The sequence below is a fragment of the Pezoporus wallicus genome, unplaced genomic scaffold (genome assembly GCF_028554395.1).
Source record: "Pezoporus wallicus isolate ANWC-B61680 ecotype Strahan unplaced genomic scaffold, APGP_CSIRO_Pwel_v1 contig_5785, whole genome shotgun sequence".
Lineage (NCBI taxonomy): Eukaryota > Metazoa > Chordata > Aves > Psittaciformes > Psittacidae > Pezoporus > Pezoporus wallicus.
In genome coordinates this window covers 1,575,355-1,697,250 of record NW_026641150.1, presented here as the reverse complement: position 1 = coordinate 1,697,250, position 121,896 = coordinate 1,575,355, and the positions used below count along the sequence as shown (strand labels likewise).

Genomic DNA, 121,896 nt, shown 5'->3' with positions numbered 1-121,896 from the left:
GAGATGAACATGGAATGAGTATGTGAAACAGCCACTGCTCCCTAAAACCTGAGATACTTTTGGCACTGTGGGACAAACTGTAGGACACAAGTCTAACCAATTTTTCCTTGACGCCAAACAAGTACGTTACAAATACATGGAAAAGCTGGTCCTTCAAAATTCATCAAGAACAACCCCCCGGTACTGCCCTTTGCTGAAGGAATGGTGGTTGGAAGGAAGGAAAGGCACAATTTGGAATCCCTTCCTCTTCTCCATTACTCAGTACCTTCAACTATGAAGTTGTGAGGCCTGTTTACTCTTTTTAATACATTTAAGTTTCATTCTACAGTTTCGTACCTACAAATGTAATTAGTTGCAGGAACCTAAAAGAACTTTGCTCAGTTACATCTTCTTCCACTACACCTCTGCAGCTCAGCTACATACTATGCACTGGTTTACACTGAAAGGCAATTGCTACCTTTGGCATTTTTGATCACTTCTTTCAAAACTTGCTGCATGTTTCTGATTAGTGTCTATAAACCAATGGGATCTAATCCTACAGGTTCAGATTTACATCTGGAAATCTCTGTACCTAGATTATTTTAAAGTCAAAAGCGAGCCTAGAGTGGGACATGCTGAGAGTACAAGTAGTTCATATAACGTTGTTTTACTGTTTCCTGAATTAATTTTCCTGTCTTTTTTTTTTTTTGTTATGTTCTGTAAGACCTCACTGTGATAGCTAAGATCAGATGGTATAAAACTATGAATTCTGAAGAAAATGAGACTTGCTTTATGCAACTCATCACTTAAATCTGCCTTAAATACTATATGCAGTGCCAGAAGAAGGGAAGGTGGAAAATGTGACTGTTAAAAGGATTTCTGGGCTCACCCAAATCAGTGTTTGATGTCTGTGCCAGGCAACTTACTGGAAACTATAATAAAGAACAGAATTAGTAAACTGAATACATATTGGAGAAGAATCAACGTTACGTATCAAGTAGGATGCCATGTTTTGCAAGCCCATTACAGTTTCAAGAAGTAATCTTTTTTCTGTTTGTTTTTTTTTTTTTAATATAGATAAGATGGTTCTGATGACATACCTAGATTTCAGAAAACTTCTGACCTGGTCTCTCACCATAGGCTCTCAAAGTGTATTCATGGAGAATGAAAGGAAAAGGATAAAACAAATGTCTAAAAGAAAGGAAATTCATCACTAGATCACACAATAAAGCTGTTCCCAGAACCCACAAAAATTTCTGCTGTTCATCATCTTCAGAAATTTTAAGGAGAAGCTGAATACCATGAGGACAGTTGGCAGATAATACAAAATCTGTATGAACAGCCAAATCCTAAACTGGCAATTGAGTATTTCAGAAGACTTTTAGGAAAAATAAATATTTTTCTGTTGGCTTAGTGAGCTAAATTGACTTGATGAGAGGTCACATCAACTTTCTTATGCCATTAAAGCTTTCTTGACAAATGTATAGAGTTGGCGTTACTGGAGTTACCTGTCACACCCACCACAGGGCAGTACAGGTAGCAGGGGTAGCAATGGGCAGTCTACATGCAGCTCTGACCATACAGGGCTGGGTAACAGCTAACAGGGTTTCTACGTTGGACGTGTCCTGACATGTACACATGGACAAGGGATGGTAAAGGCTGGCTTGCAACATATTAGTGTAAACTACATCCATATCTTTCCAGAGGATTTTACCCTAAAATACTGGAATAAACTGAAAATTTAGTTGTGAAAAATATATGCATTGGGGTGTGGGGAGAATCACGGAATGGTTTGGGCTGGAAGGGACCTTAAAGATCACCTAGTTCCAACCCCCCTGCCACGAGGAGAGACACCTTCCACTAGACCAGGTTGCTCCAAGCCCCATCCTGGGGGCTTTCCAGGGATAGGGCAGCCACAACTTCTCTGGGCAACCTGTGCCAGTGTCTCACCACCCTCATAGCAAAGAATTTCTTCCTAATGTCTAATCTAAGTCTCCCCTCTGTCAGTTTAAAACCATTCCTCCTTGTGCTGTCACTACATGCCCTTGCAAAAAGTCCCTCTCCAGATTTCTCGTAGGTCCCCTTTAGGTACTGGAAGGCTGCTCTAAGCTCTCCCCGGAGCCTTCTCGTCTCCAGGATGAGCAACCCCAACTCTCTCAGCCTGACCCAAGCTTCTCCCGTAAGGCAGCACTGGGTTGGGTTTAGTGCCAGCTTCTGCCTCTGTAGCGAGGAGCCCGGCAGTACGGGAGCCAGCCGCCTTCGCGCCAGCTCCCCGGGGCTGGCTGCCCTCCCATCAGCCCCGCTGCTCGCATTCCGCCCCGCAGCTCAGCACGGCCTTGCCCGGGGGCCGGGCAGGTACGCGGGGCCGCGCTTCCCCGCCGCGAGGTGTGTCCCTGGGTGGCGGTGACTTGGCGAGCGATTGGGTAGGACGGGCGAGCGGCTCCCCGGCTCCCCTGCTGGGCTCCCCGGCGCCGCGCTCCCGCAGTAGCAGCGCGCTCCCCAGCCGCGCCGCCGCCCGCCCGCCCCCCTCGGCTCCGTTCCGCTCCTCCAGCGACCGGCCCGGCCCGGCCCGGCCCAGCCCGGCTCGGCTCGGCTCGGCTCGGCCCGGCCCCAGGCGCCGCCGCCGCACCATGCCGCATCCTTCGGCGCCCCTCGGGGCCGCCCTGCTGCTCGTCCTGCTGGCGGCAGACTCCTCGCAGAGTGAGTACCGCGGGAGGGGGTGGGAACCGTCCCTGCGGCACACGCCGCATCCCGAGCATCCCCCACCGCCGTGTGTGTGTGTGTGAGAGCGGGCTGGGGAGGTGCTGGGGCTGCGGTGTTTGTGCTGAGGGGCGGATGAACAGCTTCACGGTTGCGGCGGTCGGGAAGGCGGCGGCTGTAGCAGCAGGGAATGCCGGTGCGGCTGCGGGGTCGCCAGTGTGAGGGGCCGGAGCGACACCGAAGCGACCCCCGGGCAGGAATGGGGTGTGCTTGCTGCTCCCGGCGGAGCGGCTTGGTGTGCGGGGACGGAGGTACCAAGGCGGCCGGGCAGGCTCAGCTGTTCACTGCTGCCTCTCCTTCCTCCTGCTCCTCTCCTCCTCTTCGTCCTCTGCACACCCCCGGCGACCGGCGGCCTAGCCGTGCTGCTGCGCGCCCCGGAGGCTGCCCAGTTCCTGAGGCAGAGGCATCGGCGAGCCTACCAGATCTTCGAGGAGACCAAGCAGGGGCACCTGGAGAGGGAGTGCGTGGAGGAGCACTGCAGCAAGGAGGAGGCCCGGGAGGTGTTTGAGAACGACCCCGAGACGGTAAGGACGCAGAGCCGCCGTGAAGACTGGGGTGGGTTGTCCGCTCTGCCCTCCCTCCCACCATCGATCCTTCCATGCCTCGATCCTTCTATCCCTCCATCACTCCATCCTTCCATGCCTCCATCCATCTGTGGCTGGGTGCCAGCTGCCTGCACAGCTGGTGAAGCCATTGGGAGGAGGAGGAGGAGGAAAAGGAGGGGAAGGAGGAACTGGAACCATTAGGTGAATGACTGGAAGTCACCCAGCATAACTAGCGCCCAGCCTGTGCAAGGGCTGTGTCAGTTCTGTCTGGTTAGGGTTAAAAATGCTTCCATGAGGATGGTCTGGGTGAGCAGCCCAGCCTGGCACCTGCTGTATGACTGCTCTCTCCAGAGAGTGGAAGGTCCCTGTTCACCCATGGTGTGAGTCCATGTAGCAAGACCAGTGCAACATAATGCAGTGGCTTCTCTGTCTGGACACCTTACCATCCCTCTTTTCTTAAGCCTCCCATCTCAGCTGTATTTGAAATCCCCTTAATGTTGTGGCATATGTCAGAATAGGGGTTTCTCAGAAGAAGTATGTCATAAACACACTGTAATCCTTTTGGGCCATATTCAGCTTGGTCAGCATTTTGGAATCAGTAGGTTCATGACATACCACTGCAACAGCAGGAGAGCACATGTACAAGAACATGGTGCTGCTGCACATCTAACACTAAGTGTGAATTCACATTTACAGCCTGCACACTGGACACAGAGCTGACTTTTTCCAGCCTTCTCCAGGCTGACTTTCACTTCAGTCTTCTTTTCACTTCGGGCAGCATGCGGTTGCATTTGTGTTGCTTAATTAAGCTTGGCTTACTCTTCCAATTATTTTACACCTCCTCTCTACACTGTTTTGGATAGGCTGTTCTCGTTACAGAGATTATCTGGCATTGATTTAGCAGTGGGAAGTGGATTTTCTTGGTGTTCAGACTGAAGCTTGGTATTGCACAGCATGTTCCTATTAGCAGTATGATGCTCTAGGGAGAAGATAGGACAGAGTTTGTGAGTGCGTGTGTACACAGAGACACACCACAGGCAAGGGAGGGACTGAGGAGATTTTTTATGCTTCAGTCAAACAAGTCTTGACATGTGTGCTTCATTAGCAGGCTCAGTGCTGGATATACAGAGCAGTAGCTTGCTGTCACAAGGCAGTAGTAAGTACAGCAAAAACATTGTGATGCTGGCTTTTGTTTTTGACAATCTTTAATTTAGAGCTTAATACAGAGCACTTGCCTAGGCAGTGTTTAATGGTACACCTCTTATGTGGACGTGTGCATCTGCATGCAGCAGTGTTTGCTTTTGTCCTCTAAAACTGAGCTAATACAGAGTATGGGTAATTGTAATGTGGCGAGAATAGCTGGCACAGCAATTTCCATATTCATGTTCAATAACATAACTTTAAGCTCAGTATAAATATTCACCATATAGTAGTGAATGCAGGAAAAAATATCCCAAATACTATTTTGTATTAGTCTGGAAAAAAGGTGATCTGAGGTCATTGGTTTTGCTAACGCACTTCTGGCCATGAAATCAGCCAAAGGCAATGCGTGGATAGATCAGTTTAGAGGGTGATAGACTCTGTAAATGTGTCAGGAGTCTTTATCAGTATTAAGTACTTATTTTGTATATTGGAAAAAATATATAGCTCTCCTACTGTAATGAAAGCAGTGAAATCACTTTGGTTTACATTTTTTTAACATGTAATATAAATTGTCTAAGAAGATCCAGTCATGCTTTTAAGTGTGCTTTGCAGGACAATGCAAATTTTCTGTCATTACAAATGATTTTGATTTTTTTGGGTGCATTTGTTTTGTTACTACTGCTAAGTCTCTCTCTAGTTCTGAAGACCTCTGAAGAAATATCACTAAGGCTAGATGAGCTTCTAGTGTCTGTGCCCCCTTGCTTATTTTACATGCGCTTCTGCACCAAAGTACTGTATTTTATAATACTTTTAGGTCTGCAGTGACATAAGAGCCTACCTTTTCTGAGACACACACCTCCCAAGAGCTGTGAGCATGCTTGTTACGTGCAGTATGTCCTACTCGTTGCTGTTACTTTGCTTCAATTTGACGGGGAAGCAAGTGTGCTGCCTATCGGGAGGGTTTACGGCCCTTCCTATCCATTCTGCAATCAGTATGTGGCATGAAGGCAGCAGCTGCTGTTCAGTAGCAGTTTTCTAATGCACGGTGGCAGAGTTCACGTATGTAGGCTGTTATCACTCTGCACACTGGAAACCTCCAGTGCTTTGTAAGTCTTAGGTGACTGCTCCTCTGGCGGTATCTGTGGCTTTGAGTATTAAGGCGCGCCTGAGGTAATGGAAGTGGTTTTTAAATGCTAGGAAGCATTTAAATGCTGTCATTTCACTGATGCCATATGGGCTACAACCAGGATGTTGTATCCTGGTGACTGACAGAAGAAGGGAGCTAGCTGAGACAGACTTGACTCAGGAAAGATGAAAACTGTTGATAAACAATGCCTTGCAGTTTGAGGAATTACAGTTACTGCAGTCACGCTTCAGCGTGTTGTCAGGCTGCAGCTGGTCCATGCTGGTAAAGAGAGGAGTTTTTATTGTGATTCCGTGTAGTTTAGGAAGGCTGAAACTTTTGTTTCTGCCTGCTGAGCTTGGTCACATGGAGTAACTACTTAGGTCGTAGCAGAAACAGCTACAGCTACTTTTTGCACTGCGCTGAGCCGTGTGGATAACCTTGTAGTAGGCAAGCTATGAGGAGCACATCAGTGCACTGCTCATCTGTGCTGCTGTATCTCCCAGCTTTTATGCTTTAAAGCATAAAGTGAGCGTGAATGTAGGCATTTGGCTGTTTTCTGTCCCATGGAAGCAATAGTCTTGCAGCCTTGACAACTGAAGGTTAATTTGAGATTCATTAATAGCTTGTTGTTTCTCTGACCCGAAGAAAGGCTTGCCATATGAGCACAAGTATTGTTTCTCTTCCCTGTCCCTCCATTAGGTGATCTAATGTGAAGGAAATGTATGAGTCTTCATTAAAAACCTTGCCATTCTTAACTCTCTTATGGTTGTGTGAAGAGAATTTGCAGGCCTAATTTCAAGACCTGTAACCTAAAGATGTTATAGGAAAGTGCATTAACTGATTCAATCAGACAGACAAAGAAAGGCTGTAGTGTAGCTTGTGGTGCATATATATATGTATATACACACACATATATATTATATATGTATATCATAATACCCTTTTTTGCATGCCTTCCATTGTTTCAGTGAATAGCTTTCCAAAGCAACATCTGCAGGCAGTCAGCAGGAGATACACATTCTCTGAAACCTGAATGCGGGTGTTGCCACATGTGTGATTACTTACATCAACTGCTAAGAATAGTGTATTAGGCAGGGCTAAATAGTCATTCATTTGCAGGCCAGTGCAGCTTTTGTCTTTTATGTTACGGAAAATATAAATATCAGCTCACCCAGACTGGAGGAAGGAAGATCAATTGAAAGGTTTTTAGATTGTTTTCTTTTTTTTAGGGGGCAGAACAAAACTCAGTCTGTGCCATTTGTGTGACTATACATGGTAAAAACAAGTGTGAGCCTGGGTTAATGACTCCTGCAGCCTATCTATATCTTTTTCATGACGTTGATTATAACATCCTTAGATATTACAGCAGAATTCTGGGATGGTTCCTGTTTTGCTAGATTGAGGTACCAAACAGAAACATGGAAAAATAATACGTTGTGAAAAAATAAGGGTGGAAGGCATGTTCATGGGAGGTATGAGGACTGTTTCTAAATGTGATCTATTATAAAGATATGCTAGGTGTGATAGATGAGATGAAGTTGCAAAATATCTTTTCGATAGAGATAAGAATGTTATCTTACTTGAAATGTTGATGGGGCCTTATAAAAAGCAGTACTGCAGAAATATTTAACCTTGGTATGCAGTCAAGGTATTACAGCTTATTAACTGACTGATAAACTGCCCTGGAATTTCACTGGCCTGTTCTAAAAGCGTGGTCATCCAAGGGGCAGAAGGGAGCGTAGTTAATGGTGTTCTTGGAAACGCTGATTTCGCTGAAGAGTAAATACAGCAAAATGTGTAAGCAGTTTCTCTGTTTTGAAAGGCTCAGCATAGGAAACACATTCAAATGCAGCCTCTTGTAATCTGGTATCACAGTATTATCAGTACAGCATTTGTCACTGCACATCTTGCTTGCTGTTGTTATTGTTGAAAAATTAGTGGTCTTCCTGCAGGTCACTATTAGATTTGCCATGCTGTATGCTTTGAAAGGTGTTAGGCCCACCAGAAAAATCTGATGTAGGTCAGCCTGGCTGCCTGTGGTTACTGTTTATGGGTTTGTCCCTCAATAGAGTGAGTACCTTGGAAAGCTAGCTGGTTTTTGCATGCATGCAGAATAAACATCTGATTGACAGGCAGGGACATGAAAAGTTCTCATGCTTCTCGAGGGACTTGCATCCAAGCTGCTGTTAAAATCTATGGCTGTACATAAAATACTGGCAGAGAATCACAGAGTAACTTTAAGGGGACTGAAGAGGTCTCTAGTCCACTCATCTAGTCCAGTTTCCCTCTTAGTGGCAAGAGTGGCAGTGAGACCAGACAAGGCTTTTCAGGGCTTTTTTCAGTCATGTCTTGAAAATTACTGATCCTAACAAAGCATCCAGCAGTGTCAGCATTCTTTCTGCTAGGCTGGGTTAGGGACAAGCTGAAATGCAGATGAAACAATGTTCAGGGTGTGATAATGGCCAGTTTGGTTGGCTTTCATAATGTTAGTGGTTCATTGGTTTTATTTCTTTATTTGTTCCACTATGTGATAGGGTCATGATAACACAGATGAGCTGCATGCATAGACTAGAGTCATCCAAACTTTGATCCTTTAGGAGGGGTGCTTGGCAGACAATATTTAGGTCTTATTCCTAAGAATAGCAAGGTAAATACACACTTGTAAATACTAATGAGAAAAGTATGAAGGCATGTAGGGGGAGGAGAGGAGTTACCGGGAATGTTAAGGAGTGTAAAATTTCTTGGACTAATTTAGTGAGTGTTGTGTAGTCTAGACATGAAAAATACTGATACCATCTTTAAATACAGATGTCATCATCCTTGTATAGATTATTCCTCTCTAGAATCAGGCAAAAATCTAGTTTTATCTGTTGTGAAAATTCTTCTCAATATGCTGACTTGTTATGGCATTTTGAAAGTGTGGAAGAAGGACTAGATTTATAGCTGGTATAAATTGCTGTATCTTTTCTTGTCAGTGCAGAATTCATCTGAGAGAGGGAAGAAGTTACTGGAAAACTCTGCGCTAGTGCTTTAGCCTGCTGGGAGTCAGTATATGGAAGAATGGATTCCCAGGCACATTGGTACCTACTTAATAGATTTTGAAAAAGAAAATATAGGGAGGTTAGACTTTTGCCCAGGAATGTATTGCAGGCGAGAAGGAGGATCTTGTGAAGAAATCTGCGTGTCAACCAGATGTTCTCCATTCCCTTTCTTTCTTCTCCCTGTAGTTTCTTATAAAGGAAACACAGGACGGGAGAATATTGTACCAAAATCCAGTGGGTTTAACTGATCTGGAAGGCAAACAGGTTGGGACTGTGGAGCAGGATGCATGTATCTACTTGGCAGTACAGACACAGCATTTGTGGTGATGGAGTTCAGTAGCAGGAGGGTGACAAACGTATTCCTGCCTGCTTTAGAAAGCATTTATTAGCTAAATGCTGCTGTATCAAAAGTTATTGAGAATGGTGAACAAAGCTTGCTGTTTGTAAAAGCAGACACAGCTTCATTAGCTTTGCTGGACTCACGCCTACTTGATCTTCATCTGTTTCCACTCATGTGGGTTAAGCCCAGAAGTTCAGAATAAACCTGGAAACACTGAGACACCACATCATGAAAGTGCTATGTGCTAATCCCCTTGTGCATCAGGACGGAAGGAACAAGAGAAGACAAAAGTGGCTAAAATTACACTGAGGAGCTGTTTAAGATAGAATGGAAAAAGATGCAAAGAACGGTAAATGGAAGCGGGGGGATTATACAGTTTTGGATCAAGAAATGGTAATGGAAAAACAGATAAAGTTAAGGTAAGGCAGTTTTTTTTTTAGGAATGCAGCTGCCTAAGAATCAGGTAAGAGACTGAGGAGAGGGTTTACTTCTCCTCCCCTCACATTATTTTTCAGGCTTTGATTTCACGTCTGAGAGCTCAGCTGATGTAGTCAGAGTAAGCAACTCCCTTGCCTGTTCTGTTCATCCTTATTGCACAGCAATTTGTGCAACTGCATGGACCACTGTGAGTAACCGATCTAAAGAAGAGTAGTCTGGAGAGAGAAATTCTCAAGCCAATGAACAACCAAGCCTTGGAGAATCTGATCAAAGTTTTTCATCAAGTCTCCTTCTGTATCTCTGTCTTCATCACTGTTTTGTTGCGACCTGCTGTCCTAGAGGCTTTCCACACGTGCACATGACTGTGGGGAAGTATCCTTATTTATTGTTTCGGGTTTTCTTCCTGTTCTTTTGAGTGACACCTAGAGGAAAAGCAAAGTTGGAAAGTAAGGAGGATACTCAGGGAGGGGGACAAGTGCTGCTGTTGTCTTCACTCTGCACACCTACCAGAACAAAAGGGTGCATAAGTGAAGAAGTAAAAGGAGAATGGGTCATGCTTGCACTGTACAAAATCTTGTTCATGTGGAGAACCACCACATTTAGCTGATTCCTGGAACAGGGAGTCCTGGTTCACTTCCAGAAAACATTTAGGACCAGAACAGATGAGCAAAAGTTACTTAGTTATTAAAATAATGAATAGGGAAGTATGAGATCAGATTCTGTTGCAAGGATCTAGTATTGTCTCAGGTGTCACTTCCCTATACCTCGCTTGCCTGTCCCCTCTGAGGCCAAATGCAGCAATTACTTAAAGTGGACGAGGGCTGGTAGTGTGAGTTGCAACCTCTGCAGCTAAGCAAAATCTTAAGAAACATTTAAGAAAATAAAATTAGGTTGCTGAAAGGGGAAAAATGCAGTATTTCTTCACTTCCATGTATAAAATGTTACAGAGCCTCTAAGAGAGATCACGAACATTTAAATCATGTTGGATAGGATATATAATCTGTTCTGTTTTAAATACGGCATAAATGAGTGCAGAGTAATGACACCATATAGGATGTTGAAGGGCCTTTTACTTATGCTGTTTTGCCTAATTTGACTGAAGTTTCTAAGTGAGTCTTAGTTTAACCACACAAAAATATTGTAACTATTGCTACAAATAAGGATTCAAACAAGCAACACTGAGTGAAGATCTGTTATTAAACTGAGATCTTCTTTTCAAATTGCACATTAATACAGCTGGAGGGAAAGTAGCCTTTCCAACCCTAACTATTCTATGATTCTATAATTCTGAAGCAGTGGAGGAAACCTCAAGGCATTTGGGATTGGATTGCATGAAGAATAACTTAAAAGCACATGCAACCAACTCATTGGAATGACTCTATAAATTATTTTGGTTGGAATATTTGGAACCAGTTGGACCTTGGAACCAGTTACATCCATTTCACATCATTACTTTACAATCAAACCTCAGGCCACATATAGAAATCATCTCTCTGCCCCTCCTACGTCTTTACAAATGTAAAGTATCTGTGGTTTTGTCAGCTGGGACATGCAGAAACTTTTTTTTTATTTTTTCCTTTTATTACTTTTTTTCCTGTAATTGTGCATTGTGATCATTGGTGGGGTTTTTTGTTATTGCAGAGCAACATCTGCTGAAGTGGCACCTCAGTAAGCTGGTGGGAAATAGTCCTGCTCCTCAGAACAGGGCAAGGGAAACTGTGACAATAGATGCTTTTTTATCGAGCTTTCAGGATTCTGCAGAAATGCCTACTCTCTATGAAATGGGTGATGCTGGAGAGGGTGGTCTTGAATGCTTCTTGTCTGGAGAGATGTGGAAGGGGCAGTCACAGTCTTTGTGTGCCAGAATAGCTGGACAGCGTGGATACTTTACAAACGGCCACTAAATCTAAAACTACCCTAAGCATCTACAACTTCGGTAGTAAGAGATGAGACTCTGAGGGTGCTTTTGTAGTGTACCCTGACCTGCTTGCTTCTTTAAAGCCTCACTTGCCAAATTGTGGAGAGAAGTTCTCTCAGCGCATTGCATGGAGAGGGCAGATGGGGCCAAAACAAAATAGGAAGCAGTCTAACCTGGCTGAGTGTAGTTGTCCTCACAATGAGAAGGAAAGTTTGTTCAAGTAGCATGGCATTGATTTGAGCATAACTTCTAGAACTGTAGGTTCTACCTACGTATCATCTGAATTGCGGGACTGCTTAATTGCATTGTATGGGAGGAAGGCCTCGTTAGCCAGCATCAAGTTTGCCATGCATCAAAAGCCTAGGGCTGAGTTTCAGAAAATGCAGAGAGCTCTTAAGCATTACTGAGATTTGCATTCTCAGGTGATAACAGTTAAACAGCTGTCAAACACTATGTTATAGCAAATTATGGTGGGTAGCGGCTGTTTCTTTGCAAGGATAGCGCAGGACCACAGTGTGGAAATATGAAGTACATTTCTAAACAAGGAGGTCTGGCCATGCCCAAGACAAACATTCAGTCCTGAAGGAAAGAGGAAAAGGGAGAGTCATTATGTGGAAATAAGAAAAGGGCATGATGTGGGAGTTGTTGCTGCTCTCTAAGAGGTAACTAGGTAACTAAGAAAGTGCTTTTTAAAAATTACCAGTGCTAACACAAGTCTGGGAGATGCTCCAGTGTTAGCAGTGCTGCAGTCACAGAATCACAGGGTGGTTGAGGCTGGCAGGCACCTCTGGAGGCCATCTGGTTCAACACGCCTCCTCAAGTAGGGCCACTAAGAGCCCATTGCCAAGGAACATGAACTGTCCTTCTGTAAACTACATCTTTTATGTGCTGACACTACAGCTCAAACATGACCTTGATTAGATTCAGTGCTGATCAGGCTTACCTGACCTAGTCCTCAGGCAAAACAGACAGAAACAGTTGGCAGGCCCTTTTGGCTGAGTTTTCCAATGTTGTCAATTACTTTAAGTCACAGTGAGCACATTTTCCTGGTGTAGACAGGGTCATTGTTATGTTTTCAGAAGGGCTATTTTTATACAGTGAGTCATGTTAACGGCTGTTCTGATTTGGTGTTCTTCCACCTTCTTTAAAAATGAAGCAGGACTAATGCATATTCAGTATAACTTCACAAACTTCTGGATTTTACCTCTAAGAGAGAGTTTGGCCGTGGAGCTGAAAACAGATGGTGACCCCTGTCACTCTGTAGGTTTCTTTTGGCAGGGAAACTGATGCAGGTACTTCTGTCCCTTCAACTTCACAGCTCTCTTTGGAATTGTTACCTTCACTTTACTGTTCTCCTCAGCTGTTTCAGTGCAGGGTATTGTGGGGGTAGCTCCATACAAACTGTTCTTCACTATTTCACTGCAACCATTAATATTTGGAAGAAAAAACAAGTAAAAATGAACATCCTGGAGTTTTGGGGGTGTTTGGGTTGGATTTTTAAGAGGATATTTTTAAATTTCTGCTCTCTTTTCATTTTAGACATTCCTACTAAGTGTTGCATGACTGTTATAAAGGTAGAAACAAATTCTGGATGTAGGTTGGAGAGGAACTTCTTAACCTCATGAAGAAGTGTTTGGTATCACTCTACCCTGGAATAATAGCATGGACTCTTAGATTTTGTGCTACAGTTGTGGAAACCACTAATTGTGTTTAATGCATTGAAAGCCTTGCTTCTAGCATGTAGATGTGTTCATGTGAAAGGGGCACAGGCAGTAGGGCTTAAATCTTTCCTGGTAAAGCACGGGTCTGTCACCTGGACAGCAAGGGAAGGGTCCTCAAAGTGAGCTGAAATAAGCAAGTCATCACCTGCCTGGGGGGACTGGCCTCCTGCCGTACTTTCCACTTCATTGAAGTGCAGGGTATTGTCTTCCTCTTGCATGCACTGGGACATTGCTACTGGGCAGATTGGATAGAAAGCTTGGTGAGGTCAATGTCTATACAGCAGCTTATACAGAGGATGTTTATGTCCAACATGTATTTGTTTATAGCTTTTTATTTAAAAAGCCCATTGCTTCTGCTTTTATTTTAAGCACTAATTAGGAAAGCAAATCCAAAGAGGAAGGGCTGACAACATTTAAATGTTGACTTTTTTGCTAGAGTCCAAGCTGAAAATTTAACAGTCAGTATAATTCTGTGGTGATTTTTTTTGTTCCATCTTTTGCCTGAATGGAAATACATTGTCATTGTATTTCTAGACACCTCTTGTAAGGAAAACTAATTATGGAGAAAACTGAAAAGTTAATCAAGCAAGAATAAGTGATGTTAGAACCTGTGATGATGTTACATTACTTTAGAGTGGTAATATCAGCAGGAACTGTAGACCTGGAGAAGTGCTTCTGATCAGCAAGTAGATTTGGGTTAAATTTCTATTAATAGCCTCCTGCTTAAATCACTTGCCTCTGTTATGTATCTTGTGAAATGAAGCTTGTGGTGGTACAGTGTTTTGGAATTTCACTTTTCTGCTGATCAACTGTCTTTGAATCAATATACAGTCAGTTTGCATTTGGAAGGTTATTTGTGCAATGAAAATAACTAGTTACCATAATATTTCATTCAAAAGTAAACTCTGTGCAACTTTTCTAGCACTCAACTCATTCATCAGAGGTCAAGTGAAAAATGAAGCCATCACTGACTTCAACCAATTAGGCTGGTGGCCATGAATATGAAAACTTCTATTTCTTGTCAGTGCCGAAAAAGTTGTTCTTGCCAGTGCCTGGATTATCCTGCTGGTGGTTAAACACGTCTGAGCATTTTTGTGTTGTGTATTGAATAAAGAGGAAACAGTAAGAAACATGTTTGGAGTATTTCATCACATGCTGCTTTTTCTCCCTGAGTACTGGCTGAAGTTCAGTTTGTGGCTGTAGCACAGCTGGGCACCCATCTAAGTACTTGGACTGCTTAGATTTACATTTATTTTGACTGTATTTTTTTTTTTACTTGTCTTTTCTGAAAATAAACCTAAAAAATAAAAGAGGAAGAGGGGCTCATAATGAGGTCTGAGCTCCTCACTCAGTTTGTTAACCCAAGAGATACATACTACAGAGCTTAACCCCAGAAGTTGCCAAGCCTGTCCTCATGTCAGAACTGAAAATCAGAGTAAGTGTAAACTACTTCTTTCTTGATGCTTTCATGATTTAGGCTGAATATTTACATGGTGCATTTCAATAACTGGAGCATATTTGCCAGAAGCAATTGCTTTTTCTGGTGAATGACAGCAATGCAATTGATTGCATTAGACAATCTGGGTCAAATTGAAACACGGTGTGTGCCTGTTTCTGTTGTGTGTACATGCCTGTATATATGCATGAGCTTATCCAAACACCTGTAATAAGAGGAGAAGATAAAATAGTTTCTTATCTTGCACATGGTATAGACCAAATTAATTTTGTCGAATACAGGGTATTTACTGTCCCAGTCTCACTGCAGATAGCGGCATAGGAAATTTTCTCATGTTGTAGGAAAGGAATTATGCTTTCACAATTAGCTGAGAAATGGTTCATTTTAAGGAAAAAAGGCATAAACACTGATAGAATCCATAAGTTTTCCCTCACTGCATGCCCCAATGACAATTTTAACAGCACTTGAACTAGTGTTTATGCATTACAAGATCTGGTATGAAGTGAAGTTGGAAAGAAATGCTGTTTCCTGGCCATGAATTTTTGTATTTTTTTTAAGAATGCAGTTTAACGATCAGCTCAGGCCAGTCTCCCACCCTTCCATACAGCACGGCTGTGTTTTCCTGCTGTTGTTCTGTGTTGGTGCAAGCAATCGTGCCACTGGCAAGGCCTCACCAAGCTGAATATTTTTCTAACGTGCAAAGTTAAATCCATATCCTAGCAGCAAACTGTTGCTCTCCTTGTACAGCTACGCTTTGTTGACACAAGGTAAGGAAGAGCAACACATGGCCATGTACCGTAAGAGGAGTGGGAATGCCTTTTTCAGTCTAGTTTGAGATTAATGAATATCATTTCCCTTCACTTGCAAATTTACATTATTCCCTGATGTGAGCAGACCGTCTGTCTCCATGATGTGATGGAGTGGGCAGTACGGCAATGGGTCCTGCTAGAGTTGTAGGATGCTTGTTGTAGGAGCAAATAGTACCGTTTATTTTAGTGGTTGTAGTGTTAGCATGCTGCCTGTGTTCTGCATCAGCAGAGTGCATCCAAGGAGGCGCTGAGTGACTAAACATACTTTCCCTCTGTGGTTTTATCTCTAGATTCCTCTTCCTTCCCCTACCTTATGCCATCATCAGCATCGTTACCTCTTGGATAGTGGGCAAGTGGCTTCATGCTCTGCCACTTACCAGGTCAGCTGTCGTCAAAAAAATACGTGGAGACTGGAGCTAGTGTTCCTTTCCTTTTCAAAAGACAAAATGCATGTGTGATACTGTGCTACTTCTGGCTCTGAATAAAAAGAAATTGTTGGTGTTTGGACCTTGTTAAACGACTACCACGTGAAGACCACCAAACTAACAGCAGCTCTTAAATAAGTGTGATGAGAAAAGCAAATATTATTAAACAAATCTTTATTTTTGTTTTGTTTTTTCTCCTACAGGAATATTTTTACCCGAAATACTTGGGTGAGTTGCAGCTTTCACTTGCACTTTTATGGCAGTGCTGGTATCTGGTGCCTAACACTGGAGCTTGTCACAGCTGAAGTCTCTGCTAAGGAAAGTGATGGGAATCTGATTGCAATAAACATGCTTTGATAACTTTTAAGATAGACTGTAAGCTCCTTATGTGATTTTGAGGTGTGTTTTACTTATGTATAGATTTGCATACAGAGATCCTTATGTGTTTTCTGCATGTTAAAATGTTGATGTTGCATTTATGTCTTAGTAGATAATTTTAGCTCTTCTATCTTCCCTTTTTAAGTCAGCTATTAACTAATCTCCTTATCTTAAAAATAAAAACATGCCTTTACTTATTAAACCGTTGGCTTACTCTACTGACTGTATCATAGTCATGGCACCATACTGGTTTTTATTTGCCTTTAATATGTAGTACTCACAATCACAAATGCTGACAGTTTGAGAAAAGTCCATGTGCTTTTTAGATTTTTTAAGAGATTTAGTTGGTCAAATTTGATGAGCTACTAACATGCTTTTAGAATCATAGTAGCATCTGGTTAAGTGATCATCCTTTTCAGATGGCTTATAACTCTACTGTACACCCGAGCTAAAATATTTTAGTGAACTTGAGAATTTTAAGGCATCTGGGAGATAATAAAATTGCATCGATTTTTCCTCCATCCTCCAAATCCTTGCTCAATGAATCAGCAGGTCAGGTATCATTTGACACACTTTGAACAGCTGCCATGTCATCATTATAATAATAATAATTTCATTTTCTGTTCTTCAGCTTGTATTCAGAAATATGGGTCGCCGTATACAAGGAGTCCTGATTTCCTTACATGCGTTCATAGTAAGCACTTTTGTTTTGCATCTTGTAGTTAAATATTCGTTCATTCTACCTGAAGGAGTGGGACCAGCTCAGCCATCTCCATTTTTGATAGTATTTTAGTAGTGATCTTCCTATTCTGTAGACATGAGACTCCGCATCACTTTTCCTATTTGAGCAGCAAAAAAAGATCTTTTCCTTTTTATAACCTGTCACCACCTCACAGCTGTGTTTCAGTGCTTCGGTATTTTATGATGCACAACATTTCTTTCCCACCTGTTTCCCAAGGTCTGAATAAACTGAAAAGCAAGAGGGATGAAAAATAGGATTTACCATAATGTTATACCCTATGCTTGGCCTTTCATTGTCTTTCCTCTTAAATAGTACCCCTGTTATAGGAACCTTAATAGCTTACCCCTGTTAAGGAACCTTAAAAAAAAAAATTTAAATCAAACACAGGCTTGTGTCAGGCTTCTTTACAAGGATATTGGTTTCAGGCATCACGTGACTGTGCTTTAAATACCGCAACCTTTACAAGTTCAAATCAATTTGGAAGTCAAACTGTTATCTTTGTAGAGGGGAAAGGGGTATATTTGTTCGCCGCTAACACTAGAGATCAGAATGTAATGAACACTTCTAATACCTTCCCAGTTCCCTCTTGAAGCTTAGCAGTGCTAAAGGTATAAAGCTGCATAAAAGTTCTAAAAATGTTCTGGGAGCAGATCGGTTCACATGGGGAATAAATCACGTGTTCATTTATTTTCATTTTTACCCCTGTGGTTCAGTCTTCATTGTGAACAATCTTGATTAGTTATGTCTTTGTACCAGTGCTGCCAAAGGAGCATCCGGATTTAGTCAACCTCTCATGTTTATAAACTTCATTACAGCAGTTTTTGAAGAGTGAATTCCAAGGTTTGTAAGTGGTATGTGAAGACTTGCCCTCATATAGTGCAGAACACTTACAGATGTTCGAGTCCTTTGAGAATTCTAAAATCTATGGTAGTCATGTCAGCTGTGGTATGCCAGGTAGTTCAAAGTGGAATGTAAGACTAAATGCTTCCTTTTGTTCATGTGTGTGGCACAGTGAAGAGGCAGGAGTTTCTGCTGAAAATGACATTATCAGCTGGGAACGCTTGCTCCAAACAGCTAATCAATGTTTTAGAAATGTAAGTCTAAATGATAGTGATGAAAAAATGAAAACTAAATAATTGGTTTTAGGGATTTTTGCCCTTTGCAGATGCACTAGTTTGGAAATAAAATTATAATGTTTTCTCTCATTAAAGTATTAAAATGGCTGAGTTTTGGCTAGCCATTGTCAATTCATGGGAGAAGTAATGGAGAAGGAGCCCGAGACACACTTGGAAGAATGACAGGCTTTGTGCTTGGCCAGTTCCAATGTGCCTCTTAATTCTTCACAGATGCTGCCAAAAGGGTCTGTAGCTATGTGAAGCTGTGCCCACAAGACACATTTAAATTTTGTCTCTTAACAGCTTTTCTGCTCTCAAAATAGGGTAGTGGAAGGCTCTTTTAATCTGGCATTGCAAAGACATTGCACAATCTAAGGGCTGGAGGATGATCAACTAGACTAGTTTATACTAGAAATAGGATAGAAATTTTAACTGTGACAGTAATTAGATAGCTTAGCAGAGTATTTGAGGATTCTCAGTTTCATAAGATCTTTAGATCAGGGCTACGAGTAGGATTCAGCTCTGGATTCAGAGAGGTAGATGCAGGTGTTTCCAGCATGGGTACCTACATGAGCAGTATTCCCATCACAATCAGTGGAGAGTTAACCTAGGGGGATTCCGTTGACCAAACTGTGTCTACTCTGGGAAGAGCTGAATCATTCTATGGACTTTGTTTGTTGTACTGACTAGATCTCTACTTACTGCAATGAGAATTTATGACAACTGCTTTGCAGATAGATGCTTACCTTACGCACAGGTACCTCTACTTTTGTCTGCAGATCTGCAAGGTTGTCAGCCAGGAATTAAGGATTTGTCTGGAAAATTCCACAGATTTTTTTTTTAAATGAGGCTGCATGTGACCTTAAAAAGCACAATGGGATTTTTGTTAGGTCATGAGTGTCTGCTTTTTAATAGTGAGTGCCATAACCTTCACAACCTATCATTTTCCTGATGAAGTTTTAATTTGCACTATTTTGTGAATATCAAAAAGTAAATTGGCAGCACAGAGTAATGAACTGGAAGCAGCAAGCTGTGTACTTAGGTAAAGCCTTCTTTCCATAGACTTCAAAAATGGAACTGGTAGTTCTATTCTGTCCACACTTACGAGCTATATATATGTGCTATGAGAAATAGCTCAAAACACATTAAAAGGTCATGCTCTTCATTACTTTTAAAATCTGTCTCATAAATTAATGGAAACAAAAGCTTCATTTTCTCTTGTGGTGATTTAAATCAGGAGCAACTTCTGTGAAGCTGGCAAAATTACACAACTATGAAGCCACCGGGAGAGTATAAGCTTGTGCCTCATGTTCCCAAGCTCTCATGATAAGAGGAGCAAACTACTGGCACAGTGTTGTTGTGATAGAAATGTCTGAGGTTGTTCCTGCCCTTCACCATGGGCTGTGATAGAGTGGTATTCACCTGGGCATCATTACTTCCATCTGGCTCTGCAAGGCACATCAGAATCCAGTTTGAGAGAAAGAATCAGAATCTTGAGGATATGCCAGATAAGTCATGCATAACCCTATTGACTTGTTTTCCTTATCAAGTGACTTTGAAAACACTGCCATGTCTGGGAGGCTTAGATTGTGCTGCTTCCAAACTTGGCTTACTATACCTAAACCATTCTGTTTACAGTATACAAATTTTGGTCTGTCTAGGAAAAGAAAGATGCTGATTAGAGCTTACTCTGCCTTAACCTTCCCTGTCCTTCCCCGACTTCTCCACCTCCAGCAGTGTATTGTCTGGGCAGTGATGTATTGGGAGGTATTCTGGCAGGTGTATGTTCAGACAGCCCATGTAGCTGTGTTTTCTTTTGTGTGGCCTGGCCTCCTTTTTGTTGGGACAAGGGTATTCCCTTACGCTTCCTTTAGCTATCTCTGCCAAGCACTGTCCCTGGGTGTTTTATAGCTAGGTGGGTAGGTAAATTTGGAAAAGTGATGTTCGTTTGTTGAACAGTTACTTGATAATTTGATATTTGTTCCTCCAGTCCTCCCCAAAGTATGGCGACCGTCCTCTTGCTGCTTTTCTATGGAGAAAATCCAGTGTGGTGTCTGTAAACTGGATTAGTGGTTTGCCATTCTTATGCTGTTAACACATTGGTCTTTCCTTTTTTTATTCTCATTCTACGCAATAAAAAAGCCTGAATTGGACAGCTCTGACAAAAATTTCAGGTATAAACCTTTGCTAGCCATAAATCTATCAGCCCTGGTAAGATCCTCAGTTGAACTACTGGGAGTAATTTAAAAGCAAACTCATCCTATCTTGAGCACTTATTACTTTAGTTGCTACCTGCTTTGTATTTTCTCCAAAGTAGGGAGTGTGAAATTAACTTTCTTAAAAACAAGCTACTTTGAGTTGCTTCTTTCAGGGTGTGCCCCTCAGATACAGGGTGGTAGCTCATTCCCTTTTGCAATGAAATGAATTCCACTGTATGTGCTCTACAAAATTCCTGGCACAGCTTGTTCAGCATGTGAGCACTAAGAATTAGCTTCTCGTTTTGCCAGGTGTGAGTATTTCTGGTAGTAATTCCCCATTACTGTTTAAGCTTCCTGACTTTTAATGAGAGTAAAACACCCAGTTGTTAGTAACTTCAATGTATTGTTCTCATTTTGTTTACTTGTGCTTTTTATTCCTTATATAAATCAGATTTGCCAAACCAGTGTTCTCCTGATCCTTGTCACAAAGAGGGGACTGTCAAATGCGAAGATCTCAAGGGGGACTTCTATTGTGAATGCAAGCATGGCTGGCAGGGAAAAACATGTGAAAAAGGTAATTGGGTTTCATTATCTTTTATACTTGTAACAAACATGTATTGGGTTTTGTGATTTTCTCAAATGGTCACTGATACTGCGCAATTTGAAAGTCACAGAACTGAACCTGGATTGCATGCTGCTCATGTTTTTATTGTCTGTGAATCAGGTAACTCTTTCACATCAACATTTTTAGACATTAATAGAACTCAGCTTGGTCTTGGCAAGGTACCCTAAGAAGTTATGCTTCAACTTTCTGTGTCACCCCTCTGAAAGAGACAGCAGAAGTAGAGTTGTAGTGGCTTTTCAAGCAAAACTACAACAGCTGCTGCTGTGAATCCTGATGTGACAGATCACAGACTGCAGAGACGGAGAAGCTGGCCCATCTTCCTTTCTGGCATGCCTGCAATGGGAATAGTGACTTTCAGCAGTCAAGTTGGGGTCTGAGTCTGATGATACACAAACCAGTGAAAGTAATCTGCTAAAGCCTCCTTGCTAATAGGACCTTATTCCACATCCACTTAATTCCAGTGTGTATTTGGACCTCCTCCTAAGAGAATGTTCAGGCAGAAACTATTTGTGCAAGAAGTTCCCGGCCCCCAGAGGGATTTTCTCTATTCTCTTATGAAATACTGAAGTTATCTTCCCTCCCTTTGTTTTCTGGTTCCTTTTTAATTCTCTGCCTGCAGGGTTTCCTGTTAGGGCCACTGCTTTTCTGCCTTCCAATATGAAGTTATTGCCAGAAATCACATTCAGCCAGTCCAGAATTGTGGCAACAAAAACAGCAGGAGAGTCAAAGCCTTTCCTTCTGATGTAAATATTGTGGGGAGATGATAGGATCCCTCACAAGCAGTATATTTAAGCATTTGAGACAGTTGGCTGATCAGTATACAGTCAGCTTTGAGAGCTCAGCAGCTGATTAGTCTGAAGCATATCCCCTTTTTTTTTCTTATAAAATGGCATGAAATGTGTTGTTCTACCCATCAGCTATCTCCTGAGTCCATATACAAGCAGGATATAATGAGCAGGTAAGGCAGATCAGTGGTGTAATACAGGCTCTTCTGGATCCAACAGGCTTTTGCTGTGAATTTCTCTGGAGCATGGTTTAGGTGACAGTGCTCAGTAGCTGTGAACTTGAAGTTTTTCGTCTTCTCATGAGTTCTGTAGTAGTAAGGATTTAGTGTTCTTGTTTTATTTAAAGCTTTCATCCTGAACTTATTGGTCAGAGTATAATTTTAAAAGTTAGTTATGATATAAAATACATTAGTTATAATTAGTTTGCTTTTCTAAACAGTGACTGATGATACTCTTCTGCATTCTTTGAGCTGTGAAGGAGATACTCAACTACAGTTCCTTCGGTCTTTTTTTTTGTTAAATGAACTTGAAGCTAACTTTCTTGAAGTGTTTGAATGAAATCTCTGTGCTTTTTGTAACCATCATGTTGCAGGTGTAACAGTGTTTCTTGTTTGGTCTTTCTCTTCCCCAACACCTATCCCATTCTCACCCTGCAGATGATTTACAGAGGTGAAAAGCTGACTGTGACACTTTTTTTTGATGTAGATATTGATGAATGCAGAACACAGAATGGTGGCTGTAACCAGCTCTGCCTCAACAAGCTTGGCAGCTACCGTTGTTCATGCCTCAGTGGTTACACTCTTAAAGACAGCAAAACCTGTGAAGGTAAGCTTTGATGGGCCTCTCAGTTTGCTTCAGTGGATGCTTAGTGACTTGTGACTCTCGTTTGATGCTTAGTGACTTGTGACTCTCATTTCTGAGAGCTGGGTAGCACTGAGCAGCCCTGTTCTAGTCCCTACCCCAGCTACCAGAGACTTGCTGGTAGCTCCTCTTAGCTGGGTGCTCCAGCCAATGCTACATGCCTGGGCTTGTCAGCAGTCACACCATGCTCACACCATGCTACTTTCCAATATCATAACACAGGCGTGATTCACAGCGGATTTGTGGCTTGGATTGTGCTAAGTTGGTTTAGCCAATCGGTACTCATCCTGACATTGAGAGAGGGGCTAGCCAAATGCGTTGTTATGATTCTTTCCAGTCTCATGCTGTTGTAGTATACAAACCATTTGTTTTTCTTTTGTATGTTTCTTATTTTACTTTCTAAATTTGGATATATGCAGCAGCTAATGAATTCAGATAGTGCAGATGGATAAATTCACTGCAACTGAATATTAATAGCTGTAGAAAGGCCCTAGTGAAGGTTGGCAGCTGTTTTACCTAGCAGCTGAGAACAGAAAGTGAGGATCTGAAGTATTTGATTGAAACTGCAGAATGAATTTACATAACCAAAACTTGAGCAACTGAGATTTTAAAAGTGTTAAGAAACAGCATGCTGAGGCAGACTCGTTAATGATCACAGATGGCTGTTAAAGGTATGTGCATCTCATGAAGAAACAGGCAAGTCTGTGTATGTACCTTCTATAGATGGATGTGATGACACACTTGTACACAGTTTACATACCTGATCTGAACAACATCATTAATGCTACCAGCAAAAACACACAAATCAGGATTTTATTTCTGTCACTTTACATAAATAAATTTTATTTATTTTATTTCTGTCACTTCCACTGTGAAAAGTGACAACTCTGTAGATTACATGATATTCCTTTCTAATGGCAGCAGCTACTTAGAAGAGCCAGCCCCACTTTTGAATTGTCCTCTGGTGCCAGTTGGCATGGGCAGGTGGACAGAGAGTGGGCTCATAATTACATTTGGTTTTATATGTATATATATTTGTATAATACCCTAGTGCTGTCTACTAGAGCACTGTGAACATAGTGTATAAGCATTCTGCAGCTTCAACATGTGACCCTCTGTTTGTGAGGTTACTGTCAGCTGTGGTTAATGATAGCTGAGATTTATCATTGCATTTCAGTTTTCTTTCAGATTTATTCCTGTCATTATGTGCACATACCAAAAAGTTAAGTTTTGTCTGTTGATTTTTAGACTACGTTACATAGCATACTAGACTACCATCGGCCAGTTCACTCATGCATGGAACATGTAATTGTAGTTTTAACATGTCCTGGAAAGCAAAAGTAAATATTAAACTCTCAGTACACTGCATATGTTTTGTCAACACCAGGATTTTGCTGGGTATTAGTTAAAATGTTAGAAAAACACTTATTTGTTTTTATCGTCCTCCAGTTCCATCCTACTGCCTGCCTTCATGGTGAAAGCCCACAACATCTCTCAGACATAGAATCATAGAACAGTTAGGGTTGGAAGGGACCTTAAGATCATGACTTGTTCTCTGACAAATTGGGCTGCTTCAATTCCCCTTTGCCACTACAGATCAGAAGGTTTAGACCTTAGTTTTGTGAATACATGAAAAATTACTGTTTGCCTGTCTGAGGAAGGAGAAGAGAAATCTCTGATGTTCCACAGGCTGCATGTTCCTTCTGTGTTTAGGTAAAATGCATACTTGCTGTTCCTCGGTTCCTGCTTTTTTTTCTGTTTGCAGCTTTTTCAATCTCTGTTTTCTGCCCCTGAATGGAGTGGGGCTTTTTGGTTTTGTGGGAGTTGTTCTGTTTTACAGCTATTCTCCTGGCTTGCTTTGCATTGATTTTTCAAGTAGTGGTTAATGGCTTCAAGAAAGTTATAAGTTATATAAGCTATAGTTTGGAGAAGAGGAGACTGAGGGGGGACCTTATAAGTGTCTATAAATATATAAAGGGGGAGTGTCATGAGGATGGAGCCAGGCTCTACTCAGTGGCAAACAATGATAGGACAAGGGGTAATGGGTACAAACTGGAACACAAGAGGTTCCACTTAAACTTGAGAAGAAACTTCTTCTCAGTGAGGGTGACGGAACACTGGAACAGGCTGCCCAGGGAGGTTGTGGAGTCTCCTTCCCTGGAGACATTCAAAACCCACCTGGACACATTCCTGTGTAACATTATCTAGGTGTTCCTGCTCCGGCAGGGGGATTGGACTAGATGATCTTTCGAGGTCCCTTCCAATCTCTAGCATACTGTGATACTGTGATACTGTGAAAGAAAGACCAACTACTTTTGAAAGCCTCAAGTCACTTCCTATAGCTAGGTACCCGTAAAGGTAGTCTTAAAGATACTGTCTTTTTTAGTTACCAAAATAACAAAGGGCTCTCTTGACCCTGAGCCCACTCCAGTGTGGGAACACGAAGTGATTACACTCTTCTGAAGACATGTTGTTTAATTGCTTGTTTTGCAGACATAGATGAATGCACAGCATCAGCAGACATCTGTGGAGAAGCTCATTGTAAAAATTTAATAAGTTCATACGAATGTCTTTGTGATGAAGGCTACAAGTATGATGATGTGAAAAAGACTTGTCAAGGTAAGGTCATAAAATAACACCATGTTAGCATTTATTGCATGATTCAAAGCTGTAAGACCCCAGAAATTTCATTTCAGACTTCAGTAAAAGCTTTTCATAACAAAAATCTTGCTTACACACTGGTCTTCTGTTCCCTTTCTGTAGCTGTAAGTTTGCAGTTTGTAGTCATCATGGAATCATAGAATAGTTAGGGTTGGAAAGGACCTTTAGATCATCTAGTTCCAACCCCCCTGCCGTGGGCAGGGACACCTTACGCTAAATCATATCACCCAAGGCCTCGTCCAACCTGGTCTTGAACACTGCCAGGGATGGAGCATTCACAACCTCCCTGGGCAACCCATTCCAGTGCCTCACCACCCTAACAGGAAAGAATTTCCTTCTTATATCCAATCTAAACTTTCCCTGTTTAAGTTTTAACCCATTACCCCTTGTCCTGTCAATACAGTCCCTAATGAAGAGTCCTCCCCAGCATCCCTATAGGCCCTTTTCAGATACTGGAAGGCTGCTATGAGGTCTCCACGCAGCCTTCTCTTCTCCAGGCTGAACAGCCCCAACTTTCTCAGCCTGTCTTCATACGGGAGGTGCTCCAGTCCCCTGATCATCCTCGTGGCCCTTCTCTGGACTTGTTCCAATAGTTCCATGTCCTTTTTATGTTGAGGACACCAGAACTGCACACAATACTCCAAGTGAGGTCTCACAAGAGCAGAGTAGGGGGGCAGGATCACCTCCTTCGACCTGCTGGTCACGCTCCTTTTGATGCAGCCCAGGATACAGTTGGCTTTCTGGGCTGCAAGCGCACTGAAGCCAGCTCATGTTCATTTTCTCATCAACCAACACCCCGAAGTCCTTCTCGGCAGGGCTGCTCTGAATCTCTTTTCTGCCCAACCTGTAGCTGTGCCTGGGATTGCTCCGACCCAGGTGTAGGACCTTGCACTTGGCATGGTTAAACCTCATGAGGTTGGCATCAGCCCACCTCTCAAGTGTGTCAAGGTCCCTCTGGATGACATTCCTTCCCTCCAGGGTATCAACCGAACCACACAGCTTGGTGTCATCGGCAAACTTGCTGAGGGCGCACTCAATCCCACTGTCCGTGTCAGTGACAAAGATGTTGAACAAGACCGGTCCCAACACCGATCCCTGAGGGACGCCACTCGTTACTGGTCTCCAGCTGGACATTGAGCCATTGACCACAACTCTTTGTGTGTGGCCATCCAGCCAGTTCTTTATCCACCGAGTGGTCCATCCATCAATTTGATGTCTCTCCAATTTAGAGACAAGGATGTCGTGTGGGACTGTGTCGAACGCTTTACACAAGTCCAGGTAGATGACCTCAACTGCTCTACCCCTGTCCATCAGTTCTGTAGCCCCATCATAGAAGGCCACCAAATTGGTCAGGCAGGATTTCCCCTTAGTGAAGCCATGCTGGCTGTCACCAAGCACCTTGTTGATTTTCATGTGCCTTAGCATGCCATCCAGGAGAATCTGCTCCAAGATTTTGCCAGGCACAGAGGTGAGACTGACTGGTCTGTAATTCCCCGGGTCATTCATTTTCCCCTTCTTGAAAACGTATATCCTTGAGTTCATTGAGTTTACAGTCATTTTTGATGACTTGAATCCAGCTGTATGAGCCAGAGTACTGAGGTTTCTTGAATATATGACAAATACAAGATCTGGTAGAAGCTCAGAAGCTTCTGTGCATGTTGCTGTCTCTCTTTGTAGGACAAGAAAAGGTACAGAGCAGTAGCTGTTGTTCTTTCAAAACCCGTCTTGTGATATTACACTGAACTAGGACTTTAATATGCATTGGAACCATGCACAGTTCTGCTGGCTACACTGCCTGCAAGCTTTCTCAACCGAGTAAGTTTTGAAAGTGTTCCAAAACTAGCACTGTTCCCTGCCTTTTGTCTAAGTTAATATAATGACTTGAATTACAAGCCACCCAGCCCTACCGGCCTGTAAGTGTTTATCTCTGCCTGAAGAGATCCCTGTGGGCCATCAGGATTTGTTTTCCTACATTTGTTTGTGAGAGGATAAAAACAAACCAAACACAAAAAAAAAAAAAAAAAAAAAAAGGAAAAAAAAAAAAGAGAAAATAATGAATGAGAAATTCAGCTTTTACTTTGTTGAGGATCCAGCTGCTGAGTAGCAATGAAGCAAGCAGTCCTTAAGTTGAACCTGAGTTGAAGGACCAGGAACCAGTCAGCGCAGGCATACCAGAAGGGGCATGAAGGGCATGAAGGGAGGAGGTTTTGTCTAGAAGTTAAGAGGCCAGGGCTCTGCACCAGCAGACAAGGAGTTGCTCTGCTTCCAGCCTTCCCACTGGCTTGCTGTGTATATTTGGGCAGCTGGAATCTGTCTGTGAAAACAAATTTGTGCAGATGCTAATTCTAACCCTTCCCTCCTATAAAGATACAGCACAGGGTAAGTACTGGCTACAGAGCACTTGGCCATGCTCAAATGACAGGTGCGACAAAACAGCACTGATAATGTTTTTTTTTTCACTCAGATGATTCATGTTTAGACAAACTCGGTGTTTTCTCCTCTCTTACTTGCTGGTTTTGTGTAGATATAAATGAATGTGAAGAGAAGCTCTGTGAACAGACCTGTGTCAACTTGCCAGGAAGTTATACCTGTCATTGCGATGGCAGAGGGGGAGTGAAACTTTCCCAGGACATGAATACCTGTGAGGTATGTTGGTCTTCATTGCTGTAACTGCAGAACAGCCCTTTATTTTACATTGCAGTTAAGAATAACTGATGAAGCTCTGGACCAAAGCCATCTAAGCTGAGTGACCAGCAGGAGAGTATCATATTGGCAAAGTCATGTGAGCTGGTGACAGTAGTTCTCCTGAAAAGAAATTTCCTTCTGAAAGTCTCTCTTCTCAGGCTCCTCCTGTCCCCGTTCCAGAAAGAGCATGCCAGTGATAGCTGTGTCACCCTCTGTTTTGCTATGGCTGCACAAGCTTTTCTGATTTAGACCCAGTAGGACAGTGTGAAGGTCTCAGGGGGGATGGTGTAAGTTATGGACCAACACTTGGCTCTTAATGTTTTTCTTCTCCAAGCATTTGGGGTGGATGGGCTTCAGTGGCACAAGCTGCCTCTGCAGTAAACAACCAACAGCAAGTTCTTAGCATATGTTTTGTGGCGGGCATGATGCTGCAGTAGAAACTTTGTGCTGTACCTTATGAGTATGATTTCATTTTGCAGCAGGAAAACATTCCTCCAAGGCAGATAGGGGGGAGGAGGGAAGGAAAGAGGAAATGTTCTCAGTGCCAAAACAACTGTACATTGAGAATATAAACATTAAGATGCCCTAACCTACTATGTGAATAGCAACTGAATGAGAAAAAAAGAGGAGGCATACTCTGTGATTCTATTTCTGCTGTGTGAGGAGAAAACTCAAAAATATGTTTTGATTATAGAACATAATACCATGTGTGCCATTTGCTGCTGGAAAAAGTGCTAAATCTATGTACCTGGGGAGGATGTTCAGCGGTGCTCCTGTCATCAGGCTGCGCTTCAAAAGGAAACAACTGACGAGGTGAGGACAATTTAGAATGACAGTCAAATGCACCATCTGGCTTAATGCGTGCAATGGAGTTAAGTTGTTACAGTAACAATTAGTCCTGTCATCATCGTTATTTGTTTGGATTATGGAGTCCTGTAAGGCAAAACATTGCCCAAACTAGTAATTGAGAAAGGCAGCCTTGACCACAGAGCTCCTAGGGTAATTGACGAAGTATAGTAATGTATTCTTTATTGTTGATGCTATTTTAAAACCTGACTTCACAACTTAAGTCTTTCAGGAGTGCATTAAAAGCTAGTGTGTTTTAACAGAGCTTTGTAACTGCTAGAGTTGATGCTATCTGTATGGAAAGTATTTTGTGGTTTTTGAACTCTGCGTAACTAATTTATTTCTTGGCACCTGTGCGGTCAGACTTGTGGCTGAGTTCGACTTTAGAACCTTTGATCCTGAAGGTATCCTTTTCTTTGCTGGAGGCCATCAAGACAGCACATGGGTAGTGTTGGCTTTGCGCAAAGGACGGCTAGAACTGCAGCTGAAATACAATGGGATAGGCCGCGTGACCAGCAGTGGACCAGTTATCAACCATGGCATGTGGCAAACGGTGAGTCCAGACCACTGCTGACATCTTATCCTTTCTTGGCTTGTTCTTGAGGGGCTCTGTGAAGTGCAGCTAGACCTTGTGTATTCTTGAGGAGATGCTTTTCCAACATGCCTATCCATTCAATGCATGCCAGTACATTATACGTTCGAAAGTGAGAGTGGGATATTTTTCTTAATAAATTGAATTACACATTATATGCATTATAAGCTAGATTGCATCACTAATTTGCACAACTGTAGTAGACACAGTGACTTTGAGACACAGCAGTGCTCAGCTGACTTCACATGAGTTTGAGAAGATGCCTTCCGTGTGAGGGTTGAAAGAGAGTAAGAGGGAAGGAACTCCAGCTGTTATTTTAAGGAAGTTTCAAAGGGTGTTTGTATGATTGCTTTTGTTTATTCATCTGTTTGTTTGTTTAGTCACAGGGCTCAGACTTGGCAAGTCTCTTAACCTACCCTATCCTTTTTTAAAGTCTTTTGGCTTGTTTATACACAAAATAGACTATTTCCCTTGTTAGGGAAATTTGAGGTCTATTAGAACCTCTCTATTTACTAATAACACAATTCGAGCAATCTCAAGATGCTGTGCATCTTGGAGCTTGTAAGGATTCATGCTCTTTGACACTCTCACAGAACATTTCCTGGTGATTCTGGAAGCATCATGGGTACTACCATTTGTGACAGGATCATGAAAAGCATCCTGTAGTATGAACTACAGTAGATACTTGCAATTTATATATGCCTCTTCAGTTCTGCCTTTTCCTTTCCTTTCGTTTTACTTAATTAAATTAGATCTTTTGACTTTTAAATTGATGTGCATCTTGGGGAATGGGTGGGAAATTCTGAGTAAACTCACATGAGAGACAAATACAGATACTGGTAACTGAAGAATTTTCTGTGTAAAAAAAATAAAAAAAATCAGAATTATGCATTAAGGAAAAGAGCAAGGTGGGAAAATTTTGTTTCTAATGAATAAGTAAAGAAGTCGTTGAGTGAATTCACTGTCAACTACTGACATTTGGTAATGTTTTCAGCAAATGAGGTGATGTTTAATTCAGTTCCTTTGCTGTCAGTGAAACAAATTTAGATTTCAAATGGAGAGCTATAAAGATTCAGCAAAGCTGTAGATAAAATGTATGACATGCTGGATCTTTACAGGCAGGAATAGCCTCAAGCCACTTCTTACTGAATTTGTTGTAAGATTTGTTCTGCTGATTTGAAATATGGCAATTCTGATTGCCTGCACAGAGAGGATGGAGATGAAAATTGTGAGAAGCAGCACTGATGACACTGGGGTGACTTGGGAGTCACAAAAAACAGTCGTTACCAAGGTAAACCATTTAACATGGGAGCATAACATACTTGCTAAGTGCCAGACCTCATTATCATGTAATTACAAACTTTCCAATGTTAGTTTTGAGGAGACAGCTGAAATGTATTTTTTTTAATCAAGAAACACAAAAAATGTTCGAACACATAGGAGTAATGGGGTAAACAAGGGCTGTGCTTGCTTTCTGCAGGGAGAGAAGGCAGCATGATAAAAGTAGGCAAGAATTATTGGTCTTCTCTCAGCCATCAGTATCAGGGCTTTTATCCGTAGGTACTATCCTAATGAAGAAATTGCCTGGCTGAGTTCTTGCAGCAGTGCACTCTGAGTTAATGCTGTTAATGCTGTGTCTGATGCTGGCCAAAGGCAGAAGGATTTACCCACAGAGGAATGCAGCAGGCAGAAGGAATCTTTCATCTCTTGACTTCATGGTTGACTCACCTCAGAGACTTGGGTTGCTGCTTGCATTGCTGGGGTGCTTTCTTTCTTGCTGGGGTGATTTCTCCTTTCTCTGTTCTAGTTTCTTATCCCTTGACTCTGTCCTGCAGGTACTTTGTTTCCTTCTGCTTAAAATCCAGGGTCACCCCTGTCTCTAAATGCCATTTAATCTATACAGCTGAGCGATCCACTAGTCTCCATTTTGCCCCCTCCCTCATTTTTCCTTTTTCCTCTGTCCAGTATGGCTTTTAATTTGGGAAATCCTGTGGGGAGGGGTTGCTCTTTTTTACCTGTCTCTGTTTATAAAACATGTAGCCACACATTTCATTTTCAGTATAGACTTGTGCGTACTTTTCAGCCTCACCTTTCATGAAGCACAACCCCAAGAACCTTTAGAGGTCACAGTCCAGACTCAAATGCAGTTTGTGAATTTTAGTCTGGACTTCAGTATGCACAGGATTAAATACTTAGTTTTGATTAGACCTGGAACAATGGAGTTTGGATACTCGGGACAACTTTGTAACAGTTGTGAGAAAATAGTAATTTTACTATTTAACTTTCAGCAGATGAAAAAAACAATAGCTATCTAAAAGTAAAACATGAGAAAAAACACCAGCAGTGTACGTTTTTTGGTCTTTTGAGTAAAAGTTGCGTACTTTTACAGAAAGATGAAGGCATTTGCAAAACTTCAGGCCAATATTTCTACCTTGGCATTCTCTCTGATGTTGATCCTTCCTAATCTATTTTAAAATGATCATTCCCAGCATTGAAAACAGAAACAAGCAAGCCTTGGGAAAAACTTGCAATGTAGTTATTCATGTGTAATCCAGCTGGGTGAAGTGGTACATATGAACTCATGATTGCAGAGAATGCAGCATTGGCCTTCTGTTTGTTTTACATTTCCAAAAAAGTCACCGTTTTGTCTTATTTTCAATGGTTAGTTTAGTACTGCTCTGAGGACAGTATGGTTAGCAAAAATAGTAACTTACCTGCACTGCTAAATGTCAGAATTGAAGGTTAAGCAATCAGCAGCAGATTCATATTTGGGATTAACCCTGTGGCTGCTGCTAGTCCCATCCCTTTTCAGTGCTTCCCACTTGCCTTTCAGCAAGGAGAAGACAGGATGGTGTGCTGACTTATCCAGGGCATGAATCCAAAAGACAAAGAGCTATCTGCCCTTATGGCTAACCATATGGGAACCCTTAGCTACAAGAACTTGTGTGGATTTCCCCAAGCACACTGTGGCAGGCTTCTCCTTACAACAAAAGGAAGGAATTAGAGCAACCTGTTAACTACCGAACTGCTTCCCCATTTGGTTTGTATGTCATGGTGGTGCACCAGCAATTAAATATAATTGGATATAAGGAACCCAAGCTGAAATTGCCAGAGGGCAGTGTGAAGCAGACAGAATGCAGTTTCCTAAACCAGAATGAGTTTAGAGTTTCCATAGGGATTAACCCCTTCTCCTATGGAAGTTTCCACTGGTTTGGGTTTGTTTATATTGATGATCAGAAGCAGCTAAGAGCTTGGCCTAATTTGTTAAAATTACCATGTTGCTACTTTCTATACAATCTAATAAAATTTTAGTGAATTTGGGGGGCCTGAAAGTTGCAGGATTTCTTCACAGACAAGCACAGTATGGGCATTGCTAGAGCCAGCTTTTCCCCATTCCTGTTTGCTCCACCACTGCCCAAGATCCGTGCAATGAGCAGGGAGATGGGCTGTGCCAGCTCCTTGTGGCACTCCATACCCCAGTGATTAGGGCAGTGGTGACAGTGCCACTGACGAGAGACATCCAAGTGAGATAGCCAGTGTAGCTGGGCTGTGGCTGCCAGGACCTGTGGTCTTCTGTTCTCACCCACTGAGAGAACAGCCTGCCAATGCCCAAAAAAAGCCTGTTTGAGACTGACCTGTGTAACTCCATGTGAGGTGTAGTTGCTGCTTAAACAAGCAAGTTTCAGACAAATAAATTCATGTCCTGTAGGATACAGCAGAGAGCAACATGCCAGGTGTAAACGGTGTTTTAGCAGTGTAAACCAGATGGTACTAGAATCCACAGGAGAAGAAAATGTTTGACAGTTTGAATAATCTTTTCAACTACCAAATTCACTTAATCTTCATTACTGAAGACTGCAGTCCAGACAGAGTATCCAGGTATAAACCTGCTCGACCCTGCCATCCTTTGTTACAGCCACAGAGTGAGAGCTCAGCATGGCTGATTGATAAAAACAGTTTGGGGACAGCTGCTCTCAAAATGCAAAGCGAACGATATGCTCATGACATGGCCTACTAGCAGAGAGAGGAAAGAACAAATCTAAACAGCCACTCAAGTAGGTACTTGGTTCCATACAGTGGCTCACTGATGGAGGCAGCATCTGGGTGTCCTAGGGAACAGAGCTGTACAGGTGAAGAGTGAGTAGGTGGGAAGGAGTGCTGTGGTGAAGATTATGTTATAGCAGAGGTGCACTCCTTTCTTCTTCTCTACAGGAAGAAAAGGGCTGTCTTCTGCTAGAGCCACAGAATACCCTGTCAGTAGCAGGACCCAGGTCCCAAGGCAGCAGAATCCATGTTGCTGTTTAGCAGCTTGCTGTATGTCAGCTTTGTGCTTCATCTCCTCACCCATTGCCGAGCTGACTGCTTTATAGTGCTTCTCTGTGCAGCCTGGTCATAATTAAAATGATGATTTTCTCTTTTTTTAAATTTCAGTGGTGATGGGATCTTCCTGGAAGTAGCTGTTAGAGATGGGGAGCTAAAACTTACAGTGACCTTTTGAGAGAAAAATTATTGCCTATTACACATTCTTATTACTCTCTCAAAAATGACATCTTCTGTCATTCTTTTTTCAGAGGTTAATATTCAAAGACTGTGGCTGGAAGGCTTCTGCATTCTCTTCCACTGATCCAATAAAAGATATCTGTCTTTCCAGCTTTTCCTTTCACATGCATTTGCAATAGGAAGATTCTCATTAATAATTCCTTATTGCATTTACATTTTGTGTAAAGCAGCCTCCAAATGTCATGTAGTTAATCCTCTCATATTTTTGTGCGGCTGTTTTGAAGTAGTTGGGCTGTCTTCACCATTACAGCAACCCTTTGCTTTCTAGAGTAAAGATTTACATATCAATGCGGGATGTAACTTTAAAGGTAGACAAAGAGGCTTGGGGACAGAAAATGTTTCTCCATCTTGGGGATTTCACTGGTGCTGTCTGTCCTTTAGTTGAGGCTGCAGATATTAACATCTTTTTTATACTGAATTATTCTATTTGCAATTTTACTTTTTCAGATCTCTGTTGAAGAACTCGAAAGAAGTTTGGTTATAAAGGTCAACAGGGATGCAGTTATGAAAATAGCTGTCTCAGGGGATCTGTTTACTCTAGAAAAAGGGCTGTATCAGCTGAATTTGACAGTAGGAGGCATTCCTTTCAAAACAAAGGACCTTATTCTACCGGTAAGTACAGCACTTGTTTTGCACTCCTGAAGGGCTTGATTTCATCTTCTCTTGGGGTAATGCAGGTCCTTCCTGATAGCAGTTCAGCCTGCCCTGAAACAGGTGGAATTATCACCTTCTGGATACAACTTTGTCTCCATTGACTATAGAGGGAGCCTAAGGAAGTAGCAAAGGTGAGACTCGTGTTTTTTGATTAAGTTTGGGTGAGATGTATCTCACCCATTGCCTGAAGAATTAGGACGTACAAAACTGGAGCACATGACAAAATTACCAGTGGTCATGCTGGCTTGGAAACCCTGAGTGGTGCTGGGGTGGTCAGTGGACACACAGCTGTGTGAGGGTACCACTGTACCCACTAAGTCTGGAAACAATGCTGGAGCACTTTCTGTGTTGTGATCAACGTTTGTGCTTCACGTATATTGTACCGCAGGTTTGCTGCTTGGATTTGCTGTTTCAGTTTAGTAAGACCCAAGGAGAAACAAAAGCCTACTTTCTTTTATTTCCTCCTAATTTAAGGAGACAGGGCATATGAATAAAAGCTAAGGCTCTCTTTGGGTGAGATTGGATGATTGCTGTGTTTCTGAAATAGCTGCTGCTCAGGCTGTTTTGAATGTCCACCACACACGGAGTTGGCACCTTGAAACCCAAATTGGCATCTCGTTATTTCTAAATGAGGTGACAAGCTTGTGGCTCTGTGACTGGGAGTGCAGCAGCTGAGGAAGGCTCCTGTTCCTCACAAGAAGTCATTCAGGGCCACTGCTTGTCTGAAACATTAAAATTGGGGTGTGGTCTGCATATGGGATTCAGAGCCAAAAACTCCTGAGGTTTTTATCCTGGCTCATGCACTTAATTCTCTCTCTGCTTCAGTTAGTTGGCAGTCATGGTCCTGATTTAGACACTTTGCAAGGAGCCTTCTCTTTACATACTGTCTCACATTTTAATGCTGGCATTTGGTACAGGATAACATAACTTGAAACTGTAAGGAACAAGTGTGTATGAAGTGATGTACATGTCTTGTGGCTCAAGCACCCCTCCCTTAAGCCAGAAGCCAACAACTTATCCTGTGATCAGGTCCAACATCTTGTGTGTCATGAAGGCTGTTTGCAGTGACACAAAGGACTGGGTTTTTTTAACTTCAAGTTAGCCTCCAGCATTCACAATGCAAAATTACAGGAGTTACATAGCTTTGGCCACAGAGTTTTAGAAGTAAATCACCTAATGATGTGCATCATGTAGAGGAGCTAGCAGAACCAATACAATGAAATCAGCACCTGCATTAACTAGTGCCCTTCTGACCTGTGGAGACAAGCTGAGCTTGGGAGTTTCTTGGGAAATGCTGACCACTTACTTGCTTGTGTTTGCAGGAATGGGATTGCCTCCAATTGTTATGCATGAGCATAACACATCAAAATGATTTCTGCTGTTCAGTATTCCACTGCACCCAAAATCACTTATTCTTCACTGAACAGTAGTTTGAGGTATGGTGTACTGCTTTGTCTTCCTAGATAAACCCTCGGCTGGATGGTTGCATGCAGGCATGGAACTGGCTGAATGGGGAGGACTTCACTATCCTAGAGACCATAAAGATGAATGAAAAGATGCAGTGCTTTTCTGTAGCAGGACGAGGGTCTTTCTATCCTGGCCGAGGTTTTGCTGTGTTTAATCTTACTTACGGTAAGTACGTTATATTTTTATTTCTGACCTATTGTTCTGCCATTAACCATATCTGGTTAATAAGTAGTTTAAAACTTACATGTATATTAGACTCAGTGTTGATCAGTGCAGAAAAGACTGGCAGCTGTGGATGGAGAGTAATAGCTAAACTTGTGTTTCATAGCAAAGGACGACCTACGAATGATGGCTAGAGCCAGTACGAGTATGCCTAGCATGGATTAGGTTCTCTCTGTGAAGCTCCAGTAATGCATTTCATACCCAGGCTGGTTCCAGCTCATCCTTAACATTAGGGCCTTCACATCTCTGTCAGCAGTGCACGTGGTTCCAGCCCTATTCACTATTTTCTGCTAGAGAGGGAGGGCTGCAAGTTGTAGTGCTGTATCTTGAATTTCTGATGGACAGAAAATCATTATTGCTTGTAGCAAAATGTCTAAGATTGGATTCACTTTTAATCATTGTGTGGTATTAGTTACACCTGGGACAAACGCTAGGCATATCCCTGATAGAAGCTGAATAAAATTGGCCTAGATATAGTAATAACAAATTTCAAACCAAACTTGGCCGTACTCAGAAAGCACTCCGAAAAGCACCTTTTCTTTGTTCTAGATTATTCTGTTTGTTTATATGTGCAATCAGCTGTCAGTGTTTTGAAACTTGTACAAATGCCAACCATCTATTTTAGTTCGGTGTGTAAATTCTCCTGTGCAGAAGCCTTCTGTGCATCATTATGTGGAGTTTTCTGCTGTGCCATTGTAAATTAGGGAGTATCAGGTGTTTGTCATCTCATTTAACACATGGATTCAAAAGCTACAAAGTAAAGACGAGGCAGCATCTAAAGCGCAGATGACAGCGCTCAGCAGAAATGAGGCCTCAGCACCTGCATTTTCATATTTTTGTTTCTACAATCACAATCCTCTATTTGGGGCTTTGTAATGGTGAGCTTTATAAAGAACTTATTGTTTTGTATTTCAAGATGTGGTGAATGAGCAAAGCTAATACTTCATTGAAGGGAGGTTGCAGAAGCAGGATTGAACTCTTACTTTGTAGTAAGCATCACCTTTTAAATTACAAGGGCACTGCAGGAGCAAGAAGGATGCCAGAAAGTTTAATTCAGAGTTCAGCAGGATGAGATAGAACATTCCATGTTTAGCTTCTGAGGAGTTTGTGATCAGGAGCTGATTAGGTACATAATCAGTGTAGTGGGCCTATATCCTTTTCCACTTTGCTTCCTCTGTGTCAGATTTGTACTTAGATCCCTCATTGATATTTGGACAGTCAAGAACAATTAAAAAAATTGGGTGCCCTATCTTTTAGCCTATCTTTGAACTTGTTGGATTGACAGCCATGGGATTTTGAATCTCTTGTTGTATTAAAAGAGCTTAACCTTGTCTTTTGACATTCCGAAAGGTAGCAGAATGCAGAACGTAACAAGAGGAAACCGATGCCATTTTCTTCTCTGATTTTATGTTCAGGTGCTTTGGAATTTATTTATTTATTTATTTATTTATTTTTTAGGTAAAATAAATGTGGCCATCCCTCCATATGCTCATCCATCTATCCTCCTCTCCAAGCAGAAACTGCACATTCTACCCATTTGAGTTGTTTGTCATGCTACACATTTCTTTTTCTGCAGTGCAACCGATTTCAGGAAATGAAACCAAGACAAGTTGGGAAATAGAAGTAAATGCTGTGATTCAACCAGCAACAGACACGGGTGTGCTGTTCGCTCTTGTTACAGAAGAAGCATCTGTCCCTTTATCACTGGCTCTGGTTGACTATCACTCCACAAAGAAACTGAAACAACAGGTACAGACGTAAGCATTTTTCTAGAGAGGGCTCCTTGTTGCATCCGAAAGTCATTTTCAAAAAACAGCTGTCAGTTGCAAATGTGGTCTAGGTCTCTTGGGTGGAACTGGTCTCTTGCATGCAGGCATATTTTGTTATGTTTTTCTGGCACAGAGCTGTTTAATGCCATAAGCATAGAAATTCCATTCTCTGGAGCTCATCCAGAGCTCCAAAATCAGTAACAGTCCCAAAATTTCGAAGAGACAGGCCTTAGGTGTCACTCCAGGTACTGTGACAGGCCAGTTACGATGGAGTGCTGAAGCTACTAATTTAATGGTATTCATAATAAAGGGCTAGATTCTGGCATTAGACAAGCGCAAGCAAGAAATGAGTTCACAAAAACCCGAGCCAACTTTTCATTTGTAGTTCAGCAGCTCTAGTGTATTTGGTTCCAGAACAATATAACATCTTGTAAGACCCACTAAGAATTCTTTCTGAGAAGACAGTTGGTTATGTCTTAACAGTCCCACTGGAACATTGTTTTTTTTCATCTGTACAAGTGAGTTCAGAACACAATCAGCAATATTAATAAGACTAATTTTCTAGTGGCTCTGCAAAATCTTTGTAAACAAGGCCACAGTGGGGCCATCCTCGTCTTGGATATGCATGGCTAGGTATATTTCTGCTCACTGCTTCTTTTTATTTCTTTTGCCTGCTGTCCAGTATATCATTGTGGCCTTGGAGAATACAGTTGTGTCCAGACTGGCAATAAATCTTTGTGATAAGAAGGAACACTCTGTGGACATCTTCATCAAGAAAGATCACTTATCCCTGAGGGTAGATGGGATAGCAGGAGAGGGTGAACTAAGCATCTCTGAGTTAGAGGATAGTCTATCCATCTTGGAGAACTCTTTGCAATCAACGGTGAAGACATACTTGGGAGGATTGCCAGGTGAGCATCCAGGTTTGTAGTTTGGACTACCAACTCCCAACCCACCTTGCTGAGGCTGGCAGTCAGGAGAACTGTCTCAATTTATTCGAGCTGGGAGCCTCCTTCTCTCTTTTTGCTTGGGTAAGCTTTGCAGTTCAGTCATGTGTTCTTAAGAGGTGTGAGGGTGCACTTGGCAATTATCTTTTTTCCTTGAATGAGGGTGTCCTTCTGTGAACATCTGAAGCCAAAACAGAAAGAGGAGGTTTTGCTTGGTCAGCAATAGGAATAGTTTATCTGAAGAATAGTTGTAAGTAGGTTCATTATCCTAAACCTGATAAAACTCATAGGAGCTAGATCACAGGCTCCTGCAGTGCTTCAATAATGTAATGAACATGTGTGAGTGCTCCCTGTGGAGAGTACTAGGGCCTCACATTGTTTTGAGTGAAACCTGGGAAGCCCAGTGTGGCGATTCTCCCTGGATGATGTTCTCTTTGAACTGATCACAGCACTGCACAATTAACAGATTTCCTCTCATGAGAGGGTATGTAGAGCCACAACCAAAGGGCTACCACCACTTATAGCTTTGCTGGCTTTTCAGCAGCAACAGGGCTTCTTGGGAGAGGTCTGTTTGCTCTTCTGTTCTGAAGTTGGAAGATCAAACTTTCATCTGAATCATGAATTTTGGGCAAGTGTGGGGGTTTGTCTCTTCTTCTGGGTGAACTGGTTTATCAGTCCCTGCTGCTGAGAAGCGCAATTACGGGAACATTTGCATCTCTGATGAACAGCAGTACATCCTATTTTGTCGAAAGCAACTAAGCAAAATCTTGCCCCTACTTGCCCAAGCAAGGGAGAGGCAGCAGTTTTGGTCTCTTGGTAGGCACTGAAGCAGCCAGGCTGGAAAAGTGTGGCTGAGGTGCCATGTGTGCTTCGACACATGGCGTGACTTTCCCACCATGAACAAGAGTTTACAGAGCATTCATGCCAATAATGTAAGTGGCATCTAGTCACACCTAAAAGGGGGAGGCCACACACTGGCAGGAGCAAGGCTGAATCCTCAAATGTGGCATTTTCCTATGTCAGATTGAATTGTCTGAGCTGGCCGTTGCACAAGCAAGAGAGGTCACCTGCTTGCTTTCAAATAGCTCTCATGTGCACAGCGGATACTTTCACAGCTCAGAAGACAGTTCCACTGTATCACTGTTCCAAGTTTTCTGTGGTTGGCTCAGTCTAACTTTGCTGGGTGAAGCACAGGTTTTAATTAGCCAGTACTAGGTGCAAGATATCATAGCTGACTTCTGTAGGCTTAGCTACTGCCCCCTTTCAAACTGTTCTGCTCAGCAACAGGAATTTCTGCCTGTGGTCTGCTTTTGTCATTGAGAGGAACCCAGCACTTGCATCAAGAAACCTTGTAACTTGCCAAACAAATAAATATTTCAGCACTTTGGTTGGATCCATCACTCTGGGTTAAATAACTGTACCAAATGGTCAAATCTAAGTGAGTTTGCCTTACTGAGATTTTGAAAACATTACGTTGGTTTTGGCTTTTTCCTGCTCCTGTACCCTGTGGCAAAAACAAACTATAGTGGTCACACTTAATGTCTTTATTCCATTTGCCACAAATAAAGAAAGATAGACTGTGTCCCATCTTAAGTACAGGTAATACTGCAGATGTGGAAGAAATAATTTAGAGTTTTAAGAGAGAAGAGGGAATGTATAGGCATTTATTACCTTTTCTATGGTATTTTCAGTTCTGGTAAATCCTAAATTCTATAATTTTTATGATGCATAGGTGTTTTTCCAGGTAATATTTATACCACTGGGGGAAGGAGCCTGTAAAAAAGGCTTCTGAGTCTTTTTTCTTTTAATTATTTTTGGTAGTATCTTACATATCCTTCTGAAAGCCCACGCATGTAACAGCAATCTGCATGATTCCTTAGGTGAGTGTTCAAGCCAACACTTCAACTTCTTCTGAGTCAAAATTGAGTTTACATTCATGCGAGTACTCTAACAGAGATGTCCCCTTCTCCTAAGCAGACTTCACAGATGAAATTTGGTAAAAGGGGAGGAATAAGAAATGGCTGAAATGACTAGTTTCAGCAGCTACCAAGCAATGGTACTTTTCAGCCATCAAGCTGGAACATGTGTAGTATTTGTGGCTTATGGATCCTACTCAATTTTCATTCTCTCACTCAGTCCTAGGGTCTGCCTGAGCTGTGTTCGACCACATCAGGTTCAAACTTGGCCCTGCATGTCTAGCAGCAGAGCCCTTTAAATTGCACACAATCTCAGGTCAATAGGACAATCTATTGTTCCAGTTGTCCTTGCTTCAGGGTAAAGATAAGGGGTTTACTTAGCTACCTGCATCACTGTGAAGTTAAATAACCTTTGAGATGTTCATTGGTTTCCATTGCACAACCAGCTTGATTGGGTCGGGTTTGGGTTGTAAATAAACTAATAACCTTTGGGGAAGGGTAGAGGACACAGTTCTTGTAAATTTTCATGTTACTATGTTACTATGTGGGTTTTTTTGTTTCTTTAAATTCAATGTGAATATGACATTACAGGAGTTGGTAATAAGATTTACTAATTTCCTCTAGTCTGTTGGATTGTATTTAATGTCTTCCTTCCTATTTGTTTTTCTGCCTTGGGTAAACTGATTAAAAGTATGTCACTGGTGGATCTCTTTAGCAAAATTAGTCTCATTAGTCTTACCAACTCAACTGATGTATTCCAGCACCTTTCTGATGAATGCGAGCAACCTCCTTGTGCTGATACACAGCATAATCACAGTAAAGATGAGTCTGCTGAGTGGTAGAGGGAAAAGCCTTCCTGTCATGAAGTTCTTCCAATAATTTTCTGGCAGGTATTTTGGAGAGATAGAGAGAGGATTAGGGGAAGATATAACAACTGCACTGATGACAAAGAAAAGGACCCAGAGATGGAGGGGGGAGAAACATCGAGACGACAGAAAGCATGGGGAACACAGTGTGCAACTGGAGTGAAGCCTTGCTGCAGTGCAGTACATAGTTTTATCAGGACTAGAGGACTTACAGAGACACAGAGCAGCTGCGGAAGGCTTCATCCTGGGAGAAGGGCTTTTGAGCACGAGAGCAGACGACATTTCCACACGTCTGGCAATGTGCTCTTGCCTTTTAGTGAGAGGGACGGCGGGGAAGTAGAAATCCCAGAGTGGAGGAGAGCTTGCAACCATTCAAGTGACAGTCACCTGAGCATGGGTAGGGCAGGTATTTATTCAAAAGCAGCCATCAGAGATGCGTGTCTTCCCTTTCATACAGGTGTTCCTGTCACTTCCACTCCGGTCACTGCATCCTACCACGGCTGCATGACCGTCAAGCTGAGCAAGAAGGCACTGGACTTAGACGAGGCTCTCTACAAGCACAGTGACATCACCTCACATTCTTGTCCTCCAGTCGAGGCGGGTCAGTAGGTACCACTACAATGCGGAAGTTTTATATTCAGAAACTTTCAATGCTTTTCTTTTTTTTTAAAGATATAAATTATTCTGACCTACCGCACTGCGTGTATAGTTTCTCTTAAACACTGAAGTTATGTAGGAGCTACTGATCCTTGTGTCAGATTGATTATTGAAATACTCCTTTGCTTTGAGGTTTAAAGGTTGTAATATATTTGTAAATAGTTCGGAAGACTAATGTTAAATAAGTCAAAAGTACAGAACATACCGAAAGTGAATGTTACCTTTAGTCTGTAAGAGACAGTTTTATCTGTAATGTGGAAAATCTGGTAATATATGAGTGTGGACTGGAAGAAAAATAATAATTCTGTATTATTTTTTATTAATAAACACTGCTTTCTGATTTGCAAAATATGAGAGAATAAAATATTTGCATACAAGTTTTTAATATATCTGTACAGAGATTATTCTGTATTCTGTTATTTGGACATAATGACTCGGGCTATGTCTGATGTGGAGATTACAGTGAGTGGTTGGTTATGGGTTTTTGTTTGGAGGTGGGGTCTTTTTGTGTTTGTGTCAGTATTAAGTATCTTCTAATGACTACTGGGCTGGAGAGCAAATGGTTGCTGCTGTTCTTACTGCTATTTTACTTATTGAGCAAAAAAGAGGCTATATTGCTTACTGCCTCTTTCTGGTACCATAGAGAGAAGACCCAATTGTGACCTGTAGAAAAACTCTTGGTCAACAGAAAATGGAAAACAGAGTTGTGCCATCAGGAAACAATTAGTAGAAAAGACTCAATAAATTGAAAGCCATATGGCTTTTGTGTCAATAACTGCTGAAGCAAATGATGAGGTGTCAAGAATTGGAGAATATTATCTGGTGATGACATATTTTTGCTGCTCAACTTTTAGGTTGGCTCATTCACTGTGAACCTAGTGGGAGCAGAGAGGCTTGAGAGAGTGAGAGTTAGCCAGGCCAAATTGCAGTATGGTGAGAAAATGCGTGGGGGTTTACTCAGGAGAGGTTGTAGAGTCATAAAGTGCATTCACATTTGAAGCTATCCTTGTGAAGCTGGGGTAAGATTTGCCTAGCCTGCTTTGAATCCCTTAAGTCTTGCTTTGTTTGCTCCTTGTCTTGCATCAGATCAATGAGCTGAGGCAGATGGGCATACGCTGTGTTGGGAATTTGAATACTAGGTCGATAAGTTTATCCCATGCTTCAGAGGGTTAACATAGAAAAGGTCTAATTCTACAAGGTCCTTTATAAATTTTTCCTGGTTATTCTACATCATGTTCTGCCTCATCAAATACAGAGATGACAGATTACCTTAATAATCCAAATGTGTGACATCATCTGTGACCAAGCTATGGACATATGTGTCTCAGAGGAAAGGATGGAAGAGGGGGTAGACTATTCCAAACATACTCCTGGTAAGGATCCCTGCTTTATTTACCAGAGAAGAGGATGGTACTCTATTAGCCATTAGCCAGCATGACATCATAGCTCTGTATTGTGAGCAAATCTGTCAGCAGTAATGCAGTAAAGCAGAAAAGATCAGAGCTTCACCACTTTCAATTTGTTTACACTTACAGAAGGACATGTCAAAAGACTGTTTACACTCAGGTGTGACCAGATGAAAGGATAGTTGCTCACTAGACAGTAGTAACTTACTGTGATCCTGCCCCTCTACTCTGCTCTCGCGGGACCTCACTTGGAGTATTGTGTGCAGTTCTGGTGTCCTCAACATAAAAAGGACATGGAACTGTTGGAACAAGTCTAGAGAAGGGCCACCAGGATGATCAGGGGACTGAAGCACCTCCCGTATGAAGACAGGCTGAGGAAGTTGGGGCTGTTCAGCCTGGAGAAGAGAAGGCTGAGTGGAGACCTCATAGCAGCCTTCCAGTATCTGAAGGGGGCCTATAAGGATGCTGGGGAGGGACTCTTCATTAGGGACTGTAGTGTTAGGACAAGGGGTAACGGGTTCAAACTTAAACAGGGGAAGTTTAGATTGGATATAAGGAGGAAATTCTTTCCTGTTAGGGTGGTGAGGCACTGGAATGGGTTGCCCAGGGAGGCTGTGACTGTTCCATCCCTGGTGGTGTTCAAGGCCAGGTTGGACAGAGCCTTGGGTGAGATGGTTTAGTGTGAGGTGTCCTTGCCCATGGCAGGTGGGTTGGAACTAGATGATCTTAAGGTCCTTTCCAACCCTAACTATTCTATGACTCTAAGTAGTTCTATGTTTTTGCTTCTTTTTAATTGAGCAAGGGAAACCACATTATTCCTGAGAGTGCTTTCTTTTAGAGTTGATGGCTCTTCATCACTTGTGATATGATAGAGAACCCAAGCAGCATTAGTTTAGCATCTCCAGTGAGAGCTGGGAATCCTGAAGATGATGTGGTTAATAGCACTTCCACACTGCAGTGTTTTGTTTTCAATGTGTTTGTCTATGGTTATTTTAGTCCTTTACCAAAATATATCCCTGTGCTGGTTTTCCCTGGGATAGTGTTAATTTTCTTCATAGTAGCTAGTACAGGGCTGAATTTTGTAAACAGTGTTGGTAACACAGGGATGTTTCAGGTACTGCTGAGCAGTGCTTACAACAGAGTCAAGGCCTTTTCTGCCTCTCACCCCACCAGTGAGCAGGCTGGGGGTGCACAAGAGGTTAGGAGAGGACAGCCGGGACAGGTGACCCCAGCTGACCAGAGGGATATCCCAGACCACATGGCATCATGCTCAGCATATACAGCTGGGGAAAAGGAAGGAAGGGGAACGTTTGGGGTGGTGGTGTTTGTCTTCTCAAATAACCATCACATGGGATAGAGCCCTGTCCTGGAGATGGCTGAACCCCTGCCTGCTGATGGGCAATAGTGAATGAATTCCTTGTTTTCCTTTGTTCACATGCACGACTTCAGCTTTCCCTGTTAAACTTTCTTTATCTCAACCCCTGAGTTTTCTCACTTTTCTGATTCTTCACTCATCCCACCAGAGGGTAGTGAGCAAGTGGCTGTGTGGGCCTGAGCTGCTGGCTGGGGTTACACGGTGACAATCTCCCATCTTTTTAACTTGGAGTAGCTCTAAAGAAAACAGTACAAACTTAGAAGACGCCTATTTTTTAAAGCAAGTAAATGAAACAAACCCTGCTTCACTTTGTTCTTTTCAAAGGAAGCATGTTAGCAAAATAGTCTTGTGGCTGATAATTTTGTCTAATTTCTGGGGTAGTTCCAAAAAAAACCTACCATGTGGCATAAATGAATCACAAACATGTCTGACCTTTGTGTTAGTGGTACTATTTATGAGGCCAGAATTATTTTGGATCCTGGAAACATGAATACTGTGGTAGAGTATGGTACTTTGGAGTTTCAGATGTAATATTATGTGAACAAGACTGCAACTCCATTTTCTAAATCAATCAAATTCAGAGCAAAAATTTCTCCAGGACTTTGTATTTATATTCACGTATGTGAAGATAATTTGCATAGACTAAAATGTACTCTGACCCAAAATGTGGTTTATAAGAGAAAGCCAGAATTTGTAAATCTGGACAATAACAGAAAAAGGATGTTATTTTGTGTCAAGCTGGATTTTTTTTGATACTCTGCAGCAGACCATGCTGGAAGAAGAGGTAGCTGCTTCTATAGACCATTGAAAAGAAGAAAGTGATAAGCATTCCTTTGTTCCTTCTCAGTCACTGTGCTCCAACCCAAGGCAAACACTGGTTTCCTTTGTGTTCTGTTACCAGGCTAGGTGTTCAGCTCAAAGGGAGCAAGTAAGTTCTGGGCTTTGAGACACCAAAATGAACCCAGGTGGTTCCCCTGTTAGCATTCACAGCAAGTAAACCATGTAGTTCCAATTACATAAAGGCCAGGGTGACTGTGCTCTTCACAGCAGGCATTTGCACAAGGATGTGTTAAATTGATGTTTAAAAGAAAAAGAAAAATAATGGTCTCCTTTCTGACTTCCATTCCTCTCAACCAGGTTCATATAACTCACCTTTATCAACAATACACGTAAGGCACCTTGGCCCTGATGTTAATTAATACCACTGGCCTAAAATTGTGCATCTCAGAAAAACCTTCTTAATTGAATAAAATATGGCTTTTATGGTCCATACAAATTAACCTTTAATCTCATGTATATTAGTACTGAATCTGCTTGCTATACGTAGAGGTACAGCATCTAAAGTAACAAAAATTTCTTGAAAGGTGGAAAGTATTATGTCGAAGGATGATCACTCTTAGTTCTACTTTCAGCTGGTCTGATGGTGTCACTTCTTCTCAAAAGAAACAAGTAAGTTGGTTTTGTTTATATAGGGTTTTTTAATATTTTCATAATATGAAGCAGACGCTTAGAAAGTTAATGAGAAATAACTTTCTTTCCCTGCTCTGCTCTTTGGTCTTTCAGGAAATTTCTATGGCTTCATTGTTGTCTAGACTGTAAGAACTATATAGCAAGCATCACCACCACCCTTCCTGCAGGAGCAAAATGCAGTGAAGAGATGCAGCAGCCTGATGGATTTTCCTGCTGGTGTAGCCACTCCTGCCCCAAAACACCACAGCTGTGTGCTAAGAGGGAGCCCAGCTAACGTGATGCACAGTGAAGGGGCAGGGTGCAAGCAGCAGGACAAGACTTTGTTCTGTCAGTGGCACTGCCACAGGTATTGCTGCTTAGCCGTGTCAATGTGGTTTTGTCTCTACACTATAGGAGAAAACGTAAAAAAAAGAGGAAGGAATTCTGACCCTCCATATGTTCTGTTTCAGTCATTGTAAAACACCTGGATCAGGTCTTGATCAGTTTAAGAATAAATAACTGAGGTTTAACATAGAGTTGGTTTGGTTCCTATTTTGACTAGAAAGGAATTAAATCAAACACTAATGTGCAGCTTAAAATAACTCTCTGGAAACTGCACCTTTAGCACACTGACATGAGCTTTTACTACGCAGCTGGACTGGCCCAAAGTTCTTTCTGTCTGAAACTTGAAACTATTTGGTACTTTTTCCTCTCTTGTTTTCCTGTCCTTACAAATATACACAGTATCAGGTTCAATATAAATATACACAGTCAATTTTATTGGAAAATAATTGCCACAGTTCTTTATTAGTACAACACTTTCACCAAAAAGGGTTATTAAATAAATACTACAAGCAAACAAAAACCTGGTCTCTTCCTACTCGAAATGATTGCCTCAGAGAGCACCCGACTACCCACTCAGACAACACAGGCTAAACCCCCCTATATTGGTTTAAGAAAGCAGAATGTGTATCCAGAGAGTATCTTAATTTCTCCCCTTGAAGAAAAGTTATTCTGCAGTGTACTGAGAAGGAAACATTTCATGCCAGGAAGCAACACTGCATTTGACTGCAGGCAAAGTGGGTGGTGACTGATCATCCCGTTGTGATGTGCCTGCCTGCCCTTAGGTTTCCAGGTTTCTGCTCTGCTCACAGTGAGACCTGGGTAAAAGCAGAGTGGCCGTAACACACTCTGTGGTGGGTTCCCTGGGAGGTCAAGTGCCTGTACAGCAGAGTTTCCAGAAGTTTCTTAAAAATCAAATAAAAGCCTATCAGCTACCTAAAATAAATTCTTTATTCTATGGTGCATATGGTGGAGGCTTTTCTCCAGGCAACAAGTAAGTCGGTGTATAGAGGGCTGGAGCATTGGGGGGGAGACCATAGCTGGAGCTGGACTGAGATGGAGGCTGAGTTTCTTCTGATAAAGAAATGTCAGTAGATGATGTTCCTGGAAAATTGCTGGTGGGCTGCATATAGACAAAGAAAAACACCGTCTTCAGTAAAGGATTACAACCCCGTTTACAGCTCTGTGTGGAGAGTTTGCCATGTAAGTGTTATATAATAAGCCCCATGATTAAATTTCTCATGCACTGCAGCACAACACTCACTTCAGTTTTAAAGTATAGCTTAAGTATAGCAACGATAGTGTCGAGTGAAACACAGATTCCATCTGTAACCCAAGTCTTTTTTAATAGACATTGCACAGACAGCTAGGCACTAGAGCAGAACAGGAATTTCTGCAGGAAAAGATGCTCTGGCTCCCTGGGTGAGGCACTGCACCTGACTGGCTGATTAGGTTACATGTAGCTGCTTGTCTTCAGGCATCACTGTGAAATTTCAGTTATCTCAGAGGTAATTAATCTCAGCTATAATACTTGCATAAAAGCAAGGTCTTATTCCTGCGTCAAATGCAGACTCCTTGTAAAAGAAAATTTTAGAGGTGGGTCTCCCTGTAGGTCTTTTGCTCTGGCTGTCTCAGCTGTAATGGGGCTTTGGCTGAGAGAGTCATGAAAAATAGAGCTTAGGAAGCAGCCTATGCTCAGGAATAAGCAGTTTGTTAAAACAGAAGGATGTACATAGGGACTAATGATCTGGATAAAAACCTAACACTACTTTAAACCAAGTTTTGTCACTGATTTCAAGAGGGTCAGGATTTTGCTCTTCCTCTCATATGAGAGCACGTGCCAGTCCATGGGCTTCACCAGAAGAGCTATGCTCAGCTTTCCTCAGGTTCAGGCCTAAATTGCCCAGAATTTAAAAAAACAAACCAAAACAATAGCAGTCATAGATCTTTTTCAGGGAAATGAAAAATCCTGGCAAATGCTCCCTGCTGCTAAAAAAATAAAATAAATAAAAATTAAAATTCACCATCTAGAAGCCAGTATAAGGGTTGGCACTTGGACAATGGCATCTCAAAGCTGCCCAGGGCCAGCAGACCCTATGCCATGATGCACAGCTACTTCATTGGGCTCCAGGTGAGCAGGAGAGGAGAATGCTGTCCTGCATTTATACCACAGGGTGACTGGTGAGTGAGAATGGAGATGTCCTGACAGGAAGGCTGATTGTGCCCTTTAACTCTCCAGGAGGCGGCTGCAGATATACCGATGAACCCATTAGCTAGATCAGCTCCAGTTGTTGCATTTTTGGGTGGTTTGGCTTTTTTTGTTGTTTTTTTTTGTTGTTTGTTTATTTATTTATTTATTTATTTATTTTGGAGTTGTTGCTTCCCTACTCCCTCAAACTGCAGCCACTGTTTCCATCTGTCTGCCTGGAATAGCTTCTGTAATGAGTTCTCTGGCAGGAATGACTGGCACAACAACCCTTACTGCTGTCATCACTACCAGTCCCTGCACAGCTAATCATTTACCTGACCAGTTGGCAAGCCTGTTACCAAGACTAGTAGTGACTGAATTGCACTAGTAAGGGATGAATGATTTTGTTAGCACATGCCATGGTAAACAAAAGAAATGCTGGTTAAATCCTTGTCAAATGCATTTCTGTTATCACCCTTTCTTTTCCAAACTTGACTGATTTCAGGTTGTAGACAAGGAAGCATGAGGTGAACAGAGGAGCATTTACCACCAGCTCAGGTTGTGATTCTTTATAAGACTTTTCCTCTCCAGAAAATGTTTATTCAGTGGGATACTGGATTCAGCAGAGGACCTGGAATAATCTGCGCACTGTGGGAGCCACAGGTGAACTCAGGTTTATAGCCTTTGAGCTAATGGAGCTTCAGCCCTTGCGAGCAGAGCAGCACTCGCGCTAGGTGTGTTGCATGCCAGACTAATCTGAGGCCGGATGTATCCCCAGGAGAAGGAACTATGGCTGTAGATTTCCTCTGGTTGAGGGAAGGGTTCAAACTCCAGTTGTTAGTCGGTAATTAATTGCTAACAGCTTTACTTCATTAACTCACAAATCAGGTAACTACCTGATCTCATTATCAGGCATCACTAGATGCATACATGCCAACAGCCCCTGCATTTAGGCAAATGAATTCAAGCCCTAGGGCCTGTAGTTGCCTTAAGGACTAGGACCAACTGAGTAGGGCTTGTGAAGACTTGAATCTAGGAGCTGGGCTCTACTTGGAGCACTCAGCTTGCAAGTAATGGAAGCAAATGATGATTAAGGTTCTGGCTGTTCTTCATCAGGCCTACTTCTAACATTCACCATTTCTGGCTCTGAGTAAGTTTATTTTGATTTTTTTTTAATTTATATACTGATGCAGAAATTATTTCTCTCCAAACTACAATGTAATGAGCTCATACATGCAGGAAGGCAGCTTGCTCCCTCCTTCTCCCCATCCCACAAAAAGGATTAAATGCATTCCCTTCTGGAGCCCAGTGCTTCTTGCTAACCTCTCCTGGCATGGGGACAGCTGGTGGTGCCTGCCTCTGAATGCTTTGAAGGTGAGAAAAAATAGCTGGACACACTTTTTAGAGTAAGTAGAAATCTAGATGAAGAACTGTGTTTATTTTGGAATGCAGTTAAGAATTTGGGGTAAATGTGATACTGGAAACATTTCAGTTTCTCAGTGGACACAGGGCTGAACAGTTACAATTGATCCTCATGACTACTTATATGCATCTTTTCAACTTAATTGTTTCATTTGTTTCTATCCCCTTCTCTCTCTGCTCTTGGCTACGTGCTAACTGAACTCTGCAGAACAGCACAGCTTTTAACTAAAAGCAAACAAAAAGAAGTGCTCTATTTTTCCTCTCAACCCGTGGTCTCCAAAAGCATCTGGCCCCATTTATGTTAATAAGACATGCCAAGGACTGTTCTCTGGCTGTGAACCCAACTGGCACAGTACACATCGCATCCCTACAGCTGAACCTTTACCACAAGAACAGTATGCTGGGCTTTTGTTAGCACATGCCATAGTAAACAAAAGAAATACTGGTTAAATCCTTGTCAAATGCATTCCTGTTATCACCTGTTACCATACAGTCTGTATGCACACTGTCTACTGGGAATGGTCCATTGCTTTTGCCATCTTCTGACCCCTTCTTGTGTGTTGCTGGGAGACTGTTAGATGCTCTGGGCCAATCCCACGCCAGGAGCATGCTAACAGTTCACTGGTGTGGATCATCATCATCATGGCTCCTGAGAGTTTGAAGTGAGGCAAGGACAAGATCTATCACTGCAGAGTTTGTACTGAGTAGCAGCTTATGCTTTTCTGATGGAGTAAGAAGGATGCCATTTTGTACTGTACCTGAAGAGGCAGTGGGTAGGATGGATATGTAGATATAGTTGCTGCAGAAGGACAGAACCCAGCGTATGTCAGGATCTGCTGGGCAGGATTGTACAGGATCTGAGGAGGAGGTGCAGTAGCACTGAAAGCAATCTGGGACAGAGGTACCTGTTGAGCACAGAAGACAAGAAGATATCAGCACAGTGCAGAGGGGGCTGGAGCAGGAAAAAGTCCTAACACCAGCAACTAGGCAATTTAACAACTTTGTTTTCAGACACAGTACTGGTATTACAAAAAAAAACAAACCCAAGGAGCAGACAGAATGAGAGGGAGGTGTATCTGGAGTGAATTTTCTGACCAGAAATACACAGCTATTTTAATCTTTTTTCCTTGGAAAAAGACTGCTGGTGCTTCCCAAGCACCAGTTATGGAAGCACTGGCAGTACTCCAGACCTAAGACACCCTGAAGAGCACAGCATACAGCTTTGACCACCTCTCTTATTCACTCCAGCACCAAACATTCAGTCCTTCACTATTTGCTGCAGACCGTTTCCAACAACAACTACCTGATGCCCTCATATATTTTCTCTGTGCTTTCCTACACAGATCTGCAACGATTTCCAGGCCACCTGCTCTGCTTTCACAGCTCCCTCTGTTGTGAAATAGAGTTTGCTGCTGGCTGTCCATTATCATCCCACCATGTGCATATCTCATTTGTACTTCATAAAATCCTTCATCATATCTTGGCTTTATTGGCATGTCACTTGACTACAATGTGATATTAGGTTTGCAGGAAGAAGTTATAGCTCATATTAAACCTGCTAATGCAACCTGGGGAGAAAAGAGAAAAGCTGAATGGGAAAGGGGGCTTGTATCAAACCCTAACTCCCTGTGCTACATTACCATTTGTGAAGAACAATAGAGCCCTCTGTGAAAGATTTTCATCTCTTTTTGCTTTGCAAAGAGAGACAAATCCAGTGGTTTCTTTACTCTCCTTTGTTTTTATTAGCAGATTCCTCTACATGTGAGAGCATGGAATTTTCTTTTTACTGAATAATAAAATATGGTGTTTGCCAGACAAGTGCTAAAAGCAGCAGCCAGGATTTTTATTTTTATTTTTTTCTTCTTCTTTTTGGCATTTCCTGTCATATTTTTCAGTGAGAGACATAAACCACTGTATCCTCTGGAGATAGTGTGAGATATCTCTGTGATTGAGAAAGAGTTATATTAATTGTGTTTGTGCATGGAAAACATCATCGAGGTCACTGATGTACCACATGAGGTTACCTGACAATCTAGGCTTTAGGTCTCTGGAGAAACTTAGCCCCCCAGGAGCTAGTGCAGAGAAAGGCTGGGGTCAAAAGCAGAGAGCCTATTTTATGTGAGAAGGCAAGTCTGTCATTTTCAAGGTACCCAGCTCAAAACACCTCCTTTCCACCAACCCTGCAGGGTGGGAAGAAAGAAAGGGACATGGTGTTTCAGAACAGAGTAGTGAGAGGCAGCTAATGGGTTTGCCTCAGACCCAAAGGTTTCGGGTCAGCAACATGGCCCATCCCAGCTGGGGCTGAACTCGCACTCAGAGCATTACCGTCTTCAGGCAAGTGAGGCCCTGGTGTGATCAGATCCCTCTTGCTATGGACATAAACACAGTAAGAAACATTTGGTTTGACCAGTGTGAAACACAGATGTCTGTTTGGCATCTGTCACCATCTTTCTGGTTTGGGTGCTGCTGTCCCCCCAGGAACCTCTCTCAACCCTCTTATGTTATCTGCATACACAGCAGCAACTCTCTATTTGCTAAGGATGAACTATACAACATTCCTAGAAGATGCCCCAAATCTGCTGATTAAAGCACCTTATTATCAGGTTATCTGGCCTCAGCCTGGAGCCAGCAATGATTTGCAGGTATTTAAGCTGATTAGATGCTTTTATCAAGTATTCCAGTAATGACACTGTGTTAAATCAGTCACATAAAATACAAGGGTAGGTGGAGGCATTTTAAACTGAAACACCACCCAAGTCAAAGAGATAAGGAGCTATGAACTGGCCAGAGAGTGCTGGCAGCACTTTGAGCATGGGGAAACCAGGCTGAGGCCAGAGGGGCTGAGCTGCTGCCCACTTTGTGCTGTGCTGTGCACTGCAGAGCAAGGCAGGTCAGCTCACTGATCTGACACAGCCCTGCCGAAGCGTTTATTTCTGAGCTACAACCACTTTGAATGTCAGACTGCATCTGTAGTTGCATGAGTGCTAAGACATGAACACATGACACGTAGCTCAGCAATTGGGGGTTCATTTTCTTTTCATTTTTTTAGAGCAGGGATGAGGAGAGGGATAAGGGAATGATGTTTAATCTGTTTAGATTCCCTTGAGGACTTCGAGAAGGAGACTAACTGAAAAAGGCATCAACCTCCCCCCAGGACCATCAGTAGCTCTGACTGATGCAACCCTAAACCCACGGCAGGCAGATTCCTTGGCAAGGTGTGTCAGCAAAACATCTACAAGTCACCAGATGAATACTGGGGCAGGGAAGTAGATTAACTCTTAGTACCAGTAAGTGGAGTTCCCCATGCGTTTCTTTACCTCTGTCTTCTGTAAGAAATAATCATGGTGTTTTACCATTTTGGTTATTCCAAGTGCATACTTCCATTTACATTATATGGTAATCTGCTTTTTATTAAAGGTAACTGCCTAGCCACTATTCTATATCCAAGCACACTGTAGATCTGAAAAGGAGGGTACCATTGTAAACACTGCAGTTCCCCAACACCCATCAGATCACAGTGGGCAGCCCCACAGAGGAGACAGGGGCCACTGAGAGCTGACACCCTGGGGGCCAGGGGAGCCTGAAATGTTTCTCACTGAGCTAGCAGTTCCCTCTGGCAGGCAGTGTGGGGAGCGTGCCAGGGTCTGCAAGGAATTTGTCACAAGGAATAAAACCCACAATAACCAAAACAACACTTTATTTTTTTTTCTTTCCAGGAAATACAATGGGTTTAGAGGCAACAGAGCTGTTTTGCAAACTCTCCCCTTTGTAACATGTTTTGGCTGCCAACATTCCCCAGAGACAAACATGATGGGTTTTTCTGTTTGACTACTAAGCCTGGCCCTGTGTTTTCTGGAAGTCAACCTTGGAGCAATGCCCTGAGGTGTTTCGGAGTGGGCTTTGCAGCTCTCCCTGCAAAATGCCAGTGAGCATTTCTGTGGGAAGATGACATCCCGAAAGAAAGAAAATCATTCTCCCACATACTCTGAAGTTGTAGCTTTTTGTATTTCGGTCTCATGACCCTTTCTCTCCCTCTTCTCCTTAATGTTTTCTTGGTCCCTGTCTTCCTCCAAGCATTACTCCTTTAGTAACAAAAGTGAGCAGCAGATGAGCAAACCAGCCCTGGTACATCACTCAAAAAGACCCTGAAAAAGCACAGGCAGGAAGAAGGAGCAGTCATTGCATTTTGGATTGCTGCTTTAGTAAGACTTCCACAATCAGCATGGCTCCTGTGCTAAGGTAGCTGACACAAACTCATCTTTCCTTTAAGCTAGTGAGGGCTTTTTTTCTGCTCCCACTGCAGAGAAGACGTTAAACAGCTTATTCAGGTCAGGTTTTTGGCTGGAGCCCCACAGACTGTCCAGCAGAGCTTTGGGGGAAGCTGCACATCCAGTGTTGCTGCTATTTCCTTGCACAGCGTTATGCCACCCAGTTAGAGGACCCAGACCACGACACAGGCTTTGACTCTTAGCAAGGGAATGTGCCAGGTCATGGAGACCCCAGTTCTCCCAGGAATGTCTCCTTGGCTTGGTATCCCTGGCACAAGCAGTACAGTCACGGCCCCTGTGCCAGAGGTGGGCCTGGGCTGGAGCTCACCCTGCTACAAAGCATCAACCCAAATCCCACATAAGCCTCTCTTTGTGCAAGATAGATTAGACTCAGGTTGGTTCTCTGCACCCTTTGCCATCTCAGGGGAGCACTATCAATTCCCTCAGGTGCCCTTGGTGGAGATACTTGCACTCATCTGCTAGGCAGGGGAAAGTACTTAGCAGCACTGGAGAAGTGCAGTCCTGTACCAAGGATTTTGTGTAAATGATGCCTGCCTTCCCCTCCTCATGTAGCTGCCCTTCCCCATGTTTCCCACTGCGGTTGTTTCTGCTCCCCTTCCGCCATTGCTCCTCTCACAGGGAGGGGATGAATTAATCTGGGAATGGTGCTTCCACTCCTGTCCATCAGGCAGCCACAACTGGTTTGTGGCTGGTTTGCTCCAATTTGTTATCAACTCCTTGAGTCACCTCACATAAAGGACAGTTCAGCTGCACATTTCTTATGTGTGAAGGCTCAGTGTGCTTATTTGCCTTAAGCTAGAGAGCAAACATTTTGCGACTCTTAAGAAAGGTGAATTTCAAGTAATTCATATGGCCCTGATCTGTAGTTTTAAGCACCCAACACATTGTAGATAGCATGGACATGCTTGCTAAGGGACACTGGGTGGTCAGAGCAGAGCCTTGGCTCACTGGCTGCCAGCTCTGAGCAGCTCTTTCCTTCTAGTTTGCCCCCCCCAGTGTACATCTCACCCATCTCTCTTGCTTTCTCTTTCCTGCTCCATCCTTCTCTTCTTTCCTTTCACCTTTCCTTTCACCTTTGCCCCCCCAGTGTACATCTCACCCATCTCTCTTGCTTTCTCTTTCCTGCTCCATCCTTCTCTTCTTTCCTTTCACCTGTCTTTATGTTCCCCCTGGAATAGTTACCAGAAATACTATGAATCTAAAATGACCTGCGCTGCTTTCACACCCCCCTTTGGCTTCTGCATTTCACCCCCATCCCCATGTCTCTGCCTGTTTAGTTTGGAAGCTGTTTGGGCAGGGACCATCTACTCTTCCAAGTGCCTAGTAAATCATGAGCTACTTGGTTGGTCTTTGGGCACTGCTTTAGCAAACTGACATTGATAATCCCAAGAACAGCTACTTTCACCATTTTAACATATCAGAAAATCTAAGCAGATGAGTCAATGTATTACAGAATCCCTCCCAGCACACAGCCTCTTCTGAATGCAGTGGTGCACATCAGCTAGTAAGATGGTGGTGTACCACAGGGAGCAGTTAGAGGGTGCCATTCCTTAGGTTAATGTGACCTAAATATGACTGTTTAAATAAGAACTTGAGTGGTACGTCAGAGTTATTCCTTGTTCTTAGGAAAAGAACTACATGAGGTTAAATAGTCACACCTAGGACCTGAGTTTTGTGTGTCAACTACAGACTTGTATCCTCAAATTCCGTGCTGGCCCACACATTCAGTTCTGAATTAGAAAGAAAAATAGATGCTGCTAAGTGAACTGCCAGCGTCTGTTCACACAGACACCTGTCTTTTCTCTTCCATTCATGTATTTGACCAGGCTTGACCTACTTAGCTGTGAGCAGCTGGCAACAGCTTAGCCTAAAGATATTACTCCAGAATCCCAGATCACACAGGAAGCATGTTTAAATTGCCTCTTTTGTGCAGTTACACTTCCTTGGTTTTAACCCATTTGATAACATCAATGAGCACACAAGTCCCCACATAAGGCAAAAGGCTGTTGGCCTTACCATGTCTTTAAATGCCCCAAGAATGGCTGCCGTAATAATCCCCAGGAACAACCCGATGATGTTGAGGACTGTGGAGGACCACAGCAGCCTGTACAGGTGAACCACGTCCTGGCAGCTGCTCACACCGAGAAATTCATAGTAGCTGGAGGACTGCTCTGAACTGAAAAGGAATACAGGCATCATTGGAATGGTTTTGATATAATGCAGAACACCACAGGATCTGAATCTCTCCTGCTTACTTTCCCCTTTGGTGGAGTAGTTCCTCCATGCTCCCACCAAACACTGCTCAGATGAACTGGAGAAAGCTCTACTGTAGACAAAAATTTGGGTCTCCTAATGCCAGCATTAAATAAGTCCAACTAATACCAACGCTAGCTTGGCTGATAGATGTGATATACCAGCAGGGACTCTTTTTTTTTTGCTTAGGGTCTCTGAACACAAGCACAGCCCTGGCATATGGATGCTGCCCTTGCCATTTAGCTACCAGCTAAAGCATGCTTAGCATTGCTTTTTTTCCCCCAGCTCACCTGGAAATTTGCTGGCATCTCTGGAACTGAGGAAGGCAAGTCACTTAAGCATTAATTCAACCACAGGAAGGGAGATTTTGCCAGCTGGCTACATTTGTTTATGGTGTCTGTGGTTCCAAATTAACAGATGCAATATGGTACAGTATAAAAACGTGCACTTACACTATGGATTGTACTATCCAGAAATCTTTCTTGCTTATATTTCTACACTGCACTGATTACTGTAAATCAGGCACGTTGTGAAGTTAATCTTCACTGTCTTGACGAAAGTCTTAAGTATCCGACTGCAAAATTTGAAACCACAGTTTCCTGCAGCTCTTTCCAGTACTTGCCTTAATGCTATCCCACTAATGGGCTCCTAGAGCAGCCATCTGAGTTGGAAAGATTTTTTTAAATGCCAAGATTTTGCACTGTTAGGAACTTGACATCAGATCATGAAGAAAACAGAAGTGAGCAGTTTGTGCTCACTCTTCTGTTCCTCCATCCACAGTGCATGGGGCATCAGTGGAGATGGTGGTTAGGGAAAGCTCTGTATAGGAAGGTAGCACGTGGAGAAACCTGTAATAACATTTCTGGGAAAAAACAAGCCAAGCACAGTAGTTCCTGGAAATGTCCAGTCAATTGTTTTGGGGCATGGTTCTGGCATGGTGAATCTGCTACTGTTGAATTCACTTGGGCCCTATGATGAGCCGACCTTAACTAAATAGGCTCATCATGGAGCCTGTAGCTTCAGCTGCCATGAGTCTGAGGAAATCCGACTTGTGATCCTTCCTGTGTACTGATCTGCTGCATGGGTGACACCAAGTCACTTTGTGTGACTGTGTCTCCTACTTCTCTCTAGCTGTCCTATGAACTGGAATTGCCAGGACTGTGGAGTAGTGTGACTGCTTCTTTACTCTGGGTTTGCCTATGCCAGTGCCACAAGATCTTGCTGCCCACTGTGGATTGTTGACAATGGCATGTTTAATTATATCATCCAATACTGTCACAGCAGTGATCAGTCTCAGGTGTTTCAAACAAACCCAATGTGCTAGAAAAATGGTACTAAGAACTTACATCTGGAGGAGGAGTATTCCTGATGTCCCCTTCTCACCTTATGTTTTAAGCAACAGTTTCAGTCACTTTATTTGATAACTCTGAATGGTTTTACCCCTTTAAGATCCCTGTTCTTTTCTGTATTGAGTTGAGCTTTTCAATTCAGTGTTAACATACAGCAGTTAGTTGTGTACCATGGAAGAAAGCATTCTCAGTGTAAATATACTGCATTGCAACTATCATATTCCATCATTTGTCTATCACAGAAAAGGTACCAATGTCGTACATACTCTACCTTTCCCATTTCATTTGTTTTGTATATCTCCATCATGTCCAGATTTAGCATTCTTACACAAGCAAAAGACTCTAGTCTTTTCATAGTGGATTTTAATCCATTCCATTGTCCTGCACTCACTATGTTGTTTATGTGCATGAGACATATGCGTGCATGAGACATACGCATGCATAGATGATTTCCCTCTTGTACCAGATTTCATTGTGCTTCTCTCGTTGAGGCGGGGCTTGTGTGTAAGCCTCACTGTGCCAGCCTTATTGCCCTACGCTTAAAATGTTCATGTCTGGCAGCATGCTAGCCAAGACTTATAGAGGACAGGGCTTATTCAGGGCTGGTAACATGTGAAAAGGAGGGAAAACCAAAAAAAAACAGGAGATGCAGGAAGGAAGAAAGGTGAGAAATACATAGAGGGAAAGAAAGAAGAGTGGCTGTGGGTGCACTGTAGAGGGTTGCAGAGGTTGCATGAGAATGCATGGTATGATGTTACTGAGGTGCACAGAGGATGAGTCAGGCAGATCTACTCTGGGAAATTCTCTTCAGTTTCTTGTCTATAGCTGCTTGCAGTTGAAATTTCTATGTTCCAGGTGGCCAGTCAGTTGTACAAGTTCATTTCATCTGTCTTTCACATCATAAACCCTTGCACTTTGCTGTGATGTAGTTTTTCCTTACCACCTCTTTTACTCCTGTTAAATCATTGCTTGCCAGCCCTGTGCTAACCTTCACCTGATCTTCATAAGCATGTCCAGACATTTCCTTTCTTATCTTCTGACAGGTCATGCTTTGGCAATGACGAAATCAAATGAACATCTTCAGAAAACACAAGACCCTCTCTATCTAACCTATGATAATTTAGCAAAATCCCATGCCTACAGAGCTAACAAAAGAGCTCTCCACATACCTACAACATGGTCTCTGCTTATGGACACCTATGTTCTTATTTTTTTCCCCCAGTTTGGTTGGGGAAAAGAAAAAAAAATCATTAAATCTAATGGGGAAATTGCATTGTAAGATCAACAGCAAATCTTGACAGGGCTATGACTAAATGGTTAATTTTGATCACACAGCAAAGAACTTATGGACATATTTAAAGAAAAAGAAACTGAAATAACACCAACACTAATACTCAACCCCTGACTTCTTCTCTGCTAGCATCAGGACCTCAGTCTCAGAAGAACTGGATTGCTCAGCACACAAGTCCCTTCTCCAGCCCTAAGGGCACCTGCCACAATCATTTAAGAGGGACAAACAATCAAGGATTTTTTGGAGGCGATTGTCTGCACACAGATACTTACTTCTCACAGTTGTACAGGTCACAGCAGTAGCATGTGTTACTCTTTACTTTCAGCTGGCACCTGCTGTTTAAGGTATAACATGTCACCTGCCAAAAGAAAAGAGACTTTTATCCTCAGTGTTTCAGTATTATGTGAATCAAGCTACTGACCACAAAGAAGCAGCTACTGCAGTATGAGGTGTGCAGTAGCTGCAGTCCTGTTGTGCAGGCAGATCCTGAGATTCCAAAATCCATGACGGCAGGGCAGAAGGACCTCTCTGAGCTCCCAGAAGTTTCATCTGGGACATCAGCCCAGGCATTTGCACTATGGAGCCCAGAGGGTCCAGCAACGATCTGCAGCCAGGGCTGCCAGAGTTCTCAAACTCTTTGTTGGGCTGCCTGGTGCTGTTTTGCTGAGCCCCAGAGTCTGCAGCTGTGAGATACAGATCCCTTTTGGCTGTGACACAGGGACCTGGGTCTTGGGAGATACACCAAAGCAAGCTACTGAAGTCGGCAAGAGTGCCACTCTATTATAGTGGGGGAACAGGCAAAGAAATGGCCAATTTATCTGAACAGCTCCCAGTTAAGTGGGAGCTCTGTCCTTTCAGTAGAAGGAAAGAATTAGGAACAACAGTAAGAACAGTCTCCAAATCCATAAACAAAACTGCTTAGAAAAGATCTGAGTACTTCAGCAAATAAGTACCATTTACTGTAGGCTCTTGAGCAGAAAACTGAAAAGGTGTGTTTGTGTGAGCAGGAATTGCAGGGATGGACAGATGTTAGAACAATAAAGGCAGGCACAGGTAGCCCACTCTCCATCCAGACAAGAAATTATCTTAATGACTTCTTAAGTATGGCAAGCATAAATCAATTTTGTTTTGCACTCCAGACCAATTGAAATATTTTATGTGTAAACCTTTTTTTTTTTTTTTCCCATGATGTTTTTAGCTTATTGACTCTGAAATCCTGGAAAACTGCCATGTTTTAAAAGGTAGCAGGTCAGAAAAGACATTCTTCCTATAGTTTTTATTTTGATAGAAAAAATGTACTGTAACCACTGAGAAGTATTTTGTTCGTAAAATGCAAATAAAATGCATGATTGAATGGAAAATTCCTTGTAATGAAAAAGTAAAAGGAGCATGCTTACGAATACATGCCTGCTTTTGAAAAGCTTCTGTCAGACAGTTCTGCTTAGCCATGAACATAAACTGCCACTGTTGATGAGTTTCTGCTCCTCATGTGTTTGCTCCCAACAAAAGAAAAGCCTTAAACACATACACTCAGCACCAAAGAAAGGTCATCTTGTAGCTTGTCTCGTACTTGCCACACTTGTCCTTAGCAGAATTTGCTTGAGCAGTGTAAGTCAGGTGACGAAGCTAAAGTCAAAATGATGCCTTCGGATTGTTTTGCTGCCCAGGGCAAGGCTGCACCTGTGGTTAGTGTCTCATACAAATGAGCTCTTCTAACCCAAAATGGAAGTTTGGTTATAAAAGGATGGTCTCAGTCTAGGTTGCAGTCCAGAAATGGAGTTTATGGCTTGGTACAGACCTACTGCGCTTGTCACAAGAATATCTCACCCTGAGATAGGACCTTGTTTCATCAGCCTTGCTCTGTTGTGTCTGAACTTACTGGGGTTTCACATGAGGGCTTGTCAGTCTGAAGTCACATTCATCCACAGCCGTCCTCAGCCTAAGCTGCAATTTACTGCAGAAGAGGAGTATCTACTATCAACGACAGGGTAGGCTTACTCAAGATCCTGCTCAGAAGTGACTGAAATGTCACACCTGGCTCCTTCTCAAAGCAGATTGAAAACTAATCCTGGAGCAGAGTGTAGCAATGCATTTGCTACCACAGCTATTTTGTCGGAATGCCCTGGTGGTTTTGGATTGAGGGGAACTTAAGACTTTGGTTTTGACCCCCTGTATGTGGTCAAATTGGCCTAGGACCTGCATAAGTTAAAATACCTTTTTCCCATTACATATGTATGATTGAGAGTAGAGGGCTTCATAAGATGGAGTGGGCTGCTAAAAAGGTGGTTTATTCCGATGCATATCTTTGGGGACCACTTCTGATAGGAAATCAAAGTAGTTTTCCCTCTCTGAGCATTTAGAAGGCCAGTTTGCTCCTTTATACTGTAGAAGGCTAGAAGTACAAAAGACTGAAAACGGCAGACCTTACACATGTTTTTTGCTTGCTTCTTGGCTGAAGAAGTTACTGTAGTTGTCTATTTTTATCATTGCATTTTTAAACATGCAAAGAGCAAGACACTCCTTTTTAGGAGAACAGTGAGTAAACCAAAATAAACAAACTACTGTGTGGTGTGCACAAGGGTGGTGGAAACAGGCCATCTGTGGGTATTGTGCATGTCAAGACCTATTATTTCATTTTAGTGACCAGGCACTTAGCTTTTTTTTGCCTGTCTATCCTCTCAGCACCAACAGAAGAGATGTTCTTACCTCATGGCAATTGCTAGAAAATCAAATTCTTTCTGCTTTGAGGAAATTGAAGAACCAACACAGGCAGACTACATGAGCTGGAGGCCACTCACATGCTACAGATGGCAACCCAAAGGAAACCTGCACTCAGTAAACAATCTGCCTTCCTAATTAGGTGTTTGCCTGGCATGCAGAGCATGTCCCCTGCTCACTAGCTGGCTAACTTTGGAAAAGCAAACTCCAAGTTCAAATGGCACAGATCATTAATTCTGAATTAGCACATGCTGAGTCTAGATCAGCAGACAACCAGACAAGAATGTTATTGCAAACTAACTACACTTTTAAAAGACATGGGGGTTTTGCCAGAATAGAGCACTGAGCTGTGGGTGCCCCATTTTCAGACATACCCAGAATCTGCAGAGCTGGGGAAACCTGTCTGGCCAGAACCCCAAGGCTGGGGTCATCTGCAGGGAGTCATTTGTGGTCAGTGTGATGCCAGCTACATGCTTCTTACAGGAATCAGACGCATTTCTCAGGCCATGTCTGTATGTGCAGGCACACTTTAGAAGAGATTACAGGAAAGGGTGCTGTCGTGCATTGTAAGTTTGCCTGGATAGGTCTTTAGGCAAGGAGGTCAGTGAAATATTTTTCTCATACATTTTCTGGAATCAACAATGGGTGCCCTAGCAGCAAGATTTAAGGATTATTAGCTTCTTAACCTGGTAATATACTTTGCTAAGCTGTCTAGAATTATTAACAGTAACATTCCCCATACACTTTTTCTTAGGCAGGGGAGGAATGGTGATGAAGGACATCTGGCTTCTTGTAAGTTATACCGCTGTTTAGCTGTTCTCAGTCCTGCCCTACTTGATTTTCTTTACACTCCCACCAATTTACCACAATAACAAAATGAAATTTAGCAAAAGAAACTAAATCTGGACTTCTCAGGAGGCTAGCCACTTGGGTATGGGCTATTTTCTGACCATGTTAATGTCATTGATATAATAATAAAAAAGCTGCATTCACACCGCTGACATTCTTGGCCTGTGCTGGATAAATACAGAAAAGATATGAAGTCTTCTGGACAATGCAAATGGATTCATTTAGATATTTCCTATTCCACAAGAAGGCTACAAAAATATCCTTAGAGAAAGATGCCAATGTGACAGATACATTCCAGACAGTATTGATGGACTAGGAAATTCATTCCAGTCCCAGAGTAATGTACTGGATAGAAACACTGATGATGAGTTAAAATCCCACTGATTGTAATGATTTGCAATCATCAGAGGCTTGAACAAGTGGGGAGTCATTTGTGGGAGAAAAAACAGTAAAACCTGTATGGTTTCTATTAACCCTAGACCTAAATGCACAGACATGCTCTCAAACACCTGCATTCCTCCTCCCCTTAAAGCACAGCAGAAACGAACATGTGATGAGGTGAGTTTGTTTACCTCTGTCTGGTAGGCGTCATATAGGAATCCTATTCCACTTGAATAAAACTGGCACCTTTTGTTATACAAAGGTCTGGGTTCCTGTAAAGAGAAAAACAGCCAAAAACGTATTCAGTCTAGAGGAAGTGTGAAGGCACCATATCCCATGTCTCCACGCCAGATGCTTACAGTGCTGTGGAGCTGAAGCCAATGCATACACTTGGATAAGTAGCAAACACACCCCCAACGTTGGTTTTCTTTCCAGAATGGCTCTCATCAGGGTTTCCTTCCTCACTCTGCATGTGAGTACCATTTATTTTTCTCTGTACCAGTCACCTCTTTTAAGAAGACATCACCCCTGGCATTTAACCACTTTCTTGCTTGATGTCAAATAGTACTGCTCTATGAGAATGGTCCAGTTGCTCTTTTTCCTGGTACAGTTTCTTACCTAATGCAAGGGATTACTTTGGGTCTTTATTTTCAAAGTATATCAACAATGCCCATACTGAAAACAAAGTAAAATAGTTAATTCTTTAAAGCATTCCACCTACTACATACAATTCAACTCCCCAAAGCAAAACAAAGAATAATGAAGAAATGAACGCATAAAGGGGAAGGTTTTGCCTTATTTTCCATTTATGCTTACTGCAAAAAATGCACTCACTGCTCACATTTCATATTTTGCTTGTAACAGCTCCCACAAGCTGATATAAAAGAACACAATGAAATCTCCTTGTCCAGATGGAAGATGTGTGTTTCTGAACATGGCACATGGCCACTTTGAAGGCTAGAGGGTGCACATCTCAGTCAGTTTCAGGACTAGACCATATTTCACAACTGAAGAGTCCTCTGTGATCAGATGTCTACCCCAAAGCAAAATGTGGGAATGACTTACGTTGGGAAAAAAAATAAAGTTTTTTTTTGTCTTTCTGTCACTTATCTAGTCCTGATCTGTGCTTTAAAAAGCACTGAGGTGCTCCCCTATATATTGTCAGTCAGACCACTTCCAAGAGAGATGATGGAACCCACTATTTGCCATCCCCTCTTACATGCTAACTTACAAGCAAAAGGCTACTTAAGTTGTTAGCAGAAATCTGTGCTGAATAACTTTCACTGCTTTATGACTCACCCAGCAATTGCACTGCACTGCTTAAGATCACTTCTGAGTATTCTATGCTTGTTGGATAATGAAGTGTGAACTGTATAAATCTGCTGACCCAAAGTACATAATCAGTTAAAATGCAGAGCTATGCAGGAAAGCAGACAGGTCAATGAACAAGGCTCATCCATCAGGTTGTTTGCCTTTCTGATTACTCTGACAAACCCAAGCAAGTTTGGACACCAACTCCCAAGGGTTAGGGAAAGGTTAGCTCGCTGCCTCCAAAAATATTTATTTATATTACACAAGTGTAAAAAGTCTTCAGTAATTTTTTTTTCTCTAGAGGAAAAGCAAATACTATACAAACAGTATGCCATGTCCTGAACTAGAACAACATTCTTCCGTAGGCCTGGGAAAGCATCAGCCTTTAGCCACGATTTCCAGGGACAGATCTGGTTGGGAGGACTAACAGGATTGTAGATCCTCTGCTAGCCCAGGGAGCACAGTATCAGTCAAAGGTGCTCTCCTTTCACAGAGCATCGTATTTCAACCTTGATTTCATCTGTTACATGGGGATGAAATGGGAGAGAAGGGGAGTGATTACTAAAAGTGGCTTTTTCTGCCATGAGAAGCAAATCCATGAAAAACTTCTGTCCATCTTATTCACAACAGTAGCAAGTTTCAGATATAGGAGGATCCTGGAAAGGGGCAATGCTCAAGTGCATGGAGCTCAAGTGGTGTTCTCAATCTGGCTGGTGAGAAACGGCTTGAGGAGTGGGCAGATCCAGTGGATTAAGAAGTGGCTGTGCATCCGGTGTCAGCTACAGGAATTTGGCTTTTATGACAATATCTTTCATGATCAAGGACTTCTTCGAAGATGTGGAATCCACCTGATTAATCAGGGGAATAGCATTTTTGCCTGCAGTCTAGTCATTTGGCAACAGGAACTTTCACTTAGGAACAACAAGATGGGAGACGAGGAACAACAATCAAGTGAGGAAGTAGCTGACCAATGAGATAAGTGAACAGGGTGATGTGGACAAAATAAATCTTATAATCAATATAACAGGCTACATAGAGCCCACTTCAGATGTATGTACATGAATAAGGAAACACTGACAGGACAGCACAAGGAAAGCTGTCATCCCTTTTCTAGGATGCTTAGCACTCTTTGAAGTATCTGTACACTAAACACATGGCAGTCAGTTTGAGAACAGTCAGTTTGAGGTTTTGTGTGCAGTCACAAGGCAATGATCTCACTGGAATCACAGAAACATGGTAAGATAGCTCACAGGACTGGAGTGCTGCTATGGATCGGTACAGGCTTTTTAGGAAGGACAAGAAAGAAGAGTTGCTCTTTATGAAAGAAACCAGCAAGAATACATGCAGATCTGCTTAGGGACATATGAGAGGCCAGCTGAGAGCTTATATGTCAGTATTAGAGGCCAGACCAGGAGGGGTAACATTGTGGTGGGTGTCTGCTATAGACTGCCCAATCGTGAAAAAGTAGATGAGGCTCCTTTAGACAACTGGAGACTCTGCTCATGCCGAGTACTTTAATTACCAAAGAGTAGTAAAGGACTTTACCCCAGTATCTGGGTGAAGCACAATGTATCTGCTGGAGGGACAACACAGCAGGACTCAAGTAACCCAGGAGGGTTCTGCAGTGCATTAACAACCACTTCTTAACATGGGTGATCAAGGAGCTGATGAGGAGAGAGGAGCTCTGCTGGACCACATATGTCCAAACAGGAAGGATTGCTCAGGGATGTTTCAGGGGCACCCCTGCCCCTGAGAATGACATGCTGCAGTTCAGAATCTGGAGAGGAGGGAGCAGGGGAAAAAAGCAGAATTCCAGCCCTGGACTTCAGGAAAGGAGACTCTGGCCTATTCAGTGATCTGCTTGGAAGAATCCCATGGGATAATCCTGAAAAGCAGCAAGGTCCAGAAGAGCTGGTTGATATTCAAGGATTACCTTCTCCAAACTTGCAAGCAGTTCATCCAGGCTAACAGGAAATCGATCAAAGGCAGACGGATGCCTGCAGTGATGAACAAGGAGTTCCTGATATAACTCAGACATAAAAAGGAAGTCCCCACAGAAAATAAATGAATGATGACTGAGTGCATAAAAATAACAAAAATTAGATAACACCGACTTTATTCAGGCACCCACAGAACTCAAAACCTAAAGCACACTGCTTTTAAGTAGAGGTACACTGGGGATGCTGAAAGGTTGCCTTTGTAAAAGCTTCCATTTGAATTAGATTTTAATGCCACAGAAGTGCTGTGGTCTGTCTGTCTACTAAGGTGTTTATATGAATAAAGTACTAGAGAGACACTAAAAAGTGTTTTAAAATTATCCAACAGAAAGTCATACTGCATTAATGCCCGTTGGATTTTGTAGGCCTCTCTAATAACAAAGGCAAATGACACATACTTCAAAGCTATACAAGTATTCCTGACAGACTGTTCATAAAACACTTTATATTTTCACATTGCTCACTGCAGACTGTGTATGAATATAGGATACCTACAAGCCCTTGTTTCTACTTGATTCTACAGGTTAAAACAATACTGGTAGAGACAGAGCTAATTTAAATATGGTATATGTAAGTATATATATTTCATCTATTAAGAGTTGCTTTATAGCAACAATGTTCTGTTTAACTAATTTGATATCCTTTGATATCAGGAACTTCCTCAAACATTGTTATTGGAACAGAGCTATGCAATACCTCTCACTGCACTACTAATATAATAGTAATATATTAATATAGAAAAATGATGCATTCCTCTTCTCTGCTTCTTTGAGAAACTCTCTTTAACTGGAAACAGGCCAGTGGTAAAGATCTGTTGATTAGAGTTCTGTTGATATATGAAGAGGACAAACACCAGCAGGCTGGCAAAAACAGGGAGAATTCCATATAAAAAATAGTTGCATGCTTGGGTTTCTTTAATGGTGTAAAGGAAAAATGGATGAGTTTTAGTCAATCCTTCTCAGCACTAGAAAAGATGATTTCTTACATGTTTACGTATGAGACTGTGTGAATAATGGGCAGATACAGTCAGACTACCATCAGTTTAAGTTTAGAAATTCTTCAGAGGTGTCAAAAAGAAACCTGGACACTCAGTAATTCTTCTTAATTTCAGTCAAATCATAATGGCTCAGCCTTGAACCCAGCAGAGCAAACCATAGCTCTCCCTGTTCTTCCAATTTCTATATTGTCCTTGCATATATATTAGAACCTGGGAGTGATAAACAGGCAGCTAAGAGGGAAGGCTTTCTGCCAAGGAAGAGAAGATTTGGTCCAAATACAGAGAGTTTTGGTTTGTTTGGTTGCTTTATTTTAAGAGCATACAATAAAAAACCCACATTCTCTTTGATGGTGGGAGCATTGCAATGTATCATTTGTGTAAGGAAAGTATTCTTTCAACAGTATCTTTGGTGGATTTGATACAATGTCTGTGGGGAGGAGGTTGTATGGCTCTTAACTGAGGTATGGAAAGTAGATTTTTCTATTCCAGTTTTTGTTTCCTTGGAGAACACATATATTTTGGATAACATAGAGAAAGTTCCACCTCCGTTATGTGTTAAGTCCACTTTCTGAAAACTGAGATGTACCATAACTTGTATTGACTGATTTTTTCTGCCATACTTTACAGACACAAAACATGGCTAATAATTTATTGAAATAATTATATAGTGAGTGCTATTTTTTCCCAATTACAGTATTTATTTAGTCTTAGCTTCCATGACTGCATTGACAGAATTGTTGATTAATCAGTGCCAGGGAATGTTCCCAGGCCTGAAACTCGATCATCTAGCCCATTAAATTGTTAGAACTGTGCCTGTGATGGGTTTGGCCAGGGTAAACTATCACTCTTCCAAAATCATTCCTGGGCATGGCTTAGAATTTTGCATGGGCCAGGAACCATTCCCAGTGAGTAATCCGGATGCTGCCATACTGCCTGTGACACTAAGAGACTTTAAGAGTAAGGGCATGGACTTCACCATGCCAGCTGGCCTGGGGACCACAGAACGGTCCTGGGCACATGAGGAATATAGATGAAATTGAAGAGTCCAAAACCAGACTAATTTTTAAGTGTCTCATTAACTTGAAGTTTCTCATTTTTTCTTTTTCTTCCTACAGTGTAGTTGTAGGTCCCTTTCATCTACAGCATAGCTAGCAACAAATTGGAGAATGAAAGGCTAATATTTTTCAAGTTTAATCCTAAAAGTAAACTGGAACATAACCCTTCAGTGCCAGCTCAGCCTTGTGCCAACACCTGGGTGCTGTAGAGATTATCACTCCCTTCAAGATCAGGCCTTCTGAAAGCAGGCATGCAAACACGAACAGACAGATGTTATTAGCAACTAGCTTTTATGCTTTTCTGGAGGGCTAGGTGGAGCACAGGTATCTGTGTCTGCTTCACACTGGACTTCTGAGACCACATGGCACGTGGGAGCATACAGACCCCAAGAGCTTTCAGACCAGAGACAGAAGCATCTCGTGAAAGAAAGTGCCAGCGTATTAGGAGTCTGGGAAAGCAAGCAGACTGGATCTCTGTCTGGGGACCTGAGCTAAAGCTGATTGCATCCTACCCTGTACAAATACTGAGGGGAAATGCTACAGACCTTTTGTCATTCCTGTCTCTCTGACCAAGAGCTGTTTCTCAGCCCTTTCCAACAACATTCTCAATGAGATGACCTCTCCTGAGGAAGTCCTAGGAGATCCCAGGGATTCACAAGAGTGATTAATACAGACATCTTTGTTCTTTCACTCAAAAACAAAAAACAGCCCAAAACCCCAAAAAGTGGATTTTCAGAATTTTATTAAGAGCTTCCTTCCATATCGGCTGCGACAAGAAAGATATTAAGGAACATCTGAGCCTAAGGTACAGTCAGTATCCTCAATACTGCAGTGAGGGGGTATCAGCTTTAAGAAATGAAACATCATACTTCTGTTTGCTCCCCAGCCTTGCATCTCCCACACAAAATATCTTCTGGAATCAGAAACAACAGTGAGGTTTTTTTGGCAGTTTTGGGGGGCTTTCACTCTGTTTGAGGCTTTCACTCATTGGCAGCTAAACGTGCCATTCAGTTTTCAGATGTCAATTTCTGGAGCAGAAGAGGATTTTAGATATCAATTTATCTCGCATCATTTCACTATTTTGAGAAAAGAACAGCAATAATATCCCCCAGAGCTATCCAATTCCAGATTTCCAAATACTGAACACACATCTACTGATGGAAAAGAAAATAAACTAACTACGACAACCATTTTAAACCGGCTGGCTCCTTACAGACTTGTATCTCCTTGTCTGCTTGACAAAGAACTTTCAACCTCCTGGCAAACCACCAGAATGCCTTACCCGTAATTCACAAGATGTTAGATTTTTGTACCCATAGTTTACTGATAGTTTTTAAATCACCACTGCTCATTTGCCTCACTGAAATTTATTTCTGTTAAGTAATGGCATTATTTTCATAACTTTTGCATTTCAGAGAGCAGCTGGGATTAGAGGGGTCATTGCTCAACTGCAGGAACCTCTGGGCAGGATGGCTCCCACAGAAAAAGGTGCCTCTTTGGACAGGCCAGTGCCCTGGGGCTGCCCACCACCACCATGGGGCTCAGTGGGTTTCTCTTCCCATCCTTCAACATCAGGGACTGCTCTTATGGGAGTGCCAGGCACCAGATCCTTGCCTTTACTTGCACTTGGTTGAGCAGATGTGCTCTTTTAGTCTGTGCCAGGGATGCTGAAGAGACTTTTACTTGAACCAGCCACTGCATCTCTGTCTCTCTCATTCACTAGGAAACTCAGAACACATAATAAACTGGCTGTAAGCATTTGTCTGACAAGAACCTGGAATGCTGTGGTTGCTACAAAACTTGAAAGGAAATCCAGATACTAGAAAATAAAGTCCTGAATACTATGGAGAGATGCCTGAAAGACAGGAATTGTTAAAAAAAAATAAATAAAATAATCTGAATTTTATTTGAAATTAAGGAAGTTGGGAAAGTACATTTATGAGAATAAAATGAACTGTACTGGTGGACTTGGCAGGGTTAAATTTACAGTTAGACTTTATGATCTTAAAGGTCTTTTCCAACCTAAATGATTCTATGATTCTACGATAATTCCTGCCATGCACCAGGTCTTTTCTAGTTATTAACAGCTTTTCTCTCATTTGCACCGAGCTCATCATCAGTTTTTTAATCCAGATGTCAGCTTAGTTTTACTTCATCAAGTGGTCCTCCAAGTCTTTCCATTTCTGCATTTCTGCTTTTTTCCTGCCCTGTGATACCAGTGTTTGTTTCCTACTTTTTCTTCTGTGTTTTGTCCTCTTGGAAGCATCACCTTGACTAACAACACAGGAAGTCCTGGGCTGAAGGGGGAGTGCACATTGCATGCTGGATTGGATGTGGAGGAGTGAGTGCTAAAAAATAAAGAGCAAGCCACTTCTGGACTCCCACAGTCCTATGGCTGCACAGCAGCCTAGCCCTGAGGTTATGCTGCTGCCAAGGGCTGCCATGGACTGGACCTTCAAAAACAGAATGTTTCCACTTTTTTCTTTTTTCTTTTTTTTTTCCCCATTTTTTTTCAGAATTCAGCTGATAATTAGCAAACTATATTATGAAACCTTAAGTCCTAGAATTAGGTTTTCACATATTCTTTTGACTTACTTAAGCTGCAGACTTGGCTAGTGTGTGCTGATTCAGTTCCTGCATGCATTGCTCCCTGTCAAGGGTTCCCAAATGTACAGCTGAACAAATCCTTCAAAGTGATATAGAGTGAGACAGAGAGACAGGATGTTTCTGTCCATGCCGCACTCATATCATAACTACCACACATTAGCAATCCCCTGGTGCAAATTATACCTTCCCAGTTTTGTTTAAGTACTTAGAAGGCAGTCCCGACAGTATTTGTCTGTGTGCTTTGGGGGAGGTCATGCCATGAGAGCAATGCTGAACATTTCACTCTAGACTGCAGTCAGCACTTATTCCTTCTTGTGCTTCTCCATCTGCCCTGCATGAATTTAAGAGCTAATCTTCTTCAGGAAATGCTAGGCTCCAGCCTAGGGACCGTTGCCTGCCTTGTCTGCTCTGCTGAAATTAACCAACTCCAGTGCTGAAAATAGGAAAAGCAGTTGGTGTGGCTTAAATGCCACAAACCAGCTTTACTTCACACTGGGCTTTCCAGGGCTTCTTTTTAAGATTTGTATTTAATTTGAAAGCCTAGATCCTATGGAATCCTCTTAATGCTTGGGAGCAGCAGATATTAATTTCAGGTCTTTCAAACCAGCAAGTACTTAGAGTATCTGTATACTGTCATGGCTAACAAACACACATACATGGATCTATCTCACTTTGTATTTCCTCATTGATTTTTCTTCTATTTAAAATATTTTGTAGTGGTAGCCTCAGTCTCACTCTCCTTTATGTGGGGGAGATTGGTGGGCTCGTAGTACCACCACAGCCAAATGAAAAGCCCCCAGATGCTGGAGCTGCCCCATTGCTAGACAATGATGTTGAAGGTTTTTTTCCAACCCGGTTGATTCTGTGATTCTATGATGTGTACAGACAGGTCTGTCTCATATGGATGTAGTTCTACTAGGAGTGGTTAAATCATCTTCAAAGTGTTTTTTTCTTTCAATGACTTTTGTGCACACTCGTGCTGGCAGGAAGGCAGGAAGACATGGCCATCAGCCTTCTCCAGCATATACAGTGCAGTGGAACAAGTAGAAGAAATGGCAGCTGACTGCCCTGCACATCCCCATGGAGGTTCAGCAGCCCTGGTGCCTTTAGCCAATGGAGGCTTAAGTTAGCAGGGAGAAAAGAGGTGCGTGCAAGAGCTGCTGACTGACTGAATGCCTGTCTGCTCAGGTGCTGCTGTGCTGCAAACCAGTATGTCATCAGAAGCGGTTGCTCTGGCTGTACAGGGGAGCCACACAAGGCTCCAATGAGGAAGCCTGCTCCCACCTTAACACCCCAGACCTCTGGCAAATCTTGGAACTGGAATATAACTGCTTTTCTTCAGTCAAGTTTTGCAAGCCAATGTCTTTCAGGATGAGGCTGTAGATCTTCCTACGAAACCTGCAACAGCTGTTTTGTGTAGTTAAAAACTTAGATTTGCCATTGGTTTTTATACAAGTTTCTAATGATGCAATTAGCTGATATTATTCAAGGCTGTAATTTTAGTTATTGCTTGATACATTTTGATATTTAATTGCTTGTTACAGATGATTACTTACTTTGATTACATTACCTTGATTATAGGGTTTGTTTTCTGAACTGATTGCTCTGTCTTGATTATAATTATGTTGTGCCATGTGAGTAATTAACTTTTCCACAAGAATGCAAGAACTGTTTATTCTGCTTCTGGTAATATAACTCAAATACATGAAATACAACCCATCTCCTCCCTTTTGCTTTAATGCTACCAGAATATGTAAGGAACATGGAAGTCTGTAAGTATGCTACTGCAAGAAATGCCATTTTGCAAGAAACTAGCCTTTACACATCTGAAATACTGAATATCCTGTTGACTGAAATGTAGGGTGTTTACATTTTACTCTTTTGTATTAATTTTACATTAAAGAGAAGGAAAAGAGGCTGCATTACATGCATCCATTTGAACTATATGTATATATACCTATACTGAGTATCTACATATACAGATAAAATACTAGAGGCTTAATTAATGTTGCAGTGTTGATTTTAATTTTCAGGGCACGGCACACACAATGACCCATTAAGATCTAAGTAATGTAATAACAACCCAATGTCTAAAATTTTTATGGTATTGAGCAGAAAACACACAGAAGGTCAGTGTTTATGCCCAGCAATTTGCCATGAAAGCTTACCGACACACATCACAGCACACTGGAAGCTAGGCTGACAGAACTCACCCAAATGGAAGGACTGCAGGACTAGGCCCCAGATAATAAGAGTAAAAAGTCATGAAAGTAGCCCCAAGGAAGACATGAGTTATAAAATTAAGATAGTCTAAACAATTAGTGAGATGATTCATGCATACCCTGGCTGCTCAGATACAATGAGCTTTTCCCCATCTCCGCTAGCTTGTCATTTTGAAGCTCATGTGCATTTCTGAAGATCAGAGTTGTTAAAATACATAGTGTTCAGTACTCCAGAGGCAAAAAAGCCACTTGATATACTGCTGGCTGGGAGTGTGGAGAGAAGTGCACCAAGGTATACGCATCACAAAATTCTAGGTAGGTTCAGTAAACGAAAATAAACTACGATATCTTAAAAACATTTTTTTTAAACTGGTAATTCCTCATCAGACTAAATATATTACAAATGTGAACCTTCATAATCTATCTGGTGAACACATGTTAATAGGCTCTTAATAAAGCCATAAATGCTTATTAGTCAAAACTATTCAGTACCTGGGAACATGGACATTATTTGCAAATGAATAATCATCAGAGACAGAAATTCCTGCTATGTGATATTATTATTCACAGTCACAGAATCACAGAATCCTAAGGGTTGGAAGGGACCTCAAAAGATCATCTAGTCCAACCCCCCTGCAAGAGCAGGGTAACCTAGAGTACATCACACAGGAACTTGTCCAGGCGGGCCTTGAATGTCTCCAACGTAGGAGACTCCACAACCCCCCTGGGCAACCTGTTCCAGTGCTCTGTCACTCTCACAGTAAAGAAATTTTTCCTGATGTTCACATGGAACCTCCTATGCTCCAGTTTACACCCATTGCCCCTTGTCCTGTCACTGGACATCACTGAAAAAAACCTAGCTCCATCATCCTGACACTCACCCTTTACATATTTGTAAACATTGATGAGGTCACCCCTCAGTCTCCCCTTCTCCAAGCTAAAGAGACTCAGCTCCCTCAGCCTCTCCTCATAAGGGAGATGTTCCATGCCCTTAATCATCTTTGTAGCTCTGCGCTGGACTCTTTCAAGCAATTCCCTGTCCTAAATAATAATGATGGTTTCTCCTTAAAGATGAAACAAATAATACCTCTGCCTTTTTTGAAATCTTTCGCTAGGGCAAAATGCAGCATACTTAAATACCCTAAATTTTTACTCTAGTAGAATGTAAGAACTTATATGTGCTTTGCTTATTTAGATCCATGTAAACGAACAGCACCTTTTCCTTTTCCTTTCCTTCACTCAACTAGTTTCTGCACAGGGCAAATCAAAGCACTGGTTTTCCTTTGAGAAATGATGGGAAAAAACTGCTAAGCATTTTTGCTGTAGCCTGTAGTCTGCAGGTGATTACTCCCTCTTCTATGTATCTGTGTACCCGCTTTGAAATTTTTTCACGGAACAGAAACATCTGTTGATAATCTAGAAACATTTCTGAGAATAGGAAACAATCAAGCAAATTATCTTATTCTGGCAGCACATCAGAGGAAAGAAGCAGACTGCAAGCCCTTTGCCCAAGGTACTCACCTTTCTTAGGATAAAACTGTAATTAACTTGCTTCGTATGCTTTGCATAAATTCCATCATGGATAGTGCTTTGTAAAGTAAGGTTAAAGATGGAAGTAGACAGTAAATCTCCCATGATCCAAGCTGCTATGCTACATTGCTAAATAAATTCCCCCAGTTACTGAGTTTTGGATGTATAGGAGTCACACAGATGCAGAAGACTATAATCTATGGAAAGAGATGCAGATTATAGAAGACTGCAATCTATTTACAAATGCAAAAGACCTATGGAAACTAGAACACCAATGTCATTTTAAACATGGATCAAATCCTGCAGACTTTGTCACCTTTCATGTTATTTATCACATTAATAATATGATTATTAATGTTATTAATGTCATATGTATAATGTCAAATGTGTTATTAATGTCATTATTAATAATATGATTGTTAGTCTTAGTAAAATGTGTAGGATTCCCCTCCATATCTCTGGATTTGATTTACAATATACTCAGTGGAGTTCACACCTATCTAATTAAAATGGAAGCAAAGCTAAAAAAAAGAAAAGATTTAATTTTTGGAGCCAAAGAAATTGGAAGAGCCGGATTTGCTATTACCCCAGTACACTAAAAATTCTGCCTTTTTGTATTTTTTTTTTATTTTACTGAACCTACCTAGAATTTGTTGTGCACTGACATTCTGCTCTCTGTGAGACAGGACTCTGTAATGAAACGTCGGTGTTACTTAGCCACGAGCTTTCATATGCTCAAACGTGTGGGTCATTCACTTAATGTTTTCCAGAGGCAAACACCTAATTTAAAACAAGAGAGTATTTTTCCTCCCTCCTATGCATGCAATTGTAGTAAAATGTCCCTTAATGCATCTTTGGGGAATTTTTACCTCAAAGGTGGATTACTGCAGCTTGAATGACCAAAATAATGACGCTGAAGAGGGATCTCAATGTGGACTGTTACATCTCAGTGAGGAAAGCCAATGAACCAATGCTTGTGTCACTGGGCTAGGGGAGGCTGAACTAATACTTGTTTTTCCCAGCAGTGCAGGCTTTTGTCCTACACAGTGATGCAGATGAAGAGCCGGGACTGCCTGAGACAGCCTTATCTCTGCCTGTGTCCTGGGGCTCCACAACAACAGGAGACCATGTGGTAGATACAGAGACATGCTGCTGGGAAAGGAAAGGGGAATCCCTCTCTGTAGTTTCCATCAAGTGAATTGCTCTTTGGCATCCAGACACAATGTGTGTGCTGCCTACTGGTTTAGGCATTTGCTTGGTTGGCAGAATACCAACCCTTTTCCCCCAGGAAAACAAGTCACAGCAGGGGGAAAAAAAAAAGGGATTTTAAAGAATTTGCAATTGGCTAAACTCAAAAGGAATTTCAACGAAAAAAAAAATTATTCGAACTGTATAACCAACAGGCTTTGTTCCTGCCAATGTGAGAGGTTCTGCAAATTTGGGGGGGGGGGGGGGGAAATCTTAAGGCGTTCTCCAAAAAAAAACGGTTGCCATTATTTTTCTTACTGGAAAATACCTGGCAACCAAACTAAAGCACCATACCAGCTCCTCTCTGAGGTCAATATATTCACGCTGTTTGCATAGTACTTACCTGTTCAGAAACAGAGTATCACACTGCAGATCTGTGAGGAAACTACTCTGAAGCCCTCCCCTGTCTCTGCATTCTAGCCCAGAAAACATTAGTGAGATGACTGGTTCACTGACAAGACCTTTGATGCATCCAATATATTCATCATTGGGTTGTCTTGTGTGTTACCAATTATCTGAGGTATAGTGTTTTTAGTAGAGGCATTATTTTAATTATGCTCATGTTAAATATTGTATTTTCTTTGTAGGTTTGAAAACCAGCAAACCTGAATCACGAATCTTTATAAATGGTTTTCAACTGGTTTTAATCTGTGAACCCCTAATCATTTTGCAGTAGGGAGGAGGTCCTGGCATCACACAGAGAGACCTGCTGACAGGAGGTAATAGAGTTTCTACCTGACCATAAAAATAGTTCACAGAACCCTTCTTTGAAGACCCTGCTCTAGAATGACCTTCCAGGTAATACAGGATAAATAATTTCACTCCAAGACATCTGCATCGAGTTCATAACTTCTGAATAAACTTCATGAGATCATGCAAAAGAAGTCTGGAATTTAAATATTTCAGTGACAGGGAACTATCCATGTCCTTAACAAAGCTGTTCTTGTAATTCGTTATTGTCAAGACTGTGTCTACCTCATGGTTTGAGTCTGTTTAGCACTGACTTCAATTCACTGCATTTGTTTTTTTTTTGTGAGAGACTAAAAGCCCTCTGGTATCAGATAACCTTTGATTATGTAGATACCTTAGAGACACCAAGATCAATCCACCTCTCAACCTTTTCTTTGATAAACAAATAAATCAAACTTCTGAGTCTTGCTGCTAAAAGCTGTCACCCCAAATTTCAGATTTTTCTTCTCTGAACGCCTTCCAAGCTGGTAATATCCTTTGCAAAGCACAAAGAAACACCAGAGCTGGAGTCAGTAACCTAGCAATGATCCCACAGTCAATGCCTATATTGCCCAATAAAAGCCAGAGACCAACCTCTAGTCCTGAGGCCACATGGTCCCATTCACACTGCTCACACTGACACAGCTCAGCATTATCCCTCTTGTTAAGATTTGTTTTAGAAAGAGTTAGGGGTGCTCTGAAAGTGCTGAAGCTGAAGTGGCAGCTAACCAGTAGACAGAGGGCTGATGCTTGAGTTTATTCCATAGCAGCAGACTAGACATGGCCACTAATACCTTACAAAATACCTGTTAGGTACTTCAGCGTCATCTTGCTATTAGACACTACTGGCCAGTCACTCATGGGTTGTGTTAGTTCAGTTAGCTACAGTATCTCTCTGGAAGATTATGCTCACATTTTTCACCACATTGATTGTCATCCTTCCTCAGACTTGCTACTTTCTAAAACACAGGGGCTCCATATTAGAGCCAGGATGTGCTTTTGCTCTGCTCTGCTCCTTATGCATCAGGAAATGCTAGCATGAAAAAAAAAAAAAAAAGGGCATCTGAAAACCCCTCCTTTGGCCCAGGAAAGTTCCTCTGGCAAAACCACAATAATTTACAATAGCGTCAATATAACTGTGGTTACTGCAGAGCAGATCTTCACCTGAAAGGAGGTGGTTTGGGCTGAGCGTGTGCCAGGGCAGATAGCAACACAGAGCTTCCAAGTTCTGATGTGGCTGGAAGCATTAGACATCTGCAGATATCTGTTACTCATTCCAGGGCTCCTAGTCAGGCTGGAGACCCGTCCAGCATGAGGAGCTCTTCTACCATCTGGGTTGTGATGTTCAAAGAAGAGTATTGGTCCTTCAGTTCAAAGTATACTCAGCTGTGCTTGGATGCGTGAAAATAACTGTTACCTGACTGTGCTCATCTGATAGTACAAAAGGGAAATCTTGGCAGATTGGCATAAAATGGTTGCAAGGGTTCTCTAGCCCTTAAATTAAATTAATAAAAAAGAATTAAAACTCCCCTGTAATTAATTAGTACTGTAGGAATGTAGTCTGTGCTTCCCATCTTAGTGTCAGATGCAAGACCTAATGCTAGTATCAGAACTGTGGGATACTTGACCACTGGCTTCAAAATGCACTGCTTGCAAGCTTTGTATTTAAAAAGTTCATCAATAAAACATTTTTCACTTTGGGAAACCATCAATACAAAAATCACTCCTAAACTAGTGCTAGTTTTCAGTTATAAATGCTTAGCGCTCACTCTGCTATGACACCAAACACTAAAACCTTTTGTGGTACATGCTATGCCATGCTACTATATTAATGACTCATACAGGATGGAAATAAAACTTAAAGCAATTAGCTGTAATTTTGTCTTGTGTAGAAGTATCAAGAAAGTTCTTCTCTAGAGAAGGTAGTTAACTGAATTGCAAGGAGAAATTACTTATTTGACTTGTGTTTTCTATTACCAGTCATAAAGGTTACAATTTAGAATTATTCCTTAGACAGGAATACAGCTATTTGTTTCCTTCTTCAAAGACAAGACCAACAGGCTTGCTCATAACATCATCAAATGGCTTTTTAGGACATCTGGCCTGAAGTGTGCAAGGCTTTGGGGTGTGATATTAAGCTGTGTTACATGCCATAGTCTCATGAAGTCACCCTGTGCTAAAATGCAGTGACTGTCACTGAAGTTGCTGGGTACCCCTGCTGCAGTTCTTGGCTGAGGTGCAATTTTATTGCTGTATCTTCTGGTGCGCCCACTGGCATTAAGCCAAGCTCTTCAGCTTTGCTTTTTCTTTTTATTGGACCCCCTCTAATAAATCTGTCTGGATGTGGTCTGTGAATTCCACTCAACAAGATCAAAAAGCAGCTCTTAGAGTCAAGCAGAGAGGACTTCCCCTGCCTAAGCCCAACTCTCTTTTTATCCCATACTTCAGGAAAATGCAAGTGGCCATATGTCAGTACCAATGTTCCATGGTTCCAGCTGAGCATGCAGAAAGATGATACAAAGCATTTGTTCCAGGCTTTTGCTACCTGACCTCTTCCTAACCTTCTCAGGAAGATCTTTCAGGCAATTTCCTCACTTCGTATCTGGATTTCTTGCTGCTAGCTATTTTATGTTCTGCCTGGAGGATAACTACAAAGCTAAGGATCACACGGCAATGGTCATGGATAGAGGCTTACAGACATGAATAGGAGGGTAGTCAGTACTTCAGATAATGTGTATGTGAAATGGGATAGGGGGTCTGTCTGCATGGTGAGAGGAGGCTGTTGAATTATCTCCATTAGCTGCTGCACAACTGGGCTATTCTCATCTGCTAAATAACAAAAAAGTTTCAAGCAAACACAAATGCAGTTAATGGATTCCTGTGACCACCAGATTTTTCTGGAATAACATCACTGTGCAGTAATTCCAACTTTGATTTGTTTCATTTGATTCTGTTTGGTTTTTGGTTTGGGTTTTGCTTTTGTTGTTTGTTTGTTGTTTGTTGGGGTTTTTTTAATTAGTTTGGGGGTTTTTGTTGTTGTTGTTGTTTTAAGGTGGAAACTGCAGCTGAAGGGACCAATGAAGAAATTAACTTTAAATAATAAATTACATCCACACATTATATTTTAAATAAGCTACTGCTATCTTAAATCAGGCTACTTTTCCTTTAGTGTTCTTTACTTTGTAAGTGGTGTGCTCCAGAGTTTCTATAAGCAAAGTGTTTTAAAATTAGCCTTATATAATTTAAATACCTCTTTTCTGAAATACATCCCTTTCCTAGAAGACTTTTTGTCAATTTTATACCTCCTCGGGAAGAAAATAAAACAGAAAATGTATTTTATTATGCTATCCACACTTTTACAAGAGCAGGAGAAAATGTGCAACAGCAATGGTCTCCATTCCACAGCTGGCACACACTAAGAAAAATCTATAGTAATGTGATTTGTCCTCTTCACATCCCTCCCAACTCAGATGAGGTTAAAAATAAAATGAAAAACAGGGGACATTTCTTATTCCAAATCGATGTGAAGAATGCTGCATTTGTTGTTGGATCGAAGCCTGCTTGTCTTCAGCTAGTACTTCTCCCTTCAGGAGTAAAGGGACCTGGAGCCTTGCTATCAGCATCCTGACACTGGATACAGAAAAGTGAATGCTGCCCAGTTCCTGCTCATGAAAACTTTATGGCTTTAGTGCAGACCTGGACCCCTTTCTGACATGCCAGGAGTTTGTCCTTTCCCTGAATGGAGGATACTTTACTCCAATTCTCGAGCAGTTATTCCCCAAAGGAGGTGGCCAAAGCAGCAACAAGAGACAAAGTTATACCAGGTGTCATCCAGAGCAGGGCAAATCCAAGCGGAAGCAGGCCACCTGAGCATCATGCAGGGTCTGTATAGCACAATGCATCATTACAATCCAGAGTGTTTATTCATGCTCTTATTGTACAGCTCTGTTGTTTATACCAATATTATTCCTTCATTTCAAATGCAGTGAGGTTCTGAAGCCCACATTAGGCTTAGAGTCCTCCTCAATAATAAAAATCACTTTACAGCTTTAATCCAAAACCTTATATTCTGATGCGTTTGCTAAGTAGAGCTCTACTGATGCCAGTGGTGTTATGCTGCCCCTCAATGAACATAAAGCAGAAAGGCAAACAGGCCCGTGATATTTTGTAGCAGTGAGGGGATCACACACCACCATACTTGCTGTATTATCTAGCACACTACATCTGAGTTCTAGTGTCTATTAAAACATATAACTAATTATTTTCTGGTGCCTTTGGAAACCAAAGCTCAATTAAAAGATTGGGTTTAGACTGATTTTAAAGTATTCTATCACAAAAGATAGAACATCAAACAACACATATCTAATATGTAAACTGGCATATTCAAATGACCCCACAATCCAGTCTGTCTTGTACTTCTATTTATTCTTTTTTGCCTAATATTTTAATTTGAAATCTGTGAGCCAAAATAAAAACAAAATCAACTTTATTCTATGTTTGTCTAGTGCTTACACAAGAAGGTCATGAGAAAGACTCCTAGGCGCTCACAGACAGTAATGAACTAGTAGTAACCCTACTGCAACTGCAGTACTGTGAAAGCCTATAAATGTCCTTTTGAAGAAGAGATGGCAATAGGCTTGGTGGAAGAATGAAGGCTGATTTTGAAGACACACTGGAAATACTCTGGTTAAGTGAACCAATCTGGTTAAGTGAACCATCCACCTCTTGAAGGCAGGCAGATAGTGAATTTTGGGTTGTTTGTCACTCAGTGACCCCTTCATGTCATGTCTAATCAAAGCCTGCCACTTCCTCTTGCTGTCTTTGCTCCAACAAGATGTTCTCTTTGTGCTGTTGCAATCCACTTCCCTCTAAAGATCTCATCCGGACTTCTGGTGCTCATCACCATCTGGTGGTTCCAAATGCTTACCATGGCCTCAAAGCCTTTGTGCAAAAGGGAACAAATGCTGCTGGTGGCTGAAAAATCTTCCCTTTCCTAAGTAGATATGCATTTATCACACTTGTCATTACATCATTTTGCAACACTTCTACATTTGGAACTCCCTAAGATATGAGTAAGCAGCTGGCACCATGTCTAGGTATTGGCATGATGGGCTTTCCTGATGATTTCCAAGGATAGGAGAACTATCAAAAAACCTAACATACTGCGAGACATAAACAAAAAGGAAATTCTTTCCTGCTATAAATGACATAAGCAATCAAAAATGGAAGATGGCAGAAAATTGTTGTACTTACTATGTGTCGTGCTGCAAACACTCCATCAACTACTGCACAACAGAATGCTGCTACCACGCCAAAGCTGATAAACACGATGGAGGCTACTAACTGAGAAGAGAAAAACAGATTGAGTAATGTTCTCGATATACTTCTTTAAGTAAACAATTACACTTATTTGTCTAGTATTCTTAAACAACGGTTCCCCCTGCTGTAATACACTAAAGAGCAGTGTGGCAGGATGCCAGTCATGCACAAGGAAAAGGGCAGAAATTCTTGATGCTGAGTTGACATACCATCAAGTGTACTAGAAAAGCCTACATCTTTCTAGAGAAAAACATGTCAGCTGTAAGAGTTTTTAAATTCAATGGTGATTTCTTTTAAATCAACTTATTTAATAAACAGCAGTGGTGTCCACAGGGTGAAAAGCCATATGCTTTTGGCTCACATCAATTTCTACAGCCTTATGACAGTGGTACTACTTCATACATGCAGATGAAGGAAGTTAGTAAGTAGCCCATCAACTTTCAGAAAGCTTCTGTCTTCCCATATAGCTTATGATAACTTATGCCACAACAAAATTGGCTCCCAGCTGCCCCCTCAGTCTCAGCGTGGGCAGGGCAGAGCACAGAAGGACTCGGTACGTGTCCCAGATGCAGCACAGATGTCACACTGCCTTTTTTAGCCTACCAGCCACAACTTCAGGCCACATTCTACCTCCCAAGCTGCTTCATTCATTAAGAATTATTAATTCTTTATCAACAGGATTGCCAATAGCACAACAAAGTGATGGTGGGATGGGAAGCTTGGGGAAAAAGGCTGTGCGGGTTGGGCATGCTGAGCCTACTGCTAGCCATGCTCCCTTTATCTCTGAGGATGACTACAGCTGCAGCTCTAGCTGCAACTGAAGGGCTAGCAGAACCCCAGCTATGGCAAGCTTACTGCCCAATTCACTCTGAAAAGAGCAATAGGACTCAAAAAGGCTGAGCACTGGTACACATCTCTATCAGAGACCAGTGTGCAGCTAGCACACACACTTGAGATGACACTGGCTTGTTTTGAGGGCATGTCTGAAGGATGCAGTGGTGTGAGCAAGGTGAGATGGACTAAGTCCTGAAGGAGAAGCCCTGTGTATGCCTAAGCAAGATGCTCTCCTTGGGCTCATTAGCCCCAGTGCCATCAGATGCGGGAGAGATGCTGTCAGTCCTTTTTCTCTCTTATTAAAGGTTTTTTGTGACTCGGAGGACTCTGCACCTTGAGTTTGGAAGAGTGGGTAATTGCAGGATAGAAGGTGAATCTAGCACACACCTTCTGGCTAGGTTTTTAATGTAATGTACAGCTTTCATGTCTGGCATTTCTCAAAGTCAAAAGACGAACCCTTCCAAGTAACCTATATGATAGGTTAATTTTAATATACAACAGTATTAATTTATAGTCAATAACTGCAACAGGTAAAAAAAAATTTCCTTGAAAATTGACAGAGCAGCATTCACACTTGATAGAGCACATGGACCAGGTTTCAGCTACAAACCTGGGACCTCTTTGTTATTTAGTGATTATTAATCGCTCCTTCATAACATGTATTTCAGAAATGCTCAGGTATAATTACCGAAATTACAGTCCACATATCGCTTCTGCCTGTATAGAATCCATATCTGCATTACCTAAGTGCTGCTCTCACATGTGTAAAATCTGTAAGGCATCACAAACCCACTTGAAAAATTGACTTTTTAGCTTATGTTAACCTTGGAACAGTACAATGTCAATAGCATCAACAGGGGACACGAGTGTTGCCAAAAAAAATGTATATTGGGCAAGTAAGAAATTACAGCTATATAAACCCATAGCTTATGGGCACACAGGTCAAAGCAATGTCACACATTTAGAAATAAGAGCTCTCAGTAAATCAGCAAAAAGTACCACTTAAAAGCAGAAGAATCACAAACGCTTTCTGATACACTCAATCTCTCAGTAGCCCATGGCTCTCAGATCATGTAATCAGAGGCGAGCCAGCACCGCCACAGGGACTGCTGTGCAATCAGAATCCTCAGCACGGGGAGGAAAGGGGCACACAGAAGTGGCTGAGCCTGATGGTACTGGCTGATCACCGCAGCAGGCCCCTTGCAGCCAGCTCCGTCCTGCCGCAAGGAGGCAGAAATCGTAAGAAAGCAGAGTTGGCTGCATCACCCGTTAACCTCCACTATCCCTTGGCTTTCCACTACGGCGGGTCACATCTAAAGATCTTCGCATGCAACTCATCAGATCAAGAAGACTGTGAGCTTCTTGTACAGAGAGCTATTGTCACTGCAGACCAGAGGGATGTGCAGCCCTGTGGCAGCTGCATTTGCTACAGACCCTGACCTCTTTACTGGAAGAAGTGGCAGTGTTTAAAAGTTCAGATTAAGTCATTACTGTCTGACACTTCTATCTTGTTTTTCAAGTCATAGCTGTCAATCAGGTAATTAGTGAGCGCAGCCAGGTGTTTTCAAATAGCCTGAGTTCAGGATGAATTTACTGGAAGCTGACCCCAAGGTGGCTTTTCATTTCACACATGATCAATTTATTGATGATCCACAATCCCCAAACCAACGTTTTCCACTCATGGAGACAGCTTAAATCACCTAATGGATACCTAGCCTTTCAGTTTTACCATGGTGCTATAAGAGATCACATATAAAGGTGCACAGTAAATTGTAGCATTAGATAGACAGGAACAATGGAGTTGGCATTGCACTCCTCAGTCATGGGTGATCATTTACCCATTCAGCCAGTCTGCTGCTCTTATCCATGCCTATAAGCAACTACTTCAGTGAGTAGTCCCTTTGAAACTGAGAAGATAATTTCTTGACTGAAGTAATATTTATTACAATGCTGAAGTGGAAGAATGTGACATTCAGAGGTTCTTAGGACTTTAATCACTTTATACGTATATTCAAATGATAGAAGGAGTAATAATATAAGATCAACAAAAAAAAAAATCCTTAAAATAAAATTACAGATTTATATTTTCTCTCAAACCTCCCACTGCTTATTGAGAATCTGAGAAACACGTAAACAAAGTACAGAATTAATTACTTCTTTAAATTGCAGCCAAGACAGCCAAATGAAGAGCTGTTGTAAATTCAAAAGCTATTTTTCCTGAGTGGTAGGTGATTGCTGGAGTTGTGAGTTCATGAGCCTAGCACTGTCAGGAAAGAAAAGCCACGCAGTTCATTTAAACATAGATGATTTTTGTTGACAGGTAAAAGAAACTGCACTTAAAAAAAATGGATCCATCACATCATCTCATCTCCATTTTTAATAGCACTATGGTTTGTCAGGAAAATTATTCATTGTTTATAACAATATATTTAACAGTTATTCAAGAAATTGTTTTGCTTTTGCCGTTTCATTGCTGTGCAGCCAGGCTTCTCTGCAGCCTACACTAACAGAACACATTTACTCCTGGTTCTGGTACAGAATATAATAATTTGGCTATTCACAAGGGCACCACAAAGCCATTTAACAAACACTGAAAACTCTACTGTGTGGGCCTATCAAAATAAACCCAAAACCCAGTTGTCCAACAGAGGTGTTTTAACAAAAGGGAGAGGAAATAACACTTGGAATGAGATACTTTTCCACACAGTATTAACTGAAGAGTTGTTACCTGTCACAGAACTATGAAAACACTAAAAAATGAAAAACTAGTGAAAGCATGGAATCTTAAATTCCTGCATACTCCTTCTTTCAGAAAACGCATGCATTTTATTGCAGAATCCACCTGCCTCAGACAAACTCTTGTCCTTCAACAGGCATACAGCACCGCTGGCTGCACTGTGCCACCTTCCCTATGCGAGTGAGCCTGGTGAGGGCAACAGAGCCAGGGGGCACCCTGTGGCCAGGAAAAGCTGGTCCTGGACACACTTCAGCTGTCAAAAATACAGCTGGCACGGGTACTTGGCAACAACCAGCTCCCACAACGATTCCCAGGAGTGGTTTTGGCGCCAAGAGCTGGCCACAGACCCAATCCAATGACACAGCCACCCTGGCTCCAGCCATGCTCTCATGTAACCACCGCACCACAGGTCCCCGGGTACTTTGCGGGCTGCATTACACGCTGCTGTCACTGTCCCTGCTCTGTGACACACGGAGACATGCAGCCAGTGTTTACCAGCAGACACAGAAAATCACATTGCTCCCCAAGATAAGCACCCGCTCGCTACAGGCTGGTATCTCCCTGGCTGTTTCCAGCATCGCTGTGAAACTCCTCTCTCAAGCTCGCTAGGCTCCTGGTCTACATTCTCACACATACCTGGCTTCCTCATAGCTCTAATTTAGCCCTTACCTGCTCTCAGTCAAGAGGCACAACTGCTCAGATAATGACAGCCATTTTCAGCAGCAGATGCTGTGTAAGATGCCTCATTCTCCTGATTTAGACTCAGTAGCTCTAAGACTTTGGAAAACACAGGGATTTTTGTTCTCGAAATCACTTCAGTATCAGATGCAAATTACATTATATCTAACAGACTCACTTAGCTCAGGCTAAATGGCTACTTTTGCATTGCACAGCCTCCAATGTCTCCAAGTATTGTGCTCTTCATCAAATCTGGGATTTTTTTCGAGACAGAGTAAGAATCACGATTACCCTTATCAAAGTAAATTGAGAAACACTGTCATCCAATACCTTTGGCTCCGGAAAATGAAGGCTTTGCAAAAGGCTGTGTAAATGTTATGCCACAGGTTTGTAAAGCCTTTTTATCCCCACATAGGTTCAAGTAAACATATGTGGAAAAGAAATTCATGGAGCAGTTTGTTGTAGGCTGCCCCTTATATTACATTCTCCAAACACCAGTTTAATTCTGTGTGCCTTTCTACTGATTTGACATCCCTGTGTCTCCAAGTTCAGAACTTAAAATAGGCTTAAATAAATCTGCTGTAGTTTTCCAGTACGCTGGGGATGAAGCTGTGAGAGCAGAAGTTTACAAAAAGTACATCACAAATCCAAAACCAAGAATGAATTTTCCACCCTTGGCACAATCTCAGCCAGGAGCTGCATCTGTTACCATGGCACCTCAGCAGGGCTGTAGATTAACGGCCTGCAACATTAACACATATAAAGTCATTGCACTGCATTCCAGATGTTGTTATCAACTAAGCACTGCCTGTCTTGTGAGGTGGGATGCTATGAAAGTACTTTTAATTGTGAGTTAATTTTCTCTACTTTGTAAAGCCCTCTCCTGTGTGGAGAGTGACCATCTCCCACAGTGGTCACTTATTTTCCCTGCCCTTGGGACTGTAGTTCTGCTGCTGTGATGAAAATTCAGCTCAGGTAAGGTTTCTACTACATAGATTTTCACAACTGGGCTAATTACGGGGTTTCTCACTACACCAGGTAATATGCCTCACAATATATGGCCTGCCAACTTATTCTTTCCAAATGTTAGTTCTTCAGTAATAGCACTGCTGTAACTGCAGCTCTGTTGTCGCACCGCAGGAGATAGGATTATGTCACATTCTTTACTCATTAATGCCAATTCCAGTCATAGTACTAGTTACAATGGCACAAATTCGTAATGATGAAAGACTTCTATGACTGCCCAGCCTAGGCCTGAAGAACTGTGTCCTAGACTGGCTTCTAGGTGAAGGGGGGAAGAAATATAAGTGCAAAATGTCTCCTGTTTTAAGAACACTGGCTTTGGTACAGCTTGGGAAGACAAGGACTAGGACTGGGATCCCATGCGTAAACATATAACTTGCTTCTGACTGTAATACACCTAATGACTACCTAATAACGTAGCCAATGCCCATGGGAGATACCTGTATTACCAGGAAGGCCTTCACACAGAGACAGTACACACATGATGCTGTCAGGTGTTCAGCTCAAGTCTTGTGCTTAGATCAAGTGACCAAGTTAGAAATCTAAAGCCTTTCCACAGTATCATCACTGTTGAATTCAGCAGGTCCAGTTACATGTTTTTGAATATTATCAGCAACAACACAGATCTTTGACTCAGATTTTCTTCCCTCTCACTGTTGTTAAAAGCACTTCAGGGCACAGAGCTGAGCCTATGTGACTGCTTGCTGCCATCTGAAATGGCACCTTGCCCTCCGGTCGTTAGTTTGCTACTAACTGTTAGGTTGTCTCACCTATTTCACATTCTTTGTACTCCTAGGGATTATCAAAGTAAAAGCTAGGTCTTAGCTATAATGAATAAATTATATGGACTGGGGTTATTTTGCTCTTTGTGGTCAAGGAGACTTTTGGTGTACTGCCTGTGATGAAGGCTGCTCTTTTCCAATATTGTGTCAGGGATAATTAGGAAAAATAGCAACATGAAAAGGCCAGTTGGTGTAACACAAGCAGGGAAGAGGTCTCATGGGAAATTTAAGCAACCTCACATGCATAAAAAGGCAGAATTAGATACACAAATGTTGGGAAAGAACACAGAAACCATGAGAGGTATCAATTATTATGCCAAGGAGAAAGAAAAAGATCAAATCCACTTTCAAAACAAGGGTGGTATTTTCATTCAGAAAATTTCTCTTCTTCTCTTGCCCCACATCCTGAAGGGCAGAATGATAAAAGGCAGAATTTGCAATATCTTTTGTTATGCCTTAGATACAGTTAATTTACATCATAGGTAGGCATAGTTAATGCATATTGCTTCCTCCTCTTCCAGTGGTGCTGATGCCCAACTTTTGCAGCTAATTCATCAGTTAAGCTACTCACAAGGGTAAGGGACTGCAGAAGCGCCCATGAACAGAAAATGTGCAACAGGGGGACTTAATGGTCCCAGCTCTCTTCCAGCCTAAGAGGGCTTATGCAGCACAGTTAAGACAAGAAAGGGAGCACGGGTTCTGAGTCTGCTTGCTCCAGCTCCTCCAGGCACACATGGAGATCTTCAGGACACAGACTGTTTCATCACTGGTCAGATAAATAGACTTACTGAGTTATTTGGAACTTTATTTGCGCCATTTGCTGTGACAGTCAGTTATGGAGATGGGGGAAATTAGCATCTGATCACGTCGACACACACCTAGGGTTGCATGATGGGTGTGCTGGGTCCCACAACAGGAGATCTTTGCTTCCCATTTCTCTTTAGTGGATGAAAGCCCATGGCTCAAAACTACTCCTTAGTATCCTTGTTTTTAAGCTCCTCAAAAGGCTTCCACAGCCATCCACACTAAAGTATCTCTCCTCCTCTCCCTCTCCCTGTCAGCTAGAAGTGACTGTACTGTTCTCACAGATGTTGAGTGCAGCGACTTAACTCTATTGCAACTCCAGTTATCTAGAAAAGTGGCATGGAAAATTTTTTCCTTAACATTGTATTATCCAAATAAAAACCACATGTTAACTCTGACAGTTCCCTTGTCTAGGTCTTTCAGTTGAAGTTGATTTGACCCTCTAGAAATGCTGCCTTGAGCATTACTCCATAATTTATACCAATCCACTTTGCACTACTCTTTCTGTAATTTGTCTTTCTTTCTAACCTGCTGAAGCATTTGAAGATGCAGTTTCTGTGAAAGTTGCTATATGAAGTAAAGATTAATTTTCCTGTATTTTTATCTTAAAGCAATGAAAGCATGGTGGGAATTAAACCAATAGCTATTATGAAACTTGAAACAAAGTTGAGAAGGGTTACCTGATTAATATATTCTTTCTTCTCTCATAATCTAATATCAGCTACAAAACCAGACCTAAAACAGCCAGGAAATTATTTAACATTTTTTTATAAGCAAATTTTTACTAGAATGACCAATCTACTGAAGGAAATAACCTATATCAAGCAGTTTCTGTGCACTTAAGCTTCCAAACTGGAGCCACAGTTAGACTGCAATCAGAGAATAAATTTGAGATATGCATAAATGAACACATATTAAATTTATATAATTCATTCACTGATGAGTAAATGCTTGTTTTGACTCAGTTAAAAATGTCACCACCTGTGACACACTATTAGGTCTCCTGGGAGTTTGGAAGAGTCTTTAAGAGTTCCAGCCACTGGACCACAGCAGATGTTACTAAAACAGCTGGCAGAAACACTGAACTGTACTTGGTTCACATTCTCCACGACCAGAAAGAGAAGGCATCTTTCCTGGGGCAGGGTTAGTTTCACCATTGGTGTTCTTTTAAGCCCCCACAGCATCTGAGCACCCCCGTTCATATCCCAGTAACAATATACCACAGTTACTGATTTCCTTCTAGCAGCAACGCTAGAAGGAAATCTCAGCTTCACTCAGATATTTCAACCAGTACTGCTGTATTTTCTCCCTTGTCTAAGCTGATACCACAGCTCTAATTACTGGGCCTCTCAAGTTCAAGCAGGTGCAATATATATGCTCTGTTCTACCCATGTTTTAGCTGCTTTTAAAGAGATTTGTTTAAATAGCTGCTCTATTTTTCTTTCAACCCATTAAATAGGGCACTAGTTACATGATCAAATCCCTTTCCCCTGTTTCAGCTTCTCACTGCTAGGTAGAGGAACAGAGTTTCCCCAGGGCAGTTCAGGTATACTGTGTTTTCACAGGCAACACTGCCCCTGGGCCATCTTCTCCTTATTTCACAAGTCCTTGTCACCCTATTCCAAAGTTACTTTCAGAATCAGAGTTGGCAACCCCAGTTTATCACTTTGTTTCAAGGGCTGTCTTTTGGCAATGTAATTTTTCATTCATTTTCATCTTTTTTAAATCTATATGGGTTTTAGCTTTTTAATTCATAGAGATGTGTTTCCATACTCCATGGTAAATCACATGAACTGATTCCAGATGACTTTTGAGACAAAATTATGCATGCCCCAGTATGTATTTCTGAAACAGGAATGTTGTAGTGCTCCATCCAAAGTGAAGAAGTACTTCTTATCCAGGCTGCTGGGTGGTGCCAATTGTGGTGATTTGTATATGGTGAAGCTGATAAGGAAATTCTCTTAAGGGGTAGATTGAATCATACATAACTCCAGATACTTAAAAAAAAATAAGTCTTTGTCTCAGGTGGTTATTTGTGCTCCTCTGTAATCAATGGAGTTCCAGACACTTCCAGATACCTTCTATATCCACAGTAGAACAGTATGAATTAGCTTCTGATGGTATCTGTCCTTTTTCCACTGGCTATAGAGGGACCATAGATGAAGAAGTATCAGTGGTGCCAAAACTAACATCTTGTCAACACTTCTCTCACTCCCTTGATGTTGGATTTGCCGATTTGTGCTTTCTCGCTTCAGAACTTTCCTTCAGTCATCTGACAGGGATTTGCAAGGAAGGGAAGGCAGTAATGTGGAAGGAGAGAAGGGTGCCTGGGATTTGATGAAGACTGAGAGTGATGTTATCCATAAAAAAAAATAATAAAATAAAATCAGCTGGATTTAACAGCTGGAGAAATGCTAATGTGCTAATGGTCTTGGAAGCATCCTAGACAAGCCTTAGTCCAGTAGGCACTTTAAACTAGTAAAAATTCCCTCTTGCAAACGTCAACAAAAGCACTTATCTAAGAACGGTTAAAAAAGATTATGGATTTAAGGATATCAAATAGTCAGGAAGAAAAAACTAAATACAGCATTAAAAGGAAAGCAGACAAAAGTGAAACATAAATCTAGATGCACTGATCAGCAGTTCTGACATTATAAGGATCCATCTTTTATTGATGAAAATGGAACAAGCTCATTTCATCACTGAGAGGTAGCTGTTCAGAGCAGTATGAGAACAATAAACAGAAATAAATAGCATACAATGTGTCATAGAAGTTTATGCTTCCTGGTAAAAAAATGGTGGAATTGACATAGATCAAGACTACTGTGGCTGACTGCTTTAGCAGCAGGAACCTTTTTTTACACCAAAGTCTGTTATTGTCTTTACAAATCCTCTTTCAGGTTGCAGTGACTGCACTGGTTCCTCAAGACACAAAAACACATGCTCTTTATCAGAAACACATTACCATTAAATTACAAACTTTCATGTAGTGAAGTTCTACCTGCAGAGTCTGGAAGACTGTATCTGGCCAACAGGGATACTCATCTGTCTAACTTGATCAAACTCTTCAACAAGAGGATCAAAACTGCCTGTCCTTTTATAGGGCAACCCTCGCTTCACCTTCTCCACCAGGCACACACGAGCACTTATCCTAAATTCCTTACCAATGCTTTCTATCCCCTATTCCTGCTTGCTAGGAAGAGTAATCAATTTCTTTATTGTTCCACAAACACGTTTCATGGTCATAAAGTTTACTTTTTTTTCAGCCTTGTGACAGTAATGCTTTCATTACACAAACAGCACAAGAAAACAAACTGGCAGTTGAAAAGTGTCCTTTTATGCCCTTAATTCTGTGTGATGTTTCCAAACACAAATCTTAAAGGAACCACATCCCAAAAGACTTCCACTTACTATGATAGAGGACTTACTTAAATTGAATCTGTGGCTCTAGTCTCGGACTCAAAAGAACAGTGTCAGCCTTTAAAAAAATGGAGAGTCAAAAATAAGCTGTGCTGGTGCACGAGTGTTTTCATATATACACACACGTACACCTTCTGTTTTTACAGGATTTAAGCTTCCAGAAGCAAAAAAAACAAAAACCAACAAAACCATTCTGCTTGCCAAGAAAGCTCTCCAAATAGGAGTCAAACTCTCTGTCCTAATTTTTTCCCTTTGTAATAAATTTTCCATTTCTTTCTAGCAGTGATGACAGTGAAAACATGGTAGTTTCTCATCCAAAACTGAGCTAATGCTGTGTTGGGTCACAGGCTGGGGAACCTGGACTGGGTAAGACCTGGGACTGGTACAACCAATAGACCAGCATAGCATTGAATGACAGGGAAAGAGCTACTGTGCTAGGCTACAGTTTAATGAACTTGGTGGCATCGCTCTAGGTATGTCAGAAAGACACAGCCCTGACAATGGAATAGAAAGAACACTACAGACATGACTGTATTTCCCATCATAGCTTTACTAACTAAACCATCCTGACAGACACACCTATAAGGACTGCAAAATGCACTTTGCACAATACAGCACAGTGTGAATGGCATAGTGGCATAGATGTTTTTGTCATTATGCCAGGTTATTTACCAGCTCATGTCAGCTGTAAGCACATATATGTGTCTGTGTGAGCATATATTACATGTTATATACCCATGGTTATGTCACAGTACATTTATGTATTATAATATTTACATATATATATATTTGCATGACTAGGTGACGAATCTGCACTGTTAAAACCTGAAAGCATAGACCTATAGATATGTGACATGAAATACTGATCCATAAAGAATGAGGCAGACAGGAGCTGAAATATCCCCCAGACTTCCTTTGGTAACTCACACAGTGAGAGCATTTATTTTTGTCTTTCAGTCCCTGAACTTTAAAGTCCTCAAGACACTCTGGGGAAAATTATACTTCAAGCATTTAACTCACTGACAGCATTTAGACAATGGTTTCATGGCATAGTGAGTTGATATAACACTTTATTCCTAGCAAAAGAGATAAGTCTTGTTCCCTCCTCCCACAGACTCCTCTCTCAGCCATGCAGCCCCACTCTCACTTGGCTATGAATCTTTTAACTCATTAATCCAGTAGAAACTGGTTTTGGCTGGGGCAAAGAAGAGGAAAGGAGGAATCTGCAAGATAGAGGAAGAAAGAAAGGATGGAAGAGGAGAAAGGAAGACTTCTCTGTGTCAGTGGATATTGATATTCATATTTATTATAAATTGAAAATCCTCACTTTAAATCCACAAGATCAAAGAACTGCATAAAAGAAATTCCAAAATATTTTACTCAGTCCTACATTCATGGAATATGTAATACTAATAAGAGTAAAATGTCTCTCATAGTATTATACCAAGTAAAATAATCAAATAAAGCAAACTTTTCAACCGTTAACGTTTTTATTGTGCATCAAACTTTCTTCTTTTAATTTCACTTGCCTTCACTTTGGATGGTGCTTTCACACCCACAGACATACACCTGTCCTCCTCCTCTTCAGCTGAAATAACTGAGCCTTCAAAATGTCTCCAGTTATTTATCTCACTTCTACCTATGAGTTTTGCTGAATGCTGTCCTGCATTACAAGGAATAACTCAGAATTCCCAGCCATACCATGGTTAAACTGCATTTAAAATCCTTCCCAAAAAGGATTAAAAGAGATCATAAAGCTGATTCCTGCCAAATGAGGCAGCTAATTCTGAAGGCTGCACCATGTTTACAGCACAAAAGGAGACTAGACAGTCTACACATAGGCTGCTCTGCTCTAAACTCACAACCAGAGAGAGTTTATAATATCCTAACTATTAATGAAGAACAATACAATAATCACTTTACACACGATCCTCCTTACTACACTTTAGCTATCTGAAACTCCAGAGTCTAGTCTAAATCACCCTTCAAGGCTCCTCCAGAACCTAATGAGAGAACAAAATGTCTCCAAAGGGCATCTCATTACAGAGGTCTAAGAGGTAGGAATAAGAGACCAGGAAGGTACTTTCAAAGAATAAGCTGCTTGATCACACCAGCTAATAAGATTCTGTTGTATTTTGAAAGGAAGGAAAATACCCAAACAAGGGCCAATCTTAACCTCAGTTAAGCATGTGTGTCAACCTACTAATTATCTTTATATAAATCTCCTTGTCTGTTTCTGAAATGCGCAGTTAGATCACACCACAAAATCTAGCACACATTTATGACTGAAAATATAGTAGCAGGTCTTTTAAATTTTAATGATGTTAAAGGTGTTAAAAAAGACAAGGATGACTGCTCATTTGTTCTGTTATTATCATTTTTACATCAGTGCTGTTTTTCCCCTGAACTATATGAAATATGAGCCCACAAAAGATAATCACTGGAAAAAAAGAAGTGATGTTGACTTTCTCAGACACTTGAATTCAGGGGAGAAATACCATTACCTTGGTAATGACAAAGATTGCCTTTACTTTATCTGCATGTCCCCAGCACTACAGTAAAGACTTCTATCATTTATTTGTGCAAGAACATCAAAGATAGTCTCAGGAGATCTACAGAATTTCAGTGTTTTTTCTCTCTATGTGAACAAGCTGCTTTAATTAGCTTAATATGCAATATGGAATCCATCAGCAATTAGCATCTCTGATCAAAATCTGCAGTAAACTCAGTTTCTTCCAGATGTTTGATTTGCCTAGAGAAGTAGATGAAGCACACAGTTTGAACAGGTATATATATATATATATATATATATATCAGTATCCTTTTTTGGTGTACATATTAATAAGAACTATCTTTACACAAAATGTCCATTGGGCTTTTTATGATGGACATAATCTACTTACAAGATTTTCAATTATGAAAAGAGAAATAGGTTTGGCTTTTCTGAAAACTGGCTCACACATGTAACTCCTTTAAAAACAAGGCTTTTCTTCTGAAACAGATGGAAGTCTAGTGGCAAGAAAATAATCAGAGATAATACTGAAATACTACCTCACATATCTCTCAACATAGGATAGGAGAACATGCACTGTCAGGGAGCTCTACCATTAAAAACAGGAGGGAAAATTACTGCTTTGTTTCTCCAACTTCTGCTATAGTTGGTTTTCAGCACTTAATTTGAAATCCAATTATTGTTGACAGAGATCAGGAAGCAAGCATACTTAGGCATGTAGACTTAGCATCCCTTGAGAATTCTGAAGAAATAGCTTTGCCTTTTCTGTTTGTGTGCAGAGCTCCATGTTTTAACTTTGCTCATGTCTTCAAATTCTGCTTTTGTCAGAAGCAGTGTCTCTTCCGCTAAAATCACGACAGTCATTTCTCTAAACAAGTCAAGGAGCAGTTTGAGCCAGTTAAGCAGCAGATTTTTATCCTAGTATCTCCTAGACATGTCAGAAAGAAAATTAGCTGTGTCTTAGCATGAAGAAAAAACAAGTAAGACTCAGCAACGGATGAATTCAGGTCTCAGACCTTTTGCAGACCACTGTCTTCAGCCTAAATTGTACTGAGGTTTGAGCTAACTCATACCTCTTGAGGGGTCACTTCTGCTTCTCTAACCCCTCCCTGTCCTCTCTGTCCCCTTTATAGTCATCTAATTTTCTTCAGCATCTCATTTTCTAATTGGAAATACTTTTTACTGTAACATAAACAGATGGCAAGCAAGGAAACAAGCAAGGACACTCCATGTTTTACAATAAAATCTATTTGATTTGAGCAGTATCACATTTTCCACCCATCCAGCACTAAGTGTGCTTTTGCAGCAAAACAACATATATACTCTGTTCTTCGATCCATGAGCTGCTTTACAGGGAACACAGAGGCAAAAAGGGACAGCAACATATCATTCTTCAATTTTTGGTGTTTGCCAGTTAAAAACATCCCAAATCAGTGCAAATCTTTAATCAAGGGGAAATTTTGTTCTTCTGGTGCCAAGTTTTGCATAGCAGAGCCAAGCACAAAGGCTAAGAGCTGAAGTGAAATCATGCTGGTCAATGAGGCAGAGCCTGCTTCTGCAAGCAGCAGTTCCTTTGAATTAAGGGTTATACCTTGGTCAGCGCATTGAACTTCCACTGTGGGCCCTAGGATGCCAAGAATGAGGTCAAAGAGGTGCAATATTATTTATGTTGTGTTTTAAGAACAGAACATTGTCCATTCTGCCTAACTGTGCTTTCTCAAAGCATGTGCCTGCTTTTATTGAGTGCTGGGGTTTTGCTGTACTAGCTCTGCTAGTCATTACACATTTGATATTGCACTTTGCATATCATCACCCATGAACATATCTGGACTTATAGAGGACAGGTCACAAGGAAATAGAACTTCAAGACAAAAAAGATAAATAGATTTATGGAAGAAAAGGTCAATTTAAAATAGATCTTTTTTCCAGTGCAATCGAATCTACATTCATTTTCAATTAAAAAAAAAAAAAGGAAAAAAAGAAAAAGCCAGATAATTGTCAGAGCTACACTGGGTTAAACTCAAATTATGTTGCAGTAACTATTCAAAGAAAGTCACATTAAGATAGAAGCAACTGAATAAACAATTTCCTTTCCTTCCCACCCTCTTTTGTCCTGCTGCAGTGCATAGAATTTTTAGTTACAGGACTACAATATTCCCATTTCTGCGCTTGTATAAATCTTTGCAATCTTATTGATGGCTGCAAATTTGTAAAGCTGCCCTAAACCCTTTCAAGCAAATATACCGAGTTACACCGCAGGGAATAATTACTGCCCTCAGTTCAGTATGACATAAACCCTTACAGTCTCATTTCTGTAACTTTTGAGAACAAGCAGCTCAGCCTCTGCAAAGACTGTGTTAAAAGGCTTAGCCCACTGTGGATGGTACTCAAGGCAAGACACACAATTAAACTTTCTAGTTATTTTCTTGGTCTGTTCCCTAGAAACACAATCTTTCAACAGTCAGATCATCACTACATGTAATTAGAAGGAAGTTTTCCTTGTTTCATGCTGGGAAGTGCAAACAGGCACTAATACCAAACATACCAGGCACATATTTCTCCACAGTCCTTGTGTAAATGACACAAAATATTGAGTATTACATAGCTTAACCACTGCTTACCCACCTTATGTGTTTTTCAGTCATTTTACTTTCTGCTAAGGACAGAAGTGATAGTAAACTAAGGCTGAGTAGAGGAAAGCTGAAAGATAAAACAACCTTAAAATGTTATGCCTGTTAGTAAAGTAGCATGACTAATGTGGAAAAGAAAGCTATTTTCATCTGCCCACCACTGGGTCTGCAACTTAAAACCTGCTGTTCATCCTTGTCTCTGATGCAGACATCAGAGGCAATAATTCCTAAAATCAAGTAAGCTCTTTTGTCAGTAGCAAAATTAATGAGGCCTGGCCTGATGCAGATTTTTGTCTCACAGGTCATGTCCCATTTGGATTCTCTAGTGTTTAATGAGAGGTGAGCTGACATTGCAGCCTTTATCACCATATGGCAACTAATTTATAATTCTCTCCTCTACCCACCTATGACTTTTCATGAAACTGGAAGGAACTGCACACCTTTGAAGACTCTGCCTCCCTGCTGAACTCACCTGACACTGGTCAACACATTCAAAAAAATAGAAGAGGGAACAGAGAAAGACACAAACATCATGGCTTTTTTAATATTATTTCTTTGGGAAACCCAGCTAGAAACAAGTGCTAGAAGAGGGGAATACTTGCTAATACATCACTGAAACTTAAAGGCAATGCAAAAAAAAAAGTGGTATTATGAAAGAATTCTGCCTACAAATAGTGAGAACAAGGCTGCATTCGTGAAGAAGAATACCGGAAATCACAAGACTGACTTCCTCACATAAATAAAAACAAGAGGTTTGCAAAGCCAAGCTAAATCTAAATACAAATTACACAGCATTGTCAGATCATGTCCGACCTAGGCAAGGAATCTTGACCGACAGAGCTCTCAGGTTTTTAATTCTTTTTAACACATACAGTTTCAGGAGTGTTCCTGACTTAAAAGAGCACAGGAAGAGATCACCTGTTACTGTTGATATGATTGTGTTGTGCTTGTTCCTGCCCAAACTGACATGACCTGTGCACTGTGTCTCTCTCCCCATCTTTCTCCCAGCTACATGGTCCTGGCCAAGCTCTGTCACACAGCTAATCCTACCTGGTTGATTCACCTCACTAAACCAGCAGCAGAGTACTTCAGTAAAAAAGAGCAGGCTGCTTCTGTCAGCAGTCAGACCATCCCTTGCCTTGTACAGATGGAGTCACTGGGCAACTCATACTTCTCTGAAACTTCTCAGAAATGGTGAAACAAATAACTAACATTTTAAGTCAGATACAGCAGTTTTAAGTCAACGGGAAATCCCTGCTTTTTGTGCTTTTCAAGACATTCTGAAATGAAAAAAAACGAAAATGAAAAGGGCTGTTACTTACTATTTGTCGCCTGTTCTCTACCAGGTAGATGCCAACGATCCCTAGGAAAGATCCAAAGCCAAGCTAAGGCAAGAACAAAACCAACAGAAACACGAGGTCAGGTTATTTGGTCAAGATACAAATGCATTACATTGATATCTGAGCTGATGTATCATACAGATGGGATAACTTGGGTGAGTCAAGGGAATGGGTGGAAGTTACTGCTGGACATAAATCATATAGTGTAATGGGGAATGACCACAACTGCAGCTCTTTAATTCAGAGCAAAACTTGTCATGCCCATGGCAGTGGGGTTGGAACTAGAGGATCTTATAGTCCTTTCTGACTTTAACTATTCTATGATCCCGTGAACTAAACAGAAGCCTGCAGAGTCATATGCTTCTATAACCTGTCTACTGCTAACCACAGTCACATAGTTTTAAGCTCTTTTTAAAAATGAAGCAAAGTGAGAGAAAAGAACACTTACGTTTAGCCCATATATCATTATTTTGGAAAATTGCAAAGCTTTAGGCAACTGCAGGCAAAGAGTTTTCCTCGAAAAATTTACATGTTTCTGTCATGCAGGTAACCCAAGTTCAAACCCTTAGGACTATTTTTATTTGACTTTAATGACTAAACACTATCACATATTCCAGCAAAAGTCCTCATGACAATGGCAAAATGACCACTACAGTTAGTTTCAGCATGGGACAGCTGCAGCACCAACAGCCACAGGAGAGAGGAAAGGAAGGGATGCTGGAGTAAGCTGGCCTTGCTGTTCCTGCAAGTACTGCTTCAACACCATGCTGGCAGAAAATGTCCCCTCCTTATGATGGGCCCATGAAAGCTGGAAGAGGTAGAAACTCCTTGGATTCATGGTTAACATGAGGTACAGTGGCAACAGACAAGACCAGCCTTTCGTCAGACTTTCCTGCAGTCAGCACTCCCACTAGGCTCATGTGGGCTTGGAGAAAAAGGGTCTTCCTGGTGCCACACACCTGAGATGTGACTGGCCACAGACTCAGAAACAGCTGCAGCAGGAGCACAGGTGTCAACAGGCTTTTTCCATTGACTTGCCTGGCCACACGCTGCCCTGCAGTCACTGCAGTATCAACCTCACTTCACTGTCACACTCCTTGCTGTGCTCTTCACTAGGGCTGACATTCCCAGACTCACCTCCTCAGCTCCCACCCAACCTACCCATGGACGAGGCACAACATTTCTGCTAAGGAACCTAAGGCCCTTTCTGGAATGAGATCCCTGAATATGGTTCAGAGCCTTTCCTCCAAGCACAAGTTAAGTTTTTAAGGACAACATGTCCCAGCCAAGGGTTTAAGCAATGCCGGTAACTCCTTGCTGTTATGCACAACTGCTCACAGCAGAAAGCACATCCCCTGGAAGCACTTTACTCGCTCAGTATCACAACAGGAATCCATCACACCCTCTCAAGAAAGCAAATGTAAGGAAAGAGAGCTGCTCTTGAGTGCTTTGGGAAGATTTATGTGAAAGGGAGGCACAAGGACTAAAAGCAGAGACTTTGAAAGAGTGAGCAAGAATATTCATGCTGACAGCTGAATAAGAGAGACACTTGGAACTGTGAACAAGGACACTTTGTTCAGGGGACAGCAACTTTGTAAATTTAGATAACCACATCAAAATGACACCTGGTTCTAAGCCCCATTTCTCATGCCAGTGGGAGCAATCCATAAAGCCCCATTTATGGCTGACGCAGGGGACACAGAACGGAGTAATATTATCTATGTGAAGAAAAAATGAGAAAATTCTAAACAATGACAATTAAATCAGAAAAAACAGAACCACAGAGATCACAATGTAAGCCATGGCATTGCTGAGATTGGTTTAGAGTCATATGCATTCCTTTTTTTGTCTGTTTAGACAATAGGCTATTTGGGTTGGGAATAGGAGTCCAGATCAGTATGGTGACTGGGACTGGACTGGTTGAAGCATTATAAAAATAGCAAATGAAAATAATACAAGCAGTAGTCATAGAGAAGTGACATTAAAATATAAACAGTATTTATAAGGAAGTGAGGCTGAAGAAGCTCCAGCTCTGTGTGGCTTTGCAGTCCATTCCACAAAGACATTCCTAAACCTAAACAAATGATCAAGCAATAATCTAAATAGACACTTTCCAAAGTGGAACATTACACTAACTCGTCTACACACAGAAATATTTTATGTTCAATTACTTTAGATGCATAAATGCAGATAATACCTAGCACTATAAAGATGTATTTATAAAAATGCTTTTTCCAAAACAAATGACAAGTGACCACATATGCAAAGAAATTAAGGCACCTAACTTAATTTCTTGAAGCCAGTGGGAACTAAGCAGAAGGCCAAATTATATTATGGACTTAGCCCTGCAGCCCTGCTCTGCAAATGCTCCTAAATGCAAGTAAATCTATGCAAGTGGATAGTCTTATTCACCTACGTAGGGCTTTGCAAGGTAAATCCTAATTCTGCATGGGATCTAAGACAAAGATCCTTTACCTAAGGTCAGTGGTGATTTAGATCTCACCTGCCACCCCTGAAGTTGATATTTTGCTACTGGATTCCATGAGAAATAGATCTTATTTTCCACTGTAATTAACAGTCTGACCTCATAATCTTTCCTTTCTTTGAGCCCAGTAGTTAAATATGTATTCGCATTCTCGCCAAAGCTTCAGGTATCTGAAAGTGCATGATAAGCTCTATCTTGGTTTTCTAAGCTCTCCCTGCTGTCACCAGAAAAGAGAAGCACCTTTTGAGGGTCAGCTCATCGGGGGCTGACTGCTGACTGGCAAAGGAGAGGTCATCCCATGGTCCATCTGCCAGTGCTGCATTGGAGACCACATGCAATGAGGCACGAATGCAGCAGGGCGGTCAGACACTTCTGACAAGGCTTTTGGCAAGATAGCATGCAAGGTCTGCATAGCACCTTTAACTCCTGCTAAAGGTTTATGGTATTTAGTGGATTTATGAAGTTTTAAACTGACAATACCCATCACCCTTTCTCAGTTACTTCAATAACCCCTTATGTGCACAAAACAGTCTGAATTCTACGAAAATTATTTAGCCCTCACAATCTTTTGAGGGGGAAAATGATTAAGAAAAGGTTTTGTTTTCAAAGCATTCTGATAAATTCTAGCTATTCTATCTGGTTATTAATGACATTTCGTTATTCCTAAAAGAAGCTAAATGCTGAAATAACTTGGTCTGTGCACGTGGGTTTATTACCTATTAAGCTTATTAAAGGCCACAGCTCAAAAATCGAACTTCTTTCTAGGGAACAAATGCAGGTAATACAGTCTTCTAAAAGATTTTAATTCAAATTAATCTATTTTAGCTTAATGAAAGGAAAATTCATTCTTTCAAGGTTTTATTCTTGGAGCTACTTTTTGTTCTATTTTTAAAACACGACTCCTTATAGATCATTATTCCAAAATTATCTTTCTGAAAGACCTATTCTCAGCATGACACTAAGATATAAGAGAACTTGCTTAGGAGGAACAGTTCTAACATTAAATTAAGATAGAAGAGGACTTGCTCAAGAGGAACAGTTGTAACTCACCAGTTATTAACGGGAATGCAAAAATGTATACACAGTATTAAAAGATACATATCCATCTTCTCTGGGCATTTCATTTCAGAGAGAACAAAAAATAAAACAGTACCTTACAACATGTTTTGGTTGTTGTGAAGTCACGTAAGTAAGCAGGTGCCTAACTACACAAATTTCTTTCTTCACCTTGCACCCTCTGCCTCCTGGCTAGCTTGAGGAGACCAGATGATGCAGATGAGCCTTTCTTAATTTGCTGCTCATACCCTCTTTTTCACATCACTGCCCAGGTATTTAAAATGTTGAGGGTTTTGACTCCAGAGGTTTCCATGCTTTTGGATATGACCAATCCCTTGTTCTGAGATCAGAATGGGCCATGGGGGTTGAACTGTCAAGAGTCTGACAGGGCTAGACCTCACCAGAAGTCACAGGGCAAAGTAGACGCAACTCAAATCTTGGGCCCAGTGCAGGAACTTGGTTAAATGGCCAGCTCCCAAGGCAAAAACAAGACTAAGGATTTTGAAAGAGGATCTTGTACAAGAGGACTGGCAGTAAGACTGCACAAGAGGATGTTAGGCAGGCTACAGGGAGAAGTTTCCACATGCCCATCCACAGGGCTTTCCCTGTGATAGACCCAGCAGAATTCTGGGCACATGGACAAGAGAGCAGAGTGGATCTTTCTGCAATCGAAACAGTAAACCTCTAAAAGGTTGTTTGAATTTATCCCATGCCTCCTGTCCAGTCACTTACACACCCAATAGAGACCAGTGGGAAGTCAAGCACAGGTTCTCACACGGAATCCTGTACCAAACATACTGCTGTGCAGTGCAGCCTTACCCCCCTTCTGCCCCCTAACAGCCTTCCCCCCTCTGGCACTTCAAAAGAACAGACTTTACCCCCCTACCTTATCACACATGCTAGAAAGAGACCAAAACAAAGACACACATCTCTCCTGTGAAATGCAGCAGGACTGTTCAGGGTTGAGGTTTTTTGTTTGGTTGTTGTTTTGTTTTGTTTTTTTTTTTATCAGATCTTCCCATATCGAGCTGATAATAATTTCTCTGAATTACTACCTGTTATCTCTGTACCTAATAATCTAAAATAAGTTTCTGTACTCACAACGATGCCTGGATAGTAGCCTCCCACAGTAATGTTTTCAGTTCTTGTAGTAGCTGCCAGACCTATGGTCAGTATGAAAACAGACACTACCAGCAGAGAGACTGTGAACCAAAGCGAAGTCTTCTTCCTTTTTGCAAATTGTCCTGTAGGAGGTGGGGAACAAAAAAAAAAAAAAAAAGCAGCTTTTCATTGTGATCATGGCAGAATAAATATAAAATATCAAAAGATTTTCTTTTTTAATCTTTTCTGTTGGTAACCCGCTTTTGTTCTCCCACTAAGGAAAATTGCTGGCAGACCACAGAAGGAATTAAAAAACACAGAGTTAGATAGAGCTCAGCATAGCACACGCATCGAGTACATGCACAGGGAAAGTTTTTATTAAGCTGAACTGAAAGTCAGTGACAATGATAATTACACCTTATCTTCAGCAACATTTATAATTAAGTATTGCTCACATCCGTAAGTCAGATCCTGCAGGCCCTAGACGGTTACCTACATGAAGCGCTAATGTGACTCTACCTGGACAGAACATAAAAATTCGTATTTTAGACAAGATCACAGTATCATGAAAACAAATGTGATCTTCCTATTCACTGAAGTAAGCAAGCCAATCTCTGAAGCAAAGCTGTAACAATTTTGACCAGGGAGTGATACATGGGATTACCTTTGTAAACCAGTAGCTGCTTAGTGAAATACATTCAGTATCAGTGGGATTTGGATTCAGATATCCAGAAGTGAATCTTGGCAGTATTCGAGGCCAGGCTGGGCAGGGCTTTGAGCAACCTGGTCTAGCAGAAGTTGTCCCTGCCCATGGCAGGGGGGTTGGAACTGGATGAGGTTTAAAGTCTGCTCCAACCCAAAAACATTCTGTGATTCTATGCTACATGACCCTACCTAACAACAGGCACCCAACGATTCAAACCATGGTCCCCCTTTCTGCTGTTTTTGCTTTGAATGGCAAGGCAGTACTGTGCAGGATCATCTCTGGAGCGCTGGGCCATGGGATACCATCCCACCCCAGGCTGTAACTGGGCAGCATGGAGCTCCAGAAAGAACACAAGAGGACGGGGCAATGTCTCTCTCCTTTGTGGCCTCATGAAGCTGAGGGGAGATCTCAGGATGAGGCAGAGGCTGTGGTGCTGCACTGAATACTGGAGGCAACAGCCCTCACCAGGGAGCAATAGGTGAAAGGGGAAGGCAGCCTTGTGTGGGTCAGCATTGTGTTTCTGCAAGCAGAAACCATTTGCAATGAATCACTTGAGTTTAAAGTCAGGTAACTTGGTTACAGTTCAAAAGGCAGGCTAGATCAGTGATATTTGCAAACGAACTCAAGTAGTTTCAATTAATAAATGCATTTATAAGAAAAATCTCTATTTGTTGACATCTCCCCAGTAGAACAACCAGTCTTTCAGTGTGAAATGCAAGCATCCTTGCTGAAGAAAAAATATCATATGTTGAGCTTATGTACAAAGTAATGCACAAAGTCTTCCACCTGAAGATCAAGAAATAATCCATAAGACTCTCCAGATATCTCCCCTCTAGCCTGTGCCCCAGCTGTCTGCCTCTGCCAATTCCCTGTTAATCCATGGAAAGTCACTGGGGACATGGAAACAGAGAGGATCATAATTATCAATGAATTCTTCATCAAGTGTATGGGATTAAAGGCAGTTCTTTCAAAGAAGCCAGTTCACATGGCCAAGAGGGGAAAGCAGACTTCAGACTTGTAACTCCACAGATCAGTTGCCCTTCCCAAAGCCTAAAATGATTTATTCAATATATTTACCAAATTTTAAGTAAAATCTGATGCCCTTGCCACACTATCATCTTTGAAAATTCATGGAGATCCGAAAATCCCCAATAACTGAAGAAAGGCAAATGCTCTACCCATCTTTAAAAAAGGCCCAAATGATGTTTTGGGGAATTACATCAACCTCACTTTGGATCCTTGGAAGCTGGAACCAAAACTAAGGAGCAAATCCTCTTGTAAGATATTTCTGGGCACATAAGGAAAAGGTGACTGACAACAATCACCATGGATTTACTAGAGCCAAATCATGTCTGATCAACCCTGCTATGACAAAATGACTGGACTTGTGGAGCCATGGATTGTCTTTTATTTTAAATCTAGTCATGTTTTTAATGTGGTATCCCATAACATCTCATAAACCAGTTGGGATATCATGGCCTGGATGGGTGGACAAGCACATGATTAAAAAACTAGCTGGATTGCTGAGTTCAGAGGGAAATTAAGTAAAATGAATTCAACAGAGGACCCCAAAAAAGATCAGGGGCTGGTGCACTCCTTGTTTGACAAGAGGCTGAAGGAACAGGGTTTGCTCAGCCTGGAGATGACAGGGCTTTTGGTTGCGCTACCAGAGATGGTTGTCAGAAGTACAAACTCAGGCTTTTCATAGTAGTGCACAGCAGGAAGACAGAAGACAGTGACATAAACTGAAATACAAAGAACTTCAGACTGGTTATAGGAGGAGAAAAAAAATTAAAAATCAAATCAACATTAGGACAGTCGAGCATTGGAACAGGGAGCCCAAAGAGGTTGTGCTGTCTCCATCCTTGATCAATCAAAAAAGCCCCAAGAAATCTGGTCTGACTACATAGTCAACTTTCTGAGGAACCTTCCCACTCTAATTATTCTAAGACTCTCTGGTTTTATGATAATCAAGGTTAGGCTAAAGGTGGCTTAGGTATGTATGCTCATATCCTCTCTTATGAAACTATAACTGCAGTGTAGGCATACTCTAAAGGGAAGTAGGAACACAAACCTTCTGAAAGCCAATGGGACAGATGATTCTCAGTCAAGTGTTTCTGAAACCACTGAATGTTTTTATAAAAAGTGCTTGAGGAGCTAAGCCTCCACATCTTTCTCAAATTAACACCCGTACTGGAAAAGGTTAACCAGATTGCATGGAGATAGACTAAGGGTGCAACCTGTCCTCCAGAGTTTTGATTATTAGTAATGATGTGCAGAAAAGAAAGACATGAGTCTGACTGCCCAGACTGAGTTTGCTTCAAATTATCTTAGAAAAAGCATGTTCTTGGTATGTAATTGGAGTAAATCAGATGTGGATTTAGTGAGCTAAACCAGAAAAGAACGTCATTATTTATAGGGTAATTTTTTTTTTTGACTGAACTACATTTTGACTTTGAAATTTACCCATGCCAGAAGGCACTTATATATGTGATACCCTTCAGTCCTTACATTCATCAATGTTTTACCACCTGCATCTCAAATCAGAGGCAAACATCCAACCGCATCTCTTCTTTTTCATACTCCAGTTTGGAAACTCATAGCTACATGCAGTTAGCTATAAACTCCACCCTTAGGAGAGAGAACTTACAGGCAGGAGCATAGAAAAGGCTCCTTCTGGAGCAGACGCAAGATCTTGTTCTCAAGGATTGCCGTATTCTCGAGAAGATCGTTAGAAATTGGGACTAAATTGATTTCCGCTCTAGCTGTCAGACTTTCCTTAGTCACGTCAATAAAAATCTTTGCTGTATATCAAACTGTGTATAATTACATGTACATACATCACCAGTATATTGTGAGGCCTAAAGAATATTTGTAAATCAGCTGAAAAAGGCTACAGCTGCAAAGTGTTCCTACTATTAGCTTCCTTCTGCTATTTTGGTTGTGTTGGCTCCCAAGATATGTCGAGTCTTTGTTTACTGATGTTTGTAGCAGTTGCCATGCAGCTTTTTGGATTTGTTTTTAATACACCTCCCATCCAAAACCCAATGCTAGGCTATTCCCTCAGGAGCCCTGTCGACAGCACAGACAGGGGGGCTGGCTCAACCTTCTTCCCTGACACTCCCTGTGACAGGGCTTGGACCGAAGGCTGACCATACACAAGAATTGCAGTTAAATTAAGAACAGAGGAAATGTTGCTGTCAGTATTTCTAGGCTGAATTTCCTTCCTGTAGGCTGATGCTCCTGTAATGAAGGCAACAGTTAATGCAGGCTATTGACTTTCCAATTTTTCAATACTGAAGTGTGCTTCTGAATAATTTTGACATTTATGCCCTTTAACTTCTTTAACAATGATTCAGGAAGAACACTATAAACTTCTAGTTTGGACCTTAATCCAGTTTAGTTATAGCTTCAAATTCTTATCTCTAGCATACCAAAAATCAAGCATGTAGGAAGAAACCTTCTTGTCATATCCTTATTAGCATTAGCTTGAGGCTGAGGTCAACAGAGGATGTGAACATGTTATCACTTTCTATTGGCAATATTCTTCAGCAGTTTTGGTCAGTAGAGTATTAACTGAGTTTGGATGCTGTAGCAATGGGCACTACAGTAAAAATTGGGAGATAAATTGGAGAGGTCATGTTGCTTCCACATCACTGGCTTGTGCTCTGCCTAGCACAGACTTAAATTGCGCATGAAAAGGAACAGTCACAGAAACACTCTCTGCTTTGCTTTTGTCAGGCAAAGTACCTGCTCAAGCCACTCAGCCCTGCTACCCCAAAGAAAAGAAAGAGAACACTGTCAGAACAAGGAGACACCAGACTGCTGCCTCCCTGGGACAGAAAGGCACATGAGGAGAGAAACTGAGATCACCCTCCAGAGAGTAAAAAAGAAAAAAAAAATACCTGCTGAAGACCAAGTTCTGCTGGACTCAGCAAAATCTCGTGCTCGCTCATCAGCTGCAGGAAACAAAATTATATTTACAATGCTCTGTTCGCGACAGCTGGGGGATAAATTCAATTTGTAAGAAGACTACGGAAAATGAATGGTTTTGTGGGGAGGGGACAGATCACACTGCTGGTAAAAAGCAAAGTGCTGGATTTAATGATGAATGGTAGGGCCTGGATTTGAACAAAGCAAAGGGTGAATGAACAAGTTAGTGATGAAACATGGCATGGAATGCATCCAGGGGTCAAGGGAAAGAAAGAATAGAGTGAAAGAGCATCTCTCAGCCTTGGAGAAAAACTTGCATATGGCCTGCAATTTAAATAAAAGCAAACCAACAAAGGTCTGCAATTAGACCAAGGCAACTATGCTTTGCTAATTTCACCACTCCTTTTAAAATCCAGCTTTAGACATCATAAAGTCTGTTAAAAAGTGTGGAATGTTGTTTGGCAAGGAAAGAATCGCTGCAGGATGTAGCAATTTGCGGGGATCACAATCACATTTGCTGAATATTAGCACCACACAGTTTCATACCTTCCTCTTTGATGTAGTTAAGGTGATCTAAATGGAAACACTTATTTCAAATACGTGCCCCAGCCCAATGTGTATTAGCATCCTAATATGAGAAGAGGGAGGAAACTTTTGTAGCAGAAAGCACAGTGCATTTTTATTACCTAATGAATATTATTTAAAAATATTAACATGTTTCAAGGAGTGGCATTAACCATATATAAGATAATTTCAGCTGTAATTCACTATAAACAGAGGAGTGTAGTACAAAAACTATCTTTGCTGCTATCGAGAAAAATACTTAAGGGAAGAGCTTTGGAGCTAAATTAATAACTTCTAATTGCTGCAGTGCTCACTTCAGTGCCACCTCTCTCAGCTACAGTTTTCATTGAGTATTTTCAAAAATGGTTTATAGCATCAAGATTTAATTAATTTTACATTGCGTCCCAAAATTAAATGTGGTGGACTGAGATACTTGAAGGAGATATTCATACCTGCTGGTGGTGACTGCTTTCCCTTCTCTGATTAAATGCCTGACTTGTCCAGAGTGCTGAACTAATTACACCAGATGCAACAGCGTTTGTTTCAAGCCACAAGATCACAGGTTTTATCAGGCCCATGTCTTATCTTTATTATGAATTTGTTGATGAAGAATCTATGAGTGTGTTACACATTCAAGACCACAGGAAACACTACTGTGCTCTTTCACCTCCATCAAAAAAAAAAAAAGGAAACAAAAAAACATTTCCCCAAACCTTGCTATATGATGTAGTGTAGCCATAGTAAGTGATACTGTGGAGTGTCACTATGACTTCATTGCTTCAGCAGCAGTTGTTTCACTAATAAATAATTGAAAGAGCAGCTAATTACTAGTTTAAAGCTAGAGTACAGATTCTTCTTTTTCTGCTGATTACATTTTAAAAGCATATCTTCCGCTGCTACATCTTCAACACCAATATTTCTTTTTCTTAAACTTGGAAGCGAAAAAGGTAAGACCTAATGTGTTATCTTAACTGGCTGTTAAGATAGTTGGGTACATAGCAAAGTCTGTGTTTATCCTTCCAAACACTACACAGAGTAATTCCTATCAATAAGCTTTGTATTTTTCAACTTTAATGAATTTCAGTGGAAAAAATGAAATACTTGTCCTTTCTTTTGCGCGTGTGTTTATTTTCCTGGACGTACACTGTAAATATAACCAGCACACCACTTCAGCAGCAAACCACTACATTAGTACAAGCAGGAGGAAAGAAACCCAAGCCGGATGAGAACCCACCGAAAGGCTACAGCCCCGCTACGGCCCCTGCCTGCCCCAGCCAGCTCCGCACCCTGCTCACACTGCCACCTGCTCCAGCACAGCACCTGCCCTTTCTTACCCAGCACATAAGGGCATCTCTCACATTAATTTTTCTGTTAACGCCCCGCATACAGTTATTCGTACTATCTATCGTTAAACCATCAGCACAGCAGCTCATAAAGCGTGGCAGACAGCTCCAGAGAACTGGTGTTTAAAAACACCGCAGTGAGTGAGAGTCAGAGAGACAGCACGACCCGCACCAGCAATCTCGGGCTGAAATCCCCCAGTGTTTCACTCTGGGGACACAGCCCGGGCAGAGTCCCCGCTTGCGCCTTTCCAGCCCGGTAGCCGGACCCGCGGCAGCTTCGCCGCCCGGGGCGGGCGAAGCCACTGCTCCCCTCCAGCCTCGCCCGCCGGCCCCCCTGCAGCCGGCTTCCGCTCTCCCGCCGCGTCCCCGGCGCTCACGCCCTCAGCGGGGCAGGGAAGTTGCCGCGGGGCAGGTGTCGGGACTCACCTGTAGGGTCCAGCGGACCCGACACCGCGGCGGCGGGCTGCGGCGCCATCATCCTCCGCGGACACCTCCGCGCCGCTGCGCTGCTCACCACGGCCGGTGCTGGCCGCGGGGTGAGGGCTGCCGGCGGTTCCGCCCAGCGGGGGAGCTCAGCGGGGGCCGGGGCGGGGCGAGCGGCGCTGCCTGCGGCGACGATCGCTTCGTGGCGCCGGACCAGCAGCTCGTTCTGCTCGTCCGATCATCTCCAGGCTGACCTTTGGGCTGGTGGGGGGCCGGAGGAGCACAGCCCAGGTCATAATTTGCCCAGTGATCAATAGCTTAATTCATTTTACGTTCCACCTGTGTCCCAGGTTTGGTTTCGCTTCTTGATCTGTTCTTGACCTGCGGCAGAGGACCAATCTGTCACCCGGTGGAGATGAAGCTTTCCTTTCAGCTTTCCGCTTCCTCCTTTTAAAAAAAAAAAAATCAATACCAATCAGGAGTAAAATACTACCACAACCAGAAATATTAATAAAATTAGTAACAAAACCAGGCATCTCAGAGACGTAGGTTATGGAATGCATGGGCTATGACAGGCAGCATCAATACTCAGGAGATTCTGTAGGGGCATTGTTTTTCCTGTGTGGTGTCTATCAATTTCTCAACCTCACTATTTCTCTCTCCTGTCTCAGTTTTCATTCCCACAGCAGATCCTGCCACTTGTCTTGCTGCTACCCTAGAGCTGCTAGTGCTACCAACTGCCTGGATATGTGACTTCTGTCTGAGAGAGTCTGGGAACAACCAAGAAGGAACAGCCAACAGCTATGCTGATTTGGTGCCTACTGCTCCCTTTGCAGGCTTCCCCATACAAAGAACAGAAGAACATTTTTTTGTGGACACTGTTTTTGATAGGCTGCCAAGCACTTCGTGTACACTACAGTGTGCTGTCCCACTTGCAACAAATACAGCTCTTATTTAACATTCTTATTTCTCTATTGCTCAAACCTGCAAGTGGATACATGTGTATGTGTTTCACTTTCATTATATTTTTTTCAGTCTTTGGCTGATTTCCCCAGAAAATGGTAAGATTGGTAGGATGGTAGAAAATGGTAAGAGACCACTATCTTCGATACCAGCTCTAGTTTATGAAGCAAAGTAAGCCAGGATGTGAGGCCAAGCACAAAGACACATTTTTCTCTTTGTATCCTTAACCTAGAGGGGTTGAAGAGACAAATGAAAATGGAGGTGGCATTTGTACTATTAATTACTAAGTATTAATATAATTTAATTACATAGTAGATTGAGAATACAGACAAGGTGATGGTACAAATAAAACATTTATTCAAAAGTGACCATCAATAGGTACGCTAAAAAAAGCCTCAAAATCTGGTATAGAGTCTCAGGTTCAGGGATGGCTATGGATAGAGATTTCCATCAACACTAAATAGCAGGGAGGGCTGAGGAAGACTTTTAGTTCCTCAAACCATTTGGAAAACAAATACCATGTGCAGCATATATTCTTGGGTGTGATGGGCAATAACTTTTTTTCTACCAGCAGCCACAAACAGACATAACAGGACAAAGGGAAACTGCTCTGGAATTCTTTTCAGTAAACAAAAAGGAAGTTGTAAGCCCTTTAAAAAATAATTGTATTATAGAAAATAACCTTTGATGTATGACTCATGTTTTTTACTGCAGATTTCAGTAGAGCAAAAAATAGATCTGGTCCTACAGTCCTGGATATCAGAGGGTAAGCATTAAGAAACTATGGAAAAATGATTGGTGAGGCTGCCTGGACCTAAAACCTCAAGCATTTGGATGTTGAAAAATCAAGGATTTACCTTAAACCCAAAATGAAAAAACCTGCATCGCACTTTCATCCCCTAAAAAGACATTAGAATAGGTCAAGAACAACTGTAGACGTAGTGGATAAGTAGCTACCTGAAAGAGGATATTAAAGTACAGAGTAAACCTATGGGAAAAGAAAGCCGCACTTTGCAGGGTCAGAAACTGCAGAACCAGAGAGAAAGAATGGTTAAAAATATAGCCAAGCCAATTGTGGCAAAGAAAAGAATAACTGGTAGAATTCTTCAACTATATAAGTTATAATAATTCAAAGAAGGAAGATAAATGCCAGAGATGGGGTGAAGATTGAGGCTGCTCCAAATCTTGAATGAATACATTGCCTCATTTTTCAGTAAAAGGAGTATTTATATGAGTGTATTGGCAGAGTACCTAAAGCAAGTGAGGATGACCTTAGCAGATGTGAAGTGGAAGCGTAACTTACTATGTTTCTTATGTCAGGCCCAGGAAAATTGCACCCCAAATGTTGAAAGAATTAGGAGCTATCTTTTAAGTCCTGAGCAAAGTTTTCTATGAATCAGTCATGTTGGAGGCAAAACACTATTACCGGAGAACAGGCAACCTGCCTTCAAAAGGCAGAGGGAGTAAGTGGAACAGCAACTCCTTGCCCCATTTATTTAACTGTGGAAAGTTTTAGAGGTAAGTGAAAAATGGGTTCAACTACAGTGTGGTTCATCAAAGCTAGATCATGTCAGACTATCAAGATCTTTGACAAGGTAAGTGATTCCTGAGCAAAAGCAGTGCAGTGAAGCAAATCTGCTGGATTATGCTACACATTTAATAGAGTCCTTCAGAGAAAATGACTTAACATGGAGCAGACAGCTGCAAGTATGGATCACCATCAGGTGTGGAGATTGATATAGGGAAGCCAAGATACCGAATGAGGCAGGCTGAGGTGTACCTCAGGGACCAGTCTGGAGGCAGCATCACCAGTGGTGTTGTGTTTAAGCAGTATATGTCTGGTTATGAAGTGTGTAACCATCACAAAGCTGGTAGACATTGCTACTACTACAGGAACAGGAGCGTACTAGCATGTTAGAAATGGGTTAAGGTGGAGCTTACACACTTAAAAACTAACAGTGAGTTTTTTTACTGTAACTTTGGAGTCTTCCCAGTTCTGTGTCATTGAGGAGGGATCTGTGTATCACAGGCAGTGCTTGCACAATGCCAACGCAGACTGCTGAACAGGTGTGTTCTAGGATGCATTATTTAATATTTGTTAATTAGCTCAAGGCGTTGTAAGTCTGGTAGAACTTCATTTTATATTTATGTTTTTTATTTTCTCTAAAACCACAAGGGTTTTTTTTTTCACCATTTTGATGCGTAACTTGAATCTAAATTTTCTTAATATTTTTGAGGTCTTTGCTTTTCAGACGCCTGGCTCATGTACCTTGCTTATATGTCAAAATTTAATCATTTGCTAGATTTGTGGCCAGGAGTCCCCACACTCTAAGTTAGGCTGACAAGACTGTTAAAAGAGTTCTTCTAGTTTGAGTGTTGCATGGAACATGTCGTATTTGTCAGGATAATCTTTGTATTCTCACCTGAAAAGTACCCTGTCAGCACTGGGCTTTAAGGCCTCCATGATGCCCTTTTAATCTCTCTTGTTCCTTTCCTAGGGCACACTGCAGCTTTGAAGGGTTTTGTATGTTGTCCTACAGGTCATCATTATGGTGGTGAATGCCTTGGAGCTGAGGTTGGTCACATGTGAAATTTGTATCCTGTGTGTCCCTGAAATCTTTTCTTCTTTGTTTTAAACAAGACCAATCTCTTTGGTCTTTCCTCAAAGGCTGTGTTTTCTGGGCTAGTGGATATTCCCATGGCTTCCCTCTAGTCACTGTGTCATCATACTCTGCTTGGGCCACATCTTTCTTAAAGGGTGATGCCCAGTGGCTGAGCAATATTCAGTTATTTTGAATTCTAAGTCTGTCTACCAGCATACGTATTCCAAGTTACTCAACAGTTTCTCCCAACATTATGTCCTAAGCAAATTTAATATACTTTATACCCCAAGGCCACCAGTGACAATGTACCAGGCAATGGTAGGACCTCAGCACTTCATCTTCCAGGACCATTGATAGGTGTGACTCCCCAGTTACTTTTTTCACCCCTTCTATTATATTGTCATTTACACTGTCTTTCTGTAGACGGGTCTGGTCTGGCACTAAGTCCTGCTATATTGGTTTCATTCCCTTGCAAGAGTTATTTTCTCAGCAACCCCTTTTGGGCATCCATTGTGGGTTTTCAGCGGTAGTGATGTTGTCTTTGGGGGAAGGTAGGTTGTTTGGTTTTAGTAAAATTCAAAGCAAAACCCCCATTCTTTCCAGCCCTCCTCCATGGCACCTGCTCTCAAGCAGGGGTTTGTTTCTCACAGCCAGGCTCAGAGATGCAGTCACAGAGACTGTCAGTGTGAAGCAGCTTATATGGCCCCCATACTCTTAACTCTTCACCATAGTATTTGGACTGCTTTTGTATTCCTCAGAAAGTCTGGGTCTTCTTCTCCCAGTATTTGAACCCCCAACAGAAAGATAAGCCAGTCATTGCTGAGCCTAAGCTTGGGATTCTTAATAGAACTGAGCAAGCTTGCCCAGTCACGCAAGGTCATGACAATGAGGTAATTAGATTTCCTTTGTTCATAATTTATAAACAGTATTTATTGGCATGGTTACTGGTACAATCCCCCTAGGAATACATTGCCTTAGTTCAGCTGGGCCGTATAAGGAAATCATGCAGGAAGTGACAGGAACAAGAGTAGTCATGAGGTTGAGGTTAATGGCCACTGACTATTTGGCTATTAAAAGACAATTGCTGGACAATTCACTTCAAAAATTCTTCTTCCTGATGCCAGCCAGTTTCCAAGCTGTGGTGTGGTTTTGTTAGCAGAAGATTTAAAAGACACTGTCTGCCAGCTTAAAAGGGGACAGGAGAAGATACATACCACTGCTCAGAGGCATCCAAGAGAAATGAATAACACACGGGTACATATTTGTTAAGATCAGGTTTAAAGTCTTTAATGGACTTCAGTAGACTTTTCACCCATTAATTTGTGTGGTCAGTTTTTTAACTCTACAGACTTTAAGTAGTCTCAACATGTTGTGACAAGGAGCTCCATGGGTACCTGTGTGCCATGTGAAGAAGTGGGACATCCCAGGAGGAGCAAGAAGCAAACTGAAAAGAGCAAGCTAAAAGTCAAGTTAAATGTCAGGTACATTTAGGAGAAGACATCTGTGGAAATGCACAATGCCCTTAAAAGACCCCACAATTGCTACATGATATCAAAAGTCATCATGTTACTTATCTCTTAATAAAGTTAGATAATAATAAGTCCTATGTATGATGCTCTGGAGATCATTTTTGTGGTATAGCTGATAACTACGTCAAGCCAGCAGTATTGTGAGAAATGGGCTTGACTTTACTGAAGACTGATAAGTGTATTTTAGCTGGGCTGATGGCAACTCTGTTTCCTTCAGGAAAATCTTATCATTCAGTGAAAGAAAAGAATTTATTGCTTTCAAAGGATTTCAGAAAGGAAGACAAAACAAAATGCAAGGGGTAACCAAAAGGCAGAGATGAAAGTCTTCAGCAGAAGCTTGGAGACAGGTATGAAAAATAAATATGTCAGATATAAAGTATTCAGAGTCCTATTATGTCTCCCTTAACACAGGCTATGAAGATATGAAATATCAGAAGATGTACAACCCATGATGTGAATGTGCTATTACAAAAATAAAACTTGCTTAGGATTTGCATAAATCTATAACAACTAAATGAAGTCACCGTATCTTAACCTTACTTCATGGAACAGTAACCATAGTCTCAGTAAAGCATGAGAATGTCTGCTTTTTCAAGTGCCTTCCAATATAGAAACAAACTCACTGAAAATTGAACTCTTCCTTTGATAGATTAATGTGACTTTCTTCATTTAGACCTAGGTCAACGACTGAGACATACAGAAATAACATACCTGACCTTTGTCAGGAAATTTGTATTGGTAGGAATTAGCTAGTGTTACAATGCAGACTGCACAACAGAAAGCTTTTTTATTGAAGAAAAAGAAAAAAACAACTCTGAAAACTAAAGTAAAAAAAGAGTTTATTTTTATTTTGAAATATTCTTACACTGATAGAGCCTAAGTTTATATAAACTGTATGTGTTCCTCTGCAAGATTATTAATAAAGGTGCATTGAAATGCACCAACAATAACAAATCAGTAGTGTGACTGAACGAAGAAAAAACAACCCTTATTTGTGTTGTGAACTGTTACATCAATTTTTACATAGGAAAAAATGTATATACAGAGTTATTTATACTAGTCCAAACAAGAACAGGTCATCAGGTTTTGGAATGCATGAGGAAACTCCTGTGGAAAATGGAGCTTGAATTTCAAAAATATGCTATCAACCTGAAATACAGATGTGGTAATGATATTTTTACACCAGGCATAATTTCAGTTACACTGCTAAGTAGTAAACATAAAGTTTGGTTATTTTGCCCAACTGAAGGCATCTTCAGAAATTCCTTTGGTAGCACAGTGAATTATACTAGCCATTCAAATTATAATTTTTTGTAAAGCCCAGAAATAAGGGAGGCATCCTGTACCTTTCCTCACATCAGTTGCTGCCTAATTTAGTCAGATGCCCTTCATATCTGCTCTAGTAGACACTGTTGAAGTCAAGGACAATGTGTAACAGTCTCAGTGAGGAGGGAGCTCTTTGCACCCCTCTCTTCCCATGCAATGTTGTTTCTTCAGTGTATGCTGACCAGCTTTGCTCAGTTCAGTTTTAAAGTCTTAGTCATGAGGTTTTCTTCCTTTCCCTTGACAGGCTATTTTGCAGCTTAATGGAAATTGAGGAGAGTCAACAGCCAAATTCCACAGAGAACCCCCTCGAGAGTTGTAATGTATGGCAACATTTGTCAGACTGATCTTGTAATTGTTTTACTGATGTACTCCTTAAATAGCTTACAGTACTCTTCAGGAACTCTGGATAATAAAACACGAAATTAGAATAATATTCTGACATGCACTGTCATTTCTCCTGCATCAAAAATGTGTTGGTGAGTGGTACAGTAAAGTGGCTCAACTGGAAGAAGAGGGCGGAAGAAGAAGGTGAACAGAGACAAGTGTGCCAGTGCACCAGCCATGGAGGGGTGTCCCAGTAATATAGGGCAGGTCTCTTTCTCCCTCTCAAAATATTCCTTAGGAACCACCCTGGTGTTTAAAGAGAGATAAGACCATGGGCTCTTACTGTAGTACAGTGTCTCATCAGTTTTACAATGCTCACAGCCATTGAAAATATCACAACTGCAACATTTATTTCACACAGGAGAGAAGCACCTTGCCAATTCTTAAAAGCTTGTGTTTAGGATTCCATAAACATCTGAAGGTGTAACAGAAGGAAGGCCATAAAACCTGGCTTAAAGGCTAGGTCCTCCTGCAGGATGTTGTGTGACGCTGGATAAATAAGTATTCCTGGCTACTTGGCAGAATAAGGCAGTGAACAGGGTAAATCACATTTAGCTGTAGAGAACGCAGGATGTGCAAGCAGCAAGTGAGTTCGTGGTGTCAGAGTTGAGGTGGCTCTCCACCAAGTCTCACTAACTAGCACTAGCTCACTAGTGGCCACTGCTTTAGGCCAGCTGCACCTTTCAGCCCTAGAAGGGGTCGCCTTTACACCATCCCACTTGTAGCTGTGCCTATGCTGGTTCAAAAACAGTTGAGGAACTTGGTCTTTAATTTTAAAAAGGAGGATGATGCTCCATTCACTGTTGATAGCTCTGTGGGGAAGAAATTCTTCAATTAAAAGTTAAAATGTCAGCACTTTATCTTCCAAATTCCTAGCTTGGTTCATTATGGTAGCACAAAGGTAGGGTTACAGCCTGGTTTATTTCTTCTACTTGATTTGAAAGTACCAGAATTAATGGTGCATGTGGTGACATGGGCTGCTTGGAGAGATAAAAAGGAGATATAGGGTTGAAATAAAGAAAGGTGACAGGTTTTAAAATTCATCTCTACCCTCAGGGCCAAGACACTTTCAGCGGTAGTTTAGAGTCTTCCAGGCACTTTGTTTTGTAAAATATCAAATTGGCAATAAGGGAAAAAGCATTAAAAGTAGCTGGTGGACCATAAATTCCTTCTGGGAAGGTTTAACTGTCAAGAGATGGACTATGGCTTGCTGCCATGAAGATTTAGACAACCAAGTAGAAGACAAAAGATGCAGAGCCACTACAGCCCAAAGTGTTTCACAAAGGAAGAAGTGTATAGAAGAAAACTACGTTTTGAGATTTTAAATTGTGTTTTACTAGCCTCCACCCCCCTGTGTTTTTCAGCTTTGAGGCTCTCATGTGCATAGTGGTTAAGGGGAATGCATTACATGTTGTCCTTTTTCCCTCCAACCTCATTAACCAAACAAAGTGTTCTGTGAAGTCATCATGTTCTGATGCTAATGTTAGCAATAAGCTCAGTCTAGGAAGCACACATCACTTTTAGGTTTCTCCTGTCCTAATGTTTCCATCAGTTGACATTTCTCCTGACCTCAAAGCTGTCTCTTATGCAGCAGAATTCTTGTGCCTCGACACAGTGTTTTCCCCAGTGAAGGACAACACCCAGAAGAACCCAAGAAATCTCCCTAGGCTGAAAAGATTCAAGCCATGAATAAATGTTGAGGCTGGATAAAACAACCATGTGTCAGGCTGGTATTTGCAAGGATTGCATCCCTGGTACTAAACCTCTGTCTTTCCTGTCTGTGGACCCCCACTGGCAGAGCCTTTAAATTGCAGGAGGCAAGGAGTTGTGCAGAGGTGAAGAGGGTGCTTCAGGAGTAGGACAAAGTCAAAGCCCTTCTGTCTTTCTTGTTCTCCTTCATGCAGAACTGCCTGCTACCCTGGAAGAAAGCCCTGCTGATGCTGGCAGTGGTACAGGGGATCTGAAGTGTGGCAGCCCAGGGAGGCACTTAAAAAGATGACAAAATGCAGTTACTCAAGAAGTTTTTCAGACTCCTGAAGTGCAGGCACTGAAGACAGTACAAGCTACAACCCTGGATAGCAAAACCAGAAACATGCTCATTGCCTATGCACAGATGAAAGCAGGTAGGTAAGACAACTAGAATGAGAGCAGGAAAACAGTCTCCCTGTCATGCACTTATTCGGTGACAGCAAAAAAAATGGTCACTGAACTATGGGTGGGGAAAAAGTAGTGTGAGAGGTGAAATCAATCAGTTTCTGTAGGCAGCATGCACTGAAACACCTATGGAGGTAAATGTAAAAATGAAGCCCAGCATCATTCTTCATTTCATAGGCTTTTAGAAGAAAAAATAAGTTATATTTTAGAGATGAGCTCAATGTTCATAGTAAACAGATACCTTGATAAATGAGGCCATTCTTTTGCCTCACGGACTATGAATGATGGTTTACATCTGATATTACGTTAATTTTGTCCACTTGCATCGCTGTTCATTTGAACAATTGTAGAGCTAAGGTGGTAAGTAGTTGTTACAGGTTTGCTTCCAAGGTCTCTTACAGTTCTGTCCTGGGTTCAGCAGTAGCAGTCATGTTTTTTCCTTTGTGTTAACTGGTGCAGTGCTGTGTTTTGACTTCTAGTTTGAGAACAGTGTTGGTGAAGCCGATGTTTTCGGTTGTTGCTAAGTGATGTTTACCCTGACCAAGGACTCTGTGAGGCTCATGCTCTGCCAGGGAGGAGGGGAAGCTGTGAGGAAGCAGAGACGGGGCGCCTGACCCGGGCTAGCCGGGGAGGTATTCCATACCACAGCACGTCATGCCCGGGGTGGGGGGTAACTGGGAGTTACCCGGAAGGACAGGGGCTTCCGGGTGGAACTCGCTTTCTTGGCCGGTGGTATCGTATTCTCTTCCCTTGTTATTTTCCCTTATCATTGTTTTAGCTGATAGTAGCGGTGGTGATTTGTTGCTGGACTGTTCTTGTCTCAACCCGTAGGAGTTGCACTCTCTCGATCCTCCTCCCCGTTCCTCCGGGAGCGGGGAAGGGGAGAGCCCCGGTGCGGGGGGGGGGGGGGGGAGACGGACACGGACTTCGATTGTTGTCAGCTCAGCACCACTCACTGGAAGTGAGCGAACGAGTTACCTGACTGGGTTTAAACCACGACAAGTTCCTTTCCAGATTCTGATCTAGGCACTATTTTTCAGGTTGCTCCATTTAACCACAGCATCTACACAGTTCCACATAGATGCAACAGCAACAGATGATTCACAAATTCCTGGCCTTTTTTCTCGGGGATCTATGAGACTGTGATCAGTTATCTGCAAACTGAGCATTCATTTATGTTGATAAGATAAATGAAACTGTAATAAACCTAATTTTTTCGTAATCTTCAAACACCTGTGTTTTTCTCAATGAATGTGTTATTCAAATATTACAAGGAATTTTTTAAAAAGGTGCTGGCTACTTCCAACAAAAATACAATATTGAATATTTATTTATGCTAATATTCACCTCTCTTTCCTTTTCCAAGATCAACCTTGATATTATCCAGTTATTATAAAGAAGTCACAAGTGCCATGTCAACACCATGTCTTTATGCTTAGCTGCATTTTCCCATCTTCTGTGAAACTTCCAGTGGATAAACCGGAAAATACCTCTTAGCACAGTTCTGTAACATCTCAATTTCCTTTTTTCTTTTTTTCCAGGTCACATCTGAAAGTGTTTTTTAAAAAATAATTGTTGTTAACAATGAAGCCATTGAAAGAGATAATGAAAATTGTATTGCAGCAACATAGAAGACATCTGATTAATATCCTGCCCTGCAATTCATCCTTTTGGCTTCGATGGGCACCCTCAGCACCTCTACTGTGGTCCTACTGCAAAGCAGACAGATCTTACAAACCCACAGCCAAATTCTGACTTCAGACTGGCCTGTGAGCTTCAAAGGGTCTTTAAAACACATAAATGCCCTTTGCACACAGTAAGTGCAGGATTGAGTCCTCTAAGCTTATAAGCTTGTATTTTCCTAAGATACAGAGAAAGAACTAATAGAAGTGCAGTAATAAAGATTATTCTGTTGCCTGAACAACTGCTATATGGTAAAGGCCTGAAGGATTTAGACAGGCCATTCAGAACACATACCACCTCCAAGCAGTA

General features: G+C 41.7%; 2 protein-coding genes across 11 annotated transcripts; one reads left to right on the top strand and one right to left on the bottom strand.

Annotated features, from left to right (window-relative positions):
- The first annotated feature begins 2,243 nt into the window (after positions 1-2,243).
- Positions 2,244-42,636, top strand: GAS6 (growth arrest specific 6). Of its 3 annotated transcripts, none has more exons than XM_057422290.1 (15): positions 2,244-2,679; positions 3,097-3,263; positions 15,905-15,929; positions 16,711-16,773; positions 20,586-20,708; positions 22,250-22,369; positions 24,899-25,024; positions 27,591-27,712; positions 28,446-28,564; positions 28,961-29,150; positions 34,197-34,361; positions 35,867-36,035; positions 37,669-37,841; positions 38,544-38,772; positions 42,048-42,636. In XM_057422290.1, the coding sequence occupies exons 1-15, from the start codon at positions 2,610-2,612 to the stop codon at positions 42,197-42,199; spliced, it is 2,013 nt and encodes a 670-aa protein (XP_057278273.1). In that variant the 5' UTR covers positions 2,244-2,609; the 3' UTR covers positions 42,200-42,636. The 3 variants fall into 3 exon arrangements, with proteins under 3 accessions (XP_057278273.1, XP_057278271.1, XP_057278274.1); XM_057422288.1 differs by lacking the exon at positions 42,048-42,636 and adding an exon at positions 40,553-41,558 and having other exon boundaries at positions 2,553-2,679; XM_057422291.1 differs by lacking the exons at positions 2,244-2,679; positions 3,097-3,263; positions 15,905-15,929; positions 16,711-16,773 and adding an exon at positions 17,771-18,181.
- A 4,599-nt stretch (positions 42,637-47,235) lies between these two features.
- On the bottom strand, positions 47,236-111,023 carry TMEM255B (transmembrane protein 255B). Of its 8 annotated transcripts, XR_008973891.1 has the most exons (11): positions 110,949-111,018; positions 108,588-108,641; positions 103,977-104,119; positions 99,317-99,379; positions 82,509-82,598; positions 63,751-63,831; positions 59,884-59,969; positions 56,735-56,894; positions 51,188-51,334; positions 50,909-51,075; positions 47,819-47,942 (listed from the first exon to the last, which is right to left on the bottom strand). XR_008973891.1 is itself a non-coding variant. In XM_057422296.1 (10 exons), exons 1-10 carry the CDS (start codon positions 110,998-111,000, stop codon positions 47,775-47,777), a joined length of 1,044 nt encoding a protein of 347 aa, XP_057278279.1. In that variant the 5' UTR covers positions 111,001-111,018; the 3' UTR covers positions 47,236-47,774. The 8 variants fall into 8 exon arrangements, 7 of the variants coding, with proteins under 7 accessions (XP_057278279.1, XP_057278280.1, XP_057278282.1 ...); XM_057422296.1 differs by lacking the exon at positions 50,909-51,075 and having other exon boundaries at positions 47,236-47,942; XM_057422301.1 differs by lacking the exons at positions 47,819-47,942; positions 50,909-51,075 and adding an exon at positions 48,119-48,471.
- Between the last annotated feature and the right edge of the window lie 10,873 nt (positions 111,024-121,896).

Coding starts and splice junctions, on each gene's coding strand:
- TMEM255B (XM_057422296.1), bottom strand. CDS start 111,000: ATGATGGCGCCGCAGCCCGCCGCCGCGGTGTCGGGTCCGCTGGACCCT. Junction 108,642..110,948: donor GGGTCCGCTGGACCCTACAG/GTGAGTCCCGAC, acceptor TGTTTCCTGCAG/CTGATGAGCGAGCACGAGAT. Junction 59,970..63,750: donor ATGACGCCTACCAGACAGAG/GTAAACAAACTC, acceptor TTCTTTTGGCAG/GTGACATGTTATACCTTAAA.
- GAS6 (XM_057422290.1), top strand. CDS start 2,610: ATGCCGCATCCTTCGGCGCCCCTCGGGGCCGCCCTGCTGCTCGTCCTG. Junction 16,774..20,585: donor TTTCCTTACATGCGTTCATA/GTAAGCACTTTT, acceptor TATATAAATCAG/ATTTGCCAAACCAGTGTTCT. Junction 27,713..28,445: donor AGGACATGAATACCTGTGAG/GTATGTTGGTCT, acceptor TTTTGATTATAG/AACATAATACCATGTGTGCC.